Source organism: Lagopus leucura, unplaced genomic scaffold (genome assembly GCF_019238085.1).
Source record: "Lagopus leucura isolate 7727_CA_CO unplaced genomic scaffold, USGS_WTPT01 Super-Scaffold_100022, whole genome shotgun sequence".
NCBI classification, from domain to species: Eukaryota; Metazoa; Chordata; class Aves; order Galliformes; family Phasianidae; genus Lagopus; species Lagopus leucura.
The window spans coordinates 9,768,367-9,909,283 of record NW_024962275.1 but is presented as its reverse complement, the minus strand read 5'-3'; the positions used below and the strand labels follow the sequence as shown (position 1 = coordinate 9,909,283).

The 140,917-nt window shown below is 48.5% G+C and overlaps 2 protein-coding genes across 12 annotated transcripts; one reads left to right on the top strand and one right to left on the bottom strand.

The window, feature by feature from the left end:
• The first annotated feature begins 41,122 nt into the window (after window positions 1-41,122).
• ZNF618 (zinc finger protein 618) lies at window positions 41,123-124,560 on the top strand. 11 transcript variants are annotated; one of them, XM_042878679.1, is made up of 16 exons: window positions 41,123-41,278; window positions 48,836-48,879; window positions 62,644-62,900; window positions 66,413-66,508; window positions 69,052-69,129; window positions 76,746-76,784; window positions 92,130-92,219; window positions 93,561-93,596; window positions 94,353-94,430; window positions 95,406-95,495; window positions 101,892-102,050; window positions 105,283-105,366; window positions 106,424-106,480; window positions 113,501-113,578; window positions 118,354-118,455; window positions 119,487-124,560. In XM_042878679.1, exons 1-16 carry the CDS (start codon window positions 41,192-41,194, stop codon window positions 120,998-121,000), a joined length of 2,889 nt encoding a protein of 962 aa, XP_042734613.1. In that variant the 5' UTR covers window positions 41,123-41,191; the 3' UTR covers window positions 121,001-124,560. The 11 variants fall into 11 exon arrangements, with proteins under 11 accessions (XP_042734613.1, XP_042734611.1, XP_042734615.1 ...); XM_042878677.1 differs by having other exon boundaries at window positions 41,124-41,278; window positions 101,862-102,050; XM_042878678.1 differs by having other exon boundaries at window positions 41,126-41,278; window positions 101,862-102,050; window positions 105,286-105,366.
• A 6,681-nt stretch (window positions 124,561-131,241) lies between these two features.
• Window positions 131,242-139,474, bottom strand: LOC122184359 (cholesterol 7-desaturase nvd-like). The gene is made up of 7 exons (XM_042879264.1): window positions 139,177-139,474; window positions 136,146-136,334; window positions 134,197-134,375; window positions 133,319-133,444; window positions 133,015-133,134; window positions 132,698-132,874; window positions 131,242-131,403 (listed from the first exon to the last, which is right to left on the bottom strand). Exons 1-7 carry the CDS (start codon window positions 139,472-139,474, stop codon window positions 131,242-131,244), a joined length of 1,251 nt encoding a protein of 416 aa, XP_042735198.1.
• Between the last annotated feature and the right edge of the window lie 1,443 nt (window positions 139,475-140,917).

Here is a 140,917-nt window from a genome sequence, read left to right as displayed (position 1 = left end):
GGGTAGCTGTTGTGCTTCCTTTTTTGTTTTATTAATTTTTCTATCCCTTTTGGATATCTTGAGACCATTCCAGAAAAGCTGGCAGATGCTGCTGCCTCCCCGTCTTAGCATGATGTCAGCCTGGGGACAGCAGAGCATGGTGTGCACAGAGTGCTGGGAAGGAAGCGATGGGAATGTGGAACAAACTGAGCTCATTTGTTACAGCAGTGATGGAGGCCGTGCTGAGTGCATGGGGAAGCTCTGTGATGTCACACAGCGTTTGGCTCCAGCCGCCCCTTGTAGCGTCACACTTGCGTGGCAGGAGCCAGAAGGCTTGGGGGTACCCTGAAGGCTCAGTGGGGACATGTTGGTCACCGGCTGTCCCAAGGGGCCTGGCTCCTGGGGTTCCATCAGGTGAGCTTTGTTGGGTTTGGAGAATCCTAGGATTTGTGTCTTTGGAGGTGATTGCCCAGTGAGGCTGTGAAAGCCCCCTCCATGGAGGCATTCAAGGCCAGGCTGGATGGGGCTGTGAGCAACCTGGTCTAGAGGGAGTAGTCCCTGCCTACAGCAGAAGGTTTGGACAGATGATCTTAAAGGTTCCTTCCAACCCGAACCATTTTATGAGATTCTGTAGGATCCTTTAGGGATGGGGAGACAGGACAGAGCAGAGATCCCAAAGCAGCCTTGGGGTAGGAAAGGGACGTGGCTGCAACAGAAGCAGCAACACTGAGCCCCTGGGAGTGGGGCAGTGAAAACTGTGGGTGTGCAGAGCTTTGTGAAAACCACGACTCTCGCTTTTCCTATTGCTTATGCATTAATACAACATCTCTATTTCCAATTTTTAAGAGATGTTGAAAAGTTGGAGAAGACACAGACTGTGTGGTTGGAGTGAAGCAATCCAGTGAGCTGGGGAAACAGTCATTGGTGTTTGTTCTGAAGCATTTTGGGACATGTACCATACATTGGGAAACTCTCTGATAATAAGAGTGAACAAAAATCTCACTTGTTGATTCCACCTTCATAGAGCTGGTTCTCTGTGGGGGGGGAAAAAAAAAAAAAGGCAGGTACCAAATAGCTGTTCATTTTAGCAGACACAAAAAGCAAGGAACAATACCTGGAAACTGAATCCAAGTGTTCAGATGACAAAATGAAGAAACAAAAATATTTTTATGAGCTGGAGGTGGAAATTTGGAGCAGCAGGGGAGATTGGCCATTAGAGCAAACTACCAAGGGAAAGTGTGGACGCTGCAGATCTCGATGCCTTCACTTACTCTCAGCATCCACGGAATACATGTTTCAGTGTTTTCTGGCAGAGCTGAGTGGTTGGAAGGGAGAATTGCTGTTATGTTATAAAGAATGGCTATGCTGTGGTTCAAACAAAAGATCTTGCTCTATGTCCCTCTCTTTTGGTATCCTGTTTCCCAGTGTCCAGCAGCAGATGGCTGGGGAGGGATTATAATGAACAGAGGAAAATATTGAGTGAGGCTTTAATATACTCACTCCTGTCGGATAATGGTGTGGGGAATTCCCGAGCCAGAGACTGTCTGAACCTCTGTCGTAAGCAAGAGAAACTCAATTACTGCTCCCTGCATCCACTGTGGTGCTTGGAAGAGCCCCTGTTCTCCAAACCGTGCTGTGCTCCTCAGTCTGCCAAACTAAAGATGAATGTTCATCCTCACGCCGCAGCCCCGACCCGTTTTTCCCCACTGGAACTGTTAGTGAAATGTGACATGAAGTTGCAGTTTCCCTAGGTGGACTCAATATCACCATCTCTTCCAAACCCTTGGGGTGCACCAGCACCTCCCGTCCTGCTGGGCTGCTGTCACATTGTGGCACGTGTTCCTCCCAGCATAGAGCCAGAGGCTCACATAGCTTTGGTTGGAGGGGACCTTAAATGTCACCCAGTACCAACCAACCCAGTCAACCCAGTTTGGCCCTGGCCTATCCAACCCAGCTTTGAGTGCCTCCAGAGATGGACACCCACAGCTCTGGGCAGCAGTGCTGGGGCCTCACTGCTCTCTGCAGAAAGCATTTCCCCCTCACATCTAACCTACATCTCCCCTCTGTTAGTTTAAAGCCATTCCCCCTTGTCCTGTCGCTGTCAGATCGTGTAAAAAGTTGGTCCCCCTCCTGCTTGTAAGCTCACCTCAGATGCTGGAAGCATAAGCTGACACATGAAACCAAAGTGCAGGCAACTATTCCACTTGGTAGAGATATAACTAATGAAAGCAGTAGGTAACCTCCTGTAACACTGAGCACAAAAGGCTGTGGTTCTGTGATTCTGTTTGTTTACCTTTTCAGGCAGGAAATAATAATGAATAAGTTAGTTAGGGAGCACATGGGACACAGTCATTAATAATCTGCTTAATATTCCTGATACAGGAACATACAGGCATAGCACAGAGGGAAGTGTGCATGCAGCATTGTATCTCAATATGGATTTTTCCTCGTGGTCTGGAGGAGGCTTTGCTCCTTCATGCAGATGAGAGGGCGATGTATTGGAGAAAGAAACAGGAGGTATTTGCAAACTGTTGTGAGATCAGAGAGGAAATTTCCCCCCGTTAACTCTGAAATCAGGCAGAAAGCAGAGAGCTGAGGTGGCTAGATGGAGATGTAAACAGTATTAGAAGCAGTAAGCAGTAGGCTTTTAAAGAGTATAAACAGTCTGCAAAGGAGGAGGATAGGAAGATCTATTAAATAAGCAGAAGGCAGTTAAAAGGATAATTAGGAAGGCAAAAAGAAATAGAGAAGATCTAATTGCTGAGAATATTTTGACATCAAAGGGTTCTGTCGATGTATTCAGAGCAGACAGAAGCTAGCAGAGGGAACTTGTCCACTGAAGATGAGGATAGCAGCTGGAGGCAGGAGATCCGTAAATGAGCCGCTTAGTGCCTCTGGGAGCTGACGGGCAGACAGTGCAGGGTCTGACCAGGGTTGTTTGCTGGGAGCTCCATCATCAGTGAAGAGAGGAGCGCAGCACCTGGGCACGTGCATTCTGGGGGTTGTTTCTGAGCTAGGAGCTGTGTGCCAGCGACTGAGGAGCTCAGGGTGTCATTGTACAGCACCAGGACCTGTCCTGGGTGGGGGTGACCTCGTGCATGGGCTGGTCTGGAAGGCTGAGGCTGTTTGTAAGACCTTTGCAGCTGTCAGATGTGGATCTGTGTGTGTGCATATGCATATGTTTGTATATGTTTTGTGTGTGTGTATATATATATATGTATACATACAAATTTTTACTGGAGCACGAAAATCATTTGGAAGTGGACATTTGGAGGAAAAATGGCCATTTTGTGTACGTGTGTTTGCTGCGTGCTCCGCCTCCCAAACTCTGCCTGTGTGAGAAGTGGTATGTGAATAACAAAGGTAATGCCACAAATGAAATGCATTCTGGATAGAGCCTTGCACGTAAAAATCTGGAAACAAATTAAGCAGTACCTACATAAGGTCACTGTGTTGGTTTTCCACGCTCCACGGAGGAGTCCTGGAGCTTTGATCAAAGTTGCTTTTCCCAGAGAGCAGCCCTTGCAGCAGAGCCAAAGTGCCACGTGCTCCTTGGTGTACATAATTAAAAACTATCATCTATCCCGATGCAGCGCTGCTGGTTAGTGTTTCACTTAGGAAGATGGGTTGGCTTGGATTTCAACAAATTTGGGAGCAAATGAACAGTATGTCAAGTGGCTGCAGCGTGCAGCTCTTGGGCTGTGTTCCTGGGGTGCTGTGGTTGCACGGGCGATGCCTCAGCAATAGGCTGAGTTTCTGTGTCAGCGCGTGCCGGGTGGCTGCTGGCACATCTTGACCGTGGGGTGGAATTTGTCTTATTGGGAACACGACCAGACCCATTGTTCCTGCATTACAGCACATCCCTTGGAACATTAAAGCACTGACATGGAGCCTCGCAGCCTGGTTTAGCTGGGGGCTGCCATCTCCATCTGCTTGGATGAGGCATCCAGCTGTGTGTGGTGCTGCTGCTGCACAAGCTGTGCTCCGTGCTCTTGGCCTGCAGAAGCTGGTCACTGTTCCCTTGCACATCCCCTCCTTGCTTTGCAGGTGGCGGGACAGCAAAGCCCTTCCTTAAGGAGCTGAGCAGCGGTAGCTCCTCGAATTCTAACCTCAAGACTGCTGCTGCTGTCACCAGCTGACCCATTTTGTGATGGCAGTTTCTTTAGTGGGATGGTGTTCTTTAAGCTGTTACACTTTTAATGGAGTAGGGAAATGTCCTAAGTGCTGAGTGCTTAAGTTTTCAATGGCATTTGAGAGGTTTCATATTGAATGTTATTAGCCCCAATAAGAAGTTATAGTCTAGTGAGTGTAAGAGTTCTCCATGCAGAGAAAGAGCTTAGAGCTGATACGTGGCAAGTTCCAGCAGGTCTGGAGTGGTTTTTTTTCCACGTGCACACACTGTTTTAATATTAAACCCCTTTATTTTCACCTCCATTAAGTGCTAATGAAACCAAGGTGTCGTTTGGGCTGAATGGAAATAAAGCAAGACGAGGGCACACCACATCTGTCGTCTTGCTCCATTTCCCCTCTTGCCTCAAATCTGATATCCTTCAACTTTGTTTCATTCAACCAAATTATGATCAGAAGAAAATGGTAATGTAACTCAAGAGGAGAAAAGTTCAAGTTAAAAAAAAACAAAACAAAACAAAACACCACAGTGTGCAGGAGATAGTTGTGTAAAAAGTAATGTAGATCTTGAGAAAAAGCTTTTGTAATTCAGCAGATGTCATTGGCAGCAAAGGAGGCTGTGTGCTGTACTGGAGGGGGAAAGGAGGATCCGGAGTCCCAAAGCCATCAGCCCAGGCAGGGAGGAGATGAAGGAGGGAAACACAGACTGCACTGGTGAGGGGATGGTTTGCTGCTGAGCTGTGGGTGCCGTGCCGAGGCTGTGCTGGAGCTGGCACTGCTGCTGTTTTCAAATCACAGCTCTCTTTGGAGAGGAAAGTGAACATATTGCCTGTGAGTGTGACTGCAGCAGAAGACCTGTGCTTGTTCCAGATTCTCAGAGTGTGTTTATGAGGTGCAAGCTCAATGTCGGTAACTTGCTTGGATGGAGGATGAGAAGAGCTCGGGGCTAGCCTGCAGATCTTACAGGGTGTGGAAGTACAGGACCTCCGATCCCTGCCTCTTACGTGACTTGTTAGACCAGGGCTGCCTTGTAGGGAAATTGGGAATACATGCAGTGTACCTAATGAAAACCTGAAGTTTTGGCAGACCTGGCCTTGAGTTCTTTGCCTGCCCTGCAGAGGTGGCAGGGTGAGCCAGCCAGCTTGCTGTCCCCAGGGGTGTGCTGGCTGTCAGACTGTGGTGCTGGCTGCTTTCCCTTGGGATCACAAGGAACCAGCAGGAGTAACGGGCTGCACCTAAGCAGAGGCTGTGCCTGGAACGAGATGTGGCTCAGGTGTAGAGGTTCAGTAGTTAAGCAGTGGGGAGGAAGCAGCAGGGCTAGTTGTGTGGCTTGGCTTCCATGTGCAGCAGTGCAGGACTTTGTTTCTTTTTTATCTACACCCCTAATTCATTGCATGTAAGGGGAAAAAAATCCTAGAGAAAGTTTCAGATGCTGTGACCTGTCTTTTCTCCTCCTCGTGGAAGATAATTGAGAGAGGAAGCTTGAAAATGAGATTATATTTGTTGTCTAGACTGAGTGAGAGCATCTTTCCTTGTTTTTCAGTCTCCTGGGGAGTCCATCCTTGGTGTTAGGTCTGCTGTCAGATGGATGGCAAAGGATCTCATCCGGCATACCAGGATGCTTCTGCTGACAGCAAGAGCAGCAGAGGACTTTGAGGCTGTGTTTGGCAGGGTGAGGTGAGGTCATGAGGTTTTATTCCTGTTTGTAGACAGATGGCAAGAGGAGCCCAAGGATAGCTGCGTGGTTGAGTGCTGTGCCTCAGGACAGCCCAGCCCTGTCTGTGAGGCACTGAGGCTGTTTCATTAAAGTGCAGATAGCCCTGGAGCTGCTGGTTGTGTGTTGGGATCCCAACAGTGCAGAATCACGGGATATCCAGGTTGGAAGGGACCCAAAAGGATCATTGAAAGCAACCCCTGGGTCCATGCAGGACCACCCAAATCCTAAACACTGTATTTGAGAGCAGTGTCCCAGTGCTCTGTGCAGTCTCTGATGGGCTGAAGAATAGAGGTGAGGCAGTGGACTCTGCAGGGACAAGCATGGTGCTGCTGTGGCATTGAAGGGTCCCAGAGCTGACGTGGGTGGGAAGAGCTGCGGGAGAACCAAGCATGAAATGGATGTGTAATGTTACTAAAATGTGACAAACTGAATGTTTTGGGGTCCAGCCTTGTCAATGGAAGGCACTGATTTGACTGACTTTCAAAAAGAATGCAAGAGTAAAATCTCTCTGCACCTTTTCTCTCTGCCCACATGCATGCTGTTGAGGATCATCCCTCTGATCAGCCCTAGTGGAAACTAGCAGGGACAGAAGGGGAGGCTGAGCAGAAGTCTCTTAACTATGGTGCCTTTGGGACTGTGGCATTGGTGCAAGTGTCTGCTTCTCTTCGGGATGCAGGAGGCCACGCTGGGCCTCCTTGCTGGGGGGCATCCTTGCATATCCTTGAGCTCAGTTCCTGGCAGAGGGCAGGGAATGGTGTAACCTTCTGCCTGTAGGATCACTGTCACTGTGGCTGAGAGCAAGGTGCAACTTACAGTGTTCCCAATGAACTGTTCTGACTCTTCTCTTCTGTCCTGTTCTCAATAGATTTTCCAGCAGTCCTTTCCTTTAGAGACATTTCATTTGAGGTCTTGCTGGTTTTGATCCTTCCCTATTACTGGATTTGTAGTCAAATGTTATTTCTAAAAATAAGATATTCTGCTCCTTCTGTTTCTAGAGATTAATCTGTTTCTTTTTTCTTCAGCTGTTCTTCCATGAAAGGATTGTTGGGAGCCTATAAAGGCCAGATAATGTGATTTTTCAGTTAAAACTCTCTTGAGTGAGCTTTCACTAATTGACTTGTTTGCATCAACTGTTACGACAGCAAGCGCAAGACTAACGCCGCCCAAACTCCCAGCGTTGCTGGGTATGACGTGCAGTGTGCTGCAGCAGCCATCAGAGCCATGCCGGCGTGTTAGCGATTTCTGACCTCCGGCACAGAGCCCATGTGAGCCTCCTGCCATGCTGCTGGCTGCCTGCGTGTGTCTTTTGGCACCCAGCAGCAGGATCGTGGCTTCGGAGTGCTCTCCAGCCTCGCTCCATCCCTGGCTGCCGCTGCTCGCGCGGTGTAGCGGCGTGGTGTTGAGCCTGATCCAGGCCATTGACTCGCTGGCTTTGTGACTGCTTGCTGCAATCATGTTCAGAGGCATCCAGGATTTCCTTTAAAAATAGCCAAGAGATGGAAATGTGCTTTTTATGAGGAATATTTTCCAAGCGCAAGCTGAAGGCAGGGCAGCGCGTTACGGTCTGTATAAGTTTGTCGACGGTGTTACTGCAGAACTCGAGGAGGTGTGAAGTCCCTTTGCCCTCATTTGTTGGATGTTAATGACACTTCTGGTCATCTTGTGGAGGGAAGGAGTGGGTGGCAGCAATATGGGGCAGGGAGCCCAGCCAGGAGTGCGTTTTATCAAAAGGTGGAGGTGCTGCTCCTGCACCTTCTGTCCATGCTCTGCTGCCGCTTATCCTGTGCGCTAGGGTTTGCTGGAGCTGTCTGTGAGTTATCGTTGTGACCCAGGAAAAGCACATGAAAAGCCATGAAGGGGAGGAAGAGGCAAGGCTTTCTGCCAGCTTGGTGAGTAAGCTGGATGGGAGCAATGAGTGGGGAGGAGGAGGAGGAGGGCTTCCCACTCTGTACTGTTAGACCTGGCTGGTCACTTGTTGGCCTGTCTTCCTTGTGGTGCAAGGAGCTGAGGTTTGTGGCAGGAAAGGTAGAAATAGGGCTGAAGTTGTACGGTGCAACCAGTGGGAAGGGGGATGTTTCCTTTGAGAGCTTTCTGCAGCGCGGTCAGAAGTGTGGCTCACAGTGTGCTTGAACATCCTGTAGTGCAGCATGTCACGTTGCTGTGGTCAGGCAGGGATGTCAGTGCAGCATCACTCAACAAACTCTTGCATCTTAACTCCTGCTTCTCACCAGTTCTGTTGTCTCTGCGCTCGTTGGCCGTCCAGAAGTGTTGCTGCTGGTGCCTGCTGTGGTTTGGGGGCTGCCCACCCGCCCCCAGCCCAGCCACTGCTGGTGCAGAACAGAGGACTTGGCTCCCTTCCCACCATGTGCTTTCAGTCATGGCACGTTTTCAGAATCTGGAGCTGTGATCCCTCTGTGGTTACAACAGCAGGTGGCTGATGCCTTTTTTGGCTGCGTTGGGTAGCGGCGGTTCTGCCTTGCGCTGGGTCAGCTGCTCAGCGTGAGGCTGAGGTGGTGTGGAGCTGAGCACCACAAGGTCCCTTGTTTTACAGCGTGGTGACAAATAGCTGAAGAATAAACCATTCCCAGGGAGTGGCTGAGCAGTGCTGGAGCAGAACTGCATGGCTGAGCCCTGGAGCAGGGCCACATCCCCAGGGTCACAGTACTACCCTGCCGTGCCCAGTCTCTATTCTGGACTGGAGCTGAGTTCCATCTCACTGCAGTGCTGTGACAGAGCATCACCAGGTGACAAGAGTGATGCAGCATCACCTGCCAGCTGTGGGCTGTCACCTGCTGGTTCAGGGCCCTTCCCAGTCCTGGGCTGTGTTCACTCCTCTTGCGAGTGGAAAATGAGATGTGCGCTGGGCAGCTCAGCTCGACTGCTGATTTTAGAGTATTTTTCTATTTTCTCTGTAATTTGCTGTGAGATCCCAAGCTGTTGCTCACCATGGTGCACAGAAGGCTGCTAACAAGCAATGTGATGAAAGCAGCCTTCTGCTCTCAGCTTCGGAGGAGGCAGTTGTGCTGCAGCCTCCTGTGCATCCACTTGGCACCTTTCCTCGGGAATAAAGGTAAAATCCTGGAATCAGGGAAATCCAACAGTTCTCCAGATGCAGTCAGGTCTTGAGATGCTGTTCTCTATGTAGAACCTCTTTTTTGGAGGACTGTCAATGCACCCATCACCAGGGAAAAACTTGTTCCTGAGAAAACTCTGCTCTGTTTGCTGGTGTGAAGCAGGGATGGATGCGATGGAACCCACGGTGAGGATTTGTGATGGATGCCATGTTGCCCTGGCCCACAGTGTCAGAACCTGCCTTGCTGTTCCCTGCTGTCCCAGCTGGGTCATGAGGATGGGGACTGCTGGTCCTCTGTGGAGGTTTGGCATTATCCCCACGGAGGGCCTTTTGCCTCATGAAGTCTGAAATGAGGCACTCTCTCTGCTTTCATGTTGCAAGTTTTTTATTTTTCCATAAAATGCTGGTGGCCAGAGCCACACGTGGCTACCCCAAGCACCTGTATTACCACGGCTGATGACTTACTGGGGCTCATTGCATTGCTTAACGTTTCTGTTAAGGGCAGCTGCAGGACACATGGGCTTTGCTGCTGTTTAGCTCTCTGCTGGTCCACCGCATTGAACTTCAGGTTTTGCAGAAGTTAGGCTTAGCAGGAAGATTTCACCCCATTAGTAGAAAATGTGCATAAATAAGCTGTGTGAATATGGTTTGGAGGATGCCCTATCCTTGGAGGTGTTGATGGTTGATCAGACTGGATGGGGCTCTGAGCACTGTTGGTGTCCGTGTTCAGTGCAGGGAGTGGTGGCCTTTATTAAAGTCCTTTCCAACTCATACAGTTCTATGATTCTGTGAACATTTAGGAAGACATATTTCATCCTTCAGTACGCTTTTCCTCCAAGAAACGAACATTTGGAGCTCCTGCCCAAGGCTCCATCCCCGTGTCCTGTCCCTGCCTCAGCATTGGTCCCAGCAGGAATCTTGGCACCGCAGCCAGCAGCACCAAAGTGATGAAGTAGTGAAACTCTATGGATTTCCATTCCTGAGATCAAGCAGCCCATAATTCATGCCCTGCTTCCTTTCCCTCTAATTCGAAGGACATTCGTCTGCAAGCCACGATGGGACTGAGTGCACAGAGCCCTGCAGCTCTTGTGGGAGATGCTGAGTGCTGCACAAAGGAGGGATGCTGGCGCTCTGGGATCTGCACACACTGTGTGCTGAGGGATTTCTGCCTGAAAACCTGGGATTTGGGTTGCTGTGGAGTAGTTGAGGGGTTTTAAGACATATATTGTAAAGAGAAGGTTGTCAAAGGGTGTTGGTATTGGCCAATCCCTTCCTAAGGATGGAGCTTTGGGATGTGCTGGGGGAGGGTCAGGCTGTCCGTGTGAAGGAAAGCACAGAACCTCCCCCTGCCCTCACATGGCATCTGCACTCACACCTGCTGCACTGAAGTTCCTCGACTTCACCTGTTTGAGAGCACCCTCTTAATTTTTTCCCCTACTGGCTGCTCTCAGCTGGAAGGTGCTCATTCATTTTGTCACTGCTCTTACAGACGTGGTTCTCTGCCTTTGATCGTTGTGCTCTGCCTTCCCAAGTGGTGATCCATCTTTGTGATGGTAACCACATCTGCATCCCGTGCTCAAAGAGCAGGTGTGGTAGGGATGTATGTGTGGCACGGTTATATTTCCTGCTTGTTTTGCCTTTTTTAAGCAGTTCCTTGCTCTCCCTTTTCCTCTTTGACCACTGTTGAGCACTGAGCTGATGCTCTTTCTGCACATGTAAGACACGAGGGCCATCTGTTGTACCCAGGACTGTTTCCTAATGTAAGGTATTACCTATTACTTTTTTTTTTTTTCTTGCAGTTCTGCTCTAATTTGTACTCCTGCCTGATGTTAATGGCTTGCTGTGCAGGTTGGCTTTGCAGTCCCCATTCCCCACTGTGGCCACACCGCGGGTTCTGCAGCGGTCCCGTGTTTGCTTTCCCTTAGTGGCTTTGTTTAGTGTCATGGCAATCACTGCTGACTTTATCAGATTTGCTCGGAAACCTTCTTGGATGTGGAGATCTTTGCTGGTATTTCCATGTGTGAATGGGGTTAGTTGTGACTGGGGCAGGTGATGAGCAAGGCAGGAGGAGCATAAGTCCCAAAGAGACGCTCAGCAGTGTGGCTGCATGGCTGGTTTTGTAACGCCAAGGGGAAGTTTGGTTTCCAATCCCCGAGGTGGCCATGGGAAGGAGGCATTTCACTTCTTTTGGTGTGGTGGTAAGAAATGCCTTTTGAGAAGTTAGATCTGTGGACACGGTCTCCATCCATGGAGGTGAGGAGGGAGATGCTCGGTGTCACTGCTGGCAGAGGAGCACCCTGTGGGGCTGAGCTCTGTGCCCACTGGGCCTCCTGGTGACCCCAGCTCAGTAGCTGGCACTCAGCACACATGGCTGATGCTTCATTAGCCAGTGAGGTGCTTTGGTTTCTTTGTTGGGATAAGGCTGATAGGAACACCCGTGTCCCTTTGGGGCGGCCTGTTTGAGCTGTGGCTTCCAAGGTGGTTTCTCTCTGCTGAAGGGCAGATTTTGCTTTGAGGGGCAGATCATGAGCGATGCCATCGAGTCCTGTGAGCAGCACAAAACAGCTCAGCTTTGCTTTCGGTTTTGAGAAAGGAATTTGAGAGGTTTCAAGATTTAAAAAAAAAAAAAAAAAAAAAGGGTCAATTTTTTGTGCGTTTGCCGTTCTGTTTTCATGAATACATTACCTGCAGATTTTCAGATTAAATGTACAGAGTTGCAGTCAGCATTCAATTGCAAGAACTGTTCCATCGTGTCTCTGCACTGGACTTTCAGAAGACCTCTCAGCAAAGAGGAATACCCCTCACTTCATAGCCAGGCCCCATCCATCCACAGTCTTGGGCAGCTCCAGGAATGGGCACCCACAGTTCTGGCCTCTCTCTCTTGCTGCCTTTGTCTTCTCCTGTCCCCATGCACAGGAGGATGCTTAATTAGAGCTGCTCCGTGGATGAGGAGGCAGCTTTTAGGGCTGGAGCAGGGCTCAGTGTGAGCAGTGGATGCAGGAGCAGCATGCAGCAGCAGCCTGCAGGAAGCCGTCGCAGTTTGGATTTTTCTGGGCTGCTCTTTGAGTGGTTTAAAATAGTCCTTGAAGTTTTATTTAACTTGAAAGCATTTAGGAAGTGATTTTGAATCCATTTGGTTGATTCACTGCTATTCCTGCAATAGGATGCAGAGCAGTGATTCTGTAATTAATTTAATTACATGCTTATTCAATCTTTCCTAAACTAGTAAAATTTCAGAAGGCTTTTGAATTCAATGAAATGTGATTTCCAGGGAGAGGAGGAAGGGAAATTTCAAGCTGTCTGATTTCTTTTCCCCTCCTATGGAACCAGGCACCCCCAGCCCTGCGTGGGGCACACGTCACGTGCGGGGCTGTTGTGGGAGGGAGCCTTCATCAAAGAGTTTCTATGATGGCATACATTCAGGAAAAGCCTTTTTTCTGTTTCCCAGTCCCCCACCTCTCCCTTACTTTCCTGTACCTGAGGGTTCATTTCTCTCTCTTCTTTTGCTGCCTTTGGATTTGGCCAAAACAGGATGTTTTATAATTGGGCTGTTGAGTTCCGACCCGCTCCCCGTTGTCCCACGGCAGCACATTGTGCACATCTCTGCCCAGCCTGCTCCATCCCATTTTCAGTAGTGAATTTCAAAATATCATTTCCAAATCTGCCTCTTTGTGCTTTTTTTTTTTTTTTTTCTTCTTTTTTTTTAATAAAAGCTTTGCAGACGGCCTTGAATGAGTAACCAGATATCTCCTGGGCTCTGGAATTCAGCAGTCCCTGCCCTTTGTTCGGCTGGGTCAGTGCACGAATTCACGAGTTACTGAATTAAAAGGCAGAAAAATACAAATGTCTGATTGTGATTTGAATTCTATTTTTTTTTTCCAGCAGAAGAAATACAAAGAGGGACTGATATTTTTAGCCATTTAAAATGCAGTAATTTATTTTAAAATCGGGCTGTTACAAAGGCCAATTTTTAAAGCAGTGTCAAACGTTGAATTGTTTTTCCAAAAGGAATGTAGTGAAATCCAACTTCTTGTGTTCATTAATTAGACAGTTTAAGTCTACTCACAGTACAAACACGGGTAGGTTGGAAGAGGGTTTGGTGGGCAGAGCTCATAGCAGGAATGTAGAACACTGCAATGTCACGGAGTCACAGAATGGCTTGGGTTGGAATGCCAGGATGGTTTTCTTCAGTTTTCCTGGAGAAGAAGGTGACGTCAGGCCATGGAATGCTGAGTGCTCACAGGGCTGCTTACAGGCTGAGGGAGCTGGGCTTGTTCAGCCTGGAGAAAAGAAGGCTGTGGGGTGACCTCATTGCAGCCTGCAGTACCTAAAGGGAGCCTACAAACAGGAGGGGAATCAACTCTTTGAAAGGGGAGATAACAGCAGGACAAGGGGAAATGGTTTGAAGTTGAAGGAGGGAAGATTGAGGTTGGATGTTGGGGGGAAGTTCTTTACAGAGAGAGTGGTGAGGAGCTGGAACAGCTGCCCAGAGAGGCTGTGATGCCCCATCCATCCCTGGAGGTGTGCAAGGCCAGGTTGGATGGGGCCCTGGGCAGCCTGGGCTGCTCTGAAATGTGAAGAAAAAAGCAAGCAAAAAGAGAAGAAAAAGCAATGTTTCAGTTAAAAACAAAAAGACTCAAGGGCAGCAGTGGTGATTGGCGTGAACTGGTCAGTGTTAGACCTGCAGGCAGGTTGGCCATGGCTGTAGCTTTATTCCTAAATTGGAATTAAGTCAGGATGGCTCCCAAGGGTGGGAACCTTTGGGTACCAAGGTGGGTGCCTGTGACAAATTGCTGAGAGGGACTGACAGAGCTTTGAGATGTTGTAGGGGTCTGTTGGTTCATGAGATAGGTTTGTAGTGCTGAAAATGGTCATAAATGTCTTAATTCTTAAATGTTGTGGGTTTTTTTTTTGTTTTTTTTTTTTACCAATAACAAGACTCCTGACTTTCATCTGTGTGCCAGTCGGTTGCTTGCTCTGACATTGTTACTTGAATGGCTCCTCTTGGCTTTTCTCCTTGCTCCTGCTCCAGAGCTCTCTGCCCTGTTTGGCCGTGGCTGTGGGAGCTCCAGCAGGACATTGGCAGCTCTGCGCTCAGTGGCCGTGCAGCATTCCCATGGCGGTGGGAACCTCTCCCATCCTTCTCTCCGTGGCCTCTAAGGCAGCTCCAAAGCGGCCATGCTTTGCTGCAGCTGCGCATGAGGGTGATGTCTGGGCTGACAACTCTTCCTCACCCGTTGGCACTGTAACCTGAGGACCATTGCTGTGCCATAAGAGATGGTGCAGCTCTGACTTCTTGTTTCTCTTTGCTGCATGCATTGGATGCTGGGCAGCGTGCAGATAGAGGAGACAGAAAGCCTGTGTTGTCTTCAACAGCATGTGTTGTAGCGTGTGAAAATTGGCAGCTACTTCCATGTGGGTGACTTGGGCACTTGGCTCCCTTATACCACCTTTGCGTTTGGGAAATTTTGTGTTTGAAGTGATAAATGTAACAAGAGACCTTAAGTGACCTCAGTTTCTCCAAATTGGATGCCTCGTGCCCGATGTGACAGCATCAGAGTTAAAATTAATATAAATTTTGTAAATCATTAGTCTGACCTTTTGGTGAACTGGAAAGAAATGTCAAATTTCTGTTCCCCTCCCCACCCCTTAATCAGAACTCTGTAATGAATGAATTATTCCTAATTTCGAGATTGTAGCTCAAAAGGGCACTCAGATGGCTGAAATCCCATAAGAAGGGCTGACCTTTTGGTTGCTGCTGATGAAAATTCAGGATTTTTCCCAAACTGAGCACTCTGCAGCGGGCCACACAAAGCGCTCAGCAAGAGCAGCTCCCTATTTCGCTCCTGAATTTGAGGGCACCGCTTGATCCCGCAGAGAGCCTTCGTGGCCTTGTAGGAGCACTGGAGATGTAGCTGAGATGAGGTGCCGACGCTTCTGGTCGTGTGTCTTCCTACCACGTGAAGGATGGGTCGCCTGTCACCTGCTGCCTCGCACGGAGGTTGGTGTGATCACGGAATGGCTTAGGTTGGAAGGGACCTTAAAAACCATTGAGCTCCAACCCCTGACCTGGGCTGGGTGCCCCCGGCAGCTCGGTCTGCCCAGGGTCCCAACCGCAGCCTCGGGCTCCTCCAGAGATGGGGCATTCTTGACTTCTCCGGGTAGTGGAGCTGGGTGCTGCTGGGGTCTCTCTCAGGAAGTGGGAATTGAGGTGCACAGGGAGCAACAGATCTCTTCCCCGGAAGTTGTTACTGGTGACAGCAGATCTATTTACCCTCAGAAACGCCTGGAGAAAGTTTTGGGTTTGAAAAATACGTTTAGCTGATGCTAAGATTGCATGCTTGCAGAAATGTGTGCCAGCAAGTGTGTGTGGAGTGGTTCTTGCAAGAGGGATTTTTGTGCTTTTTTGGCATTTGTGGTATCTGGGACTGCAAGAGCTTTGCTGGGTACTGGCTGGGCACAGGGTAGTGGGCAGCTGACACCCACAGCTGGCATTGTCGCTTTTTGTGTTCTCTGTATAGCACAAACGTCTCTAGGTACAACTTCTGCAATAGCAAACAATGGACTTGATGTTATGGAGGGAGAAACTTGCTGTATTGCAGTCATTGGGTACTACCGAGCCTTGTGGAAGGGGTTGTGCTTTGAAAGGCTGCATGCTTATTTGGGGAAAAGGCAGCTCTGCAGTGAGTGCACTGTGCAGCTCCTTGCTTATGTCTTTGGCAGTGACAAGGGTTATTAGAACTGGGTGAAGCAACACAGAAGTCCCACAAAACTTTTATTTTTTTGGTGAAAATAGGCTCGGCTCACTGTTTCTTTTCATTTTCTGGTTTCTCTCCAGCCTGGTAAAACTTTGGAGGCAGCAATGTGAAAGTAAGATTAAACTTAAGCCCAGATTTCATTTTGACTTTGTAACATCATGAAAATATTTCTGATAGGTTTTGCAAATTGTGCAATTTAAAAAATAATAGATACCAAATGTTAAATTATTTTGGCACTGCTGTAGGATTGTCCAGTGCTGGGTAACAGTATGAGACCTGTCTCCTGTTGGCCTTTTCAGCTGTTTCCTTGGAAATCTGAGACAAGCAGTTGAACGCAGTGTTTTGCTTGGTAAATTGCTATGACATTGGGCTTCAAAAGACAATAATTGAAAAAACAGAGCAGGAGGTTTAATGCCATTAAGTTTGTATAAAAAAACAACAGCAAAACAGTAAATCCTTTTATTTTTGTTTTGAGAGTACCTTCAGTTGCAGGTGATGTGTGTGCTGGGACTGCTGGGAGCACTGGCTCCCACCAGGGGCTGCCAGCCAGTTCTTTGTAGTCTGTGGAATCTGAATATTATGTTCAGGGATGTTTCTCAGCCCACCTCCCACATGTAGGGAAGGCAGTGTTTGGTAACAATCAAGTGTGCCGCAGAGTTTCTGTTTCAGTTTTTAAAAATCAGTGCCTTCTTATGCTGCAAAGAAAAGACAAGCAGAAAAACCCCAGACTGAAAAAGTCCCCCCATCTATCATGCAGTGATCTGACAGTGCAGGGCGTGGATTGGGAGGAAAAAAAAATAAAACAAAAAGCAGAGGCTGCAGCTTGCCTGTGATGCTGAGTGTGAATTTCATCTGCCGTCTTGCCCCTGCCTCCCATCCTACCTCATCCCACTGCACCCCATCCCTTTCCATCCCACACCACCAGATCCCACCCCACCCCATCCCGTTCCATCCCACACCAACTCATCCCACACCGCCTGATCCCATCCCATCTCAGTTCACACCACTTTGTTCCACCCCATTCTATCCCACCCTATCCCATTCCACTCCATCCCGTCCCACTCCAGCCTACTCCATCCCTTCCCATCCTGTTGGCTGTAGGTGCAGTAGCACTGCTGGTACCCAGCCACACTCACCTCTATAACCCCACACCTAGGGAGCAACTTCACTGTACTGCTTAAATGCTGCATGCTTCTGGTGATGCTCTGCAGCTGCAGGACGGCTCAGAGCTGAGGGATTTGCCAGGCTGTGTCCAAGAAGCATCTTAGTGCCCTCCACGTGGCCTTTCAGCAGCTCTTTTTCCATTACTTCCATTTGTGTGATGTGTCGTCACTTCACTGAGTAAGATGTTGTCAGTGTTTTGATGGGAGTGCTTCTGATGTTTTGTGCTTTCCAAAGCTTCCTACTGCTGGGATCAGACTGGTGGCTCACATGGACCAGGGCTGAGCTTGCTGCAGCATTTCTCACACAGGTATTCTTACACAGGAGTGACCCAGCTGCTTTTCAAAGATATTTGCAAGGTCCTGATCCTGTGCAAAGCTTTCCTTCTGCTGCGGGTTGCCTCCATGGCTCTGGATTCCATCCCTACCCAGAACTGTTTGGGTATTTCTGACCCAGTGGAAGGATCCCCTCTGCACAATATTCTGGCTGCTTGGTGGAAGGGATGGATGCCCATTGCTGTGTGCAGGAGGGGCTGTGCTGTGCACAGAGCTGGGGGCTGTGCAGGCTGCAGGAGTGCAGCGTGGCATCTGTACTCTCCCTGTCCCTCAGTTCCTGCTTGCTGCAAGACCGAGACTTTCAAATGCTGCTTGGAAGTTGGACTTCTTGCTTCTCTCGAGCATGGGTTTGCAGAGGAGTATTCCTTCCAGCCAGGTCTACACTGGGGTGATGTTCTCAGTGCTGAGAGCATCTGCAGCCCAGGGCAGAGCGGGCGTGCAGGAAGAGCTCTGTGCTCCGCTTCCCATCCTGCAGTGCTGAATATGGGGCAGAAATCCTAACTGTGTTACTGGTCTGAATGGTCCAGTGGAGACAACGGTGGGCTTTGGCTCCCAAGTTGTTGCCCAGCAGCCTGGGTCATGCCTGTGTTTAACACTGGAGTTTGTGTTTTGTTTCTGCCCGTGTCTCTGGAAGGGCTGCAGCAGGGCTGCTGGACTTACAGGCAGAGCTCACCTGTAGGACTGCTCACAGCTCCAGAGCGCTGGAGAAAGCTGGAAAAAAGCCACAAAAGCCAAAGACTTCACGCTGCAGTGCTGGAGCCCAGCTTTGTGTGTTGGCCAGGAGGAGCCTGTTGGTAAGGAGCAGCCTTGGCACATGGGTGCCCAACCTGCAGACTTACCTGGGCTGCACTGGGTGACGAGGAATTGTCTTGAGCTGCGTATAAAATGTATAAGTATGAAGTATGAAAGTAATGCAACATATTTTTTAGAATATATTTCATATTGAAAATTTAAAAAATAGCAAGAACAGGAAACGAGTGGGATGTTTGACCTTGTTTTTGTGGCACTGATGCATCAGTCTGGTTCGGTGGCACTGGGTGCAGTTGCAGTGACTTCTCACGGTGTTGGCACAGATTTTTGATGAGATGTTGCTCCTCCTGTACTTCATCGTTGGCAGCAGTTGCACTGCCAAGCAGTGATGACGTGAACAAGGCTGCCTGTGAAGTGAGGGATGTTTCTTGGTGGTAAGAGGGGGCTTACAAAAGTCTGGTGAAGGGACGTGATCATGTTTTCCTTTGAGTTGAACGTCTGGTTACAGGTCTGCACGTTCCATCTGAAAATTGAAGAGCTGGATGATTTTTTTTTTTTTTTTTAAATCTTGCAACTTGTTCTTGATATTCTTTATCAACACAGAAACAAGGCTGCCTGTTTTTCACTGTTCACAAGGCTGTGTTTGGGCAGTGCATCAAAATGCATGGAATTATTTCCCATGACTTGAGTTGCCACAATTTAAGTTTCATTTCAAATGCTCTTATGGTTTGAAGCATTGCACAGATAAGGTGTTTCACCTTGAGGACTCATGTTTAGCTCATTTAAATGAGTGGTCAGATCCCAAATGCTCCACCTAGGAGCCGTTTTTCATCGTCACGTTCTGGCAGAAATTCTCCTTTGGATTCTGTGAACGACTCGATTTCATTTCACAGATCCTGAGGTTGTTTTAGCATCTTACCCAACTTAGCCACCCTCCTTCAGAGCAGTAAATGATGACCCCATGATCACAGCCACACTGTTAAGGAACTCGTGGAGCTGGTGACGATTCAGTCCCTTGGGCTTTGTGAAATTTGCAGCTTTGATGACAATTTACGTGGTACTTCCCATATCTAAAGCTGTCACGTGCATTTTCTTGATGTACAATGCAGTGATGCCTCATCAAACTTGGTTACCCGCAGCAATTATGTCATCTAATAGTTGTACAGGTCTCTCTTTTTCACCATCCGTGGCCGGGCTGCCATTGGTGTCTGTACCAGATGTGTTGGCAAAGGTTAAAGAGAATCACTTCAGTGTATTTTTTTACTGCTTCATACAAATAAGGAGATTTAGTTGTGTCTGTTAATGGCACCAAAGATACCGTTTCTTCAGTGACATTGTATTCATTATCTGTACCAATAAATGGCAAGCTGAGTTGTATCTGTAGCATCAGTGCTTTCATCTGTTGCCAGAGCATAATGCTGGGAATTAGCAGCTTTACTCTCTGCATTTCTTTTCAGAGATTCCCTTCAGTTGGCCTGGCTGCAGTCCGGTGAGACAAACTGCCTGCAGGAAAATGCCTATTTTTTTAAATCAGGACAGATTATATCTGCTGCCTTTTCCATGCATTGCTTAATAAGCTCACCATCAGTAAACCATTTTGATTTTTTTGCAGTCAGATTTGCTATCACAGAATCATTAAGGCTGGAAAAGCTGTGTGAGATCATTGGTCCAACCATCAGCCCATCCTGACCTTGCCCACTGTTTTGCCATGGAACTAGCCTCTATGACTGACTCCATTGGAGTTTTAGCTTTTTTGGAAAGATTTTGTTGAGGTAACAGACTTTTTTCCAGCTCCACGTTCTGGTGTTACGAAGCATTCCTTGATACTCATCGAATTTGGCAGCACATTTCTGCATATAATGTCTTTTTAGATTGCAATCTTTGAGAGCAGGCATGATGTCCTTACAAACTAAGCGTAGTGCCATGTTATTTGTCTTGATAAACAAGCGCTCAGCTGTCCATTTTTTTGCTGAAAGCCTTTTGTCCACGATTTTTCTGTTTTTTGGCCTTTGTTTTTCCGTTGAGACACCGTGAGGCAGGTTGAAATGCTGCTGTGGGCAGTCGCTGCGTTCTGCTCAACGAGGGGCACGGGCACATTGCCGCCTGCCTCACACGTGGGCTTTGATACGACCGAGTGCGATGGGCACGAGAGGCAGAGTCAGCACTGCGCTGTGCCCTTCCCGTGCCCTGATTTCAGTCCAGGCAGTGCCAGTCCAACACTGATGTGTGGTTGTTGCTGAGTGCAGTACCCAGCTGGCTTCCTGGCTATCCTAAAACTTGCATGGAGCAGCACGGGGATGCTCTGCTCGATGGCTAACACGCCACTGGAAGTAGAATTTCCTCATCTGGTGTTCAGAAGCTCTACAGATAAATGCTGCGTAGAGCTGGAAGTGAAATACATAAAAATCAAAATACGGGGTGAATATTTGGCTTGCAGATATGTAGGAAATGTGGCAGCTTTGTGGTGGTTGTGGGTACGGTGTTGGAATGCATGCAGTTTTTGTGGCAGGTGCAGCTTTCCTCTCTATCAGCTAATTCTGGTCTGATTCGTTGTAAAGTTTCTCAGAATCACTTCTGCAAGCTGCTCCTGGAGCTGGAGGTCCTCAGAGCTGTGGGTGCCAGGTAATGGGACCAGTCCCTGATCTTCAGCAGCATCTGCCTCTTACCTCAAAGATGTGGAAGGTATTCAGAGGAAAGCAAATACTGTGCTCACCTCAGAGGGGGTTACTGGATCGGCGTTCATGCTTTTCATCCAGATTCTGTGTTTTCCTGCATATTGCTGGAGGAAATAGTCGTCGTGCTGCCTTTGCAAAGCCATGGATTAGAGCCTTAAAACCAGAAGCAGTTGATCTGGCACTTCACATGCCAAGTAGCGTGTGTTGTGTTGGCCAGCACGGTTTGGTGCCTGGTCAGTGTGTTTGGCTGCCAGGCCACCTCTGCAAGTGCCATTGCCTGCTGTTCCTGGAAGGGTGCCGTCACAGCTGGCTGTAAAAGCCCTACAGCTGCGTCGTGTGGCTGAATTGAGGCTATCCCCAGTTAACCTGCTTAATTACCGTAACGGGTGGGGAAGCGTCACTTCTGCCTCAAGCAGTTACTGTGCTGGGGTGGCTGGGAGCCCGGGCTCTGGACCTTGGCGTAGAGCAGGAGGAAGCTGGGTGGATGGTTGGGCACAGAGCGAGCGCCGGGCCCTTGTGTAACAAAGGGATACCGGGACAGGCCTTGGGGTCTGGGCCATCGGTGTATTTTTGCCAAATTTGGTAGGATGAGGAAGCTGTGGCAGCTCTTTGATGCTTCTGCTTGTTGAGCTTGTGGTTCTGTGCCTGACCTCATCATCTGTCTGTGTTACTGGCCACATGGGAGTACTTCAGAAAATTCTTCTGGTTTTTATTTTTTCTGAGAGAAAGCCAACAACAGGCCCAAGGACCCATAACTGGTTGTGTATCGTAGCTGCTCGTGTGTCTGTCTCCAGATAGTGCTTTCCATCACTAGGTTCGTCACCTGGATCTCTCCATCCTGGAACATTCTCCTCAGCTTTGGACGGCAACCAAACAACCCTGTTTTCATTTAATGATAATTGAAGTAGCAAAGGGTGGTTTGGAATGCTCTTGGTATTTTTCCTTTTACTGGCCAGGTCGTGCCTGTTGGCTTTCTGATATTTTGACTGCCCAGGAGTGGATGACCCTCAGCACTTAGCCTCTTGAAAATGAAGCAATGATTTTATGAATAAATGGCAAGACTGAAATTCAAAAGACAAGTGTCTGGATCTCACAAAATCATTTTCTGTTGCTCTAGGCAGACTGTATAATGCCTCAGTTTTCCCAGCACAGGATCTTGAGAAAAATGTCTTCATCACCTCGCATCAAAATTGTCAGCATGAAGTAGTTTGTGAGATGTTGGAATGCTGTAGACATTCTGGTGTTTCTCATAGGTTTGAATGATGATGGTAATTCAGTGAGGTCTGTTGAGCCTCTGGAGCCTTCTTGCTATAGAAGTTACCTTCATTTGTGTGGTCTTTGTCTTCGGTAGGTGCAGAAAATTACCTCCTTGTAGCTTCAGGACAGTGCTGTCCTTGTAAACCTAACCACAGAAGTTGGAAAAGACAGCTGAGATCTTCAGGTCGATCCACCAACCCATCCCCACTGACCACATCCCTCAGTGCCACATCACCCCTCGTTCTTGAGCACCTCCAGGGATGGCGACCCCACCACTCCCTGGGCAGCCTGTGCAGATGCATCACTACTCTTTCTAAGAAATGTTTGCTCATCTCCAGCCTGAACCTCCCCTGACATCACTTGAGGCCATTTCCCCTCATCGTATAGCCAAGTGAGTCCTGGGCTCTAGGTCAGCAACCAGACAGACACCCACCAAACAGGTTTAGCAGAGAGGCCAAGGATTTCGGTGCACACAGCAATCAGCTGCTGCAGCATTTTAAAGGTGGTTGTTTCCAAGTCGGAGCCGAGGTGCCCAAACAATAAGCATTGCATTGAGCCCCTCTCAGCACCTGGAGCACACTGCGGCGTCTGTGGACAAACTCAGGCCTTTTGCTGTCAGTCTGCCATCTCTCAGCGGCATTGAATTTGCTTCCAAACTAACAATGCAAGAAGGAAAAAAAAAGTTGCTTCTATTTTGTTTTTCCGAGCGCTGACAATAGCCTTTGGAAAAGTCCGGTTTCCTTTCCGAGAAGGTCGCCATGGCTACTCTCCGTGCAGCGTGTTACAGCCGTGCTGGCTAATGCAGCAGAAACAGATTTGGCTTTTCCTTTTGGATGTAATGAATAGCAAACTGCTGCGTATTCATTAAGAAAAGCAACTTGCAGAGGTTAAGTGTTTCATTTCTGGAGCTGCCTTCTAGGGCAGTAATAAAAAATAAATTGGGCGACCAAGGAGGAAAAGGGGTTTATAAGACAGAAAGTAAGAAGAAAATAATTGCTGCTTTGTTACTTTCTTTCCCTGGGTTCTACAAGTGTAAGTTCGGATCCTTGAGACCAAACTATGCAGGTTTTTGTTAGATGTTAGATCAAATTTTCTGAAGAATTAGCTTTGTTTTTTGACAGGAACCTATCTGAGCAATTCAGCAGAAATTAACAGGTTCATGGACTGCAGTCATCCAGACCAGGAAAGATGGAGGGAGGTTAGATGTTCCAGCTCCTCTGGATCTTCCAGCCTCAGCCTCCTGCACAGCCCAGGGCGGCGACTCCTAAGTCAAACCCATGGATTTCATTTGGCCTTAAGCTTAATGTAGAAAAAGTACGTAACTCTGGTTCTAAGACTCTGGAAATGGTATTAATCTCTCTGAGATCAGATGGTCATGTCCACGGTCAGTGAGGAGGGATGGACGTGTTTTTTACACCTGAAGGATGCAAGAAGTCAGGTGCTTCCTGTGCCTTCTTTTCCGGTTTCCCATTAGTGCCTGTAAAGGGGCAGAAGAAATGGGAATGGCACAAAGCAGCGATGTCACAAGTGGTATCAGAACCTCCTCCAGCCCTGTGCTTCTCCTCCCCGCTCCGTGCAGGCAGTGGGGTCCCTCCAGTTTCCTGCACAAGCAGTTTCCAGCCACTGTTCCAGGACGCTGCCCATCTGCTGCTGGTTGCTTTTGTTCTGGTTGTACAACTCTGTGTTTGGCTGCATGAAAATGCATCTTGTTTAAATGAGTCCAGCACACCCATTGATCCAGATGGCATTGTATTTGAGACCTGTCCTCTTTAATTATGTGCAACTAATTCTTAATTTTATGTTCTCTGCAAACATGACTGGGAATGATTTCCTGGCTGCTTGTAAATTGCTGATAGATACCAAACCCTCTCAGGGACTGCTTTCTTGTAAAAGGAATAAGGATTCCCTGTTACAGTTTGTTTTCAATATTTATAAAATAGCCAGTTTTTAATCCACTTAGTATGTGTTTACTTTGATTTCTGTTCTAGGGCTTTTGAATCAACATCTTGTGCAATAGCAAGCACTGCAGAAGGCTGTATGTTGCTAAAATAGTTATCTTTGTCAACCAAAGCCATAAGTCTTATCAGGATGTAATACCAGTCTGTTTGACAAGGCTGGTTTTCTTTTTTTCTCTGCTATAAGAAGGCACACAGGATGAACATCTCGTCAAGGTGTTTTCAGCCGGGTTGGCACAGGGTACTCACAGCTGCAGAACAATAATTTTGAATCCTTTATCAACATTGTTCTGTCTGACGTGTTCGTTGTATGTGCTGCAGGCGTGAGATTTGAAGGAGGAACTGCTGGGTGCCTCCAAACCACTCTTTGCTCTGGCAGCATCACACATTAGCTACCAGTTCCTCTTATCTGTTTTTTCCCTTCTTTTTTTGTTAGAGAGGAGTTGCTACATGAGACTTGTAGAGCCAGACTGGGCCTTGAGCTGTTCAGAAGCTTCATCCGTGTTGAAAGTCCACGTTATCACTTCCGTGGGATCAGACCTGTCACCTTTTGGTGTAGCAGGGCATCAGGGGTGTCCACCTACAACCAGTCCTTATGGAAGAGTCTGAAAAAGGGGGTGACAGGGAGGAACAGGCAGCATGGGAACAGCCTACAGAGGCTGCAGGGATGGTTGTCTTTCTGCCTTGCTTGTGGTCCAGCTGTATCTTTGCAGAGGGAAGCAGCCTGGACTGCGTGTGTGAAACGCCTGGCCAAGGGGTTGCTATGCAGAGCACTCCTGAGTTGGGTTGGGTTGAAAGTGATGTAAGTTTTAGGTTTCTTCACGGTACCTGGCTCGATCTGGGTTTTAAGGATATGTCTGTAACTGATCCAGAATGCTGCTCTACCACTTCGTGGTATGGGTATGGAACGTGTAGGGTCAGCTCCATGCCTCCTTCCTGTAGCAACTGAGGAGCTTGGTGCTGGGGTTTAGTGGCCAGCAATAGGTCATCTCCTCTAAGGTGGCTACCTGTGCCCATCGGTTGCAGGGATGTGAAAGTCATCAAATCTGCTTTCCTAATGAGTTTTTGCACCTTAGCACTGGCATTTAGGAGTCGGTAGGGTCTCTGGACAGAACTCACGGTGTTTTCTTGGTGAAGAGTGTGATTAGTGTTCCTGAGCAGCTGACCCATGCAGGAAGAGTCATGTGTCCTCAGTGCGACTGAAGCAGAGCATCCCCATTGCTGGACCAGCAGCCTGCCTGCAGGAAGGTTTGTTAGATGAGAGCTGTGTGTGCTATGGAGCATCGTTAAGCCGCTCAGTGAGCTCTTCCAAAAACCCTTGAAGTCATTTGGAAGACTTGAAAAGCTGAAGGCTTCAGTTGGGATTTGGAGATGGGTAAGAGTTCTTGAGTGAATACGGGGTAGCAGGCACTGGGGATTGCTAGAGGTAGTGAGGTGTGTGGGCTGTCATCCCCAGGCTCTGGGGAAAGGGGCCACATCATACACTGAGGGAACATGGTTAGTGGACATGGTAGGTCTTTTTCAGCATTAATGTTTCTGCGATTCCTTCTGAGGTTGGTGCACCCTCTGCATCAGAAAGCCATCCATTTTTAACGAAAAAGTAATCATTAGGAACAAGGAGCAAGCCTTAGGCTTTGAGTAGCAGCGCTGCTGCTCTCGGTTTATCCTTTCACAAGAGGGGTCCCCGCTCCAGGCTCCCTCAAAGGGGTAACGGGACATTTGTTCTCACATTTTGAAGTTTCCCAAGTGTGCTGAGCCAGTTTTTCCTGTTTTCTCTGACATTAATGTTCACCAGCGAGCAGGCAGAGGAACACCCCCCATCCTTCTGTTCCGCAGCGTGGTGACATTGCCACAGCCACCTCTGGTCTGCAGGGCAGCACGGGCAGCACGCAACCCATGCAGCAGCCAGGAGCCACAACCCAGCAGGTCTCAAGGTTTACACTAGAAGAAAAAACCCGTAATGGGAAGGACTTCTGTTCCCACACCAGTAATTTCAGTGCAAAAATCCAACATTCCTGCAAAAAGAAAGGAAGGAATTATTGCTCCTATATTGGAATCACCCTCATTCTCCTGCAAACACCATCCCATTGTGATGTTGCTGAAGAGAAGGGCTGGTTGGAGAGTAGGTGGGAGAAAGACTGGAGAAGGCTTTGGAATTGGTCTTAGAGCAGTTTCGGATGAGTCAGAGGGTGCTCAGTGGTTTCCAGGCTGGTGGCCGTGGTGTGCACGTCCTCTCCGTGCAGTTGGAGATCTGTGCAGATGCTGGCAGTGTTGCTCATCCCAGAGTTGTGAGCAATGCTATGCCATGTTCAATTTTTACTTTACTAAAATGAATATCACGGGCTTCTTAATAGTCATAGGAGCATAAAAATCTCAGTGTATCACAATTCATCATCCTGTAAAAATTGAATTTTTGTTGAATTATGACTTACTGCTATAGTGCTGTGGAAAAGCTCTTTATTATTCATAACTATAAATACAATGATGTTGAGATTTAACTGGTGCCTGAAGGCTTTATGCTGTACCTTTGTATTGACAAAGCAAACAGTCTTATGGATTGGTGTAGGTTTATGGGACCGGAGGCAACTGAGCGCTTCCGTGCTGTTGGAAGCAGGCATCCGCTGCTGTGCGTGGTTGCTTGGTTTTGTTTTGGCCATTTTGGTCCTTTAGGACTGAGATAGAAGAAGCCCCAACATAAAATGATATGTAAAATCCATGTTGGGTTGCTGCTTGTCCTCTTGGGTACCCGCTTGGTTTGGCTGCTGGAGGGCACAGTCCCCTGCTTGGAGGCTGGCCCCAGCTTGGGTTTGTGATAGCAGAGCTTGTGTAAGCTGAAGGACGAGGAGGAGGAGCTGGAGCATGAGAAGGACTGACAGAAACCACCTGAATCACCGGTGTCTTTATCTTAGTCAGCCAAAGCAGCGATTGGACCTTAATTAAGGCAGCTTTCCCTGAGAAGGATCTCACGTGCCCTCTGTGCCGTTGGGTGGACACCAACCAATGGTTGCATGTTCACTCTTGTCCCTGTTGGGCGTTCAAACATTGACCAATACACGCGAGCTGATGGGGGCAGACTTGACTGGGTACAACTTGGCTTGGGCTCACATTTTGCTTTGCAAACATCTATTTTGGGCTTGAAATGTGGAAAAGTCCCATAATTTGGTGCTCAGCCGAGCTGAGTTCAAGCTTTTCAAATGGATTTTGCTGCAACAAAAAAAGAGAAGTGAGTTAATAGTTTACAAGAAATATTTAACATACAGAAATAATTTTTAAAATTGTGATTGTGTAAATTTGGTCTCTTGGGATGAGGTGGGAGCCATTCTGATTGGATTTCGTGCAGATTTTTTTGCCGGTTATAATTAGAAATTTGCACATAGCAAAAGAAGTATTGCTGTTGGATGTGGGTTATCGTGGATGTTACATTGTTTGGAGTTTTGTTTGTTTTATGATCCCTTTTCTTAATATAGCGATTGGGCCTTGCAGAAGTTTGGCAGTGGTGTGTTTAACTTTTGCCTTAGTTTGGACATTCAGTATTTTTGTTACAAAATGATGTTGTGGTTTTGTTTTTGTTTTTGTTTTTTAACAAAAATTAATGATCTCTTGAGAACCAAAATTCTGTATTTGAAAAATTGCAAAGCCTCCATTTTGGGCTTTCTTCCACTGAAAACAAGGCAACAAATTCAGTGATTTCACAGCAGTGGTGCTTTGTGCCGTGTTTCAAAACTTATTTCCATGTTGGCGGACACAGCGGTATGGAGAAGTATTTCAAAACTGAGGCCTGTCTGCCCTATGGCGGGTCAGAGCGACGCAGTAACTGCTCTGGGACGTGCTGTGGTGCTGCAAGTGAAGGTGCCTGCTGTTTGTGAGTGTTACTTAAAATTATTGCCAGGTGTGCTGGGAAGAAAGAAGGGGATGGATTCTTTAGCGGGGTCTGCTGTGATAGCGCAAGGGCAGATGGTTTCAGACTAAGAGGGGAGATACAGATCAGATGTAAGGAAGAAGTTTTTTGCAGTAAGGGCAGTGAGGCATTGCACAGGTTGCACAGAGAGCTGGTGGTGCCCCGTCCCTGCAGACAGCCACGGTCAGGCTGTTGGAGCTCTGAGCAGTGCTGGAGCTGTGGGTGTCCCTGTGCACTGCAGGGAGTGGGACCTGATGGTCATTAGAGGTCCCTTCCAACTCTTCTATGATTCTGTGACCCATGAAATAGATTCTGTCCCCAGGAGCTGTGGTGGTGGCCGGGGCACTGGGATGGTGTTTGCAGGAGAATGAGGGTGATTCCAATATAGGAGCAATAATTCCTTCCTTTCTTTTTGCAGGAATGTTGGATTTTTGCACTGAAATTACTGGTGTGGGAACAGAAGTCCTTCCCATTACGGGTTTTTTCTTCTAGTGTAAACCTTGAGACCTGCTGGGTTGTGGCTCCTGGCTGCTGCATGGGTTGTGTGCTGCCCGTGCTGCCCTGCAGACCAGAGGTGGCTGTGGCAGTGTCACCACGCTGCGGAACAGAAGGATGGGGGGTGTTCCTCTGCCTGCTCGCTGGTGAACATTAATGTCAGAGAAAACAGGAAAAACTGGCTCAGCACACTTGGGAAACTTCAAAATGTGAGAACAAATGTCCCGTTACCCCTTTGAGGGAGCCTGGAGCGGGGACCCCTCTTGTGAAAGGATAAACCGAGAGCAGCAGCGCTGCTACTCAAAGCCTAAGGCTTGCTCCTTGTTCCTAATGATTACTTTTTCGTTAAAAATGGATGGCTTTCTGATGCAGAGGGTGCACGAACCTCAGAAGGAATCGCAGAAACATTAATGCTGGAAAAGACCTACCATGTCCACTAACTGTGTTCCCTCAGTGCCACATCTCCCTTTTCCTGAGCACCACTTCCCTAGGAGCAGGATCTGGCCCAGCAGTGCTGTGCGGGTACAGCTGGCAGTGCAGTATGAATGATGGTTGGCTACATCAGTACCAAATGAAAGGAAAACTTCGGCTTGCGTCTTTTAATGCTGGAAGCAGACAGCATGTTTATGGAGTTAGGTTTTTTTTGCATGTTGATTTGGGCTTTTCCACAGTAACAGGCACTGTTCACTCCATCTGAGCCTCTCCAAGCAGTCAGGTTCCTCCTGCTGTTGTTTCATGTAACTTTCTCCAGCCAGGCAGATTCGTGCTCAGCGCCTGCTGACCTCTCTGGTTAATGATTGCTGGCGCAGGCAGGAAGCCAGGCGTCAGGTCACAGCCAGCTGGGAGTGCCTGGGGCCAGCTCTGAGCCTGGACGAGTTGGGAGATCAGAGCTCCATGCGTTTGGGATCAACCGTGTCCCTGCCAGAACAGAGGCAGAGGGCTGCCAGGCTTTGCTAATGCTGAGCTTGAACGATAAGGGGACTGGGGAAATGTTACCTGCTTTGGTGGGCTGCCCCTCAGCATCGGGTGGTGGCAGCTCCCCAGGGCACTGATGCATGGGCACTTGGCTGGAGGAAAAATGGGAGTGTGCCTCAACTGGCAGTATCTAATTTAAAGAGGAGTTCACGGATTCACAGTCTGCTTCCTGCAAGAGAGAGAAACTTGGGCTAGGTCTGTTCTACTTCTTTTAATGGCATCACTACAGAGACACCTATGGTTACCTCCTCCTCCTAAATCCATGCCCATCTGCGGGATCCCGCTGGGTGCTGTTGAGATGTGCAGTGGGGACCTGGCGTGTTGCAGGGCTGGAGCTGAGCCCATGCAGTGTCATCACTGACTTAAATGAAATTCACCAAAGGTGATTTAACTTCTATCGATTTACCAACAAACCAGTTATTTCAGAAATGAGTGGCTGCTGCTGTTGGTCATTTCTGGATGACCATTTGGCTCTGCATCACATGGCTTAATGATTGCATACTTTGTGCTGGTTAAATAGTTGCTCAACGAGGAAACAGGAGAAAACCACACTGGGATAATCTAAGAAAAACAAGGATTATAAAAATGGCTCTGAGGCGCTGACTGCTGGAAGCAAAACCTATTTTGTGGGTTTGTTGCTGCACCTTTGCTTCAAAAAAAATTGGAGCAGTTGTTGCACTTGTTTTCTCAGCAGATGGGCTACTCCATTGCAGGCACGTTTGCCAGTCTGGAAAGTAATTATGTCGCTTGGCCCTGCTGATTTGTACTGCTATACATGTGTGCTTAACTACTACTGCCTTTGGAAGAAGACTTGGGAGATGAGTTCCCCTTGAAAACCAAAGAATAAAAAGAGAACCAAGCCCATGACACACCAGAGGAACGTTTAAGAGAAGAAAAAATGCCGTTTCCCTTCGCAATGTTTCAAAAACTGTCGTAAGGTGACCTTGAAATTCAGGGTTTTGGTGCCAGTCCAAGAAGAAATTTAAGATAATAATGTTTAAAATCTTGTGGTTTCATCTCTGCAGTCCTTTTTATAGAATTAGTGGCTGTGGGGGATTCTCCTTGCATAGGTCAAGAAATTATCTGTTAAGGCTTTAGTTAATTATCCTCTAGTTTTAATATCAGTGCGATCCATGGTGTGGGCATTTGTGAGCTGCCAGTGAGGGCTGTGCAGAGTTCTGCTGGGGCGAAGAGCACTGACGGATGTTCCAGAATGGTAAAAACTGATGGAACAGGGAGAGGAACCTCTCTGCTCCCCATTGGGGAGCATACAGTTGTCCCCAGAACAGCTTTGCTCTTGGAACTCTGGTGTCAGCCTACCCACTGAAACCTGGGTGCCTTACGCGGATGAAGCGACGCCTACAGTGGCTTGTTGCAGTAGTTTTTGCTGAACCTTAAACAGGAACTGAAAAGGCCTCTCCTTCGAGTAGCCGTGCTCCTTCTGCCCCTTGTTGCACACCGTGCCTCTGTACTGCATTGCCAACCCTGCAAACCGTGCGAGCTGCTCAGCTGAGCTGTGTGTGACCAGGGTCACTGCGTCACTGACTGCAGCACTGATGGGCCGGGTGGCAGCGGTGGGCCTGGTTGGGTTGGTTGACACCAGGGTTGGTACTGGGGCCTGTCTTGTTTAACATCCTTCTTGATGATCTCGGTCAGAGAATTGAGTAATCTTCAGTAAGTTCGCAGGTGGCACTGCACTGGGGAAAAGTGTTGATCTGCCTGAGGGGCCTACATAGAGGTCTGGACAGGCTGATCAATGGGCTGAAACCAACAGGATGAGCTTCAACAAGACTGAGAGCCAAGTGCTGCACTTTAGTCACAGCAGCCCCATGCAGCACTACAGGACTGGGGCATGAGAAGGGTGCTGGCGCTGCCAAAATCCACCCCATGGAGCCCCATCCACTGGGTGCCCCAAAGGTGCCCATAGCCAGGCAATGACAGCAGGTGGAGGTGGCACCAGGTCGGGGCGAAGCCTGGCACCATGCAAACGTTGCCCACAACAGACAAACTCACTGCTGTTTTCTGTTGCTTATCATCTGCCATAGGCAACAATGTGACCCACAAATGTGCTTTGGGTGCTCCATGGTTCACCCCACCCTCTGATGGCACCTCCCTGCCATCCCTGCCATCACCTTCTTCCCTGTCACCAGCCAGGGGATCAGGCTCAGCCAGCATGGCTCACGAAGTGCAGGGGCAGAGCGGCTGGCAAGCTGCACGGAGGAAAAGGCTCTGTGGGTGTGAGCTGACAGCCGGCAGCAGGTGAGCAGCAGTGTGCCCAGGTGGCCAAGAAGGCCCACGGCAGCCTGCCTTGTGTCAGCAGCAGTGCAGCCAGCAGGAGCAGGAGGGCATCGTCCCTCTGTACGGCACTGGTGGGGCCGCAGCTCAGTGCTGTGCTCGGTGCTGAGCCCTCACTGCAGTGCAGACACGGAAGCCCTGCAGCGTGTCCAGAGATGGCCGTGCTCTGCAACTGCTGAGAGGAGGCTGTGTGAGGCGGGGTCAGCCTCTGCTCCCAGGTAACAGCGATAGGACGAGATGATGCCCTCACACTGAGGCAGGGGAGGTTCAGACTGGACATTAGGAAAATTTTCTTCTCCAGAAGGGTGTTTGGGCATTGGCACAAGCTGCCCAAGGAGTGGTGTAGTCATCATTCCTGAAGGTGTTCAAGCAGAGGGTGGATGTGACCCTGACAGACATGATCTTAGAGCTCTTTTCCAACCTTAAAGGTTCTGTGATTCTGTAGTTCTGTGATTGTTGGACGAAGTGGCACTGATCGACCCGGTGAGGGCGGTGGGCCTGGTGGCAGTGGCAGCCCTGCTGTGGAGGCTGTGAGCTGGCTGTGCGGAGCCGAGGCACTGAGCAGCAGCAGGGCTGGCTGTCGCTGGTGCAGCCCAGTGTGCTGCGGTAAATGATGACAACAACGCTTCGTTCATCCCCCAGGGAGTGTAGGCCGTGACTGACAGCCATTTTGCTCGTCATTAATAGCTCCACTTAATCGCAAAACAAGACTTTTCCTGTGGTGTATCTGTGAAACAGTGCAAAACAAAACAGCTTCAGTATCTCTGCTGCACCACCCCCTCCCAAGTAAACCAAAAAAAATCCCAATTCCTCCTCTCCTCTGACGAACAATGACTCATTCAGTGTTTGGGGTTTTTTTTTCGTTACTGTTTTCTTTGTAATTACTATTATTTTTATATTTTGGCTTTTGCTTCCTTCAGTGGCTGCCTCGCAGTGGAGCTGGCAGCGGAGCCAGCGGTGCAGATTGCCTCACCCTTACGAGCCCCTGTTTTCAGCTGTTTATAACTCTGCCAAACTTCGAGTGTTTGGGCTGCAATGTTCCAAGCCAGGTGTCTGCCTGAGGGAGGGAACGCGTTTGGAGAAGTTGCAGCAGAGCCGCTTCTGCCCACCCTGATTAATGAGGTTCAGAGGAAAATGGGTTTGCCCACAGTGAACTGAAAAAAACCACTGTCTGAGGAGGGAAAGCATGCTGTGCCAGAGCTGGGCATTTCTAGGAGTTCTTGTGCTGATATTTAGGGCTTCTTGTGGGTTTTATTTGTGGCCTTCTGTCCTTCATCGCGGCTCATTACAGTTAAGGGCTAGCAGCATCTCCATCCACTCTGCTTCTCCATGGAAAGAGGCTGAAAACACTCAACGCTCAGTGGAAAACTCGGAAAACTTTTTGTATTTGATGTAACACTGTGGAAAAACACCGTGATGCGGCTGAATTATTAACCTCGAAAAGCACTCAGGCTGCAAACCCTTGGCAGAGAGAAAACAGCAGCCAGAGGGGCTGAGTGGGAGAAGCATCCCTCCTGTGTCCTGCCCTCACCTGGGGATGGAGAAAAGCACCAACAGTACGGGAGAGAAGGAGAAATAAGGAAACTAAGAAGCAAAACATTTCTTTTTTGTCCTAAAAATTCCGATTTTAAACTCAAAAAGTCAAGCTGGACTAACATTGCTGAATCAATGACCTGGTGATCCAGCAGTAGTCCCTACCGTGTTCATTCAGCTGCTAGAAATGTTCTTTTTCTGCCTTTAATTATTTTCTGATAGAGACTTGAGCACTGATGTGTTGGTCCTGCAGTGGGAGCTCCAGGCTGGCAGCTCGTAGCACAGGGTGCGTTCAGCCAGAGTTTTGGTGTTTTCTGACTTTGGATTTTGCAACTGTGTCGTTCTTTTTGATGTGGTTTTAGTGCAGTAGGGCTGTGGAGGTTTACAGCGTGGTGTTGTAGGGGTGGAGATTTTTGGTGCGTTGCTGATGCCACTTGATCCTGCGCTGCAGTGGCTGTGGTTTCTCATCCTCTGCCATCCTGGCATTTGTGAGCTGTTGTTGCGTCCCTTTATTCCCTCTCTCTCATGCTCTTTCTTTCTGCTAATTTCTAAATTCTTTCTCATTTTTCTTTTCAGCCTAATGTCTGAATTCTGGTGCTTCATTAATCCGTTCAGTTTTGTTAAGTTCAAGTTGTTTGAAATCCACTTATATCTGGATAGGAAGCAATTATTCTGTTATCAAATGATCCAAGGTGGCTTCTCTCCTGAAGTCCTTGATTCATGCTTGGTAATGACAAACTTGTAACAGTGTACCTTTCCACTGCTCCTGAGGAGGCCCTGAAAGGCAGGAGTTCTGTGGTTTTGATGAGTCCAGTCATTCATCCGTCCCTCCTGCAACCGCATCCAACGCAGTCACTTGTCAGAGCTCCAGCCACGATCTGTTTGTGGGGGCCATGAAAGGCTGTATGGAAACAAATGCAGAATGATCACATTTTCTTAAAGATTTGGTAATTTTATTTAAATAAGCTCTTAAGGAAGACAGCTTAGGTGAGGCGCAGGCTGTTGGAGGGCTCTTGCGGCAGTCGTTTTGGGTGGGAAGCATCTCTTCGGCAATTACCATTTTGTTTCTCTTTCTGGCTGAACTTGAAGGTAGTGGCTCTCAGTTCTGCTCACTACACGTTTCTGAGCAAACACCATGGAGGAAGGTTTGATCAATCTCTGTAGGAGTAGAATAGTGCGTGTCTTTATTGGATTTTCAAGAACGTTTTCACTTGCGGCACAGGGAAGCACTGAGGTTGATTCTTGGTCTGACAAACCCTGGTGTTGGAGAAGCTGTAGTTATTGTGGGAGCCCAGCAGAAGCACAGTGTCTCTGAGACAGTAGAGATGTAATACTGGCTGCAGGAGCTCTCCTTGGGAAGGGAGAATGGGTGCAGAAGCCATTCAGGGCCACGAATGGAAAATCCCGTTTCTGCCTAATCCTGAGAGGTCCCTCTGCTCTGTGCAGCGGTGTGATACACTTAGATGCTCCAGGGATGTGGTGGGACCGTGAAGTGTATGGCTCGGTCTCCGGACCTCCAAAAGCATTGCACTCCTTTCTGCTCATCAGCAGGCTTCATGCTGTGCTTTTTTTGGTATGGCATAAAATCAGTTAAATGAGGTGGTGTAAACACAGAAAGCTTTGCAGATTTACTTAAGGGTTTCTAAATAAATACAAAAGACTGCCTGCCTTTGAGCGTGTGGAGGAGAGGAGGGGCTGGCTTGTAGGGCAGGCATCCTTCTGCGTTTGCATGTTGACACTGCTGCAATTTTTTAAACAGCAACTATCAGACTAAGGGCTCAGGGCTTGCTTCATGCTCCCCTGCCCTGCTTGGGCTCTTCTGACTGTGGTGGCAAGAGGTATCTCAGCTGGACTGCTTCTTGTACGTCGTGCATGTACCAGATAGCAGCCCCTATCCTGAGCCTAAGTGTGTCATGCCAATAATAGCATCAAGTTTTCAAACTGGAGGGATACTTTTTTTTTTTTTTTGGTGGTGGTTAATGATTAATTAGGTCAAACTCTCCCAAATTAGACTGCTGGAGAAGGAGTAGGCCGACCGATTGCATTTGTAGCAAAACCTTGCAGTAGAAACCGATGTGGGCTGATGCCAGCTCCCCTACCAACACACTCTGTCCCATGCCCCAAACCCGCCAGTCCCCAGAAGAGGTTCATTTTTAAAATTGCATCCATTTATATCCCACTTTCCTTTCTCCCCCCCTTTCCAAATCTTGCGTTAAACCCCTGTAGATTCTGCTTTAAGTAGGCAATTAAGTTAACAACATAATTATATCCCTTAATGCTCATTTTAACCAGTTTTAGAGAAGAAACAAAAGGGGAAAGCAGCCTCAAATATATGGAAATAAAAGCTCCGTTGTAAGGATATTTTTGATAGTCGTGATGATTTGTGTGAGGTGCTGAGTTTGCCCATGAGTGGCTCCAGGGAAGGCAGGAGGTCATGGTTAAGAGCCTTTCAGGCAGTGCAGGACTGCACTTTCTGAGTGTCCTTTTTCTGAACCCTCATCCGACTGCAGATTTAGGGGGATCCCATGAGGCTTCTGAGTGTGTCCACTTCGTGCTGGAGTACAGTGGCTGCATAGCTGCGGTACGAGAGCTTTCTCGTTTTTTATTACCTAGGCAATTAGTCACAGGAGACCAATACAGTGAGTCCGCAAGCTGCCGCCTTGCCATATGTGTGAGCAGAAAATAGAGCGCTGCAAAATAACATTGATGGAGAATTATTGTAGTGAATCCGTGCCAATTTAGTGGAGCTGCTTTGCTCCCTGTGCAGAGGCAGATCTGGAGGGGAAGGGCTGCGTAGTGCCCTCGTGGTAGCAGGCAGAATAACTTTGTGGTTTTCTACAGAGTATGCAACATCCACACAAATCTGTTTGCGAGGCACAAAGCTGTGTGAGGACCCTCCAAGCCTACAGCCAGAAAGCCGTTTTGGCATCTCAGATTTTGTTGAGGAATCCAGATGCTCGGTTGGTGCCGCCTTTCTGGGGTTAACTGGTAGCTCTGGAACATTGGTAGTGCAGTATGGACACAGGAACTGCAGATGCTGCTCTCATTTACAGAAATACGCCTTCATTTTCACTTTCCTTTACCCACTCTACTTCCAGCGAGGAAGTGGAGATGTCGTTCAGGTGCTGTGGGTCCTGGGACCAGTGAGGGTCCTCTCTCAGTGTGCGAGGGCAGTGATCTTGTTCTAGGGAGGAGGACCAGCTTCTCCACATTTTCTTGATCATTCAGGTGGAATTAAAATAAATATTTACTTTTCTTAAGAAAAAGAGCTATGAGGAGTAAGGTAACGCTGAAGCAGCTGTAATGCTTGGCAGAGTCACCTGCATGCCAGCTTGTGCTGCTTTGAGTATCTGCTCCTTTTGGCTGTCACCTATGAGCACCTTGGTTTCTGGGTGCAGGGAGCTTGTATGGGGAAATATTTACGCAACTGCTTCCTTAAGAGCATTGGGGACACCTGCAGGATGCTTTCTCACATGCTCAGCAGTCAATGCAGGAGGTGTTGTGAGGGTCGGAAGGACCTGCCTGCAGGTAATGCAGGCTGTGTGCAGGCACTGCCCACAAAAGTGCAGTGAGCATCTCTTGGAGGTATGGCTTGATGAACTGCAGCTTCCGGAAATGCAAAGAATGTGGCTTATTGTTTAATTTTCTTTATTTCATTGGTAAGTAGCCATTATTTAGTAAGATGTTTCTGTTTTTCTGCTAAGTGGCCTGGTACTCCAGAGTAGGAATATGAAGTTTTCCGCCTCATCCCTAACTGGGCCAAACTAGTCCATCCACTGGTTGAGTTGGAATAAAAGGAAGCCATGAACAAGATGTAGTGAGATGATGTTTTTTAGCACAGGTTTTTGGGGGCTACAGTTGGAAAAGGAGCAGGATGATCTTCCCTGTTCATGGAGAATACAGTGCAGCAGCTCACTGCCAAGCGTCTGCAGGCCCAGAGCAGATCTGTGACCTGGTGCAGCTTCAGCAAACATCCGTAGCCCTGTGCTTGGGTGCCTGCTCACACACTTAGAGATCCGGAGCAGTGAGTGAGGACCTGTGGCATTTGTGAAGGGTTGGAGATGCCCCATTGAGATTGCCAGTGTGGTGAAGCAAGGAATGGCTGCAGTGAAGGTGTGTCCTGGCCTCAGTTTGGTGTTTTGGGAGGATTGTAAGGTTCTCTGCAAGGCTCTCTTGCTCTTGCTTGGGGATGTGCTTCTCTTCTGTCCCCATCTCTCTCCGCTCAGCCTTCTCCTGGACTCAGGAGCACACCGTGTCCTTGGAATGCAGGACAGTGTGGATGCAGAGTGAATCAAAGTCGAGGTCTGTTCGGCCAGGATGCAGTTTGGAGATGCAGAGACAGCCCCTAGTGTTCACTGGACTTTCACACAGGTGCTCCGAGTTATCGCGTCTTTTCTTACTTTTAATCCCACACCTGGAAACTTACGTGCAGAAAATAATTCTTGGACTTAAATTTTCCGTGTCTTCAGTAGGGTGATTGTTTGGAGATGATGTGCCGTAAGACACTCCCAGAACTTTGAGTGTGCCATGTTCCTTGTCTGCCCAGGGTAAGTTGCTGTCTGTGGGACTGCCGCAGTGCAGGTGGGATCCCTTTCTGGGGGAAGTTGCCAAAGCTGGGGTATGTGAGCTTTTCCCAGCCCAGCATCTTCTGCAGTTGGTGGCCGTGGGAGGCTGCAGCAGTTGGGGAGTTTCTGGGGACGTATCTGAAGGGGGCAGCAGCTCTTGGCCTGTTTCTTTTTCATGCAGAGAACCACGGTTCTGTTATTGTGGGTTCATGGCTTTTTTTTGCAAAGGTCAGTCCTGAGATGGGTTTTGTCAGAGCATTTGTACTTCTTCACGTCACAGCTGTGGTTTTCCAGCACTGCTCTGACAAAACCTTGCTGGTGGCAGAGCTGTGCAATTAATAGATTTTTGGTTTCCTTCAAGCACCAACAAATTGAAAAATTCCTTTTTGGGTTGAGCTGAAGGAAAAATGTATTGATTTTAATACATATATTTTTGAAAAATAGAAGAACAACATTTTGGGTTACATAGTGCTGGGTTGCACAGAACTTGGGGCTCGTTTCCTTTAGGTTTTTTTTGAACATTCTGTAGAGTTCTTGCTTTAAGAAGTAAGCAGGGTAGGTATTTTGCCTGTGTAAATCAGAAAATTTTACATGCCAGTCTGTGGTCACTTCCACTTTTTGAAATTGAGTGTGATACTCCATTGTATGAATAGTTCAGCAGAAGTGGCATGAATCCATGCAGTGGGCAGTCTTGCTATGGCTGCACTTCTGGCTGAACGTAATCTCCCTGCCGCTCTCTGCCCTCCTTTATTTCAGCTCCGTGAACTACAGAGAACAGAAGGTTGTCTGGGTCCAGGCAGTGTTTGTCCCATGCAGTTTGCCTTGAGAGAAAATGTCTGTAGCCCAACTGGTGGCTTAAAAATGTCACTGTGGGACTCAGAGAAGCAGAGGTTGGTGGCACAGGGTGCGCCCACTCGTTCCAGACTAAACTCCAGAATTTCCCCCCTGTAATTACTGCTCTTTTTTCAGTTTGGAAAAATTCATCCAGCTCTGTGTGCCTTCCCCCTCCTTACTTTTAGATCAATGTGGTTTGTCTTTTTTTTTTTTCCCCCTTTCCAAAGTAAAATTACCACCATTTCGTGCTATTATAAAAGCCAGTCATACAAAATTGGGCGAGAAGATTATGGTCCATAGTTAACCATCCAGTGGTAAAGATTTGTTTAGTTTCACTTCTTAGCCCTTTTCTAAATGCTGTGAGGGATTTTTCTTGTTGGAATAGTGTGGTTTATTTTATGGTGTCGGGAACAGGACCTTAAGGATAACATTTTTGCTTTCATACTGTGGTCCAATGTGTGTGTACCCACCGAGGGATTTCTCATATTGCTAATGTCTGATTCTTGATACTGATTTTCTGCTTTGGATTGTCATAGATTTGACAAATATTTAATTTTCTTTACATGCCTCAGATTTAAACTGAACACTGCTAGTACCTGTGTATGTAGTGCTGTTAATTATGGAGGGACCCAAAGCATCCTCAAAAATGAGGAGGGAGCAGCTGCTCTGGGATGTGCACCGCTCTCTGCAGGCTTAAAGGGCAAAGTTTTAGTCTTGCTAAAGCTTCTTCTAAGAAGTGCTTCATCACTGCACTCCTCCTCAGCCATGAGGTCCATAAATCCAACTCCGGGCTCAGGTGGTTCTGTGAGGATGTTGTGTGCAGGAGTTGTTTTTATTTCTTGATTTTAATGTTTTCTGATGTTTTGGTTGGGGCTTCTTGAAGGTCACAGACTTGCATCAGAGATGAGCAGGACAGTCTGTGTGGGTCTCTGTCCTTTCCTCACTGAGGAAAGGGCACAAACTCCTCACTGAGGGCTGTGGGCACAAACTGGAGCACAGGAAGCTCCATACGAACATGAAGAAAAGCCTTTGTACTTTAACAGTGGCAGAGCCCTGGAAGAAGCTGTCCAGAGAGCTGGTGGAATCTCCTCCTGTGGACGTACTCAGAACACACCTGAACACTTTCCTGAGTAACCCGAGCCTAGAGCAGGAGGACAGATGATCTCCAGAGGTCCCTTCCAACCCCTGCGGTTCTGTGATTCCGTGATCTTTCATGGCTTATGGTACAGAAGCCTTTCTAGTGAGCCTTGAGCTGTTAGGTGCTTCACTGGCCTTAATGGGTATCAGGAGCTCAGGGTTGTGATGGCAGAAGTGCTCCCGTGTAGCATGGGAGCCTGTGCTTTGATTGTAGGGTTGCGTCTGAGAGTGAATTTGGGGCAGGACCTGCTGCTCCCCCAGCACTCCTCACCCCTCCAACCTCTGCCACCTCTGGATTTTTGCTCCTCCGTGATTCTCTCACTACGTTCTTCTCAGTGATGCCCTGTGTCAGGATGGAACACCAGAGAGGCTACGGAATCTCCTCCTTGGAGACCTTCAAAAGCCACCTGGACATGGTGCAGGGCACCTGCACTGGGCGTCCCTGTGGGAGCAAGGCTGGGACAGATGAGCCCTGAGTCCTTGCCATGGAGCTAATGGAGAGCATCCAGAGAAAGGCTGTAGAGATGAGCAAGGGTCTGGAGAGCATGGACTGTCAGGGTCTGGTCAGAGGAGAGGAGGCTGAGAGGAGGCCTCGTGGCCTGCAGCTCTCATGGCCGGTGCTTCCTGCTGTGCGGAGGCTGGATGTCTGCTGGCATCCACTGTCAGCAATGGCCGCTCCATTTCAAAGCACAGCATTCCTACACAGAGCCAAGAGATGCACCTCTGCTGTGTGGCCAAGAAAACGTGTTTAACAGAGCTTTTGTAGTAAGATGTGTGGGATTCTGTGTAGAAGTGAGTCCTATTTTAATTTTCCCTTCACGTGAGCTTTTCTCGTGCAAGATCGGTTTGTTTTATCAACTTGGAAAAGTGCCTGCAACAGGATTTTGTAAGAATTGATTTCCTGCGAGTTTCCTGTGAAATTGGAAACCTGCAGAAATGGGTGGATTTCTGAAATTCTATTGTGTGGGTTTTCTCCTTTTTTTTTTTTCCCCAAGTAAAAAAAGAACCGTGCCCTCCTCCCCCCGAGCTCTCATTCCGCGTACATTTATTCCTTAAAAATATTTCCAGCTGTTTCTTTTTCTGGGAAACTCATACCATCTGTAAACAAGTGCCTGATTCAGATAATTCTGTTATTTTGCCTGGTCACTCTTATTTTCCAGCTTTTAATAATGCGAGAGTTGAGGAGCAATCAGTAATGGTTTTTCTCCTCTTCACCCTCAATTTGATTATTTTTCTCATAAAGAGTGGAGTAAGGAGAGCGCCAAGCAACAGGAGATGGGAAAAATATTTTGATTACTTTTCGGTTGCTTATAATCAAGGAGTAACTCTTCTAATCCAGGCCAATTTACCGCATTGATTTAATTCATAATTTTAATTTCATGACTTTTCTGAAAAAAATAAAAACAAAACCATAAAGAATAAAAAAACTGAAACCACCCAAACCGCAGAAGACAAAACCAGCAGCTCAGCGAGGTGCGTCGGGTTGAAGCTTTTTTAATACTTGTTTGAACAGTTGTAGTTTTAGGTTAAAATTTATTTAATGTTCCCTTTCTTCTGTCTACTTCTGCCAGAATATTCTACTTGAATTTTCCTGCGCTGCCACAAGAGAAAAATTGAAATTCAAAGCACAGATTCTGCCAGTGCTTTCAGCGAGTTCATAAAATTACTCATATGAATATTCCCTTGACTCAGAGGCAACTGCTTGCAGTCCTTAAACCTGTCTGGGACTACCTGAAGTATTGGGAGCCCAAACAAATGGTAGGTGATGAGGAAATCCTGGGCGCTTCAAAGGCTTTTTTTTTTTTTTTTTTTGGTTCAGTTTTGAAGCAAAAAGCTCTGGATTTGCTGAGTGCGTGGCCGAGCTGGTGGCACTATTTGTTTTTTCCCCCTTGATACCAATAAGCTGACATGAAATCTGGAGGATGGTTCTCGATCTGTGCTATGGCTGTAACTGGGAGAAGTGTGGAGATGTGCCAGAAGTGTCCCGCTGCTGGCTTCGCTGTTAGCTCAGCTCTCCTGGTGAAGAGCTGGCAGATCTGCGCCTTTCCCAGCAGGGATTGCAGCTCTCCAGCATGAAGCTTTTTAGGACTTGTGCTTATGAATTGCTGAGAGCTCCGGAAATGGGTGGCTGCAGGTGGAGTACCCACGTTGTTAAATTAAGCTTGTAGAATGGAAAGGGAATGATAAGCAAGGAGTAAAGACAGTGAAATGTCATGCAAGTAGTCTCTAGATTGTGATAACTTTGTTTGTTTGTTTGTTTGTTTGCCTGCTTACAGTTTTCCCTCCCAAGCTCCAATTTTCTGTTCCCAACATAAGAATTTGTGGAAAAGTTTGAGCAAACCCAGTTCAACTGTTTTCAAGACCAAACAATATTACAAATAATAATAATAATAATAATAATAACAATTAAAAGAAAACTAGATCTTCCAATTGAAATTGGCATAGAGAGAGTCCCTGGGTTCAGGCAGTAGAACTGAAACTGAGTGTAGAAAGCTTCGTTCCCCTTTCAGCTTTTCCAGTGGAATCCCGTGCTCACACCTCAGCTGTGGGCTGCCCTGTGCAGCTGGGCTCCAGGCCCCATCACCAGCAGTTTGGGAAGCGCTGCACGGTTTCGTGGCAGCTGAGGACCCGCAGGATTTGTACACCTGTACTTCCCAGGTGTACAAATGTTGTGATACATCATCGGCTTCTAATTCCCCCTGCTAATGCAGGGATGGGCACCCTATGTGTGTGCGACCTGGTGAGCACCTTTGGCTTCTCGTTCGCGGCTCCATGGGGACTGGAGCATCACCTCTGTATCTGAGGTGGGTCCTGGAGTGGAACCTGGCTCTGCTCTTGGCTGTTCTCACACAGCCTGGTCATCACCGCTGGGAACCACAACCCATGGCTGCCAGATGACACCGATGGGCTGTGCCTTAACATTTTCTTTGCCTTTTGCTCTCTCTGGGACATTGGCCACCATCAGGAAGCTAACCTTAGGTGATGCTGTTTTGAAATTGCTCATTAACAGCTTATTTCTTTTTACAACGAGAACGAGTCCAGAAGAGGCCACTAAGATGGTCAGAGGGCTGGAGCACCTCTCCTATGAGGAAACGTTGAGGGAACTGGGCTTGTTTAGCTTGGAGAAGAGGAGGCTGCAGGGAGACCTCATTGTGGCCTTCCAGAACTTGAAGGGAGCAGATAAACAGGAGGGGGAATGGTTGTTTGTGAGGGTGGATGGTGATAGGACAAGGGGGAATGGCCTTAAACTGAGACAGGGGAGGTTTAGGTTGGATATTAGGAGGAAGTTTTTGAGCCAGAGGGTGGTGAGGCACTGGAACAGGTTGCCCAAGGAGGCTGTGGATGCCCCATCCCTGCAGGCATTCAAGGCCAGGCTGGATGTGGCTCTGGGCAGCCTGGGCTGCTGGTTGGTGACCTGCACACAGCAGCGGGTTGGAACTGGATGAGCACTGTGCTCCTTTGCAACCCAGGCCATTCTAGGATTCTGTGATTCTATGAGCACCGGATTCCAGCAGGTATGAGCCGTCCGTGTAGATGTGGTGCACGAATGAGGCAGCTGTTCAATGAATCTCCTGAATTACCCCTGGCTAAACAGGCACCAGGCATGCAGGTGTGGTGGCCAGGTGAGGACAGGCAGGCTAGCAATGGACTCATGTGCCGTCACAGCGAGGACCCTCAGGTGCCATCACCACATTTGGAGTCACTGTTACAGTTTGTGCTGAATGGTCTTTGGAAACTGAAACGTTGAGATGAATCTGAGTAAAGCTGGGTTTAAATAACATGAATGGCAGATGTGGATGTACACCATTGGTTCTGCATCCTCTTGCACTGGGTGAGCAGCGTACAGCCTGAAGGAGGTGTCAGTGAGGGTGCTGGAATGGACACCAGAGGGTGGACCTGTCCCGGTTAGGTTTTCCCCCTTGCCACAAGAGGAAGAAGCAGCTTCTTTCTCTATGTGCTCTGCTTTTATGCTATGCCCGAGGAAAAGAAATGCCCCTGGATGCTCACCCCTGATTTTGGAACTGCTCTGTGTCAAAGCAGACCCCATGTGTGCTCAGCTCTACCAGGGGCCGGTGCTCCCTGCCCTCATGGAGGAGGTGCTTGATGGAGCTCAGATTTCCTCCTTTCTGAATCTTTTTTTATTGTTTTGGTTATTTCTTGAGCTGCAGCTGAGGAAATAGGGAGTGCATTCCTCTTTCTGATGGGCTTATTTGTTCCCTCATGGAAAACTCAGTGCTGTCTGATGCTGGTGCTGCCCCTATGGATGTGCTAAGGAGAAGAGCAAGGATGGGATAAGCCAAAGCTTTCCAAAGCATCAAAGACCATTTTGCCTCGTTTAGGCGATGCTTTGCCTCTGGGAAGCGCACAGGCATGGCTGCTCAGCTCTCCCACCTGCTCAGTGATGCCCTTTGCCTTTAATTAAATCTGGGGGAGATCACAGGGCTTGGGAGAGCTGAGAAGAGCAAGGTGGGTGATGTTGGTTCTGTGTTGCCACTCAAAGTTCAGGACTTGAGCTTTTCCTTAGCATCCCATCATGACAGCAGGAACCAAGGCTGCAGGTGTATTGGTTGGTCCATTGTGGTGTGGATGTTTTGGTGCAATGTGGGGTTCCTTCTCCCTGTTTTTTCCTATTTTCTCTTTAATGAAAGTTAAACAGAAGACTGCCAGCATCTTAACCTTTGTTTATTGAAAAAAAAAAAAGAAAAAACCGAACCACTTCCTGCACGTTGTGTTGCTTTGAAGTTAATAATCACAGGCAGCGCAGGTAGGCAGGCCGGCAGTTTTTTTTATGGCACATTCCTTTGCAAGACCTGTTTTCAGTTGGTTATTCTGGTGCCAAATTTTAATTATTTGGAGTGAAATTTTCCGTGCTGAGTGTGTGCTCCTGGCTCCTTCCTGACCTGTACGTGTGCTCTGTGTTCCGCCAGAAAGGACTCAGCTCTCTTTTGCAATGCACTCAGATCCTTTTTTGTCTTCTTTTCCCCTCTTTCTTCCCCTCAGGTAAAACAAACAATTCCACCCTTTTACAAACAATCTGTGGGTTTAAGCTCTCCTTACTGCCACTTTGGGAAAGGCTGTGGAAGGATCTCATAAGTTTTGGTAAAAACACAGAATTGTTACCATGGGTGGGAGCAATTAATTCATAGATGCATTAATTAACAGAGGTGGGATCCAGCGTGGCACAGGGCTCAGTGTCACAAACCCTCGCTTACATCAGCCCATGTTTTGGGCGTGAGCTGTGTAACCATAATTGAAGCTGGTGCTTCAGTCTTCCAAAATCTCATTTTGCATCTTAATGCTTTTTAGTTATGTTGTTGCTTCTCAGTAACTGTTAATTTTATTTTCAATTTTCCCCTCATAGTGTAGCCCTTTCTCTAAACACACGTTTCTGGGTCAGCTGTGCATCTGCTCGAGCTCCTAATTTTTGACACTTTCTCCTGTTAGGAGATGCTGACTGATACATTTCTTATTTATCTCATGGTTCACTTTCTGCTTGTGTCGGGGAACATATGGTCAGAAAGCACATTCTGGTTTTGTGCATTTTAATTTAATAGCTATTTATCTGTGTTAGTTTTGTGTAACTACCCTTGATGTACCAGACACAAAAGCAGCTTTAGGAAGTCGTATTTTGAACTGTAAATTATTTGATGCTGTGTTACCATTACGAGTGGGAGCGTTGTCTCCATTGCAGCTCTCCATGCACCCCATCCTCACAGACTGGCGGGCTGGGACAAGCCCTGCTGCTCTGCTTCCTCAGTTCAAAATGAGGAAATCATTCACATAACGAACTGGGTAAGCTGGAGGGAAGATTTCTCTTTGCCCTTCCTAAAGACATGACTCTGTTGAACACTGCTTGGAGCCGTTTCAGCACGCTCAGGTTGGGGGCGCTTGAATGGTGATGTGCAGCGATGGACGCATTGAGTTCTTTGGGTATTTCTAGTCTTTGGATGTGAGTTTTGAGAAGTTAAATGTAATGTTTTGTTTTACGTGGATGAAGAGGGATGTTGGGCTCACAGCAAGCCGTGGGTTGGGCTGCTGAGCCATGGGCACCTCTGAGCCAACACTGCACCTGCAAATATGGCTGCTTAGGTCTGTGGCCAGGGGCTCCTTTCTGAACCTGATATTTGCTTTGTGATTGATGAGGTTTGGAGCTGCCCAATGGGGTCCTCAGCATTATGTCACAGTCACCTTGCTGGCAGCATTTTTGTTGGGATAGGCTTATTTAAGCAGCTGTGAACCTTTTGTAGGGCTGTATCTGATTTCCTTCAGCCTTGGCTTGCTCTTTAGGTCTGTTGGATCCATGCTAAAGGGACAGGTGTGGGCTTGCAGCAGTCCCAGATGACCGTGCTGCTATCATCAGTGGGACTTCGAGCATCTTCCCATGTGGGCAGGCTGGGGGCTGCTTTTCTCCTCCTTAGGAGCTTATAAACAGGAGACGGACTTTTGGTGTGGGCTGGTGGTGATAGGACAAGGGGGAATAGCTTTGAACTAAAAGAGAGGGTATTTAGGTTAGGTGTGAGGGGGAAGTCCTTTCCTCAGAGGCCCCAGCACTGTGCCCAGAGCTGTGGGTGCCCATCCCTGGAGGTGCCCCAAGCCACGGATGGGCCCAGGGCAGCCTGAGCTGGGGGACAGCCAGTCTATGGCAGGGGTGGGGATGGGGGCTGTGAGGGCCCTTCAACCCAACTGTGCTGTGATTCTATGCTAAAGCATCATGTCTGGTTGGAAACCATCTTACATGTGTCCAGCCTGCTAACTCTATGCTTTTGTTGCCCTCTTTCTTACATATTTTAATAAAAAAAAATAAATAAAAAAAAAGTTTTGTTACTTATATTCATTAACTATATTATATATTTTATATGAGGCCTAAGACAATTCCTCTTCACTCAGTGTTGTCCCAGGCAAGCCAACAGGTTGTACACCCATGGATTCTGTGCTGAGAGCTCCCATCTCCTGTGGTTTCTCTTTTCTCTTTGGAAGCAGAGAAGTCCCTCACACCATCAAACCTCTCTTTGTGTGCTCCTCACACACCTCTCACCCTTAGCACTGATATTTGTGGCATCACAAGAGAAGGGAGTCCCAAGAATTGCTGAGTAAAAGAGGTCAAAAAGCAAGAAAACCTGTTGTTAGAAATGGCATTTGCCAATAGATCTTCCCCAGATAGCACTTCTAAGCCAAAACCTTTCCCTGAGGGGTGGCAGCACTGGGTGCCAGCAGGTGATGGGCCTGCTGTGTGTGTGGGTCCCATGGGGACGGTGGGGGCCCATTGGGCCCGTGCTGTGGCAGCTGTGGGGCTGCGCTGCCCTCCCAGATGTGGGGCCCTGCGGTGCCATCATGGCTGGGTTTGGCAGAAATCTGAAGGGATGGGCACTGGTGTCCCCAAATCTCAGTGGGATTTTGGATGATGCCGACCCCTCCGCACCCCACGGGGCTTCTGCCCTGCCTTTGTACCAAGTCTCCTTTTCATCTTTTCATTTTTTTTTCTTTTTTATCTTTTTTTCTTCTTTTTTGTACACACAGATCTAATCTCCTAGAAAATGCCCCGAAGGTTTGAGCAATCTACCAGTTGCAGGAACCCATAAAGCTTTTTTTCTTTTTCTTTTTCTTTTTTTTTTTTCCATTGTGTAAGCATGACAAATCATTAATTTTTGATTGATTGCTTTGAATTATGGGTGCTCTGACATCCTTTCTGTAGCCGAACAGCTGTATAACAAATGAACATATCAGCGCTCACAAAAGATTGGAGATCTAACAGAAGCAATTACATTGTCAGCTCCTCCCTTCTGGCTTTTCCCAGGCAACGGAGGGAGGAAATTTTTTAACAGAAATTCCTCAAGTGGCTAACAATAATAATAAAAAAAAATAACTTTTTGTAATTCAATTAGATTTTTATCTCTTCATTTCCAGTGGATTTCGGAAGCGTTGGAAGCCAGGATGCCTTTCTGCTCTCTGTAACACAGGGAATCCCTCTGAACAAAATTTCACACGAAGAATTAAAAAATAAGAAAAAATCAAATTGTAATTTTCGGCTGCTACTCCTTTAAGATTTCAGAATTGCACCACTGCACTAAATGTGACCTCCATAACTTTTAAATTAAGAATTTATGCTGGCTTGAAATTTATGAAATATTTCAGCATGAAAGAAAGCCTTTTTCCCTCAGGAAAATTGAGCAATAAATCACAGCACTCTCGATTTACTGCCCTACAGCCAGCCAAAGATAGGATTTTTTTTCCTTCCCCCCTTCGTTCTGAAAAAAAAAAATGTAATCATATAAGACAGCTTAGCTGCTATCCTCCCACTCTCTAGAATTTTTAATTTCAGCTGTTTCTGCTTGGATTTATTTCCAATATTCCTGCTCGGCTTTTCAATTTCCTCAGTTATTAAATTTTAATTCAGTGCATTAGCATTTAAATTAAAAAAGGGTTTATTTTATCGAAATCGTTGGCTAGCCCCCATCCTGCTGCACATGAATTGCCTGTTTCTGCCATTTGCACAAAATGTGAAATGCAGCTAATATCTTTTAACTTATATTTGCACAAATTCAGAAATAAAATTTCTGGGTTTGGAATAATATTGTCTTTCCAAGGAAGGCTCTAATCAGAGAGCCGGGGAATGGAGGCAGGGAGGAGGCGGCCTCGTGTCCGTCCCCTTGCCGTGAGCAGGGATGAGATGGGGCACCCGTGGGAGCAGCGTGGGCTGGGCCGGGTGTGTGTGGGACAGGGACGTCAGGGCTGTGCTCCCCAGAGCCCCTCATCAAGAGGAGAGAGGCTTGGAGCTGTGGTTTGGGATGAGGAGGGGTGGAATTGAGGAGGTTGGGTTGACGTGGGTTGGGATGATGCCTGGCGTCCCCACTGCCCGATCCAGTCTGGCGCAGCGATTGCAAGGCACTGTAGTGGTTTTTTTGGTGTGAACTTAGGCCGTCTGAGCGTGGATGCATTGAATTTGGATATTTCCTTTCTGTAAGTTGGATGTTTCGGCCTTATTTTCCTCTTGATTCGTTGCTTCAAACTTTGCGGGGCTACGGCAGAACGCAGTAAAATGGTTGCAAGAGCAATATCTCCAGTGTTTGCTGCTGGTTGAGTGTTTTTGGAGGAGAAAAATAAAATCACCTCCTTGGTGAGCTGTGTCTGAAGTCCTGCCTTGGTCTGCTGAAAGCTGTGGGCTTGGGCTGAAGTATGTGGAACATTCTGCCAAAATTGAGCACTGAGGATTTGTGCAATTCAGGGTGGTTTTGGTGCAAGGTGCACCAGAAGAATTAGAGGACAGCGTTGTATTCTTAACCTAAACCGCCTTTTTTAATGTCTTCTGTCTTTCAGGCTGACGAAAGCAACAGCAGCGGGAGGAGGAGCACTTCCAGCAGGTATGGAACAGATTTCCCTCCTTTGTGGGGATGTGGTGGGCAGGTTCAGCTTTGCTCAGCTGCATTCCCCCTCTTGGAGATGGATGGCAAAAAGTGACTGCATGAGGAGGATGAGCTGGGAGCTGTTGGGAGGGCAGTGACTGTACACCACATTTATAGTTTGCTGGAGGTGGATGCAAGGGAGATAATTCTAGCTATGGGGACTGTGAGGAGAAGTGCCTGTGCAGTGCACGTGTCTCTGTGTCTCCCCATGCATGAGCATGCTGTGGTGAAAAACCAGCTCTGGTTGTGGCTCTTCCATGATTCATATGCAGCATAGCAAATTCCTAGCCAGTGTTCCAAAGGTTCTGTGGTAAAAACAGGTGGAGATGTAGGAATGAGTGATGCAAGGGTTTAAGTGGTGACAACATTGAAGTTGTATTGGAGGAAAGCACATGGCATGGCAAGGGGAGTGGGCTGCAGTGAATGGGAGTTGGAGAACAAGAGTTGGAGAATCATAGAATGGATAAGGTTGGAAAAGAGCTCTAAGATCATTTAGTTCAATGGCCAGTCCACCCCCAACGTGCCCACTGCCACAAGTGCCACATCTCCACAGTTCTTGAACACCTCCAGGGACGGTGACTCCACCACTCCTTGGGCAGCTTGTGCCAATGCCCAAACACCCTTCTGGAGAAGAAAATTTTCCTAATGTCCAGTCTGAACCTCCCCTGCCTCAGTGTGAGGGCATCATCTCGTCCTATCGCTGTTACCTGGGAGCAGAGGCTGACCCCACCTCACACAGCCACCCCTCAGCAGCTGCAGAGCACTGCCATCTCCCCTGAGCTCCCCTTCCCCATGCTGACCCATCCCAGCTCCCTCAGCCGCTCCCCGTCACACCTGTGCTCCAGACCCCTCACAGCTCCATCCCATCTCTGGACACGCTGCAGGGCCTCCGTGTCTGCATTGCAGTGAGGGCCCAGCACCGAGCACAGCACTGAGCTGCGGCCCCACCAGTGCCGTACAGAGGGACGATGCCCTCCTGCTCCTGCTGGCTGCACTGCTGCTGACACAAGGCAGGCTGCCGTGGGCCTTCTTGGCCACCTGGGCACACTGCTGCTCACCTGCTGCCGGCTGTCAGCTCACACCCACAGAGCCTTTTCCTCCGTGCAGCTTGCCAGCCGCTCTGCCCCTGCACTTCGTGAGCCATGCTGGCTGAGCCTGATCCCCTGGCTGGTGACAGGGAAGAAGGTGATGGCAGGGAGGTGCCATCAGAGGGTGGGGTGAACCATGGAGCACCCAAAGCACATTTGTGGGTCACATTGTTGCCTATGGCAGATGATAAGCAACAGAAAACAGCAGTGAGTTTGTCTGTTGTGGGCAACGTTTGCATGGTGCCAGGCTTCGCCCCGACCTGGTGCCACCTCCACCTGCTGTCACTGCCTGGCTATGGGCACCTCTGGGGCACCCAGTGGATGGGGCTCCATGGGGTGGATTTTGGCAGTGCCAGCACCCTTCTTATGCAGAGGAAAATTGAGGTTTTCCCAGTTTTGGGAGGCTCATTAGAGAGAACCACTGGTGCTTGCACTCAGGATGGCTTGAACAAAGCGCTGGAAGGAAAACCACTTCAGCATCTTCCTACTGAACAAAAGATGGTCACAAAAAGCAAAATAGCAAAATCTGTTCAGATTTAATGGAAAGCTCTGCCAGTGGCTGAACGTTGAAATTTGGTTTTGATGGCATCAGACCGTTAGGGCTGGCAATACAAGGTGGTTGTTTTTCAAAGTTGTTCCTGCTTAAATGTGTCTCATTAATTGTAAGCTATCATGTAAGCTTTTAACTGTTAAGTTATATCAGGAAGATGTGTAAGCAAAATAAGGTTTCAAGGGCATCTTTACCCTTTTCTTCTGTTGGTATTTTTTTACTAGCTGTTTAGTAGCTCCATCTTAATGTGGTGACCACAGTATTGGGTTGCTCCTATTTTTATTTACTGATCAGAGCGAATTGATTTTATTCTGTTTCAAGTAAATGTTAAAAGCTCTGAAGGCACAGGATTTTTCTGATCTTATCACCTCTGCAGCTCTGATCGGGCCCGGCTGCTGCCTTTGAAATAACATTGGTTCAGCATGCAGCTGTTTTCAGCTGAGAATTGGTGGTGGCAGAAAGAGCTGTGTTTCCTACCTTATTAAATGGTGTGTGGATCCTGTACCTCACTGTGTGCTTATTAATGGGATATTGTGAAAAACAAGGAAAATTATTAGGAGCATAGAAAAAAATTCTTCTTTTAAGGGAGTGAAAGGAGACATGACTGTTTGCGTTGGAGAAGATGACAACTAAAAGACAACATGACAAAGCTTCTTGCTCCGGAGAAGGCAGATCACAGACCTTCTCCTTTTGCAAGCAAAGAGTCAGTCAACAAAATTAAAAGGTGGGAAATTGAAAGCCAGTAACAAGAAAGGTTGTTTTTTTTTTTTTTGCTTGTGTGATGGGCAGCTGGAGCTGTGGGAGCATAGAGCCAAAAGCTGAGCAGAGGGGCTCAGAAGGAATCCAACTGGACGATGCTGTCTGTATGTGGTGTGGACTCTATTGGAGCAGGGCCGTTTCCTGGGGCTCAGGTATCCCTCTGCTGTCTCTGGAAAGTTCCCGGAGCCTTGAAGCCCCATCTGTACGAGGTGGAGTAGTTTGAGCCCCGTGTGCCATTGCTGGGGCTCCCAGGAAGGCAGGCAGTGTGGAGCAGCGCTGGGGAGGCAGACCTGGGGGTAATTGCTGGGAATCTCTGTCACACCAGTGTGAAACAAACTACTTACCAGTAATTAATGTCAGCGTTCAGATGGTGGGCTCTGGGTCATGACAAGAAATAATTGAAAAACCAAATGTGCAATTATGTCTGACAAGCAGCGCGTGCTTTTCTTGGTCACCAGAGCCTTGTATAGTCATGTGTTAGACACGTTTTATATAATTATTACTGTTTATATGGTGGGTGTCAGAGGAAGGAAGAATTTTAGTTTCACGTCCTCTGTTGGCTATTTATTTTAAAGTCATTAGATTTGTTTTCAGACTTAACTACACTTAATGTGTGAGACTCCTGCTGAATAAATCAGACCCTGGTATTGGAATTGCATCTGTTTGCGGAGGGAATGGAGCCAACTGGAAGCTCAGCCCCCATCTGCACAAGGGCTGTCACCAGCCAGGAGCCTGCTTGCAGAGCAGATGTAGCTGTGCTCCATGCCCAAAGCAGGGGTGAATCCCAGAGCTGCTGGGGCTGCGAGCTGGCTGTGAGGGTATGGATGGTCTTGACTTTACTGTGCTGTTATGGGGGTTGCAGAGAGAATGGGAGCTTTCTTGGAGGCGGAGTTCCCAGCAGCCCCTCAGGCTGGGGCATGGGCATCTCCCAGCTCTCATACAGCACAGTTTTCCTCTGTGCACCAGCCCAGGCTGTGGTGCTCAGGACGTCTGGCAGTTTTGTCTTTAGCGACATGGTGCTGTCAGGAGAGGCTGTGTTTTGGTAGACCAAGACAGCTGGGAGAATGATGTATGCTGCTTTGTCTGCCGTACCCGGATTTCAGCAGTTCTTTCATTCATGATATCTCTTCAAAAAAAGATCTAATTTCAATAAGGTGAGTGAAGAAAAAACTATTTCAGTAACAAATTTCCAACTGGAGGAGAACATACCCAGAAATGGTCGCATATACTTTGCTCCTCAGTTGTTCCTTTGCCTGAATGGTGGCATCTTTCCTCCTTCCCTTTGCTCGTTCTGTACTTTGCAGGCACATCATCCTGAGTGGCTGTGTTACCCTCAGCCTCTCGCAAAGGAATGCGTGTGTTTCTGAGAAGGAAAGCTGTTTAAATGGTTTCCCTTTTATTTAAAAGACCACCTGGGAGATTTTCAGCCCCAGAGCATGAAGAGCTTAAGACACCCTACATTAGAAAGAGAGAGGAGTATTAATAATTAGGCAGGCTATTTAATAGCCTTGGTGCTCTCAGGATTCTCACCAGCCATCTTCAGGAAGGAACAAACAGAGCAACAAACAAAGCAGCTAGCTGATAGAAGAGGAGCAAACAGTTCAATTCTGCGCCAAGATGTGGACAAAAACCGTGAGAAACCCATGAAGGTTTCCTTGAAACCCAAAAGGAGGTCGGAGTGCCGTAGATGCTCATGTGAAGGGAGAGGCGGCAGCACACAGATGCATCCCAGCTCCCGGGGGACCAACTTATTTTCTGCCACACTGCTAAGCGTCAGAGCCCAGGAGAGCTTCTGGAGACGTGAGGCGGAGCGGGGCTTCCTTCTGTGAAGCACTGAGCAGAACTAACAATAATGCCTTCAGCAAAGCAGGGTTACCAGGACTTGGTTTTCCTTCGGCCATCCGCTCTCCTGGGCAGATCGTGGCTGTCCTGCTGTGGCCTGCAGTCTGCTGTTTGAACACGCGCCCATCTCCAGCAGCAGGACATCTGCCGCCTCATCTTAGCTGCTCTCCAGCTGAGGAGTTCTCCCAGTTCTCCTGAGGTCCTGCTGCTGTTCTCTCCCGTGCGCTGGTTGTGTTCCGCTCCTCACACTGTGCCAGTGCTGCCTGTGGCTTCGTGGCTGGCGCTGGGGTGGGCTGCACCGTGCCGGGACCTCTGGGGCTTTGCAGGGCTCAGTCATTTCTGAGCAAGCAACACAGAGCTCTTTCAGTGAATAAATCCTTTACTCTGTTTTTCCCTGAATTTCTTTGTCTCTGTTGACATTACCCTGCTGAAAATTTAAAGAAGCTGGCAGCTATTCTATTATCATCTTAAATTTAGTTTTTAACCTGCATCATTTGTATGTCGCACTTCTTATCAGACTGAATTCTTTCGCTTTTGGCGAGCGCTGAGCATTTGTTTTTTGTTGGATAAGCCATCTTTTCTTTAATTTGGTTTGACTTTCCTCTTCAAACCACCCTCATGATACTCCTAATAAGGACTTAAGGGAATTTGTTTTGCTAATAGCTGAGGAATTCTTTCCGACTCTTCGCTGTTGTCTTGGTCTGTGTTTTAATGTTTATTTTCTAGCGGAGAGGCAGCCTGGTTTGGTCCCATCGTTTACCTGTTCTGAAGGATTCGGAGCTATTGAGCATCCCTTGAGGAATGAAAACACAATTAAATTCCTCTTACACTGACTGAAGCAGTTAGTTGTCAGGAAAGGCTGTGTGTTTTAGAAGACTGTGATAGTTGGAAGAATTAAGGATGCTGCTTAGTTTGTTTTCCCCAAATTTGAGCAGTTGTTTCATTCATGGCGTTACCTCTTCAAAGAATGTTTTGGTTTACTTTTGTCTTGAGACCCACATGACTGGAAAGCAGTTGATAGAGCATGCTGAGGATGCTCTGAGCAGAGGAACAGTCACATTCCTGGTCAGAATTTCTTCTTCCTTTTTTTTTTTTTTTTTTTTGCATAGGGAGATTACTGCTAAATGCAGGCAGTCAGTTAGATGATGGTGAGGGCTGGCACTGCGATCACTGTGTGAAGCTCAGGCTGTGGTGGTGCAGCACATCCAGTTAGAAGTCACAGAATCATAGAGATGTTTGCATTGGAAGGGACTCTCGAAGGTTCTTGTAATCCAGCTGCCTGCAGTGAATGCAGGGACACCCACAGCTCCATCAGATGCTCGGAGTGCCATCCAGCCTGACCTTGGGTGTCTCTTCAGTTGCTTCTTCCATGAGATTTTGTGGTTAGATGGGCCTTGGTCTCCATGCCCCTCACACCACACTCTGTGTTGTTAGTCACTTCTGCGGTTTTCAGAGCTGGCTGCCCTTGGAAGCAGGCAGTCATCCTACCTGATGCATCTTTCTCGAGCCTTCTAAATGAATGAACTCCACAATAATGGTGATATTTATTGAGCAACTAACCCAGTGGCACTGTGTGACCAGGGATTGGGTTTTGGATGTACACCAGCAGCTGCTGCCACTGTGTGCGTTGCTTTGTCTCACTGTGCTTCAACGTTCGTGTGGGTTCCCAGACACTCGTGGAAAGAGCCAGGATATTTTTGACTCAAGAGACAGCAGAAGAGGTTGTTTGCTGTTGTGAAGGGGAGATTGCCAGTAAAACGATCTCTTTTCCAGCAAACCAAGCAGTGTGCGGCTCAAAGACCAGAGGCAGTGATGCATGCTGGATGCACCATCTTTGCCTTGGAAGCTGCTGGTACATAGGAGGCACTCAGCAATGTGGCTTTTGCTCCTGAGCCTCACACATGGAAACGAGGACAGCTTCCATGTGGAAGAGGCACTGGGTCAATCTGCAGCAGTGGGTTTGGTGGAGCAATGGCCTGAGCTGTGCCTCAGGACACCGGCTGGGCAAGTAGAGAGAGCATGCAGAGCTGAAGCAGGAAGCATGGAGATGAGAAGCAGTGTTCATCTCTAACACTGAGAAAAACAATTCCTGCCTACCTGTTCTTTCACATGACTTTTTGCCCAGTAACACCTGTGGCAGAGATGGCCCTGATGGAGGACATCATTTTGTCCATGCTTTCTGACCTGCTCCACTCCTCTGCAGCAAACAAGAACTGAGGAGGGGTAGGAAGGCCACCAAAAAACCACTCATCAATCAAGCAGATTTTATGCTTGTATTATTCTATTTCTACTTTAATCATTTCCATGTAAACTCAGAGTTCATTTCCATCTGTTCTATCCATTCCACTTCCCTTAGCTGTAGTCATGGCTCTTTGAAAACCATGGTAGACATCTGTAAATTGAGCCCCATTTTTTCAACTGTCTGTTTTTGCTTCCTTTCTTTTTGGGCAGCTGAGGCCTTTCCATCTGGTATGACATCAGCCAGCTGCCCGTTGGTTTTGAGAAGGCAAGTTGTAGTGTCCCATTGGTGACACTGTCCTGGTAGGCCTTGCAAAGCTTGGCCCTGCAAGGATTCACTGCATGATCCTGATTACTGTGCTCTTCTCAATCTCTTTGGTCCTGCAGACCAGAAGAGCAAACCAAGGACTGAGCAATAGCGTTTTAGGAGTGTAAAAGAGGACACGACGTGCTTGGCCTTGGGGAAGTTGTGTTGCCATCACTGCTGTCAGGGCATTAGCGGTGTATCTGTGCTTCTTCCAGCTTGAATGGAGTCCAGAAGAAATTGTGGATGCTCCATGTTTGCTGCTGGGGAGGAAGAGCTTTCTTTGTAGATGTTGACTCAGAGCATGTCTTCCTCCACATTTACTTCCTTTTCCTCTCCTTTGGAGAGAAAATACACAGGAGCTGACGTTGAAGACTGATTCTCCGTTGATCTCACTTTGCTCCTCCCCAAAAGCTCAGCAGGATGTGTGCTATAAAAATAGCCTCATTAGAAGCCATCTGAGTACATACACAATCACAGATCACTCAGAAGGGAGCACTGAGCATGCATGTTGCTGTTGCTGTCTTCAGAGAATTACATGACAAATTATTCCTAGCTGGAAGAAATGTCCTTTTGTAATTGGGTTTTTTTCCCTCATTCTTTCATAAGGGAGGAGTGTGTGTTTTTTAAGTAGCTTTTAGTCACTTTCATTATTTATGAGAATGCTACTCCAGATCAGAAAAAGCAAACTGCAAATGTGAGTCTCTTCTGGCTGCAGCAGCTGACGGTTCCCATTTGCTTTCAGTCATTGCCGGTTCTGCTTATCACAGCCAGAAAGAAATGCTCTTCAAAGATAAAAACAGCACCGTGTTGCAGCTCTGTGATGTGCACCTCTTTCCCCTCTGTTCCTTCTTTGGCAGAAAGCTGGCTGGAAGGGGGTTCACTGGTTTCATTGATAGAGTTACAGTGCAGAGGAGACTTGCAAGCAGCCACCCATTTCCTTGGTTCTCCCCTGTGGAAGAGCATTGCTCATGAGGCATTGTTGCCTATTTCCTTGCTGCATCGTCTGGCTGGCTGAAGCTTTAGGCCTTTAGGAGCTCTTGTAGCTCCATCTAAATGATTCCAGGAAGCTGTACCTTCCCATACCTGTCCAGCTCCCCATGCTGACTCTTCATCAAGCCTCCTTAAATCTCTTCTGCCTTCACATGCTTGTGTTTGACATGAAGGTGGCTGTATCGTCATCAGAAGATGAAAGTCTGATGATCAAAGCAGGCAGCAGTGTGGAAATGAGCATTTTGAGATGGTGGAGCTGGTGATACAGTAATTGGCTGTGTGACCTACTTAGGCAGAGGAGTGACACATACACATATAATGTTTGTTTGTCTCTTTAATGTTTAAAATCTATAAGGCATGTTCTGGAAAGTGAAACAGTAGCTTGCAGGTAGGAGCAACCAAGCTTGCCGTTGAGTGATGGTGTGAGCATCTTCTGCCTCCTCCTCTCAACAAGCAAAAGCCTCTTGGATCTCTAAGACAACATGCCATGTTAAATGCAGGTTGGACTTGCAGAGGTAATTGCAGCCAATCCCTGGAAGGCAACACTTGAACACTGTAGAATTGCATTGTTTCACCCTCAAGAAGGAATGGCATGAACTCAGGGACTGCATTCCAAACCATCACAAGGGATGAGGTGCAAGTCCCCAGGGCTGGGATCTGTCTCATCCTTCTCCCTTAGGCTCTGATCTGTCACTGGTACCTGTGTTACCTAGCAGTGCCCTTCGAGAACTCAGTAGATGGGGCTGATGTCAGTATTGGCCCAGTGTGAGCTCAGTCCTCGTGTCACAGTGCTTGCAGTCACATCGTGGATCGTGTTGAAAAGTACTTTTATTGCCAGGATGTAACGTTGATTCTTGACTTCACTGAAGGCCAGGCAGCATGTTCTGTGTTACTGTGAATCTCAAGGAGATTTTCTGGAGAAGTGTATTGTAGACCTGCTGCTGCTTTGTCTCTGACTGAAGGCTCTCTGAAAGGGGAGGTGAAAATCAGCACAGCACACAGCTGGTGCAGCATCATGGACTTGCAAAGGATCTAACATGCTAGGACCAAAGAAGTGTGGAGAAATGATGGCTTACTGGATCACTTGTCTTGAGCTCCTCACAGACCCTGGAGTATTCCCCTCTCCATCCCATCTGAGGTTTTCCAGTGTTGTAATTTCACTTTTTCTACCCACTTGCTGTGATCTGTCAGTACTGTTCTCCCCAAGGAAGCTTGAAACTCAGCCATCCCACATTGTTCGTTCCTTCAGCACTGCTCTGTTCTGGGCTCTGGAGATGATTGTATTCAGTTGTGAATGTCATAGCTTCAACAAATTGGTGGCTGAGCTTCAGACCAAGGAGCCTGGCCTGACCCTAATTTTGCTGTACACACTGGCTGGATTTCATGTGTGACCAGAAGAAAGAGTCCTCCGCAGATGATGCTCTGTTTGCTAGTAGAGCCATCTTCCACCATTGCTGCCCTCCTCATCTGTCTCCAAAGCTGCATGGGAGATGCAATGGAAGCACTGGGTGAACCAGTCTGACCAGTGGTTTCAGTTCTGTGCTGTTGGTGTAGGGTGGTTGGATGAAGTAGGACCATGGACATGCTGAGCTGTTGGGCACAGTTCTTTGGCATTGCTAGCAAGTCACGCCATTGCGCAAGTCGAGATCTTGTAGCCTTCAGACAAATTCTCTGCAGTCTGTACACCAGTCCTTCAGACGCTGTAAGAAGAGATGAAGGTACTGTCTGTGTACCTGTGGGACTACTGGAGAAAAGAGGACTGGGACTGTGTTGCTCCAGTTCCATGTATGTGAAGGTATTCTTCATGGTGTTCCTCTGAACGCTCAACTGGAGCGAGTCTGCGGTTGAAGCTCTTCCATCTTCATCAAAACAGCGCTGGCACCTCTTAAAGTTAGCACTGATCATTTATTCCCTTTTCACCTCAGCCCTTGGGTGCTTTCCCTGGGACGTGAGTGGGATATGGCTCTTCACAGATCTCCCTGATGGTTCCAGGTGATGCAGGGGTGCTCAGTAGAGTGCTCTGGTGCTGCAGGTTTGCTTCCCTCACACCTGGGTACATCTGTCATCTCTTCTGGAAAGCATCAGAAGACACAAAAGATCATAGTTGCAAAAGTCCAGTGGTGCTGTGTGTTTTTCATTTTGTTTTTGAGCAGACTCTTTTCCAGGTTTCTGTGCTATGAAATCCTGCAGATGACAGTTGCAAAAACTTTTGAGGTACATTGTACACTGAGTACCTGCTCAGGTTTCTAACTTGTGGGGCAGTGGCAGAGCAGCAGTATTGCTTTTAATTAATACTTGCAGAGTTAAGTCACAGATGGGAGCAGCCAGCCCAGCTGGGAAGTTAACTTTCTTGGCAGAGGTGGATATGGAGAGTCAGTGTGTGTGAGGTGCAGAGTTTCTAAGAACCCATCAGACTGATCCTGCAGCTTCATGCCACCAAGCTGGGCTGAGGCACGCAGCCCAGTGCAGGGATGGATGGAGCACCCAGCGCTGGGACTGGCCAGGTGTGGGAGCTCTGGGTTTGAAACCTTTGAGAGATCTGTTCTGCCTGAGCACATCCTTTGGAAAATGGTTGTTCTGGTAGACCACCACCCGTGCTAATATTTTATGCCTCATTTCAGCTGGTTCCAGCTTCCAGCTATGAGCTCTTACTCTTCTGTGCCAAATTAAGGAAAGACAGCGTTTTCTCCCCGTGAAGATGATAATATGCTGCAATCAAATAATCTCTCAGCCTTCCTTTTGGCATGAAAAACAGCTTCAAATTCTTCAGTCTCATGAAGTTACAAAGAATTTTTTCCCACTCTTGGACCATGTCATTGCCTTTCTTTAGAATTCTCTCCAGCTTTGCTAATCACTTAAAAACGATGCTCTCAGCCTTGCACCGGGGCAGGCTTTGTGGCTTTGCACAGAGAGAAAACGACCTCCATATGCATTGCTCTCATGCACACGTATCCCAAAATCTCACTGCTCCTTTGGTCAGAGCACAGCCCTGTGGCTGCAGTGGCCTGGTGAGTGGGAGATGAGCGCAGTGACTGATGCACCACATTGTTGTGCGCATTGGGCCACATTGCAGCTGCTCAGAGTGACTGGGATGATTGGTTTTGGTCCCTTTCACAGTCTTGCTTTCTGACTCCACCTCTCCTTGGGTCAGCTGTACGTTTTAGCGGCAGTGATGTCAGATTTAACTCCAGAGCATGAATAAATCTGCCCTAAATCAGCCACTTTGGAAGCCCTCCGGAAATACCTCTGCTCAGTACATGTTGAGGGCAGCATTTTACCTTACTACACTTGGCTCGTTTGTGTCTCTGGGCCGTGTACTGATTTATGGCTGGATATTGCAAAGCCAGGCGTTGTCAGAAGCTCTCTCTTATTCCTGTCGATCTTCTGCTCAGAAAGCTGTATGCATAACCTCGGTGCTGGCTGTGCAGGCTCTTACTTCCACGTCACTGGGGTCCTGCATTGATTTTTGTGTTGCTCTGTGCAGGACTGGCCTGTACAAGTTGTGCCATCACACTGAGCTGTTTTGCCCTCAATGGAGGTGAAAAGCCAGCTTTTACAGACTGCTTTTCTGCTTAACAGTGAGAACTGTATTGCTTTGGTTTTGGTCTTCCTCCCCTGCCCCCAGGGGGAGGATGGTTCTCCCCAGGATGGACAGCTTTTGCTGCCTTTTTCAGTGTTTTGCATTTCACACCTTTGCTGTGTGATTGATTTACAATTGATCCTACCCTCTGTACTCACTCCTGGCTGCTGCCTTTGCCGCATCTCTGGAGCAGGCGCTCGACTGCATTGCTGTCAGCTGAGATTGATGGACCTTTTTGGACATCCAATAATATTACCATAAAGAACTTCCAATTTTCAACCACATTTTCTCTGTCTTAATTCATCTTTCTCGCTTGTGAAAGCCCTGGATGATTTTGGGAGTATGGAGGGAAACGTGTGAGGAGGATGAGAATGATTGCGAAGGCAGGTCAAGGCTGATTCGCTCTGTTTAGGGGCTATTAATTGCACATTCCATTCTGTAATGAGAATGAGGGGATGAATAATAAAATATCTGGTGATACGGTGTGATTGACCCATTTTGAGATAGCAGCTACATGTCCATGAGGAGGTTGTGCAGTAATTATTGCAGAAGATTGTTCTCTTCCTTCATCTGCTCTCTCATCTCAGCCTCCCAGCCTTACCCACTGAGCACCTTCTCCTGCACTTGCAGCGTTTGGATTTGTCTTCCAGCTCCATCACCAGAATCTAAAAGCATTGCAAGAGTTGTTTTTGTTAATTTGTGCTTTCTTCTGACTTCCTGTGATGTTCCAAGCGGTGGGATTTTCCTCCTTTTTCATTATTGTGTGATACAATAACTCTCATCCTGAAGTTCAGCCTATTTTTCACTTAGTTTTGTCTGTTGCTTCTACTTGTAACTTTTCCTGTCAGCTGTTCTGTTTGTTTATGACTTTGAGTAATGTCACAGACTCTTTAAAATCTCCAGTTTGTACAGTCTAAGCTCTTGTTACATATTTACTTCATCTGATTTTGTACAACTGAACCAGCAATTATTTTATCATTGCATTGTGTGTTGGAATTTATTAATAAACAGTCTTGAAAACAGGAAGCCCAGAACAAGTGGTGGGATGGTGCACTTAGAAACGGAGCTGCACCTGGTCCTTGTCTGCTGTACTTAAAATCCGTCTTTTGCCACCACAGCACTTTTCTTGGTAAATCGAATCTGCTGATGTTATCCCACAGCTTTGGGGTGCATTGGTTTCTGCCTTCTCTTGCAGCGAGTTGAGTTTATTTATGTACTTTAGGTTGGATATCAGGAGGAAGTTTTTCACACAGGGTCGTGAGGCACTGAACAGGTTGCCCAAGGAGGCTGTGGATGCCCCATCCTTGTAGGCATTCAAGGCCAGGCTGGATGTGGCTCTGGGCAGCCTGGGCTGCTGGTTGGTGACCTGCACACAGCAGAGGGTTGAAATGAGATGATCATTGTGCTGCTTTGCAACCCAGGCCACTCTAGGATTCTATGATACTTTGTTTAGATTCTTTTCTCCCATGAGTTTCTGGTTCTCTATTTCCAAGATAACAACACACACTGTTTCCTTCATCTGCTCCTAAAGAATGGACCCTTGCTTTCCTCACCCATCTTTCCTGGCCCACCACACCTTCTCTGCCATCTCTGATGCTTGCATCTGCCCATAACTTAGTCTCCCTGGAAGCTGTTACCATAATACATACGTATCCTCTTCAGTCATCACTGTATGTTAAGCACAGCCATATGAGAACCATAAGGTGAGGGTCAGGTTGCTTTGAAGGGCTAAAAGAGAGTCTGCAAGACTAGGTTACTCCATGGAGGAATGCATGAAGGCAGAGTGAGCTCCGAATTAAAAATGTTGGGGACATTCAGCATTTCCTCTGCATGAGTGGGCTGCTCCTGGCACAGCACTGGGAGTTGGGACTGCCCATGTTGACCTGCCTGGTCCAGTTCTGTGCTCCTGTTCAGTGATTCACACAGAATCACAAACGGCCAGGGTTGGAAAGGGCCTCAAGGATCACAGAGCTCCAACCCCCTGCCACACACAGGGCCACCAACCTCCACATTTCATAGCAGCCCAGGCTGCCCAGGGCCCCATCCAACCTGGCCTTGCACACCTCCAGGGATGGACGGGGCATCACAGCCTCTCTGGGTAGCTGTTCCAGCACCTCACCACTCTCTCTGTAAAGAGAGATTCAGGCTGTTTTCAACTGCTGCTGTTGTTTGTGTTGTTTAAGGTTATTTTCAGTATTGGCAGGTGGATTTATTACTTTTGTCTAGTTAAATTTTTATTATTTACCCAATGTGACAGTCACTTTAAAGAAACTGCATTAAGCAAAAGTACCTTCTATTAAGTTCTAGTTGTTAGAAGTGAGTGCTTGAAAATTAGAACTCATTTTTTCCCTGTTTTCCCCCTATTCAGGGAGTGTTTGAAGAGGAGCCCACGGAGCCCAAAAGCAGAGGGCTCCGATTCGGTGACATCTCAGTCCTCACCCAGTGAAGAGGCTGGAATGATGACTGAGGTGAAGGTGAAAACAGAGGTACCAGATGACTACATCGAAGAGGTGATCTGGCAGGATGACACCAAAGATTCCAAGAAGAACATAAAAGACGGGCCGGGAGACGTGCCAGCCGAGATCTGCGTGGTGATCGGAGGGGTCCGCAACCAGCAGACGCTCGGTAAGCTGCGGGTCCGTGCGTCCCATCCCTCAGTGCCCTGAGCCCTGGTGTGGGGGCAGGAAGGGTGCTCTGGAGAGCTGCTCCGGAAGGCTTGGCTCTGCTGGATGCGCTGGAGCCAAGGGGCGCTGCAGTTCCTGGCTCAGGATGGTTGACTTTATTTAAATTATTGCTTTCTTTTTGTATCTGATCACCACTAAGGACTCAGCCATGATAAGGATCACTGTAAGAAAGATAATGGTGTCATTTGATCTGTTAAATCACTTGTCCATCAGTTGAATAAAATTCATGGTGAAGCCAGGGCTGCTGCCAGGTATGTTGGTCACAGGTGAGGAGGAAAGCAGGAGAGGAAGTTGAAATATTTCGAGGAGAGTTGCCCTGAGGCAACAATTGCTTCCTGTAAATAATAAGATTTAGATTAAAAACAGTTTCTGCAGTTTGCTGTTTATTTGTTTGCTTCTCTTGTAACCTTGTGGGAATGATTTCAGCTGTTAGCTGGCTGTGGTGCACCACTTCCAAAACAGTAAAGCAGAACTTCCTGCCCTCACCCCACCTATGGCTGTGATGAGAAGAATCCTTTTCTTCTCCCTGTGATCATCACACTGTCCTCTCCCACTGCACTGGGAATGTCTGGAGTCCTGGAAGAGGCTCTGCTCCTGCTGAAAGGTTTCTTCCTCTGGCTGTGATGTAGAGCAGGTCCCAGCCATTGAGAGCAGAGGCAGCTGCTGATACAAAGAAGAGGGAGGTTGGACCAGGTTTCCTTCAAGGCAGGAAGCTGACTTGAGCTGCCTGGTGTTGCTGTTGTGGTTGGTTTGTCTTGCAGAGGGAGGGAAAAGAGGCATTGATGGTAGACTTTCTCCTGGTTTTTGCTTGATCACTGTTCTCACTGTTAGAAAAAAGCCCTGGAGAGTGTCGTTTGCTGGGGATTATCTTGTGAGAATCCTTGTCCCTGTCTTCCCTTTTTCCAGTAGGACAGCTGTTTAGAATAGAAGAGCAGGAGGTCACTGCTGGTTATGCAGGATCAGCCTTTAAGGAAGGCCTAAGAAGCCTGAAATCGGCTCCAACTTAGAAGTCTTCTAATGTGGAGGGAACACTCTGTGTACTTTCAGGTCTTTTTGTGCCCTCACAGCTCTTGAGAAGCTGAAGCCTGATGGGCCACCCTGAAGCACAGGAGTGTTCCCAGCGCCCCAGGCCACTGAGCAGAGGCAGCAGGAACTTCTCTCCCAGTTGCATGGAGCTGGGTGTCTGTCACACCTTGTCCCCACTCTACTGGCTGGGCTCTGCAGGTGGTATCCTCAGAGGATGTGGTTTTCAGCTGAGGTTGTACAAAGCAGGGAGTGGGTTTTTGCTGTTGGCTAGTCTGGATGCACACAGCACACCCCGACTGATGGTGATGGGGATGGGCTGGGGATGATTTCCCTCCCCATGGGGTGAGGGATGGGGGGTTATTTATTGGTTAGCAAGTGGTGCTTGAAAGCCCAGAAAGTAAACTGGAGAACTACTCTTCGGAAGTGCTTTTTGAAATGAAGTGTGTGTGTGTGAAATGAAGTATTTGTTATTTTATAGCCTCACGCTGGGCTTCTTTAAAGGCAGCTTGGTCCTGAGGCCATTGTCAGTCAGCAGCCGATCCCTTTGTGCAAGGAGCATCCTAAGTGCCCCCATTCATCCAGCCCTTCACATAATTCTCGTCTGTTGGGGAGGTGATTGAATAACTTTTCTGTTTGGCCACCAAATACTTGTGCTCTGTGTTGACCAACCCTGGTGCCCAGATACCAATTCCTTCTAGTTTCTTGGAGCTGGCTCCCAGTCAATTCTTCTGGTCCTCTCCATCCCCCAAAGAAACCGCAGACAGGCACTATTTCCATGGCCACTGACATCTGTGGAGCTCACAGGAGAAATGTCCCGTGCCTGCTGCTTTGCTGGTGATTTTGGCTGCTGCTCACGGGCAGCCCACGATCACAGAGAGCTGAGGATGCTGGGGTTCCCCGCTGCCAAGCAAAGGCGCTGCATGCTCACTGGTCCTTGGAGGAGATATGTTGTGATGTGATCTGGTAGTCCTGGGTCAAAATCACTTCAGCTGTGGAGAAGGGCAGCACTTTGGTAGGATTGTCCGCCCTTTCATCGGGGAAACTGAGAGTTCAGGTGTTGAAAATGGTCATTTTCATTAGAAATTCGTGGCGTAGGATGAAGCAGAGAGTCAGAGCCCCTCCATCCTCTGGAAGTGCCCCCCAGGCCGTGTCCTTGTGGTGCTGTGAGGACAGGCAGCCGAGCACAAGTGGCTTTGGGTGACAGACAGCAGCTTCCCTGGGGGCTCAGTGCTGGGGCTGCACTGTGTCGTGCACTGCAGGGTTTGTGCCTTTGTTTTGAGCTGCACATCTCCTACAGGCTTCTGCTGTCTTCATGGTTTTGTCTGCTCCTACCAGGAGTTTATAAGGGAGATTCCCAGCTCAGCTGCTGCTGCTCTCTTGCAGTGTTCTGATCAACTGAGGCCTCGTGCATCCATCTCCTGCCTGGCTGCAGGGTCCCGTCTCTCCCCGAGCTCTGCACTACTCCAATCTCTGTCCCAAGGTTTGCGGTGGCTGCACAAGAGGTTCACAGCCTGGCTGAAGGCGCAGTGCTGATGTTTGTGCTTTTGGATTGCTTGCTTTTCGTCTGCTTTTCCACAGAAATCTCACAAGCCCCAGGAGTTCCCCCTTGGGGCACCCCAAGCAAAGGAAGCCAGCTGGGCTCTCTGCTCCCCGTGCCAGGCCATGGCCCCGTGCCTCCACGTTTCTGCTCCCAGCCCAGTCAGCAGCCCTGCTGCTCCTTTCCTGTCATGCTCTTCGTAGCTCCACGTGCTGACCTCGGCCAGGGCCACTCAAATAGCTGCAGCACATCGGCATTTGGCAGGGCAGGGCTGGGAGGGCAGGGAGGCTGAGAAGTTCACCTCAGAGCCATCTAAATTACAGGGGAAAATTCAGAGGTATTGGCGTTTCAAATCAAGAGAAGGGGTGGGCTGCTCGCCGGGTGTTGGGTCACTGTGTGACGCTGGGGATACCTGAGCATTGGTGTTTTGGAGGGCTGTTTGGAGTTACCTGTGAGATGATGAGGAGAAGCTTTATACAAGGCTGTTGAAGCTCTCAGCATGGTCCCTGCTTTACAAGAAGTATTTTGGAGAGGATTTTTCAAGTAACACATAAAATCAGAAGCGCTTCTGAGACAGAGTAAAGAGTCAATCCTTCTGCTTTGGGAGTGTCAATCTAACATACATGTGCTTGATTTGTGCCATGACACTGATCTCTCACGTGTTGAGCTGCTAGGGCATGTAATTCCTGAGCACTTTGGATTCTCCCTGGTTAAACCCACAAAATAGTGCTGCAAAAACCTTAACCTCTGTGCAGCCTCTGACAGTTTGTTACTAAGCCACAGGGACAGATGGGTCTCAGAAATTTTTGATAGGCATCGGCCACCCTTATCCTTTGGAAGTGATACACTTTAAGGGCTCCTTTCTGATTTATTTTTTCTGCACAATTTAGATGGAAAAGCAGTGGAACGTGGCTCTCCCGTTGGATATACACGAAATCGATATTCAGGGACCTGGATTTTTGACCATGCATTGAGATACACGTCTGGTATGTGATGGAAGGGTGTGAAAGTCTAATCAGGGAGCAAGAGAAGGCTCTGAACATACCGGGTGTGTGCCCAGATTCCAGCTGCAAGGCTCAGCAGAAGCCTGGCCAAGCTGAATGCACCAACTAACCCAAATCTTTCCCCATCTCCACTCCTGCAAACAGCTTTAACCTGCATGACACATCCCAAGGCTGGCAGAGCCCACTACAAGCAATGACTGCAGAGGCAGCGTCAAAGGAAACACAGGCATGTTCTCTGTAAGACCTTACCAAGTGATGCCTTTTCCTTTGCTTTACCTTCCCTTCACTCTAACATATTATTGTGGCAAATTGTCCCTCCTTTCTCTCGTTCTGGGACCTGTGCCTCTGCCCCCGCCTGGGTGGCTGCTGGATTTTCTCCCTGTCCCCACGTGGGTCATCCTGCTGCGCCATCTGCATGCAGGAGGTGGGGAGAGGTCCTCTGGAGGAGCTGACTGCAGCTTCCCCCACACTGCACGTGAGACCTGGGTAGTTTTGGGGGGATGATATGTGGCCGTGGGACATGCTGGGCCACCTCCTGTCCTTACTTCCCAGGCAGAGTCCCTTGTGCATTTTGGTTTGTGTCAGGGAGGGAGAGCACTGCAGTCACTTGTATGGGGGTATATTTTCTTGAAGAACCTCTGCAGAAGCAAATGCGTGTATGTGCTGTAGACTATCTGCAGAGGAAGGGAGGAGTGCAAGAAACGCGGGGAAAAAAGGTCAGCCTAGAGCCCCTCACTGCTTTTTATTTTCTTTTTTTTTTCCTAGTGCTCTGTATGTGCACAGTGCTGCTTTAGGGGTGCAGGTGGGCATCAGTCTCATTTTGCTGTTGGTACAGCTGAACCTCAGCTACTGTGCAGAGCTCAGGATTGGTAGGGCCTAAGTGAGAGGAGTGTGCTCATCTTGTGGCTGCGCTTTCTTTGGGGCTCCAGCTGAAAGAGTTTGCAGAAGAGAACTGTGAAGGTTGGTGATTAACATCATCAGTCCTCAAGCATGGAAGATAGGTCTGGCAGATGCTGTTGACTTGCTGATATCCTGGATTTCACTCAGGAAAACCCTTGCAGAGTGACCACTGTTGATGACTGGCAATGACACCATCCAGGTGTATCTGTATGCATGAAACGCAGCTGGCTGTGATAACTAGGAGGCTGTGGAGAAGTTGAGACATGGTGAGCTGGCTGCAGGAGGGGTGTGGTAGAATATTTTGTCAGATGTGTGCTCCTGTGTATCAGACTGTAGCCAGTTGCCTGTTTGAGCATCACTCCTCGTAAGCTCAAAGGACAGTCTGAAGTGATGCTGGCATGCTGGACAGGGAATTCTGTGCTCTCTGAGTTGGAAGGAGGGTTGTTTTCTTCCCAAGCTGTAAGCAACGGGACATGGGAAAAAAAGAATGTGAGCGTAGTGTGTTCAGAAAACACTCTTGATTTAGTTTCTTTGTCTCGAGTGGCACTGGTAAGTACTGCTGTGAGATGGTGCTTGGGAGCGTTTGTTTGCATGTGGGTGTGAATCTGTGGCTCGTCTCTGAGTTTTGCTGTTTCCCATGGTCAGGAAAAGGCTGTTCTGAGGTTGCATGCGTGTCCATGGAAGGAAGCTGTGCTCGTACTGAGTGGCAGCTCAGCCCTTTGTCCCACCGCGCCTTGCAGGAGGTGCTGCCCTTGCTCTGTGGGTCAGGACATGCAGGATCGGTTTCTCGCCCACTGATGGACAGCTGACAAATGCAACACATTTTGCAAGTGAGGGCTTGAAAGGCTGATTTATAACCTGTTTGCCAAGTAAGGTTGAATTGTCTTAAATGATAAATCTGAGGAAATTTGTGTCTGCCTGTCTGATAAACAGAAGAGGCTGAATTCATTGCGTGATTTCATCATTACAAATGATTCTCCCAGCTCTGTTCCTCTGGTTTCATTTCAAATGACCGTTTGCAGATGTGTGTTTTCTGGAATTAGATACACAAATTGAGAAGAGAGACTGTTGTGGTCATGTGATTTTCCTTAAAAAGGTCAGAAGTTCTATTTGTATCTATTTGGTTTCCTCTGGGTGGATATTTACCAAATCTCCATGGGTTTCCTGAGAAATTTGTGCATTGTACATTTCTTGAGAAATTTTGAAAACTGCTTGCCTGAAGATAACACACTGCCTTCTTTTTTCAGTCGGAAAGCTCTTTTTCCCATATACTGGGAACTTACTGAAAAGTAATTCAAGGTTATTTCTGTCCATAGGAAATATTAGTCATTATTATAAAATTATAAGTCGTGCTATTTTGGGAGAGGTCCTTTCATGTTAGCAAATTTATAAAGTTGTACTGAAAATGTGAGTTCGGGGTAATGTGCCATGGAATCTTAAATAAGGCTGAAAAAAGCATCGAGTCTGGGATAGTGATTTCCTGCACTTATCTCCGTGAACCTTCCAAAAATTACTTTGCTGCAAACTGCGTTCTTTTGTCCCTGGTTTATGGATAAGTAAATTGTGAGGCTTTTTTTCCTGATCTAATGTGGTGACGTATACCTTTCTGTCTTGTTTTTTTTCAGGGTCTTATGAGTGTGGAATATGTGGGAAGAAATACAAGTATTACAACTGTTTCCAGACCCATGTGCGAGCGCATAGAGGTATCTCTCTCCTGCTCAAATATTTGGGAATCCTGGGGTAACATTTAGGCTCAGAGAGTGTCTCTGAGTAGGCCTTGAAGGTTGCTCTTTGCTTCTCTGTTGGGTGGCCTGTGCACAGGCTGAGCTTGGTGACTGGCTGAACGCTGCAGCTTTACGCTCCAGTAGTGAAATTGTGATCAGCTACTGTGCTGGGAGCACTGGGGTAGCCACAGCATTTACTGCATGGGGCTCTTTGGGGCAGTGCTGTGTGCTGGCAGAGCTGCAGATCACAAGGCTCTCCCATGAGACAAACTCCCATGCCAGCCCCAGGGGTGGGCATCTGCCTGAGGTGTTCTGGTCCATCCCTGCAATGCATGAATGGAGGACAGTGACAGTCCAAAGCAAACTTCAGGCCTTCAAGATGTTCATACAGGCTCAGAAGGTTGCTGTTCTTTATAAAAGAGGATTACACGTGGTAAAACACATGAGGTGCTGATTCAATTGCTGTTTCTGGATGCCCATAGCACAGGTTGCTAAGTTGGGTGTCTCGCTTTGTTAGGCAATGGTGATGCCCCTGTGTTTTCATGTACACATCAAAATGATGCTTGAAATCACCCCCGTGCTCTTGCTGAGGTCCAAATGTGTTGTTTGCATGAAATGTCTTATGCTCAGTCAGAAGGGATTTTTATTTTATTTAAATTCTCTTTAAGCCTGGCCAATCTCACGTTATTTAATTGCAGAGGTGGGAAAGTCTTGCTTGACTGTTTCATAGGCACTTGCAGCTACATGGGTGTTTGTAAATCGGATGTAAATCAGTGAAAAGTGGAGCTTCTCAGTGTTTGTATTTTCTTTCACCCGAGTTGAGCAGTGTGTGTGTGTGTCAGATTTGTAGGAGCGTCTGTTGTCACTAGCAATATCAGTGCATTTGGTCTTCCATTAAACGAATGACTGGAATGTCTGGAGGAGTGCAAGGGGATCTCCCAGTGAAAACTGAAAATCCAGGAATAATGAATGCTAAGTATTACTTTCGGTGTGTTTAAACTCTCAGAAGTCAGTAACTGTACAGCTGAAAAGCAAACATGCACCCATGACTTGTCAGTGTTCCGTCACATAATACATCCTTCAATTGCTTGGTTGTGTAGTCCTTGTGTGCTGTTTAACACCATAGAGCTTCTTCTCTGTCCTTAGATACATGCAGAATTGTTTTTTAACTCTGGTTTTTCTTTCTGAATACCAAGAAAATTCCTAGAAGTCCTTTAAATACTGCTGCAAAGGAGCTCAGCAGTTGAAGAAAAAAATCCATAAAATAATAGTGCGCAGCAACTGTTCCACATAGTGTGGGAGAAGATCAGGTTTGATACCATCTAAGGAACCTGAATGTGCAGAAGTCTGTGTGACCCAATGGGATGCATCCTAGGGTCCTGAGGGAACTGCTGGATGAATTGCTATGGCATCTCCATCACCTTTGAAAAGTCATGGCAGTCAGGTGAAGCCCCCAGTGAATGGAAAAGGAGAACCAGAACCCCCATTTTTAAAAGGGTAAGGAGGAGGACAAAGGGGACTGCAGGCTGGTCAGCCTCACCTCAGTGCCCTGTAAGAGGAGCAGATCCTTCTGGAAAGCATATTAATGCACGTGGAAAACAGGGAGGTTAATGGAGACATCTAACATAGCCTCACTAAGGGCACGTCGTTTTGCCTGACAGAGGTGGTGGCATTCTGTGATGCAGTGGCAGCAGTGGTGGACAAGGAAAGTGTAACTGGCATCATCTGCTTGGACTCATCCAAAACCTTTGATATGGTCCCACACACACATCTAAACTGGAGAGATGTGGATTTGATGGATGGACTACTCGATGGATGGGGAATTGGGTTGCCAGAGAGATCAGGACAGGTGGAGAGGAGGGCCTGTGCAAACCACGTGAAGTTCAACAGGGTGAGGTGCAAGCCCTGCAGCCCCAGACATCAGCACAGGCTGAGCAGTGGCTGGGTTAGACAGCTGCCCTGCAGAGAAGGGCTCGGGGTTTCCAATGAATGAAAAGCTGAATGTGAGCCAGCAATGTGTGCTTGCAGCTAAGAAAGCCAGCTGTGTGCTGGATGGCATCAAAAGCAGCGCGGGCAGCAGGGCGAGGGAGGAGAGGGTCCCCTCTGCTCTGCTCTCATGTGTTCTCACATGCAGTGCTGCATTCAGCTCTGTGGCCCCCAGCACGACAAGGATGTGGACATGCTGAGGCAGAGGACTCTGCGAAGATGCTCAGAGGTCTGGAGCACTCTGTGGAGACAGGCTGAGGGCTGACTGAGACTAGAGAAGAGAATCTCACCTCATTGCAGCCTTCCAGTACTTACATGGAGCTACAGGAAGGATGGGAGGGACTCTGCCAGGACTTGTAGTGATAGGACAAAGGGCAGCAGTTTCGTATTTAGATAAGATGTTGGGAGGAAATTCTTTCCTCAGAGGGCGGTGAGGCCCCAACACTGTGCCCAGAGCTGTGCTGCCCCATCCCTGGAGGTGCCCCAGGCCATGGATGGGCCCTGGGCATCCTGAGCTGGGGGACAGCCAGCCCATGGCAGGGGTGGGGATGGGGGCTGTGAGGGCCCTTCAACCCAACTATCCTGTGAGTCTGTTATTCTGTGATGTATTCATACAGAGGACTTCACTGTTGTTCCACAGCACTGCAGTAATTTTGCAATAACAATTGCAATATTTAGATTTGAGGCAAGAATTGCTTTTATTTCACTTCTTTCCACCAAGTACCATGGGGTCCTTACTTCAACAGGAGTTTGTAGGAGCTGTATTGCTGTGAGGTCACCTCCTGTTGTGTGGTTCAATTTATTTGGATTTATATGTTTATTTATATTGATTGTGAAATTAGGCTATGCATCATATGGTCTGGGTGCATCAACATGCACTCATCAAATTGATATCCATAGATTTCTCATGAACTCAGAGAAGACATCATTTTGCTTTCAAAGTCTTTTTAACGTGTAGCTATAGAAGATGGAAATTTTCAAAATTTTCTGTGTGGAAATTCATTTGTAATTTTCATGTCAGCAATGGAGAAGCACAAGTTGTATTTCTGAAACTTATAAAGTGTTGTTTTATGCTGCTGTAAATTGATGCATGCAGCAGTAACATTTAAAGTGCATTTAAATTGCCCTAAAACAATGAAAATCAAAATGAGATATTTATTCTTGTACACCAGTCAACAAGAAATCGAATTGAAAGCTTGATGCAACTCTGCAAATGTGATTCTTCCAGAAGCAGAGCCCGTGCTGGCTGGTAAAGCACTGCAGCAGTGTACCTGAATGCAGAGAAACAACACACCACTGAACGTGCACATAATGTGTACTGGGGAAAAAAAAGAGGCTTATATGGAGCAAGGCCCTGTGTCCTGTTACCCAGTGAGAATCAGACACTGAGCTGTACCAGCAACAATGCTGGAAATAGCAGAAGACTGCAGGACTTTTGGTGAAAGGTGCATATCTAAGGTTTTATATGGCTTGTATTGACCACCATAACAAACATGAGATAACCTGGTTGATCATACACTGAGGGTGCTGTGCTTCACTCTGCGTGTTCTCCCTGTGAATCTGCAGTCCATGTCTTGGATGAAGCCCTGAAGCACTGGCAGGGCAGCTCTCTGGGTCTGCTTGTCCCCAAGGCACTGCAGGTTGAGCTCCGTTTGCCTCTTACTTGCAGTTAGCAGCTGCCAGAAGGTTCCTTCCATCATTTCTTCTTGGCTGGATGAGGAAGGACCAAGAGCAGGACCTGGCATTCCCTCTATGTCTGATACTTGCTGTGAGCATCACTGCAGCCACCCATCAGTTACCTGAGGGTATGATGACAGGTCAGCTCACCAGCCCCATGTCAGAGTAGCTGGAGTTACTCTTCCTCTCCTCAGCTGCTTTCTTTCAGGGTTTTTTGGTTCCTCTAGGGAAGTACCTCCTTTAGGTATACCTGTTAACTCTTGAAAAGCTTTGCTGCTTTTTGCTTTCTTGCACTGTTCCTGTGTCGCTGACTGGACTTGGGGAGCTGTGGGTTGCTCCTGCAGATGGGCAGAGATGGTGGTCAATGGCTACTTCTTGTCATGGGAGAGGGGAGAGGTCCAGACCTGATCAGTACAATTATTTTGGGGGAGAACAAATGAAAAAGCATTCCAATAGCCAGTCCTCAGTCAGTGGCACAAATTCTGTCCCCAGGAGGGGAAACGTGAAGGTTCCACATTGCCCCTGCTTTGCACTGGGATATTTCTGAGCTCGGTTGGGCACTGCCTGCTGTCCCGGTAGCAGCTGTAGCAGGGGAGCTGGGGGCTTGTGGCTGCTGCAGGCCTGAGGTCTTTCGCCCTTTCCCTTCTTGTCCTGACCCGTCAGCTCCTTGCTTTGCAAGACCCGGATTTCATGCCTCCTTTGAGCTCAGTTCCACATTCAGACTGTCACTCTGGTGACAGCTCTAAAGAGCAGAAATCATGTTCTTCATTATAGCAATCGTTTTCAAGAGAAATTGCCTGGATTTTTTTGTATGTGCACCTGAGTCTCTGTGGCAGAGAAGCTATGCTGGAGGTGACTTCCTTTCCTCAGGTTGATTTGGTTTTTGTTGTCTGTATTCAGGAACAGGTGGTTTCTTGTTGGATAAGTGGCATTCTCTTGTTCATTGAGCATTCCCCGTGGTGCTCAGCGTGGCTGGAGGAACTCAGCCACTTCACAGTGCCCAGGGTGGGGAGAACTCTTGCTGGGGAAGCACTGGCTTGCTGGGGTGAGCTCCCACTCTGCTTTGCTCTCAAAGCCCAGATGCAGGTGTTGGAACCCCCCGTAAAGCTCTCTGCCGAGTCAGAAATGTAGGTAAGAAGCATCCTCACAGTTGGGCTACCTAGAAAGAGATGAAAAGCCTGTGTTCCTTATCCCATGCCTCCCCAAAACTGAAAAACAAACCCAACAAGTTGCGTTCTTGAGCTGAATGGCTCCTTTGTGAGCTGCTCTGCTCCTCTCCTGCTGCAGAGCTGGAGCTGCAGATTCTGCCTGTGCTGGTAGGAACCATCCAGGGCAAACACTGCGGCTTCGCCTACGGGAAGGCCGGCCTTAGACATGTACAGTGCTTTCTCTTGAGCTGCGTGGGGCTTTTCAAGTCATTAGGAGGTTTGGAGTCTCTTCAGGAATTAGTGAGCTCAGAAGTTTCGTTTTGTACAGTTTGGTGAGGTTGGAGCAATGTGAGCAGCAAAACATTGCTGTGTTTTGAGTCAAGAAAGTTATTTCACTTCTAGGTAACTCAAAAATGGCTGAAATTACTTTATTAGGCTTTAAAAAAAAAAGGAAAAAAAGTAAATTTAAGAACGTCTGGGCTGAAGCCAAACAAGTGAAATTTTTACCCAGCAGAGAATTCTTCAGAAAGCAAATGAAAGCAAATGGCCAGGCTGGAGGTTAACCCTTGCAGGATGCATCGCCTCCACTCTGATAAAGGGTGGAAGCTCTCCATTTCCAGATGAACATTTCTGGGCTAAATATTGATTTTGTTGGGTTGTTTCTCCTCATTATTTAGTGATGTAGTCTGGTTGCTGCGTTGCCCTGAGGAGGGGCTGGCCAGGAGAAGCTGTGTGCACCGCAGTACGGTTGGTGTCTTTAGATGATGTTCATTCCAATGGTCTGAGAACTTCTCAGAGCTTCTGGAGTCTCGCACTGATATTTTATGGGAAGGGTTTCTGCTCAGTTCCCAGAATATGACGAGGAAGATGCCTCATTCCGCTGTGAGTGTGGAAAAGAGTGTTCTTCCTATGTGCCTGTTTGTGGAGTCTGAGTTGGAGCAGTTCCGTGAGATAAGAGTAGAAAATTAATGAAGAAATGACTGATCTTGAGCAGATGGTGTTTTTGTTGTGAAGAAACCTGGGTTTCACCTGCATGGTTACCTGCTGCTGAAAAGCCATGCCATATCTGGGGAGATATTTGCCCCCTGTGCCCAGCATCCCTAGTTTTAACTGTGTGCTTCCAGCTCTGCAGCAGATTTTAATACGAGATACAGAGTTTCTTGTGACACAGGAGTTAACATTCTTGCTTTCCAGCTTTCCTGCTGATCTCACAATGTTTCAGCTTTCTCAGAATTTGCTCTTTTGTTTAAAGCTGTAATTACTTGGTCTGAGCCCAAAGGTGATTTAGAATGGGCTGGTAGGGGATTTTTAAGGTTTTTTCTTTATTTTATTTTATTCATTAAGACTTTATCTTATGACTAAGAGTAACAGCGTTTCTTAACACAGTTCAGATCTGCTCCTTAAGCCTTTGAGTGTTGCTTGATGTGTCGCTTGTTACATTTAACTATTTTTAAAAGCTATGTAAATGACAGAAATGGTCTGGTGCATGCATAGCATGTATCTTTCCTGGTTTATTCACGTCGTTGCCTGTGAGCACTGGGACAGTATTTTGCAGAACTCCGTTGTGCCACAGCTATCTGTTCCCTGAAGTGATAGCGGGGAATTCAAACAAGTAGCAGCTGAGGAAAAATGCATGGGTTGGACTTGTGAGGCTTTTTAATCTGGCCCCACTGTTTATAAAGTTGTGCCAAATTAATTGCATGGTGTTTAATCTCACTGCCTAGAAAAGTGATCGCATCGGGCAGGTTAACCAGAAGAAATGTACAAATTCACAAACGCGCAGGCATTTATTTTTCTTCTTTTCAAGAAACAAGAAGGAAATTAAACGCAAACTGTTCATTACTTAAACTTGCAAATTTAAAATTTAAAAATGCTGTGCCATTCCGCAGCTTCGGCTTTCAGAGCGATATGAGCATGATTCCAAGAGACACACGGAATATTTGGAAATGTGGTTCTGTTAGTAGATAACTTGCAGTATCTGCAGCTTAGGATGAATATGACACACTTCAAAATGGCTTGGAAGTCCTCATCATTTACAACCCTTGACTTGTAATACTGGGTTTTGTTTTCCAGCTTGCAGCTTTGCCCGTTGTGTTCATTCAGGACTTGAATGCAGTCTTTGCTGTGTGCTGCTGGCGTTGTTAGAGCAGAGGGAGCGTACTGCCATGCGTTCGCAGCAAGCCGGGGTGGAACAGCCCCAGGGAGCTTCCTGTGGCTGTGGCCCATCCCTGGCATAGGCTGTGCTGCTGTTGCAGGAGGGGGCACAGTCCCTGGGGAGGTGGCAGCAGCCTGGGCCGCGTGTCTCCCATGGGAGCTGGGCTGGGCACAGCGCTGCCGTCTTGCTTTCATAGAATCCTAGAATGGCCTGGGTTGAAAAGAACCACAACGACCATCTTGTTTCAACCCCCTGCTGTGTGCAGGGTCGCCAACCACCAGACCGGGCTGCCCGGAAATGCACGAGGATTTCCTTCAGCATTAATTACAAAGGCACGCCGTGAGCAGCGCCGTGAGACGTGCCGGTCCCTGCAGCCCGTGCTGTACGGCCCTGCTGTGCCTGGGACGGGCAGGATGACGGAGCACGGGGTGCAGCGGAGCCGCGAGGGCTGTGATGGAGCTGCTGCCCGGCTGGGCGCGGAGGCGGCCGGTCCGAGCCCGCTGGGCTCCGTGCAGCGCATTGCTGGGCGCGGGGATCCCTTGCACGGCCCGGTGCAGGACAGCGATGCAGGCGTCGGACGCGGGGCAGAGTCCGCTGTCAGATCTAAGTGCAGCTCTTTCTCTTTGCAGACACTGAAGCTGCCTCAGGTGAAGGAGCCTCACAAGGCAGTAAGTACTCACGGCGCCGTGCGTGCGGAAGGGGGGAGCGGGGCCTGCCGTGTGCGAGCGCCGCGGGCGTTCTGCCCTCGCGGGAGCCGGGACGGAGGCCGAGGGCCCCGCGGGCCCTTCCCGCAGCTGCGGCGCCGGGTTCGGCCGGCAGGGGGCGCCCCGCGCCGCGGACATGGCGGCGGGCGGGAGAGCAGGCGAGAGGGGGCGGCCGCGCCGCGCGCCTTCGGGGAGCGCTGAGCGGACGGGCCCCGCCGCACCGCCTCGGCCCCCCGACTGTCACGCGGCTTCCAGGCGGCCCGGATCCAGGCTTTGCTGTAGGGTCTTTGAACCTGGACCCCACGGTTTCGCTGAGGAAAGGCGGTGGTGGAGCGGGGACCTGGAGGCGTCGGGAGCGCGGAGCGAAGCGCGGGATGTGGGGGGGAGCGGGCAGGAGAGGGACAGGCGGTGTGAGGGGGAAAACCTTCCCCGAGCGGTGGGCAGCGGCAGAGGTCGTGCCCGCTCCGTCCTGGGAGGCTTTCGGTTAAGGCGCCGGGTGAGCGGCGTGGGCGCAGAGCCGGCTGGGTCAGACAGCTCTGTGGTCTGTGGTCCCGCTGGATGAGAGCTGCGGGTTTCGTTGGAAGGTAAGTGAGCAACCTCAGTGGGTACAGAGGCACCAAGCTGAGCCCGGCTGGGTGAGGAAACAAGTTAGCTAATAGTAAAGAGCAGAAATAATGAACGAGAGCAGTCGTGCCACCTTGATCAAACTGCTGCCTGTTTGTCAGGCCGGTCCTGTGAGAAGTGCAGGAGAGATGGGGCGGCCTGCAGGACAGCCGTGCGGCCCAGCAGCCACACAGCCAGCAGCTGCCCACGGAAGGGCTCTGCAGATGGGCTCTCAGCTCACCCAGTGACACGGGTCTGCAGCTCCAGGCACAGACTGGAGGCTTCTTCGCAGGCTGTGCTGTCTGCTCTGGTGTCTCTCGCTCAGTAGCTGCCGTGCTGCCCGCTGGTGTTTCTCTTACCTGAGCCTTTCCAGGCTCATCTCATGCTCACTTGCTTTGGATTTTGGCACGGAGCTGTCTATATCCTGAGCGTGTTTGTTTGGGCATTATAAGCATCCTTTCTGTCTGAGCTTTGCATGTTTTGTTTTTTTTCTGTAAGTGAACTTTTTCTCTTCTTGCGTGGCGCGGGAGTGCTTTTGGCTGAGAAACAGAGGGCAAGACAAAGGGGAAAAGAGTGAGGGTTTGTGCCCCTGCTATGTGAGTAGACCCCGCACCATTTGAGCCATAGGAGGGCATCTGTGACCAATACCTGCCTCTTCTGTTGAGGCTGCTGGCTGCAGCTCAGGGAACTGGAAAGAATGGGAAGTCATGGGTGTGAAAAATCCCTGGGAGGGGGCAGCAGCAAGAAGCTGCTCTGTGAGCAGGGTCAGAGCAGCAGCCTTGGTAGCTGCAGAGGTGCAGCAGTGAGGACAGGGGCTGCCTTCCATCCTTCCTCGGGGCAGTACGACCCTTGCTATCCCCAGTGCAGGAGATACGGGGCCCATTGTAAGCAAACACACTCGTCTCACATAGCTGAAGAGCTGGAGGCAAGAGCAGGCCACCAGAGCAGGGCGTTGGTGAGTGGTGCCATTGCCCACCTCTGCAGAAGAGCCACTGTGTGTGTCGCCTGTCTTACAGCTTTAATGTGGAACAGCTCAGCCAGCACTGCTGTTCCTAACTGCAGATGGTTTCCTGACGAAGTCACCTTCCCCTTTCCCTCCTTGAAATAATTCAGCTGTCTTCTTTCCTCCCTATGCCCTCTCCTCTGGGGCTGGATTCAGTCCCTGGCCTTGCCTTCTTGCCTCTGCATGGCTCTTCTTTGACTCAATGGTCCTCTTGTTTCCTTGTTCCGTTTGCTCCTCTTATATTTTAGGAATTTTTTATTTATCTTTCCTTTCCTGCTATTTTTGTTTTTCCTGCTGCTCCAGTGCCATTCCTCTGCAACTCGATTTGGCTGTTTACACCCTTTCTATTACAGAATTGTTTTTTCTATTACAGTATTGTTCAAACCTTCCTTTGCTATTTTGATCTTGCTGGGAACTTCTAGATTCTTAGGCTCTGCAAGCGAGGTTTGCTGTCTTTTTCCAAAATTTCTTAGTATTTAACAGTTAAGGCAGGATCTTGTTCTCTCCAATGTGCTTCTCCATGGGTCTTTGGGGCATAGACTGCATCCATTCAAAACTTACTGAAGAGGATCCCCCTTGTCCAGCAGCAGATCCTTGGCAGTGGTTCAGGTAGCTCAAACTGCAGGTTTTTGAGAGATGTTCACGTTTTCCCCATGGTGACTTTTTTGGAGGCAGCTGTTCCAGCCACAGCGGACACCTGAGGAATTTGAGGGCAGTGGGGACGCATCTCCAGTCTGCAGAGCACAGTATGTGGTTGTGTCCCACCCAGCCGTGGTGGCAGACAGCTGTGCTGTGCTGCACTGCTAAACCCCAAGGGCAGGGAGAGCTCTTTGCTCTTGGGAAGCACCATCCCCACCCTGCTGTGCTGGGTTTGTGAGCTCTGCTTGGTCTGTTGGATGGTGGTGGGTTTATGCAAGGGGCTGGAGGGCTGCGGGAGGAGCAGGCTGCTGCAGGCTGGGCTGGCTGCTCTGGGAAGAAGGAAGCTATGGAGTGAGCAGGGCCACGGCTGAGGCCACCTCTTTAAGCAGCAAACAAAGAAGAGATGCTGGTGTTTAGACTTTCCAGGTGGGAAGGCGCTTAGAAGACTCCCTTGAGGAAAAGCTGTTGGTTATGTGCAGCTGTTGGGGTTTTTAGTCTATAGATTTCCTCTGGGACTCACTTTTCTTATTTGAACCCATTCTTGCCAGAAATCTGTGGTGCTGAGGAGAGAGAGTGCTCTTGGGGACACGGTTGCATGGCATTGGGAGCTGCTTTTTAGCTTTGGCTCAAGGTCCAAGACCAGAATTCCCACATGTAGAGAGAAGAAAACAATACAACCCACAGTGCTAATGTGTTAATAGGGACTTGTCGAGCTGCCACCAAATTTGACTGATAGGGAAGAAGGAAGGAGAGAGGTTTTGTAAAGAAAGCCTTCTTTGATATTTCTTCGTGGACAAGGATGGCCAGTTTGACTGACTGTTCCCGTGGAAAGGCCTGGCAGTCATTTCTGAGATGTTTTCACGTCTGTGTTATTTGCTCCAGACTTTTCAAAGTCCTCGGGAAGAAGGTGTTTGTACTAGATGTGCACCATCATTCTCCATGGAAATTCCATTCATGGTTAAGGGAGTTTGAAACTTTGTAAAAACAGTCTCCCTCCTGCTGCTCACATACCATGGGAAATTCTTGGCAACCTGAGAGAGAGCTAAATAAAACCACTGGCAAGCAGAGGTCCCCAAACCCTTCCCAGCAGGGATGGTGCCAGCAGTGTGGTTCCAGGCAGCATCACCTTGGTGTGAGCAGGTGCTTTGCAGGTTGCTTTCAGTGCACATTTCACATTTTAGGGGCAAGAGTTAGGCTGTGACCGTTGTTGAATCAGTGACTGCTGAGTGCTTGCTTAGTGATTGCTGAGCCACTTCCCATCATTTATCAGCAGTCCCAGGTGAATGGAGACTTGCCAGTGTGACACCCAGCTACAAGAAGAGTTGGAAGGTGGATCCAGGAAAAAGCAGGCTGTCAGCTTGACCTCGGTGTCATAGAAGGTCATGGTGCAGATCATGTTGGGTGTGCTCATGCAGCGTGTGCAGGTCAACCAGGGGATCGGGCAGCATGGGCTCAGAAAGGCAGGTCCTGCCTGACTAACCTGATCTCCTTCTATGACTGGGTGACCCACCTAGTGGGTGTGGGAAGGGCTGTGGATACAGTCTACCTAGACTTTAGTAAAGCCTTTAACCGTGTCTCCCACAGCATTCTCCTGGAGAAGGTCTTGGGCAGGTCAGTGCTCTTTGCTGGTTGAAGAGCTGCCTGGAATGGCTGGGCCCAGAGAGTGCTTGTGAACGGAGTTACATCCAGCTGGTGACAGGTCAAGCGGTGCACATCAGGAATGGATACTGGGGCTGACCCTGTTTAACTTGTTAACTGGTGATCGGGACGAGGGAACTGAATGCACCCTCAGTGAGGGTGCAGGTGACGTCACATCGGGGTGAACACTGATCTTCCTGAGGATAGGAAGGCCTGGCAGAAGAAGGCACAGGCTGATCAATGGGCTGAGACCAATGGGTCAGTGTGGGGAAGGGGAGCTCAGGGGAGATCTCAGTGCTCTCTGCAACTGCTGACAGGAGGTTGTGGTGAGGTGGGGTCAGCATCTGCTCCCAGGTAACAGCGATAGGACGAGATGATGGCCTCATGTTGTGCCGGGGGAGGTTCAGGTTGGGTATTAGGAAAATTTTCTTCTCATAAAGAGTGGTTGGGCATTGGCCCAGGGAGTGGTGGAGTCACCGTCCCTGGAGGTGTTCAAGCACAGGGTGGATGTGACACTGATGGAGAAGAGTTGCACCTTTCCTGGAATTTTTAATAGTGATACTGTGAAAAGTGGGAAAAGTCAGAAAGAAGTGATTTGCAGAGCATGAATTTTATCTGTGGTGTGCTGATCAGTGTGGCTGAATCCAGGCAAGCCAGCTGATGACGTGGTTTGATCTGCTTTTTTGAGGGCCATGATGCCCAAGGTGTAGTAATTTAAAAGCAGGCGGCACTCCCAGGCATGCAGGCTGCTCCGTGATGCAGGCACTGCCCCAGCCATGTACTCTGCAGAGTGCCAGGAAGTAACAGGGAAAGAAGTTCCTCTCAGAACTGTTTGTACAGTTCTGTTCAAACAGTTCCCTTGCTTTCCTTCCTGGCAGTGTCACACTTTGTCACTGTGGCAAATCTGTGGCACTTACTGCAGGTTTGAAGACCGCTAATGGTCGTTTCTGGCAAATCCTGTTCTTTCTGTCTCCATCCTCAACTTCTGTTTACATGAAGTGCTGGATAAGAGGCTAAGCCGAATTTTGAGCTGTTTCTCAAGAGCAGATGCTTACAGCAGGTGCTTCTGCCGCCTGCAGGTTACTGCTGTGCAGCTCAGTGGACCCCACTATGCAGGAGGTGCAGTGTGCAGATCCTGCCTGCAAACCCAGACCGTTGTGTGCCTGGCAGCTCATTGATTTGTTCTTTAAATGCTAGCAGAAATGGAAGCGGTTTTCTTAACGTGTTCGTGCATCCTGTGAACAGCCCCATAGGCTGAGAAATCATGGTCCAGATCCAATGGATCCCAGCACTGACCCAGATAACACGACTGCTTTTTTACCTTGCACCTGTCTGTTGTGTTGGAGCCCATTTCTCCTGTTTGCAAAGAATTTTTGAACAGTCTTGCAGGTGATGCTGTTTACCAAATGTTTCAGACCAAAGTTCCCAACTTAGAGCAACTTTTTTGATGTATTATGAATTGCTTTTCTTGTTAACGAGTGCTGCTTTACTGCATTGGGCGTATAAAGCTTTTATAATGGAAGGCTTACTCAGGTGTTCATGTCCTACAGAGAGAAAAACAGATCTCTCCTCCAGGAAAGGGAGCACAGCTGGAAATGAGGGGAGTTGTTTTTTTGATACAGTCCAGGCTTCAGCATCTCTGCAGCTCAGAACTGGCCCTTAATGAGAGACTGAGAAGTGGGTGGGCTGCACTCTTCTTACCTGCAAAGCTAGAAGCTGATGGAAAGCATGCTGCTATGGTGAAATGATGAGGAGTGCTTCAGCTCCAGGGCCACCAGTGCAGCCTGGGGATGGAATGCTGGTCAGCAAGCCTTATATGTGCATTCAGTGGCACACGAGGAAACAGCAAGGAGGGCGGTGATGTACAGCATCTGCTGTGGTGTCACAGGGTTAAAAGATGCTGTTAAGGTCAGGTGCCTGTGCAATGCAGGGGACCAAGGTGGCTGTCAGAAGAGGTGCCCTAGCTGCAGATGGATGCGCAGACGGATGCAGCACTGTGTCCCTTGGGTTTGGGGTTGCTGACTGAATGCTGTCACCGCCCCTGGCTCAGAGCTGGGCCCTAGGGAGCACACTGGAGGCACAGCAGAGCTGCCTGCCTTCAAGCCTCGTTCTGCAGCACCTGCATTGCTGCACATCCTGGCAGATGCTGTACCAAGTGCGAGCCATTTCTGATTGCTCGATTTCTTCAGTCATCAGGTACTGGTGGTGTAGCAAGATAGCTTTTAGTTTGTGGTGCTCTTGGACTCCTGGAAAGCTGGCTGTGATTCTCACCAGGTCGGTGGTGCTGGGGATTGAGCTGCTTGAGAATGGGCTGTACCTGTGCTGTCACCAGCAGTGTCCCACTGGTGCTGGTGCTCTGGCTGGGTGCTGGGCACAGCACATAGCACTGACTGCAGTGTTGAGAGCAGTGCCAGCTCCCCTCCCTGCCTGTGGGTGCTGCAGGCTGCAAACTCACCTGTGGCTTTCTTTCCAGGGTCTTAGCCAAACGTGTTTGGAGTCATCACTTGTGGGCAGGATGGTGGCTCTGAGCATGTCTCTGCTGTGTGACATTGTTTAGTTGGAGGAAGAAAAGTAATTTATTTCTTTTTTAAATAGTAAATACTTCACAACCCTATAAATGAAAAAAGAAAAGAAAGATTGGCCTGAGCTTTTAAAAACAGATTTCCCTTTGGACTCTGACTAAGCATGAGAAAGTTCAGGCGGAAAGGGAATTTGTTCAGAAAAGCAGTGAAAGGTTAGGAATGAGGATGTGGGCTGGAATGCGCCTTGCAGTCGTTAGCTGGAGAGGCGTGGTGTTAATGCCTCACATGTGCAAAAACATCTTAAAAGTTGTGAATTCAACCCATTAAATTAATGTATTCAGAATGAGGGTTTCCCTGCCCACAGCCCGTACAAGTGCAGGATGCAGCGATTTCAGCGTTCTGAACAGTGATGGAAGGACTTGTAAGTAGTTTGCTGCTGTTAATTTCAGGTTAGGGAAGAGCCCTGACCATCTACATGTCTTCATTAGTTTTAAATATTCAAATTTGCAGCCTTAATGTTTCCGTACAGTATATTTTAGCCTCTGTTAGAATTGTTGAATCATAGAATCATAGAATGGCCTGGGTTGCAAAGGAGCACAGTGCTCATCCAGTTCCAACCCCTGCTATGTGCAGGTTGCCAACCAGCAGCCCAGGCTGCCCAGAGCCACATCCAGCCTGGCCTTGAATGCCTGCAGGGATGGGGCATCCACAGCCTCCTTGGGCAACCTGTTCCAGTGCCTCACCACCCTCTGATGAAAAACTTCCTCCTAATATCCAACCTAAACCTCCCCTTTCTCAGTTTAAGGCCATTCCCCCTTGCCCTATCACCATCCACCCTCAGCTGTACCACCTTCTGTTTATGTGCTCCCTTCAAGTACTGGAAGGCTGCAGTGAGGTCTCCCTGGATTTCTTTTAACTCTTTAGGGATTAACAGAGTGAAACATGGGCAGTGTCGCTGTTGTGGTGAAACCCCCTCATGCCTTGCACCAGTACAGCCTGATGTCAATGCGGTGTGTGGTTGCACACCCACGTACACGTGCCACAGCCAGCAGTTACTCATTTACAACTTTGATTAATTTTTCCAGTGTTCTTATTTAATAATACTCCTGCTCCTTGGGGAAAGCTATAAAAATGGATTTTATTTTTTAAGGCGTTTGCATTTTAAGTAGGTAAAGTCTCGTTAGATTCCCATTTGCCTAACGAGTAGATGAATGCATTCATCTCCAAACGGTCTGAGACCAAGAATAATAAATTCCTGTGCAGGAGGAGGATGTCATGGAAGCACTAAGGAACTGAGGCTGTGGTCTGCAGCTCTGTAGCTCTGGGAAGGACCAGTTGCTTTCTATGTAGTTTTAGTCTGAGTTTTTAGAAAGAAGGTTTCAACTTTTCTATATATCTGTGAATTTCATGTGATCTTATTAAAAAAAAAAAAAAAAAAAGAAAGAAAGAAAATTTCTCACTCTTTCTCAGATTGTGAGCAAATAGACCGTGTTTACAGAAATCTGGATTATACCGTGCAGCAAATCTCTTTCACCATTCCTAGGCAACAAACTTGAAGGAAAAATACATTTATTCTAATAGAAAGGGTAAGAGCTATAGTAATCCCATGTTCCATTCATCCATCAGTTTGTCCTGAAAATGCCAGTAGAGCTTTTCTGAAGATAGAATTACATCTGTCCCTTTCATCAGGAAGCGATACGCTTTCCATGCTCCAACGTGAGCTGAAATTTAGCAGCAGAAAAGGTATACAGACATCAGTGCCATTAATTATTCCAGATTCTTTCAGCCTGCCCCTTCCTCTGCTGAGCATTTCAGCAACATTATAGCAGAATAGCACACAAAACTCTTACTTCAAGTATCTTTGAAATGTATTAAGCACTATCCCAGTCAGTTGTAAGCCAGGAGGTGCAGCAGACTGCACTGCTGTGTGACCCAGCCTGCCTCACCATGGCGCTCAGGATTTTCACTTTTAAGGGTCTCGGTAGCCAGGAGAGGCAGAACAGTGCAGGGATTGTGTTCTTAAGATTTCCTCCTTTCAACTAAGCGTAAAGGTTCGACCTCCGGATTATCTTGGACAGCTGTAGAGAGAAGGCTTTCCTGTCTCCTCTGTCATTCCCAGTATGAAGTTTAAGGTGCCAGGAGCTCTTCCTCAGGGCTGCTCAGTCATTTAACTATCACTTTTCCTTTCCACTTTGGAAACTGTGAATCCCCATCTGGAAATCGCAGTAACAACATTTCTAATCTAGGACAAATGAGTAAGAAAAAAGTCCAAATGAGATTTGTTTTCCTTCATGCAGCCCATCGTGCTACATCATTGAATCTGGGCAGCTGTGAGCAGGTGAGCAGTGTACTTCTCAGCCAAACCTTCCGATTTCAAAGGAGTTGACAATAAAATGGCTCTTATTGTATCTTGTGCATAATTCTGCAGTATGGGCTGAATTGAATTTTTCACTTGTGGTGGGGATTCAGCATCCGTGTTAGTGTGAACAAAAAAGAAATGATATTGCATCAGCAGGTGAGGTGTGTACAGGTGTACTGTTGTTACGCAGAGTGGATGCTGCAGATTGTTGAGTTTCTGGTAGGAGAACATCAGCGCTCTCTTTCCAGCATTCTTTCACTTACACTGAGATGAAATTTAAATGGAAAAGGATCCGGCGCTGCCCCGAATTGACACCAGAATGAAATAAGCACAAAACTCGATCTGCTGGCGTTAATTATATTGTCTGGCATGTCTGATTTGTGGCACGGAATCCGAACATCCTGTTCGTAATGCTGATTTGGGGGATAATTGCAAAATGCCATAATATTTTCACTTTAAATTGCTGATACTTGCCGTCTGTTTTGATTAAACTTCAGTGTACTTTTAAGTGTAGAAGGAAACACTGACGTGCAGCAGCCAGGCAGCCCCTGGGAAGTGTTTTCTGTCTGTCCATCCAGTGAGCACAGCCCAGAGCTCCGTCCTCCCTGGAAGGCGAAGGAAAACACCACCCCAGTGTGACCATCACTGTGATGAAGGAGGGGCTGGCTGGCTGTCAGCAGTGGATTTGGGATAATTCCGCACTGTGCAGAATTTCCTGCTAGTCTGGTGTTGGGTTCCCAACAGGGAGGATTGCATCCAGCCCTGGATGCACAGTGTAGGAATATCCATCGTGCTGACTGCTCAGGTGGTGTGTGCTTTGGATAAAGCATCAGGAACTCAGAGAATTCACTGCCCACTGACTTGAAAGCATCCTGTGAAGTGCTGTAAGGTGCAATCAGCTGCTGAGCCCTGTGCCTGCCTGCAGCTCACAGCCTGCCTGGTTGAGGGTGGCCTGGCTGCCTGCAGCTTTGTGCCTGCTTTCTTGGCTTGTCGCTTAGGAGCCCTGCTGAGAGGCATGGGAAGTGCCATGCTAGGCCAGGCCAACGTGTGCCTAAATAAATGTCTGCTGTGACAGAGGCCAAACGTTCATGGGAAGGAAGGAAGTGATCATGAAACGAGTGATCTTGGAATAGCCCACAGGGAAGGATTTTTCCTAACCCCCAACTTAGGAGTGAAGCCGTTGGAGCCTTTGTGTGCAAGGAATTCTCTCCTTTCCAAGTTTCTGGATTTTATGATTATTTAATCTTTACTAACATAACTTGGGATACTTTAATCCCCTTGCGGGACTGCTGCTGACTTTGGGCTTTCCAAGGAATTTTTGCCATTGGACACCTTTGAATCGAGCTCTGTGTAACAGCTTGCCACTGATTTTACTGGCAATTCTCTCCTTGGCTGTAAAATGTCAGGTATAAAGCTCCCGACTGCAGTGCTGGAGTGAGGAGTGGAGGGAGGGCTGCAGGCAGTGAGCATACATTGCTCCCAGTCTCCCCCCAGTCTGGTATCTAGAAGGGAGCTCCTAAAGATGCCGAAGGGCAAGGTCAAAGGAACTGCCTTGAATCAGCCTGGGAAATATCCTGCAAGCTGAGGAAGCCATAAATGTCACCTTGTCTCTCCAGGTGCCCGTCTGGCTTCTGAAAGACAGTAGACACCTCTCTCTGAACTCTTTGTGCCACAGAACTGAGTGAGGGTCCCAGATAGCTTTTCTCTGGCTCTGTTCTAAGGAGACAGTAGCTGTACAGTGAGTCGTCTTCTAGGGATACTGCTCAGGTCATCCATGTTGGACACAGCTCAGAAAGGTGCTCTCCAATGGTGGAAAAGCAGAACGTACCTCAGAAAATTCCTGTATTTCCTGTTGCTTTGTTTGCATCAAGTGGCTTCGTCATGGTGGCTTTGGATCTCAGTGGAGAGTTGGTTCTTGTTCCTTTCAGTGCAGCAGACATCCCACGAAAGACGATGTTCAGGTGTGTCCTACACAGCCCTCTCACCAGCCCGCTTCATTCACCACCAGCAGGACACTTCAGCACTCCAGCATCTGCCTGCAGCTTTCCAGGGATGTGATACCAAGCAGCGGTGTCTCACAGACTGTCCACAACCCACTGCCCTTGGCTGGAGGGCAGTGCTGTCACTTCGTTGTCATAGAGACCTTGCTCTGAAAGCAGCATCACAACCTCGTAGAGATGACAGCTCAACCCATTGCAGCAGGCTTAGCTGTAAGAAATCCAGCTGCCTACCCTGGCAGGGATGTGGTTGGGCTTTATGAAGCGCTTGGGCAGCCTGGGTGTTCCTGGGGAATCCTGAGGGATTCCTGAGGATTAGTGCTTCCCTCATCATTCCCAAACCTCCTGCTGGAAAGGAGGAGCAGGGCAGGTAATGCTGTGGTGCTGTGCAGATTGCCCTCTTATACACTGCTGGTTTTCTGCACACCAGGAGCTTGGAGCGCTGCTGGGTTTCAGCAGCAGTTCAGCAGGCTGTTGTAACTTCTGTTCACCGGTTTTCCATTTCCACATTTGGAGGCTGTCCCAAACGCACAGCTGTCTGTGCTGTGCTCTCTGAGGGTGGAATCACTTAAGTTTGAGAAGTATCTGCAAAGTGCCTTGTTTGCTGTGAGAGCTCCTGTGGCAGGTCGCTTCTGTGGCTTCTTCCATGCCAAAGGTAGCCGTGATTCTGGGGCAGGCAAAGCTTACTGCTCAATGTGGGGAAGTCCTTGGGCATTCCACAGCCTGCTGTGCTGAGATCCGTTTGTGCCGCTCAGCGGGCGGTGTGATCTCATCCTTGCAAGGCTGTCATCTGGATCATCTGTGTAACTGTTTCCAGTTTGGGTTCCTGTGATGTTGTGCATAGCTCACAGCCCAGTGGAAATTTGAGTTTGTGTGCTTTGTGTGGTCTCAGACTCCTGCACTGAGGGCGATTTAATTGATCAGTATTTTTAGCTTGCGATACAGAAGTCCTGACCTTTCAACAAGTCTGATTGCTATTGTTCCCTTCTGGGTTTCTACAGCAGCAGAATCCGGAGGTCCTGGGCCAAGTGCCCTGCAGAACAAAATCTCGTTTGCCTGCCACCGCTAGGCACGTACTCTCTGCCCATGCTCTTTCCTGTCAAAATGAAATACGTGTTTTTTTTCTCTGCTGGATTTCTGAAGCAAAACAGCTAAAAGATCTCAAACTGTTCAACGCTGTGTCTGGGAAGAAAGATGGCCTGGCTGCTGCTCCCTGGGGCGGTGTTTCAGGAGCCACGAGTCACTGCTGAGCACAGACTACACGACAGCACTGCCAGCAGCAGCCCTGCAGGCAGGCAGAGAGCAGCGCGTTCCCTGGCTTGTACTGCAAGCAAAGTGGTTGAAAGTGTCTTCTGATCCCAGAGCTGGGGTGCTTGCAAAGCCTGTTGGCTGTGTTCGTATGCCAGCCCTTCACATCCAAAGAGCTGCTTTGTTACATGCCCTTTTTGTGGAGGTGATGCTGTCCTTCGGTGCGTGCATTCCATCTGACTGCGGGTATAGGGCTGTCATGCTGCAGCTCCTCCTGAATCGTGCTCCCTTCTGAAAGACTTATGAGCAAGAAGGAGGAATTGTATTTTGGAGTTTGTTGTGTTTTTTGTTTTGACTGTTAAATGTTTTGAAACTAGGTTTGTGGCAGTGTAATGTAGTGCTTGCTCAGCTTGCAGCAGGGATGCTGGACTGTCACCTAAACAGTAATCAACAAAATCAGCCATAAGCAAAGGCAGTGGACCTGCAAGAGTCCCTTGTAGCTCTTCCCACTGCCAGCTGTGCTGCTGTGTATAGCAGGTGTGGTGCCCAGGCTGGATCCTACCCTGCCCGGTGCAGGGTACATGGTATCATTAGAAGCTGTCCAGCAGCACATGCAGGCTGGTTGTGCTCACTGAGCTCCTTGCTAAGGAAGCTGTTGTGCCTGCAAGGAGCACAGGAGGTGTCTTTGAGCTGCCAGCAATGACAGCTCTATTGGGTACAGCTTGGAACTGTGGAGCAGCCCTGCAAGAGTAACTGCTGCTCAGAGAGGGGAAAGCTTCACTCCACACCAGCAGCCTGCTGCTGTGCTCTCCACACTGCTCCTCACATCTGCGACTTGGCACTGCTTGCTGAGTGCTATCACAGAGAGAAACAGCTTCGTACCAACACCAGCTGGAGCAAACTCTCACTTCCCGTGATGAAGGTTGTTCTTCCTTAGGGAAAGCAGTCCCCTAACAGAGCAAATCAAACCCTGTTCTCCTGGTCTGCACCTGGTCTGTTTTCATTTCCCCATGCTGTCCAGGGAAGGAGGTAGTCACCCAGTCAGGCTCAGCCCTGGCAGTGCCACCCCGAGTTACAGGAGCTGTGCTTTGCTTTGCTTGTTGGACCTGTGAGCTGCTACCCCAGTGCTGTGGTGTGCCCAGCCTTTCCTTTTATTTCCTTCCATTGAGTGTGATTATTGAGCGCTTTGCTTCCAAGCTAAGGCTGTAGCAGTTTTATTCCTCCAAACAGAGATATTGAAAGTGCTCGACATCAGGTACTCCTCTGAAGAATTAGAGTTCAGTTATCTGCTGCATGGCTCATTAGTCTTCAAGAAGGAGGTTGGCTTCTTGTCTTCGGGAACCCAGTGATGTGGGACTGATTACTGATGACTCGTTATGAATTTTCTCTGCTCATAATTGACTGTATATTTTCACAGCGGGTACACAGGTAGTCACTAGGAATCATTAGATTCCCTTTGTTGTCACGTAGGGCCCTGGGTAGATTAAGACCCTCTGCACCATTGTATGGCCACAGAAGGGGCTTGTGTGAGATTGCTGATGAGCAGTAATTAGATGTATCTTTGCAGTGACTCCCTGTGCTTCTGTCACTTGGACACTGTTGTTTTGCTTCTCTCCATCCTCCTGAAGCAGTGTATCCTTTGCATCTTGCTCTGTTCATCTGAGCTCTGTCTGACTTTTTCATCCTGGACTTTAAAAAAATCTTTCTGTCTGGCTTACATTGCTCTGCCCTGATTAAGATAAAAAGATTTTCTGGTAGCAGAAGCAAAGTTCCAGTGCCTGCCTGTTGAACACCTGGTGTTTGGTGTTGTCCTCCCATGCATTGCTGTAGCTCTACTTCCATTCTGCCAAGTGAAGAGTGGGAAGTGAAAGTTCATGTAGTGCTGCAACCCCAAGTTGAACCATGAAAACAAGTCCATGGTTAGACTGTATCAATGCATGTGAGCTTTAAATTTGTATCTCTGATGTAGATAAATGATGGACAAGTAAAACAAAAGATGACAGTGTGCATACTCTGGTGCATTAGAATGCAGTGTGGAACAGATAAGAGCAAAGAATGGTTTGCTTCTCTGATGAGTGCAGACAGTGGGGCTGAGGAGCTGCAGCAGTGAGTGTGCACAGCCCTGGCTCACTCCTGCTTTCAGGTGCAACCCTTTAGTTTTAGGATGCTTTGTAGCTGCCCAGGCTGATGTGCTCTGCTCATAACAGGCCAGCTGTCAGGGCTGCCAGCTGCTGTGGCCACAGTGGAGACAGCACTGCAGATGGCACACAGTGGCTGCCTGGGGGTGAGGGCATGAGGCTGATACCAGGAGGTGGAAGAACCTCGCCAAACTGACCATCAAAGATGTTCTCGGGGTATGGCACCGCTGCTCTGATTTTCTTCTTCCATAGGCACAGTATCTGGACCAGAGACTTCCACTGTCCCAGTCAGAGCAGAACAGATCGATAAGCATCCTGAGATCTTTGTGTGTCTGGCTTCCCCTCCCCAGCCTGACGTGGCTAGGCCCAAGGGCTCTGACAGAGAGCTGAGCATGTGTTAGGGTTGGTACAGCTCTGCTCAGCGTTATGTTCCCTGTGGAGTCGGAGCCATGCCGGCAGCATCTCCCCAGTGTTTCCAGGGGTCCTGCAGAAGGTCACTGTCCCAACTCAGAGGCACCACAGCCTGCTGCAAATCTTGCTGTAGTGCTCCTCAGAGCAGTGGCAAGGAGAACAAAACTCCCTTTTTGAAGATGTCTTACTCTGATCCATCACAGGGACAGGGTTTGTGCAGGGATGGAACCAGCCCACCTGTGTGAGTGCACACAGGGACACAGGGCAGCACAGGACTGCAGCAGGGTGGGGATGTGGGAAGGGAGTGACGTGAGGGAGCAGACACCAAATAGCAGTGGGGTAACTGTGATGAAGGGGAAGGGAGCTGTTGTTGGGGTGGAGTGAACAAAGAGGATGTAGGTACAGACACAGAACCAGGCTCACTGGGCTTTGAGTTCAGTTCTGCCGGTTCATCTCATCTTGTCTGTGCTGTGACCCAGTTCTTCTAAGGAGATTTCAGCAGGACCTGCTGTGAGGTCCTGTGGGGCTTCACTGGGGAGCAGAGCTGCCTGACTGAAAGAGAAATGCAGAAATGTGAGTGTGGTGCTCACCAGGGTCAGTGTGAAGCAGCGGCTGTCTGCGTGCCTGAGGAATTCCACAGGGCACGTGGGATGGATGTAACAGCGTGGGGTGTGTGACTGAGCAGTGTTGTCTGGAGCGCTTGCTTTTTAATTGAAGGTTTCTGAAGTGGCCTTTTTTCTTCTTCCTGCAGACAACTTTAGGTACACGTGTGACATTTGTGGGAAAAAATATAAATATTATAGCTGCTTCCAAGAGCACAGAGACCTGCACGCTGTGGATGGTGAGTACTGTTTTAATGCTTAGATACCTAAGCTAGAATGAGACATCGGTGCCATGTGATGAAGGCCAGATGTGGTCCTGCAGGACCTCGCAGCCCTGCCGTGTGATGTGTCGCAGCATCCCTCGCTTGCCTTTGTCAGGGGAGGCACAGTCCTCATGCTCTGCAGGGAGAAGGCTGCTGGGCTCCTTTCTCTGCGTGCATCAAAACAACACCCTCTGCTGGGACCTGTGGTCCTTGCAATCCCCCGTCTGCATTCCTGTTTGTGATTAAGATGGAAATCTTATTGCTGAGTGCTCCAAGGTAAATGGTCAGTTTGGCTGCTGGCTGGGCAAGGGTTGGTTGCCTTTTGGTTTCTTACTTCACAGGTTTGTTCCTAACATGCTCCTCTGTGACAACCAGTGTTTCAGAGTTGAGAAGTATTGTTTCATTCTTGTTAATTACTGTGGTAGTGACCTGATGCTGTTCAGTCCAGTTCTTCCTGTGCAAATTTAGATGTGGTCAAGGCAGTGACACTCCAACAGAAGCAGACGCCCTCCTCCAGAAGCACTGTGTTTTGTTTTTCTATACATGATGGAGTAGAAGCAGCAACATACTGTCTTTCATTTGCCTACCTGTGCTTGCAGGGCACTTAAAACCCCGTGACATGGAGCCCACAGCTGCTGCAAACTGTCATTGCAGGTGCTGGCAGCCTGCTGATGCTGCTCCTCACCTGGCAGAGGAGGGAGGGAGGCTTGGCAGGAGGTTTCAGTTAACTGGAGCATCTCAAAAAAAACAAGTGTTTTTTTTTTTTATACAAATAAATGCTATCCAAAAAGTTTCCTGCCTAAATATGCTCAAAGAGCAGCACCTGCTCTCTGCCACATACTTACCAGAATTAAATGCGTTGGGCTAAAAGTTGCTGTGAGACAGATGTGTCTGCTCCTGTCAGAGGTACCTGCAGAGCTGTGGCTTAGGGAGCTCTTGCTAGGCTTAGGAGAGGGCTTTCGACATAGTTTCTGCTTGTTTCTTGTAAAGCCAGTGTCCATCATGGCTCCACCAAGGGACCAGATGTGTGTCAGCAAACACAAGTGTGAAGCTGGAGTGCATCTGAACTTCCCATCGGGCTGTGCCCATGTCAGAACAAAGGCCATGAGAATCTTTGTATTTTAGGGCTGGGCATGCTCAAATAGTTCCTGTGTGGATGCTGATGGGAAGAAGAGGGACTGGGGCACAGAGCCTGGTGTATTCAGTGGGGCTGAAACGTGCTGAAGCGGTGCGTGAGATAGAGGAGGAAAACACGGCCATTTCAGAGGATTTAATTTCTCTTTTGTTTCTTCCCCTCCTTTTTCTATTCTGTGTTAGTTTTTAGTGTGGAAGGGGCCCCAGAAAACCGGGCAGGTAAGCTGAGATCCTTCGTGTGCTTTATTTCACAAACCTTTTCAAGCATTCAGTAGTTCAAGCACAGCAGGTCTGCCTCTACACTTGTAAGAGTCCAGGGAGTTTTGTCACTGATTGCAGTGGGAGAAAAGCATCCTCTGTTCCTCCCTGACGTGTTCACCCCATAGGTTGATGCCCAGCCCTAGTAGATCCCAGGCTTTTGTTATAAATACAATTGATCAGGCTTCTGAAAAATCAAAGAAACAGGAATTCCATGTCTCAGGTGATTTAGTGACTCGTTCAAGGCATAAATTAAGTTATTTTATAAAGTGTGTTGGGTACTGATTTGCTTTGAACTGTGCTGTGATATGTTAGAAAGTCACTGATCAGCATCTGGTAGCTGACTTGCTGGCATTCTGCATTACTGTGCCCACTTTCAGACATTAAAACATCATTAGGTGGGAGATGCACTGGAAAAAAATCAGAAAAGGTAACTCAGCCTCTGTTTGTTCAGTGTTTCTTCAAGCAAAATCCAACACATTATTGATCTGTAAGTCAGGATACTGGGCTGGAAGGGGTTTGTTATCTGCTTGGGGCACCCGAGGTGGAGGAAGGACAAGTCAGACAGAGGGATCGTTGGGTTTGTAATTCATGTTTTGAAATCTTGTTACAGATCAAAATATCATTACAGATGCAGGAGCATTGAGTGCCTGTGCAGCTGTAGAAGGAAAACCTGAGGGTGTTGTCAGCTCTCTTTCTGGTTCTGTTCTCTTGCAGACCCCTATGACCAGGCCGTCATAGCAGCAGAAGAAGTGAAGGAGGAGGAGCCAGAACCGTTCCAGAAGATTGGTCCAAGTATGAGTTATTTTAGAGCTTCATACCTGAAAGAGGAAGCACAAGGGTTTCAAATCTGGCATTAGCAAAGGTGTTGGGACCTCATGGATGGTGAAGGATACCCTTAGGTTCAAGTGAACACCAGCCATCACCAGTCCTGGCCCTGAGAAGTGCAGCTTTGTGATGTTTTGTGTTCAAGAGCTCTGTTAAGAGAAGATGGAGGAAGTTTAAAAGAAAAGCAAAGTGGTGGTGATTAAAGAGGATCCTCAGGTGTTTTGGCAGAGCTGGCAGTGTTAACATGCACACTGCCTCTGTGGTGGGCTCACCAAACACATTCAGGAGAAACAAAAAAGGGACCAAATTATGTCCTCCTGATTCATCTCCATTTTTGATACAGTTGATGAACCCTGGGTTTTGCTTCAGCTTGCAGCTCACTATCAATTCTGTACTTCCCAGCACTGGTGGGAACAGAAAGTACCTGTGTGTGGTTACACTGCTCCATTTTGTCAAGTACCCCCAAAACACAGATTGGCACAGAAAAACTCATTGCAAGAGAAATCTATTCCAATATAAACATTCTGTAATTAAGACTTGAACTTGACAGCTCTGTTTCCTGATCTGAGTGTCCCTGTTGTCCATGCAGCACATACCATCTGTAAATAGAAGACAAAATTGTCTGTAGTGTAGACTTTAAAAACGGATTCTCTCTTTTGCTTTACACACTTACCTGCTGACATTTCAGACAATCTCTTGTACCTTGTTCAGTTCTGCTGGAGTTGGTCCATCACTGGATACTTGCTTCAACTGCTGCCTTTTCTAGGAAAAGAATTTTAGGGCAATTATAGGGCAGTTAAGTTCCCAGTGCAAGAGGAAAAAGCTCTAGTGTTCTTTTTGTCACCTGGCGTAGTTTCTATGTAAAGAGACAAGAAGTCAGTGATTTTGTGAGAGGTTGCTGCACTCCTTTCTGATTTTTTTTAATGTATTTCATCTTCACAGAAACTGGCAATTATACCTGTGAATTCTGTGGCAAGCAGTACAAATACTACACTCCATACCAAGAGCACGTGGCACTGCATGCACCTATTAGTGAGTATCCTGCTGGAAATCTTTCATTACTGACTATGATATACAGTGGTTGCTGATAAAGATGAGGGCTCCCAGGAGGGTGTATTAATTTTGTGGATCCTTCCACTGGACCCTGTGGGGTTGCAGCTGGCAGACTGCAGATCATGTGCTGACCAGGGCACTGCAAAGCTGGGCTGGAATCTCCTACAGGAACCCTGTTACTGTTAGGTGTCTGATGTCACTGAGCTTTTACCAAAGCCCATGCCATTCTTCACGTGCTCCTTAGGGGTTGATACTTTATTTTGTTGCTTAACTGAAAGCTCCAGTGCCCAAAGTATTCATTACGAAGAGACCCACGAACTTTTCTGGCCTCCCCTAAGTAATCAACACACATCCTCGTGGGGAAGCATCTTTCTTAGGAGCTTCTGAGAAACTATTGCAGACAGCAAGTTCAAACTGGTTTTCAAAATCATGTGAATTACCTTGGCAGCTTGCTACTAAATCACAGGCAATAAAATATTTATTTCAGGGAGCTCGGGAAAAGGCAGTTCTCAGCATACTGCACGACACTACAGTCTGCACTCCCCAGACAAAGGGCAGGTTGTAATGAGCAATTCAGTGTAATTCAGTGCATAAGTCTACTAAAAATAGTTGAGAAGCTCTTCCTACGTGCTGGTTTAGGATGCTTTAAAAGTATGCAGAGAAGTTCTTTGCCTCTAAACTTTATGCTTTTTTCATAGCATTGTGCTGTGCTGTGTTGCAGTTCATGTGCTGTGAGCCAGCATAGTTGCTCTTTTGCCCATGTTTGCCAGGCTGCCAGCTGTTTGGCTGATGATGAACTTGATGAACTTGAGCTCGTTAGATTAAGTCAATTTTGTTAGCTGCTCATCTGCAGCCAGCAGAGGGAGTGCACACTCCTTCCTCGCCAAAATGAGTTTCAGTTGAGGTCTAAAGTAATTGTAATAAGGCAGGTTTAGTTTTAGACTTCTGTAGAAATAAATTGGGAACATAATCCACCAGACCATTACTTTGATGGTAGGTCTAGGCCTGGTGGCTCTTGACAGCACCCATGTAGGTTCTCTGGAGAATGGAGATACACCAGCTCAATGGTGGAAGATATGGGGCACAGAAAACCTCTGCCAGCAGTTGACCTGCTTACCTCCATGAGAGTTAACTCAGTGCTTATGTTTGTACATCCCTGCACCTTCCACTTCCCAGGGTAGACAGTAGTCTTAACCTGGGTGTCATCAGGTGCTCAGACAAGCTGCTGGGGGTGAAGAGCAGTAGCTCAATCTCATAGAATAGATGGACCCACTGACACCAACGTTGGGTGTCAGTGCACATGCAGACCACTCATGTGCAGACAATCAAAGAAACATGGTGGTTGTATAGCTAAGGAGCTGTGTGCTGTGAGTAGTGTATGTTGAATCTCTGTTCCACAAGAACAGATCGCTGTCTTCCCAGTACATCCCATTTCAAGGGGATTTATCACTGAGGATCTGTCTCCCTCCTCCCAGCCATCTGTAATAATAGGCTGCAGCTGCTGGTTCCAGTCCAGGCTATCCTATAAAAGGAAAACACAGCCATTCCTCTTTAAGAGGAATTTGCCTGAGGCAGGCTGTGCAGATCTGACTGCAGATACAAATGGTCCATGGAGGTACTTCTTCCTGTGCAGAGTGCAGTCATGGGGTCACCTGCCCAACATAAGGCTGAGGGCTTGTGCTGTGAGCTCAGTGTGTGTTATTTGGCTGCTGTAAGTCAGGTCAGTCTGAAACTGTAATTTGGGTGAAGTCAGAAAACCAGGTGTCAGGAGAGCTGCTGAGTGAAAACCTGAGCTCTGAAGTGTCAGGATCTCAACTGTCTAGGGGAGGGATTTGTCAAGCAGGAAGGTGTGGCTTTCCCAGTTGTCATGAGTATTGGAGGAGGTGGCACACTGTTTTGAATGCTGAGGTTGGAGCCATTCTTGGACCGTGGTTCGTGTAGTAGCCTTTGCAAAGAAGAAAAAGCCTGTCCCTACTTCAGATTAGACAGTAGTCACAGAGAGAACATGTCCAGTCCTTACAGCAAGTAACTTTCACTAACTGGTCACTTAAGAACAGATCAGGATAATACTACCACAAGGTTTAAAACCTCCTTATAAACTTTTTCCCTTTTTTTTTTACATTTTTTTTTCCTCTCTTAGTTGCCATGACCAGTAAGATTTATGATTTACAGTGACAAACCACTAACCCTGATGAGCATACAGGAGAGGGTGTGATTAGCTCCCAGGCAGGCTGGCCCATACATCCTCCCACCTTGCTCTTCCTGTCAACCAAAGTCCTGTGATGTAGCTGTGAACACCTGGTTTCTGATGCAGTGCATAACTGGCTTTTCTCAGCCCCCAGCAGTCATGGGAAGTAAAGCTGAGACTCTGTCTTTACCATGGCTGTGGTATTATATGGCAAATGCTGCAAAATTAGCCTGATAGAATAAAGAATGCAATTCAATATCACCAATCCAGCTTTTTAGGTCTCTCTGCTGGAGTACAAACTTCCCTTCCGGAGCCTGTCTTTCTGTGATGATGGATTTAAAGTTATTGCAAAGAGGCTAAAACAAAGACTTATATCCTGCAGAGTCTATGGAGCCTTCCAGGATAAATTTTGGTCATTGCTGCTCGATATCTGCTGTCTGGCAAAGCGCTCTGCTGTAGGGGTCACTGGAATTGTTAATGCCAAATGTCTCCTTCAGAAGTCCTCTTTTGGTAGCCAGGAGATAGTTCTAGCTTTAGGAAAAAGCCCTGAGTTGTTACTCTTTTGGAATATTGATACTCACAGTGTTTTTATTGGCCAACAGATCTGTTCAGTTTGGGAAGGGGGTCAGATGCTGTTTCCAAAAAAAATGAATTGTAGGATTGGAGGCATGTTTGTTGTCCCACATTTGAAGGTAACTGTGCTACTTCAAATGTTCTTAGATGTTGTGCTTACAGAGAAAACCTGGTGTGTTAGGGATGTGGACAGGCTGGAAAAGCCTCTGAGTTAGGTTTTATCTTCCTAAGTCCAGGATTTCCTGGTAACTGCTGTATGGCACCAGACTCCACAGAATGAGAGCGTGTGGTGAGAGCTGTGGTGTCTGCACAGCTATCCACAGCCATTGGGATGAAAATCTGATGTGATGGCAGGTCCTCAGAGTGCTAATAAGTCTTGACGGCGCTGAGCAGCCTCACGTGAGGCCTCCACTCACACACCAAACCCCAGTGACAGCTCAGCTGTGTCAGTCTCTCTGCCTGTGCTACCCTATGGGATATCAGTCTCTTGGTTGCAGACGTGCCTCTGCCTGTCAGTGGGTCTTGTTGATCAGACCCCAACTTCCTCACTTCACCGCACTCGTGTCACAGAATCACAGAATGGCCAGGGTTGGAAGGGACCTCAAGGATCATGAATCTCCAACCCCACTGCCACATGCAGGGCCACCAACCTCCACGTTTAATGCTAAACCAGCCCCATTGCCCTGGACCTCCTTAAGGATTGCTGAGCTGTGTCTGATTTTGCTGATCCTCGTGAGACCAGATCTTGCCTCTGACCTGAATTGACCTGTCAGCTTGACCACAGGTGTGCTTCATCACCGAGAACCTTCCTGATGACCCAGACTCCTGGCTGACCTGGCTGCCATCTCTGTGCCTGCCGGAGGCTGTGGGATGGAATCTGTCTCATGAGACCACTGCCCTGCCAGCCCTGTGGTCAGACTGAGCTTCTGAGGAGACGGTCAGACCTCCTGCATGCTGATGCCTGAGGTGCTCATGGAAATTCATCAAGCCTGACCACTCAGTTACTTTTCTTATTGTAAAGAGCACTGGATACAATTTGTTCGTCAAGAGATGTTCAAATACTTGCAGTGTTTCTTAAAGATAGGTGACATCAGGGCTTTTTCTCTTAGGAAGGCAGTTCTTTGTGGTAGTATGTCTGGTATCCCCTCAGGTCCTGCCTGACCAAGAAAATAAAAAGTAGATTCCAGTTGTTTGTCTTTCCTTCCTCCATGTCATTGAGTGAAACTTGAGAGTTCAGATTTTTTTCCCACTCCAAACCTGAAGTGCCTTAATTTCTTATACAACAGAAATGTTTGTAAAAAGAAGCACATGAAGAATCTGATAGATTTCAGGACTGTTTTTTTCCCTTGGAAAGTTCCAATAGCAGAGGTTTCCACTTAACGTACAGAATTTCAGGCCATTGCTAAGGAATCCCTTTCCATCATGTCCATTAAAGAGAGATCTTTCTCCAGCAGCAGTGGTATAATACCATCCAAACCATCTGAATGACATTTTTAGCCGTATTTCCCATCCATCCTGGCAAGATCTTTCTGAAGAAATATGGTGCACAAATCAGTGAAAACTTCTACCTGCAGTCTGGTAAGCTGCTCAGAGACTCTGATAACCTGTTCTGTTATGGTGATGCATTGTGGCAGTGTGGATTTGTCTGTCTTCCAGGGAGACATGTTGAAATGCCTGCTAGACTTTCTCCTTCACTGTTGCAGCATCCTCCAGACTGCTAGTACTAATATTCTTTTCTCTGTCTTGCCTCACCGATTCAAACTCTGTGCCGTGTGTCAGATGGAGTAGCCTTATGTAGGGTGTGAATTTGAAATGTACAGCTGGAGAGTGAAAGGACTAAAGCTGGGTCTCCTGCTGCATCACGGATTGCTGATGGATGCTACCAGGCAGTCAGTCTGTTCATTCCTGATACAAGCCACCACATCCTATCCGATGAAGATGGGAAGAGAAGGAAGTCATTTTGGAGGCTTTCATATCGCTCAGACTTCTTCCTTCAGATCTCACAAAGGGTGCAGAATCTGGGCTGCTGAGGATCTGTGAGGACTGTTTGTTCTGATGCTGGATACGTGGCTGATTGCTTCTTCTGTCAGTTGGTATAAATTGGGAGATAAATCAACAATTTGTGAGGCTGGGCCTCACTGGAAACTAGACGACACATAAGCAGGACATTTTCATACCTGACTACATACTTGCTGGCAGTTTGTCAGTAAATGGAGAAGAAATTAAGTCCAGAAAGCAAAAGCAAGCGTCCTGCCTATACAGCTGGCAAGAGAACAAGCAGAGAAGTGTCTTGACCCAAACTATGGGAAAACCTAGTGCAGACTCTCCTGCTGAAGTATGCTAAAACACACATAGGGAATGTCATTTTGGAGCTCTGTAACATATAAAATGAAGCAAAAAAATGTTTCCTTTGAGTATCTGTTTGCAAGTTGCTTTGACACCATCACTCTGCCATGCTGCTGACCACTGGCAGGGACAGGTGAGATTTGTAATGTCTCATGTGATCTTGGAAATGTGTGCGGTCCCAGGCTGTGACTTCTCTCCTTACCCAGGCTGTTGTGCTGCTGTGGCAGCGCATGGCTTACAGCTGCTCAATTACTGAGTTACAGTAGAGGATTAGCAGGTGCTGGTGTTATCCATCCCAGCTGTAGGCACCCCAAATTATCACGTATAGAAATTGCTGCTAATGAATTTTGGCTGTGGGTAATGTGAGCCCTGTTCCTTAGAGCTTCTTGGCAGATGGTTGCAGTGGCACTTGGTTTCAGGAGCCGTATTCAGAGTTGAGTGGAAAAAATCCCTGAGGAATGAAGGCAGTTGTTAGGTTGTTTCCCCATTTTTGTAATTTTTTTATTAAACCCTGGAGCCTAGAGAGAGGGCCGTCCTCCCAAGGTTTTTTGTGTCACTTCTGGCATTAAAAATTCCCGGTGATCCTCAGTGTGCATTGCAGAGACTAAAATGTAGGTCGGATCAATTCAAAGAGCATATCCCAGTAATACTTGGGATTTCTCCATATGCCACCAGCATTTGTGTGGAGATGGGGACCAAAAGGCCTTTTCTGACTTGCAAGATGAGAACTCTGCCTCGTAATTCATTCCTTTGTATTATGTTAGACAGACAAGGAGTGTAGCTGTGAATCTGTGCTGTGAAGGATATGTGTAAGGCTCAAGGAACAAAGGTGTAAGCTTCTCCCTGTGCAGAGCTCTGACTGGCACATGAAAAACCTGCACTTGGGGTTCAGTCTCTTCCTGATAAAGAAATGGAGCACAAAGATGCAGGTACACCCAGCCAGGCCATGGAAGTCAAGTAGGACTCCGAGGTGGATGGGGTGATTCCTACTGCAGGAAGAAGGGGTTGGTCACATAGCAGTTAAAGGTGTGGAAGGGAACTAACTCAACTTCAAGAATTGTCCCCTCCGGTGAGTAGGGAAAACAATTTTGTTACACGGGATCAGTGAATCCACAGATGCTGCAGGTCCCCATGCAAGGGATTCGTGAGCATGGCTGTTAGAAAGAACCCTCCCAGCAGGCACACGAGCTGGGAGCTGACTGACTGTCCACGCACTAGTTCTGAGTGTTCATATCCAGAGTTCTCTCGATCTCCACTCTTCGTGGCAGTGAAGACGCAGGGGAGCCAATCCAGCAAAAAAACACCGACTTCAATAAACCGATGTTCCACCCTCCTGCACCGCACCCCTCCCGGCGTCCCACCGACGTCCCAATCCCAGATGTTCCGCGCTCCAAATTCCGGATCCCCAGGAAGCAAGGCCATCACAGGTACCAATTGCCTTTCTACCGTCCACTTTCTTAACTGCTTAGATCCAGCCCTGTCCTGGGTTGGCTTTGGACCCTTGCTGGGCTCAGTCTGCTCCATCCATGACTGTCCCTGAAAAGTTACTCCAAGAAGCAGCTGAGGAGTTTAGATCCTTTAGCACAATATAAGTAAAAATTAGATCAGCAAGGTCTTTATAACCCAGTGACAAGTTTTTGTTCTTTAAAGCATCGCACTAACTACAAGGTGCAGAGAACCCTGTTTCAAATCCTGGTGTCACAAACAGGAGAGCTTTCTGACAAGGATTGGCTTTATTAGCTTGTCAGGTACAGGGATTTGGGTTGGGTCGTTTGGGATTTTTTTCAGCTTTGTTTGGCTTTTAGTTTTCATTTCTCTCAAGCTGATATTTGCAGGGTTAGGCCTGTGCCTCAGCAAGTGAGATGGAGTACAGGTGTTTTCTCAGTGCTCCGCTCCCCACAGGAACCACTGGGAGATAGGCTGGGCACCAGCAGAGATGGAACCACCGTAGAAGTGTCAGGAAACTCAAGGTAGATTCTCCTGTAGTCCCTGTTCTATCCTTCCAAACAAGATCAAATGTAAAAAAGAAAATAAATAGGATACGAGACATAGCATTCACGTGTCCAGGCAGCAGGGAATTGCTCGGGTATGTCTGTGGGGTCAGTTGATGAACACTCTGTCTTAGTGCAGAAGAAGGGATGATTAATTAGCTCCTTAAAAACCCCTGAAATGTTTGGCATGGACAGATGCTGGGAGGCAGAGATGGGAGAGGCCACAAGATGCTGTACAAGGTAGTTTTTGTTTGATTACACACATCCACAGCTGCCAGATGTTGTAGTGAGCAACCTATCTTACAGCTTGTGGGTCCCAAATTTCCATACTGTTGCTACACCTCTTAAGAATGTATTTGATTCGAGCCCTGATTTGGGGTCTGCCTGGTTCAACCAATTTAGTTGTTCAAGCTGAGGAACCGCTTTCATTTTTATGTAAACCTGCGATGACTTCTTCCAGTCTTGTGTCTCTTTCAGAAGCAGAAAGAGCCTAACTGGGTGTTACCGTGGGTCCAGATTTATCTAAGTAATAACTAAAAGGTGATTTATACACGCAGACATCTTTTTCCCCCGCTTCTCTAACCAAGAAGTATATCAGTACATTGGGTAAAAAACGAGCTGTTCTCTTCCTGTACGTGGGAAGGAATCTCACAACGCTTGAGTCTGGTACATCGATCTTCAAGAAACAAATACCTGCCTGGGGGTCCGACCATATCTGTCTGGTAGTGTGTTTTCCATGATGTGTTTCAGGGCAGCTTCTTGTACACATGCAATCTGAGCGGCAGATGGATTTCTGGTACAAATGCATTGACCATTACACTTATCAGGAAGACAGCCTCCAGAAGGGATGCCTTCCAAGTGCAGCAGTTAAAGGCACTCCATGTGGGCCTGGGTAGTGCCAGGGATGGAGGACTGCCATTCCACTGACGGTATATCTGCAGCCCCTTGGTGGACTGGCACTCTGCCTTTACAGAGAGTTTTGCTTCACATGCAGACAGTTCAGGTGCAGAGAGGAGAGAGAACTGGTGTCCGCTGCCCTCTTCTGTGCAGGGGGGGATACACTAAGATGCATTAAACCCGTTTTTTTTCTTACACCAGACATGATTGGGGATGAGGACAAAATCACCGTGCAAGTTTTTTACAAACAGTTTTGGAAACCTCCACCTCAATTTCACTTGTGACATAAGCCAGGATTTGAATCTAGGTCTCTTTAGGGATAGGTTGGCCAAGTCCCATCTTGTCATGGTTTTGTGCTCCCACTGTGCCATCTGGTTTGCTGGTTACATATGGCCTCTCCTTTCTGTTACTTATCTGTCAAAGGGGACAGACTGGATAATGTCTCTGGTTCCTTCTCAGCCCTGTTTAATGTGACTGTTTAATTGATTTGATTACCAAGTTGCCCTATTCTGCATTTTAGAAAGAATCAGTGCCCACTCAGCACTGGAAAAGTCCATTAAAGATTCAGGAGCCAAAATTCATGGGCAGATATTTTGCAGCCACATCAGGCAGAAAGGCTCTGTGTGAGAGCCTCGCTACAGCCCACAGCTGCCTGGGGTCTCAGTGTGAGGGAAGCATCACAGGGCTGATGGCTCCAGCTGTCTGCAGAAATACCAAATGACACAGTTACCCCAAATCAATTGGCAGCAGCCCCCGTCAGTCTTGAATTAAATATTTCTTTTCCCACATGCCCTCCCTGTGCAGTTTGCCCAGCAGGGCTTTGCTCAGCCACAGTCAGCTGAACCTGCTGGGTGACATATGAGAAGAGTCTATGCAGCACGGGCCACACACATTAGTTTGGCAGATTTGCCATTCATGTTGCTGATTTCCCGTTGATCCTTCGAGTCACCTTCCCAGATACTGCAAACCCAGTTGAAGTGAGGCAATAATGCACGCTACTTGTATTGAAGTTGTGCTAAGGCACACTGGGCTGAGAGGAATGGCTGGCAACTCTAACCCTAAATGTCACCGTGCAGTGACATTTCAGGACACTGCACCCCTGCCCACTCGAGGAATCCTTATATTGCAGTTACTGGGAGCAGCCCAGCCTTGTGTGTCAGCAGGGTGCCACAACAGGTCCTGCCTGCATGGCCTTAGCAGGGCAAGGCAGTGATGTTACTGTTGGCTGGCACAGCAGGGCAGAGGATCCACAAAAGCTTTTCCAGACAGCCTGTGGGTCCTCGCAATTTGAGCATTTCAGGATGTTTAGCAAAGCTGATGACTAGGAAGTATGGGGAGAGCTGGCATGGGGGTTCAGTAGGTGACACTCTCAACATCGTGGTGAGGACGAGAGTACCATCTGCAGATCTGGACACTTATGCCAGAAGCTTTGAGGGCTGCATGTTGTCTTCAGGAAGGGTGAGATAACAATTGCTTTTTTCTGCAGGCAGGAAAGCCATGATGTTTCTGGTTCAGCTAGGACTGGTTTTATAGGCTCCTTAACAGCCACTGCAGGCCACCTCAGCCACAAGACAATGAAAGAAACCATCTTATCTGTTATCTCTTCAGTGAATCTAGCCCATTTTCATCCAAAATGAGATGATACTGGACTTTTTGGCTGTATTCAGGGAATGCAGTTATGTGGCACAGAGGGAATGTTGTGTGCCTCCTTTCTGTGTAGTCCTATGTCCAGTGTTGGTCAGTCACCATCCCTGCTTTGTTCTCCACCCAGCAGAAAGTGCTTTCAGCAGGAGAGTGGAAGGCAAAGCACAGAACAACTTTGAAGAAACAAACAGCAACTCGCAGAACTCCAGCGGTAAGTGTGCTCACTGCCTCCTGCCATAGCTTCCCACATCCCTCTCCAGAACAGGAATCAGCTGCAATCGGTGATCATATATGTGAGGAAACTACTTTAAGCTTGCAAACAGCTGTACTTCCTGGGGTATCGTCCTCTTGTCGCTCCTCTCCAGGTTCATGATGATATGGAGATTCTGCTCCCAGGTAGAGTACTAAAGTACCTGGGTGGTTTTTTCAGTGGGGATCAAAGAGGTAGAAAAGGGGAATGTGGATGAAGATAAAGGAGTATTCATTCTTTGTGCATCAGAGAAGTATTTGTGAAGTAAATCCGTTTGCAACAAACAAGAGAGCTCTGAGGACCATCAGTAGAACAGCGGTTTGCATATTACAGTGATGCTAACTGTGACACTATATTTACACATCAGTGTAATTTGTGTCCAGCTGTTTGTGAGTTTGCTGTACGGAGGTCACAAGAGATGTGGAGATGTGGGAGCAGAATTTACCCCATTTCTACAACTCTCTTTGAATTTTAAGACCAAGTAGTGGTAACTAAACATAACGACTGGCCTGGACAATCTCTAAGACATCACCGTTTCTAGTCTTTACAAGATTTTCATACTGTCTGTGTATTCCTTTGACCTCAAGTGGAACACTGCCTCTCCCACACGCTCCCTAAATGGAGCTTAACAGACAGACCAGAAGTAATATAATTTCAGCATCTTGATGCAGAGATAAATAAATTGCCATTAGAAAAGTCTGGCCTCCTTCCATTCCCCATGCAAGGGCACCAAAACATGTGGTGTACACAGTGCTGCTGCCTGCAATGGACAGGTAAGGGATTTCTCCTTGGGGTGTGTTGCACCGTGTCTGCCGTGGGGGTTTATGTCTGCTCTGAACCAAATGAGGGGGCTCTACAACTGCATAAAAAGGGAGCGGAGGGGTGTTGGATTACCTGCTTACAGTAGTAGAGTGGGTGATATTGAATGGGCAAAAAAAACCAAAAAATTGTTTCTGAAATATTGAGTGTTGTTTTGGGAACCATCCTGTACTAACCCAAGCCTTCACCACAATTACAGCTGTTCATTCGGGGACAGAAAAACCTAAAGAAAAGAGATGTAAGCAGAACCCATCAGGTGAGCTCGTCTCTGTGTTTCAGGTACTTGTACTTTCCAGCCCTATCCCACTTGGGAAGCAGCAGTCAGGAGAGCTTGGCTGGCCAGGTCTGTGTGCAGTCAGCCAGGGCAGGCTGTTAGATGTGACAGAAGGCAGATGTAGTTCAATGACTGTCAGGAGTTGTTAGCCTGACTTGCTGCTCTGAAAGTGGCCGCTTGCCTCAGCAAGCCTGCTCCCCCATGCCGTGTCTTCTGTAGGCAATATGAGTGCTTTGTTTGGAGGGTTTCAAAGCCTTTACATGCACATCTTTAAAAGCCAGTGTGCTTTTTGGGCTTCTCACTTCTGTGGAGCCCTCTGAAAACAGCAGCCTTTGTTTTTTTTCTGTCAAGTAGAGTCTATGTCATTATGGAAGAGCTTCCTTCCTATCAAATAACTTGTACCTGAATTCAAGAAGGGTGTATTGTAAAACCTCCTGTCTGCAGACGAGCTCATGATAAGATGTTCAGGAGGAGAAAAGAACTTATAGCATGGGAAGAGGTCCAGGAACTGCTGACAAGAAGTACGCACAAAACTACTGAATGGCTGCACTGAATTGCTGAAGAAATCAGTTCTGCCTGAACTGGTATCAAATACTGACCCACTGTTGCTATGACATCTCACAGACTTTCCTCGCCATCTCCTTGTACCACCATGCTCATCCTTCTGAATCTGTTTACTGCAACTCTTAGTGGGAAAAAAAAACAACAAAGGCTTGAAATTCTTAAAAGTTGTGCGGTTGATTTAATACGATTTGCTCATCTTTCATTGTAAGAATTGTTTCTGCCTGCACCACAGGTATGGTCAGTTTATTTTGGTGGCTCAGTGAGAGAGCTGCTTAGGACTGGTTTGAGGAGATTTGAGCTCTGGTTGGAAGCTCTTCTTTTCTGATTTAGATAGCTGACATGCTTCCTACAAGCAGACTGGTGCATGGAAATGTATAAACTTCCCTTTCCCTCCTTCCTATGTCTTTCCCACATCTTCTTCCCTAGCCCTGCTTTTCCCTGTGATTCCATCTTTGTGCTCTGTCCTTTGTGTCTCATTCTCTTTTCCAGCTCTTCCACCAAACCGTCTCCTCTCTTTTATTTCTTGTGTTCTCAGGAGTTAATCTGAATGTTCTCACTGCTGCTACGCACTGGTGAATGGAGGCTGTGGAAAGCTCTGTGGACATATATGTGCTTGGGTGTCCAAGCAGAGGTCTCCATAACTTTGTTTTTGAAGAGCTGTCATTATATCCCCATTTGCTTCTTTCCATGGCTGTGTTTCGGTGGCTGGAACAAATCCCATGTGGCTCAGTGTTCATGTGTATGATGGGAACTGTTGGAATAGCTCTGGCAAGGTTGACTTGTCTTCTCTTATGCTCCAGCCAGCAGATTTCACACAGGCAGGGTAGCAGCTGGAGATAATGTGCGGAGAATGACAGGATGGACCCTCCCCTCTCCTTCCATCTGCTGCTTATCACTAGCTCTGCTGCTGCAAAGAACAATCCCCAGGTTTGGGAGGTGAATCCATGTCCCAGTTGAGCAGCCCAAGAGCTGCATGGTTTGGCCTGTTAAACGCTTGATTCTCTGTAACATTTGCTTGTTGTGGATGTTAATTTTGTGGTGTGTTACCAGAGAAGGTGAGCAGGTTCTTCTGTGGTCACTGAGCCAAATTATGCTGTGTCACCATCCCAGCTGCAGTACCACATGTCTAGGAGAGAAAGACAGTGATGGGGAGGATGAGCAGAGCAGAGTCAGCAGCTAACACTACTTAACATAGACTTGGAAGCAGTGCTTTGGAGAGCAGTAAGTGGGAATAAGGCAGCTAAAATGGAAAGTGTTGAAATCAAGATGTCTCTTCCCTGGACACAGCCCCACTCCTTGTCATAGGGAATTCAGGTACTGGTGTCCTTATCTGAGAAACCTGGCATCTTACTGCCCATAAAAAAGCAGCAGGACCAGATCTGCTTGGCAAAGCCAAACTTTGAGGCTGCACGTAAGCCTGTTAACATAGAAGGGGACCTTTTCCCATCAGGGCATGGTGATGCCACAGGGTGGATAGAGGACTGTTCATCTGCTGCCCACCTCCTGCAAGGGAGGGTTGGAAAGAGGCTGTACAGCTTCTTGATTTTTGGTGAAATCTGGGAGTTCTGAAGTGCTTTGAAAGTGCTGTCTGCTGAAATGTGTTTCCTTGGGCTGCCTCCGCAGTGGTCTCCAGTCACACAGAGCTTGTTGTTACTCACTGCTGAACCAGGCAAGGTCCAGAAGCAATGGCGTGGCCTAATTGTGAAAGATGGAACTGGCTTGTTGCAGTGTTGTTAATCATCCAAGGCAGTGCAAGGTTGCTTTCAGGAAAACACTCTTTGGTGGAGTGTCATTTTGCTGAGTCTTGACATACGCAGGGCTTTTCTGTACTAAATTCTCAAAAGGCAAAAAAAAATATTTGAAGGCCATCTTTTGTGAAATATTCCAGTGATTGTCATCCTGAGTCTGGTATGGAAAAAGCCCCAGAAAAGGATGAACATACGTGTCGTGCTCAGTAAGCAAGGCTGCTGCCTTCCTCTCTCCCCTCTCCCAGCAGAGCAGCAGAGCATTTGGCTGCAGCTGTGCAGCCTACTCCAGCAGAGGCATGGAGTACCCATGGGTGTGTTATGGACCAGACTTCTGGGTCCCTGTGTCTCACTTCTTGTCTGGCTTCAGAAAGCCTCAAGGGCAATGATTTGGGGTTTACAGCACAATCCAGCTTTAAACCACTGACTTGGACTTTATAGACAATTGTATGGTAAAATTAGAATTTGTATGGTAAAACAGGAATTTGTGGTAGCACCACCTTTAAGCTAAGAAGGATGAATGAAACTGCAAGGCGTCAAGAAGAAATGAAAAAAAAATGAGGCAAAAAGGAGAAAGTTCTTTAGTTCAGATAGCTTAAAATACAGCCTTTGGAAGAAATAAAAATCTACTGGAAAATGACAGCATTTGTTGATATCTAAACTTGCTAAATAAGATTTTTAGGGTATGTTCAATGAGGAAATCGAACAGAAATAGTGTGGTAGAGAGCAACGGTGTCTCTCCAGCTTAGCAGCTTTAGTTTAATGGAAAGTAGCAAAAATGCTCAGTGTAAATGAGCTTTAAACTCACAATCCGAATCTCTTCTGAAGGTTTGTTTGGTGGTGATGGGAACCCACGTGATGTCGGCTTGGTTTCTCTCTTGTTGGCCATACATCCTTTTCTATTCTTGATAGCGCTGCCATCACATCACCGTCTAGTTGTGTTTCCTTTGGTTGTGTCTGTGCTGAGGAGTCCACGCCAGCCCCACAGCCCTGGGTTTCTGTCCCGTGCTGTGGGACAGCCCTGAGTGTGGTGGCAGGACCACAGTTGCACTGGACACTTCTTTCTCCATTTGCAAATCTGAGAAAGAAATGGGAGTTTTATTGAGAACATGGGAGTTCATAATGGAAGAGAAGTCAAAGTAATACCAATACAGGGATTCCCTTCTTAGAGCATACTTGGTAGCACCTCTTTATGTAGCTCTTCTTTCGCTGTCAGAAGTGGGTGGTGGTGACAGAAGTTGCTTTGGAGAAATTCCCATCTGTTGTTGTGTGTGATGGCATTTCCCTAGGAGATTAATGCCTTTTGCATCGGTCTGTGACCAGTGTGTGCAAAGATGTGGCTCTGCTCTTCTCCCTGGCTTAGAAGTGGCATTGAGAGTTAGCATAGGAAACAGTGCTTTGTTTAAGCTGAGCACAAATTGTGCTGTTGCTTTCTCTTGGCCTGCAGGGCTTACTGTCTTGCTCCAGACCCCTGTTCACTGGAGATACATATTTAAAGCAGTAATAAACACACCTAATGATAGCCCTGGGGAGAGATGTTTGAAGCTGAACTGCCAGCACTGACCATTCCACATAGCTAAAGAGGCTGAGGAGATTTCAGCAGCTGCTGGTGCTTTGGGGTTTCTGCAAAAGTATTTGCAGGCAGCACCAGCTGTGCCACGTGATGTACCAGTGTGATGGAGCTCCTCATCCGGAGATGGGGAGGGGAATGCCAGCAGCCTGGCATCACTTCTCCTCGGCCCTCGGGAGATGTGTGAGAGTGCTGTGCTGCATACCATGAGTTGAGGGTTGCGTGATGCTTCTGGTTCATTGGTCAGGGCAAAGTTTTTTGCAGGATGCGCTGGTGGCAGTCAGTAGCTTGGAGACCTGCGAGTACTCCAGCACATCAGGGTGTGGGGTGGTATGCTCTGGGGGTAGCAGTACATGTCCCCAAGCTCTCCTTACATTCAGCAGCAGTTTTTTGCCTGTACCCAGCTCCTGTACCCCCAGGGGGCTCTGGGAGCTGTGATAGAGGTGTGAGCTGGAGCTGCAGGCATCAGGACCAGCAGTCAGTGTGTGTGCCAGCAGCTGCTCAGCAGTGCCAGCAGAGGAGGGAGAAGAGCCCATGCCAAGGGAACAAAGCACATAAGTTTACAGTGCCCAGCACTGCTAAGAGCCAGATGGCCCAAGAGAGAGCCAGGAGACTGTCTGAGGGACTGCCTGGATGTCCCTCCTTGGATGTCCCTGCCTGGATGTCCCTCCAAAAGCCACCTGGATGAGGTCCTGCACAGCCTTCTGTCATTGGCCCTGCCTGAGCAGAGAGTTTGAACCAGATGGACTCCAGAGGTCTCCTTTCCAACCTCAGCTGTGCTGTGGTTCTCATCAGAAGGGGCTCCTGTTGCTCCTACCATGACTCCTGGGCCCCTCAGCTACAGAATAGCAGGAGTTGGTTCCTGAGAAGCAACAAAGGGCTCAGGGAGACCAGAGATGTTTCCAGCAGTGTGGTTTGGGCTTCCTGGGCTGTCCTGCTGTGGATTGGAGGTCTCTGAGCCCTTTCTCAGCTAACTGCATGGCTATTCCTTGTTTATACACAAGGCCTGTTTTGGCCACCCAGCATGATCTGGGCTGCTGGGGAGCACAGATGTTCCCTGGGCCTTAAAGCAACAGCACAGAGGGGTCAGAGCTTTCACTGTACCATCACTGACCAAGCTGAGAGAGAAGGGAAAGATTCACTTTTGGGAGCAGACTGGGCATGGACTGCTCCCATAGGAGGACCTGTGTGTCCCCTGTTCAGCTTAGAGCACCAGTGGGGGACAGATTCCCAGCCAGGTGCTGGAAACCACAGTGTGAGCAGGGACGGTTTCTGCCTGCTTTCAGACACAGGCTGTCCCTTTCTACTCCCCACCTTCCAGCACCAAGGCAGCCCACTGCCAGCTCTGATTGCTCCCTGTGCTGTGAGCAGGGCGTTTGCAAGCTGACATCTCAAAAGGGCAGGGATCAGGAAAGCCCTGGGTTCATTACCGTGTGAATGCTGAGCGTCCCTCCCTCCATCCTGGGAAGAACTTCTGATTTGTGTGATGAATTTATATTCTATCTCCTGTTCTAACATCACATTTCTTTGTCTGTGGCAAACTGTGGACTCCAATGAATCTTTGTCGTAGAAAATGTTTCAGCATTTTGAGAACAGTAAATGAGTTTTCAAAAGCAGGCAATGGCTTTGTTACCAGAGCTGGCTGTTTCTGTAGGTGGAGGCTTTTGGAAATAAGATCAAAAGCATGATTCCAGGAATCAAAACGAGAGACCTTTGGAGTGCACTAAGGATACAGTGTGTTGTAGTCCTCTAGTCCACTCAGCTGCCATGTTTCTCCCTTTTCTTCAAAAGCAGTTTCTGAAGGAGGAAGGTATGGCTCACTGCAGCAAAACCCAGCAGCAGCAGCACCGGAAAATGCAGGAAGTTAAATAAAGCATTGAGCACAACTCAACAGCTGGGGCTGTTCCTTCATTTCAGGGGGCTGTGTGTTCTGGGGGGAAGGCATGGCAGTGTGTAACATTACAGCATATAAGTGCAGCTTGTATTGTGCTTGCTTTTGTGTTTTCCCCCTCAGCTCTCTGTTGCCATCTGATAAATTCAGTGTTTTGCTACCTGAGATAGACATCTCACAGACAGAGCCCAGGCAGGCTTGTACTTTCCAGTATTCTGGCTCTTCCACTCGGGATGCCAGTGCTTATACTTACATGCAGTAGATTTTGTTTCATTGATACAAACATGTTTTTCCTTTCAGAAGTTGATACAGGCTTATGGTATATTGTCATAGACTCTGTATGCGTAGATGCTCATGTGCTGAACGCTGCTTTGTCCACTCACCTGTTCCAAAATAGATTGGTGGCAGCGTGCTGATTTATCCAGAGGTTTCTAACAGGCTTCAGTGCTAACATAGCTCAGCTCCATGGTTTGGTGTTACATTTGTCAACTAACGCACTCAGCTAATTACTATTTAAACCAAGCAACTGCGAACATGTGCTGCTAGGTCAATTCAGCTGAAGAAATGCCTTTTCCCCACACTTGTTAGAACAGAACTAACCGTATCTCTCGGCACATGATGGAGCTCTGCCCCCAGCTCTCCCCTGGCTCCAGCTCCTGCCCACAGCTCTGGAACACGGCTCTGCTCTGCCTGCACAGCTCTGGGTTCTGTTCTTCCTGCCCCCGGCTCCGCTCACCCCACCTTTGTGCAGCCTGCCAGCACTCGCTGTGCCCCAATTTCACTGCGCTTCTCAGCAGCCACCAAAAAGAAAAGAAGCCACATCCTCAGGTGGCAATTCTCTGTTCCAACATCCTGAGCTACAAGATTCTTACATCCCAGTGCTCCTTGCCTTAGGGAAGTCAGCAGAGCCTGGTATTGCACATAAACAGATGTAGAATGCACTCACTGTGCTCTGAGGCTTAAAAAGAGCAAGGATGAGCTCCTGCAGATGTGAGCTAGCGAGGCCCAGTTGGAGCACAGCTTCTCAGGGCTTTGTGCAACCCGACACTTATGTGCCCAGCCCTGGAGAGCCCTGTGGCCATGCCCCAGCCCTCTGGAGCTGCTGTGACAAACACACAGCTGCAGTGATACTCATCTCAGGCTGTCCCACTGCTGCACAGACTGAAGTACACACGGGTGCTGATTCCCCACATACTCTGTGTAATTCTTCTGAACTGATTTTTCCCAAACAGAGCCTTACACCTGTGGAGCTTGTGGAATCCAGTTCCAGTTTTATAACAATCTCCTGGAGCACATGCAGTCCCATGCAGGTAAGCTGGGCACCTCAACTCTCTTAAAGCAGAGAATGACATTCTGCTCTGATGCCTGGTGTTGGCCCTGCTGTATGTCAGTGGAGCTTCATAGCATCATAGAATGTGAGCTTCCCACGCTTACAGTTTCCAAAGCCCCAGGAGCGTCACCTTCAGCAAAAACATCCTGACTGGCTGAAACAGCAGTTGCAGCAGTGTGAGGTGTGTGTGCTCCCTTCCCTAGGAAGAGAGGAATTCTGCCATTCCAGCACATCCCACAGCTCTTCTCTTTGCTCAGAGACACCCGGGGAATGCTGCTTTATAAGCACTGCTCCCACAGCAGAGGAAACCTCTCCTCCCACAAGCAGGGCAGTTCTCATTCAGGCAAAGCAGAATGCTCTCAGGGCAGCAGAGCCTTGGCCCACGCGAGTCCCTTTCTCTGCTTATGCCTCCTGCAGTTCTGCAAAGGGCTGAGATGTGCTCTCAGAAGTGTTTGTCATTTTAGCAGTTGTGTTTATTTCCTTCTCTACAAAAGAGAATTCTGAGGAGTAGTAATTCTCCTACTTTATTTCTAAGCCACCTTTTTTGTTTCTATCTCAGTACGTAAAAGAAGATTCTAGCATTTCAAAGCCAAAGCTGTATCAGACAGCATTCAGAATATTCAAAAACATAGAAAAAAGGATATTTTTGATATACACAGACTTTTTTCTCTATCTTGATTGAAAATTGAAGTGAATTATGCAGGTTTACAAAGAAATTCACCTCTGGCAGACCTATGCTCTCCAACAGAGCTGCTCTGTTGCAGTGCACATTCAGTGCTTCATTTGTGCTCACATTGCAGGTAAGCCCTGAGCAATGGCAGGGTAGGATAGGTTGCTCGAGGAGAAGTGTGTATTCCATTCTGTACCAGCAATCTTAATCAAAGCTCTTATTTTGTTGTATTTTAGTTTTAGTCTTCATTTTAATGGCACTGTTCCCGGGGTTCTCCCTATGTGCAGTTCCTCAGGTTCTGCTCCTTTGGCAAATCATAGTGCAGGCTCTGTGTGTTATTCAGCAGCTACTTTATTTACTATCTTTGCAATGCTACGGGTAGGCTTTCAGGGTGGTTTGTTGTAAGACAGCAGAAGCTGAGCTTTTTGGATGTTGCTTTCTATTAGAGGATGAACTGATTGGTGTGCAGTGCCTAGGCATTGTGCTGCTGAGCAGCAGTGCTGTGCTCAGGGCTGGTGCTGCTCTGTGGTGCTGGGGTCTGTTCTTGCCCTTCATCAGTGGTGATTCCTGCTTGCCTCCTGTGCCCTGGCTGTCCTTGTTCTGGTCCCTGCTGAATTATGGTGTTAAGTGACACCGAGGAGCAGCAAAGCACGGGCTGAGCTTGGTTATGAGGGTGAGAAGGGCAATCTACTGGCAAGCGGGGAGCTTCCAGAATGTTGAGCTAAGCTTTCTGCAGCTTCTTCCTCCTCGCTTCCTTACAGATGATCAGTGGCTCATCTGGGTTGCAAAGGGATCAGGTGTCTGTGATCTGAGTCCCACACAGTGCTACCTATACCAGTGGGTAACCCCCTCTCTCCAGCTCAGTGTTACTGCCATTAAACTTCATTTTCCCCCCTTTTCTCTGTCTTTTTGTAAGACGTTGTTCTGCTTGTTTGCTTCCCCCCAAACATTCCTCACTTACTGAAGCACTTTCTCCATACTGTGCCCTGGGAAGCAGCCATCCCCGTGCGGTGCAGTGTGTGCTTGTGCCTCGTCCACATGGGGAAGCAGCAGCCTTTCCTGCAGCTCTATGTGTCTGTACCATTGGGTGTTTGCTACTGTGGGAGAGGGCAAAATAAAGTGAACAAAGTGAGAGCTACGGCCAGCTTTGGTGGCTGTCTGGTTCTGGAAACTGAATTCAAGCAGAGCAGCAGTGAAGGCGACACAGTGGAGTTATTGATCCCAGTTTTGTTGCCTTGTGGTCTGTTAGAACTTGGAGATTGGCAAATCCAAGAAGCACATCAGCACAACATCTCTGCAACCTGGGGAGGCAGAAACCTTACTGGTTAGCAGAACTGGTGGCATAGGATCCCCTTACTGGGAACACTGGCATAGTAACCATTTGTATGCCTGTGTTCATAATATATTTCATGATGGGTTTGGAGATCCAGTGAGCCCATAGGTGTCAAATGCTCCCTCAACTGAAGTGTTTGGGTCCTGCTTGTCTTCCTGTGTCTGATCTGAAGGGCTCATCTCCTCCAGCTGAATGCAGCAGTCCACTGAGCCCCTATTGCAACTGGTCAAAGGCAGGGAATGTGTTGCTGGCTGTGAGGAGCCAGTGCAGGGACCTGTTGGCTCCTGAGTCATTCAGAGAGCTGAGCCTGGAGGCTAAAAGGTAATAAGGAGAGATTATAGCTCCATAAAGCAGCTACACAATGAAAAAGAGGTAATTAGAATGCAAATTGGAGGCTGAAAGGCAGAAGTAGAACAGTAGAACATCAGGAGAAGGAATTTGTTCTGTAATTACTGTACAATATACAGCTTTAACTCCCTTTAGGGTACTTTGTTCAGGTTGAGTGCTACGGTATAATGCCCCTCCAACTGTCTAGAGCTAAAAGAATAAAAAGACAACTAGGCAGAATCTGGATTAAAGGATTGGAGGCGTGAAGAAACATTACAGACCCATGATCTGCGTAGTTCACTGACTGCCCGATAAGGAAGATGAGACCAAAATGTACAAATTTCATTAATGCCACACTGAATGCCAGTGGATATTTACACACCATAAACCCATTATTACTGTAAAATAGATAAAGAGTTGGGGAGAATAAATTCAGAGGTTTTCTCTCCCCCCTCAAGCCCAAGATAAGGAAACCTTCATGTTGGTACCTGAACAGTGAACGAAGTTAATAGCCAGCATTCCTCATTTTCCTTTGTCTACCCCTCAATGCGTGGAGTTGCAGCCACTTGTGATATTGGGTCAGGAGCCATCAGGGTCAGCAAACACTGCAAGTAGAGCAGTGTGTTGTACCTGATTGCTGGCATTCACCTCCTGCTCACTGTGTCTCTACCACACATGCGAAGACCACCTGTGGCTGCAGTGCTGAGCTCAGTGATGCTCCCCAGCAGCATCCCCAGCAGCTGCCACAGCACCCTGAGTGCCCTGGGCACGTGCATTCCTTGGGACAGCCCCGCGTTCTGCCCTGGTTGGGCTCTGGTTCTGCTGTGCTCTGGATTACTGTTAGGTCTGTTCAGGGCTCGTAATAACTGACCATCAGCAAGGTTTGTGCATGCCTCAGTGACTGTCATGCAGAGCTGCTCAGATTTGACAGGACTTGCTTGCAAAGAAGAGGGCAGTGAAGTTTCACTGTCTGATTGCTGGTCTCAAGATTCTTGACAGACTCCCTTCTCTGCTGGCCCATTGCCACACATAAGGAGAGCACCTTGGCTCTCTCCTGCTTGTTGTGGTGGAAGCCCCGCTGCCCTGCCAGCAGCAGGTGAACCTGGTGGCAGAGCAAAGCCCACATCCCTGTGCGTGCCGTAATAAAGCATCCTTCTAATTCATATGCTGCTGTCTGGAGCACTGGGGCTTCAGTTCAGTGCATTCTGGTTTATGTAGATGGCAGGTGTTGCCATCTGAGCTGGTCTTCTTGAGTTTGCTTTAAAATCAGTGGAGAAGTCATTGACTCCAGGTGAGTTCAGAGCTGTTGGATCTCCTCCTGCAGGAGGAACCTTGTTCTGAGGGAATGAATCACGCTATTAGCCTGTGTCACACTATTGAGAGTAAAAAAAGCTTCAAAGGGGTCACCTTGAGTAGAAGCATTGTAATAGAGATGTGCAAAATTAGACAGGGTGCGTCAGCTGTGATAAATAAAGCATCGGTTTTGGCTTCTTTGTTCTTTTAATTCCATCTTTCTGTTCAGCTTGGTCATCAGTCTCTCCACCTTCCTCCTTCCTTTTCCACCTCTTTTCATTATGCACTTTAGTGTAGCATCAGAGGCTGTTACAGAGCGCAACTTCATAGTGGAGCATACTAACAACAGGACGACTCCTTGAGGAGGGCAGTTCTTGGTGCACAGGAAAGGACATGGATATGATGTGGAACTTAATGATCTTGTCTGCATTTCCTGGAAGAATCTCTTCAAACTGGCAGTCAAATTGTTTATCCAGCCATATAAGAAAATGGGAATGTAACACACAGACCCCCAGGAGATCGTCTCTGCAGCCATGGGGAGGCATGATCACACTCCACAAACTTTTTATTCCTTTTTGTTTCCAGTCTCAGGCAGCAGTGAGCAGCCCAAGAGAGTTTGGCATCTCTCTACAGTGACAAAACAAGCATCTATGACTATTATAATAAGATTATTAGATACAAAGGGATTGAACATAGCTTAAGAAACAAAGTAGTTCAGTAGAGAAAGGGGAAGCTCTGGATCTGCAGAAAGACAGACAATAGGATGGAAAGGTAAATGTCTGCTAATCCTGCTTTCATTTGAAAGAAGCATATTGCACAGGTCGGGCTGCACAAGGAACATCTATTCTTTCTGATGTGCAGCTTGATTGAGAGACAGTTCTAAAGTTGTGCTGGTGCACGGGAAAAACTATTGTCATTACAGCCACAGATGGGAGCTGATGGAGTTCAAGTCCAAAGTTTTCAAGGTTACTGACAGTACTGTGCCATCTCTGAAAAACGCTTACTGGCTACAGACAAACAGTAGATTGGTGTCACCTTAGTGAGGGACCCAGCAGATGGGTATTGTTTCCCCTTTGTGTTTTAAGCATCAGTACCTTGTACTTCTAATACCTCCCTGTTTCTCACTCCGCAGCTGACAACGAGAACAATATTGCCTCTAGCCAGCCCAGATCACCTCTACCTGTTGTTGAAGAGAAGTGGAAACCGCAGCTCCAAAGAAATAATGCTAACAACAGTACGTAGCAGTGTTTGCTTTTCCATCTTGGGCTTACCTGTCGGCTTTAAGAGTGGCTGTCAGGTGTGCAGCAGTGACTTGGACACGCACAAGGCTCTTGTTTTCCCCTGCCTGCACTTGATTCCATCTGCAATTCATGTACCACCCTGCAGAGCAGAGACTGCTTCCATTAGAAGAGCAGTAGTATGCAGAAAGTATTGGGAACTCCAGGGAGGCTGTTTGTAGGGGAGGTGCATTTGAGAAAAAAATGTGTCTGATCCTTGGTCAGACTTCCCATTTCCGGTGTTAAGAGATTGCTTCATTTCACCTGGTATGCCATAGGCATAGCCTGCCGCTCCCTGCCAATGTCTGTCTTTGTCCCCAGCTTGTCCTGCAAGGTTGCACTTCTTGGGAAATGGTAAAAGACAGTTTTTTGGGAAAGCATCCTCAGCACTTGAGCTGAGCATCCTTGGGGAAGGGTGATGGGAAAACACGGAGCCTTTGTGTTCTGCTGTGGCCGGAAATGGCACTAATGTTGTCCAAAATGAGCCACAGAAGATGGGAGCTGCTGGAGACGAGAGGAAAAAACTTCAGCGCTTTATGAGTTAGTGAAGGAGGTTGTATGCCTCGGTCCTAAAACAAGTGGCTCAAGGAAAAGATTTAAATCACAAAAATGGTAAGAAAGCCATCTTTCCAGCTGTACCAAGGCAAATAAGCAGAGCTGTTAACAGAAACGTGTAGCACATTGCATGCAGGATTGTGATAGCTAAATGAACGTCACAGAGGTGGCATTCGGGTAGGATTTGGTTGTGAATAGCTGTTGTGGAAGGTGTGCAGATAAGCTCTTAGCTGCTCTAAGCAAGCTGCTGCATGTTCTCTGCAGGTCCAGAAGACCTTTGGGGAACAAGTCCAGGGTTGAAAATGTCTCTGCTACCATCTGTGCATGTTCTGTTTCCTTATGTCAGTCTCAGGATTGTTTATTCACCCCCGCACTGTTGCAGAGGAGCAGCTCTCACGCGGTGCTTTCTTTCTCTCCTTGTATTTCACTGCAGCCTCTGCGAGCAGCTCCGTAGGGAACAGCGCGATCCCGGAGAAGGAGCGGCAGAACATTGCCGAGAGGCTCCTGAGGGTGATGTGCACTGACCTCGGGGCGCTGAGCGTGGTGAGCGGGAAGGAGTTCATCAAGCTAGCACAGACCCTGGTGGATAGCGGGGCTCGCTACGGTGCCTTCTCCGTCACCGAAATCCTTGGTAATTTCAACACACTGGCTCTGAAGCATTTGCCTCGGATGTACAACCAAGTGAAGGTGAAAGTCACCTGCGCCCTGGGCAGCAACGCCTGCCTGGGCATCGGGGTCACTTGTCACTCGCAGAGCATTGGCCCCGATTCTTGCTACATCCTCACAGCTTATCAGGTGGAAGGCAACCACATCAAGAGTTATGTCCTGGGAATTAAGGGCGTAGATATTCGAGATAATGGTGATTTTATCCACCACTGGGTACAGAACGTGCTCTCAGAGTTTGTGATGTCAGAGATCAGGACGGTGTACGTCACAGACTGCAAAGTCAATTCCTCTGCGTTCTCCAAGGCAGGCATGTGCTTGCGTTGTTCGGCCTGTGCCTTGAACTCAGTAGTGCAGAGCGTGCTGAATAAGCGAACTCTACAGGCTCGCAATATGCACGAAGTGATCGAGCTCCTGAATGTCTGTGAAGATCTGGCGGGATCCACAGGCCTCTCAAAGGAGACCTTTGGCTCCCTGGAGGAGACTTCTCCCCCGCCCTGCTGGAACTCGGTCACCGACTCCCTCCTACTCGTGCACGAGCGCTACGAGCAGATCTGCGAGTTCTACAGCAGGGCCAAGAAGATGAACCTCATCCAAAACCTGAACAAGCACCTGCTCAGCAACCTGGCGGCTATTTTGGCACCGGTGAAGCAGGCTGTGATTGAGTTGAGCAACGAGAGCCGGCCCACCTTGCAGCTGGTACTGCCCACCTATGTCAAACTGGAGAAACTGTTCACTTCCAAAGCTAACGATGCTGGCGTGGTCAGCAAACTCTGCCACCTCTTCTTGGAGGCGCTGAAGGAGAACTTCAAGGTTCATTCGGCGCACAAGGTAGCCATGATCTTAGACCCCCAGCAGAAGCTGCGGCCTGTCCCGCCGTACCAGCACGAAGAGATCATTGGCAAGGTCTGCGAGTTGATTAACGAGGTGAAAGAGTCCTGGGCAGAAGAAACAGAATTTGAACCTTCGACCAAGAAGGCCCGGGCAGCAGGGGAAGCCGCAGCAGCTCAGGAAGAAGATTGGTTCGGGAAAAATGAAGTCTATGATTATTTGCAAGAACCTCTCTTCCAGGCCACTCCTGACCTCTTTCAGTACTGGTCGTGTGTTACCCAAAAGCATACAAAACTAGCCAAGCTAGCCTTTTGGCTCTTAGCAGTGCCTGCTGTTGGTGCCAGAAGCGAATGTGTAAATATGTGTGAGCAGGCGCTCTTAATCAAAAGGAGGCGGCTGCTCAGTCCAGAAGACATGAACAAACTCATGTTTTTGAAGTCCAACATGCTTTAAGACTGTCTTTTAATTAAAACAAAACTTTAAAACACTGTTCCAAACAAAGAAAAAGAATTTAAGTTCTAAACACTGTGGACCTCATTATGAATGCCCCTGAAAACCAAGTGCTTTTTTATATATATATAAAAATATAAATATATATAAAATTAAGTTTGAGAGGAAAGCTGAGCACGTGAGAGAGACAGCCCTCTGCCAGGAACGTGCTCCTTTCCATAGATAGTGTGTGGACTTGACAGACTTTCTAATGTTTTCAAGTGGGCAGACCAATGGGAGGCTGATGTTCTAAAGTCTTCAGGCAGCTGAGATCTAAAGTGACTTGAAGTTTCTTTTGTTTCTCCTCCACCCCACCTTTCCTCTTGTCCCCTGGGCCATCTTGCCATGGATAATCAGACTACATTGAACAGAGCAGTTCTGCACTGGACTTTGCTCCTTTGAATAACTGTACACCTTGAGGGCATTTGTCTACAGCCTTCTTGACATACGGTGCACGTTATCAGGGCAGCTGTGTTTTATGAACACCAATATCTTTAGAAATCAGGAAGGGAGACTTTAATTTTTTTATTATTATTTCACTTCTTCATGTAGGGTTTTTCAAAGCAAAAAACAAAAAACACACAAAACCAAAAGTTAGTCTTTTGTCTCCCAGTTTTAACGTGTTAGCTAGCGCTTATAAGTTTGATTTAAAACTAAGAGAAGTGATTCAAGGCAGAAAATGTACGTTTCTTGGATTTGCTTTTTCTCACAGCACACCATCTTTTCTGAATTCCCAGTGTAAATTAGCTTCTCGGTGAATTCTGTGCATCAGGGGTTCTCAAGCTTGTTGGTAGAGCAGCCCATTTGTGATTAAATGACGCCTTTATGGGAGCCACAGCAGTTGCTTATATGGAAGAGCTGGAGACCAGGACAGGCGAGCGGTGCCCACGCAGCGTCTGTGGGCTCTGCCATCTGCCATTGAGAACCCTCATACCTAAAATCTTTGCAAACCTTCCCAGTCCTCACACTCAAAATAGCCTTCGCAAGGCCAAGGACAAACCAAGGTGTATGATTTTTCAGGGGAACAAAGATCATCAGTGTTGCCAAAGTAGGGTTTGAAGGAAGCTTAGAGAAGCGCATGGGCTCAAAGATCCTTCTGAATGTAAGTGCTCCTGATTGAGTGCAAAGAATATCTTTCCCTTTTATTTGGAATGGTTTCCTCTAGTAGCACGAATGTCTTTTTTAATACCTACAGTGCATTACACTACTTGTTACGTTGTTTAATTGTTCTGGCTAGGAAGGCTGCGGGCCCTTAAACGTTCACACTCACTGGCTCACCCCGTATGCAATTAGAGATCATTGTTACACAAAAACATCTCCACTCTGCGTTCACTAAGGCCAGTGCTCTGCTGTGTCCGGTGCCGTGGGTGCAGCATTGCATGCTGCTGGATGGGATCTCTGCAGGCTGTCGCGTTTGGTGCCTCTTGGACAATTCCTGACTTCTGGTGCCAAATTGTAGATTTCCCATCGCTTGGACTTGCATCCCCAGAGGCCAGTTGAAACCAGTTCTGATTTTTGAAGCAGGGCCTCCAGCTTCCAGCAGCAAAGCTCCAAAGCTGCTGTTGGAGGTGTGGGAGCACAGCTGGGGCTCCCAGTGGGAGGCTGGGGCCCTCAGACAGTGCAGGGCTATCTCTGGTGGCTGAGTGTGGTGGTAGGGCCCATCAAAGGTGCTGGGGCACTCTGAAGTGCATGCTTGAGACCTTCCCTAGATCAAGGGTGGTGTTTGTACCCGAGTGTCTTGCCCCAGAACGACTTGCTCCTTTTGGCTTGCATCATGCAATACTTACTGTAGCCTGAGCACAGACCTCAGGCTGGCAGCACCTCTCAGCGTTGCAAATGGCCTCTGGGCAAAACCAGTTGTCACCTAAATTGAGTTTTGCATATGGGTAACTTCAAAGGTAGAGTCCACAACCCCACGGGTAGCTGCAGGGTGAGCGGTGCATGAAGGTGAGCAGCTGAAGCAAAGCTACTGGAGGTCCAGTCTCTGGCAGTGGTTTTTGCGGATGGCAGTGCAGGTTGCAGGCCAGCTCAGCTCTTTGCTGGTTGTACTTATTTTCTCCCATACAGCTCCTGCTCGCCCGGCAGCACATCACAAAAGAAGCCTGTAGCAAGCAAAACCCAAGCCTCAGACTGAAACAAACAAAAAATCAGCAGGTAGAGGTGGGAGGTGTGCTAATTATCCAGCATTTGTGCTGCAGGGCCTGCTGAAAAGCAGGAGAAGAAAGGGGCTGAAGGTCATGTCAAAAACGGGATGGGCTGCTGAGCCTACAGAGCTCAGCGGAGGGCAGAGCTGAGGCAGGATTTGCAGGTCTTTCTCCATATGGCATCTTTTACCTTTGCACTTGGTTTGCCTTTGGCTGCAAGAGCCACTCGCAGTCTCTGTGACACCCAGGGCAATGCCTGACATCTCTGTGTTCCTTTGAGACAGAGTTCCAAGCACTTCTTTCCTAAGGGTGAGGGCACCCAGAGCTCCCCTTCCCCTTCCTCTTCTCTTCTTGAGGGTTGGACACAATGATCTCCAGAGGTCTCTTCCAACTCCTACAATTCTCTGATTCTCATACTCTGAGGCAGAGATCTGAAGCTTTCTTGCTGCAGTGACCAAATGCTGGGATCTCCTGGCCCTCCATCCCACTGCCTTCTCCAGGGCACCTTTGGTTATCATTGCACTGATGCGAACATGGATCTGGGCAAGCATGGAGTGATGTCTGGCAGATGAGGTTCTCCCAAAGACTTAAAAACTCAACTAGCAGCTAAAAGAGCAAAGCAAAACCAAAAGGCTGTGAAACGGAGCAGTCTGGAGGGTCTTGGTAAGAAAACAAGCTGGCCAGAACCTTTTTCCAGTGTGTCAGCCACAGCTCTTTGTGAGTCTTAAGGGATGGGCTCTGCTCAGTGGGGCTGTTGGTGCTGTGCCTGCTCATTGCTTGTGTCTGAAGTACCTCATTGAAAGCAGAGAAGCATGTCTGGAGCACACCTATGTACTCTGAATGTCAAGTGCTTCTCTTGCTTCTCCTTCCCTCCTTTAGGACTCAGATTTGTATTCTAGGGAGTGTAGATAACTTTACCAAGGTCTGAATTTTGGAAGCTCTTCATTCAGCAGGTTATTGGGGTCAGCTCATTGGGAGCTCTGCTTGGAGCAACGCTTGTTTTGTACGGAGTGCTGCCTGTCCTGCAGTGGGTGGCAGCAGGGGAGAGGCTCTCCTGGGATTGGCCATTAAATGTTATGTCAGTGCCATGAAGTTCTGCTTCCTTTGAGCTAGGAAATGTCCTCAGAGTTGGTGCATCAATCTATGGTAGATCATGCTGGGAGTTTTGTCTTCTGCTGGTTTGGTTCTGTTCACTTGCACTTAAGAAGAGTGTTTGGAGGAAAGAACTGGAGTGTGCATCCTCCAGGCATTCTCTTGTTTGTGCTTCTTGCTCTGTGCCTGCAGACTTTGCTTTCCAACTTAGGGTTTGCTGTGGGGATGACTGTGATCTGCAGGAGGAGCAGGCACCAATAGGAGAGGAAGGGGGGGGGGGGGGGGGGGGAGGGGGTCGTGGTGCTGTCCAAAGTTCTCTGCAGAACTGAGGAGCTCAGAAGGGTGTTGTGTGAGGATGGCAGTCAGGTGACGTTGGTCTCTGTGTTCATCTCTCCTCATGTCTCAGGCAATAGGCAGCAGTTTTTCTGGCTTGCAGGATGGGCTGCTGTGCTGTATTGCTTCTGGGTCCTTTCAGATGGAAGGAAATGTTTCTTTTACCAAAGTTTTGTCTGTTGTGAGAAAACTGATTTGGTTGGATTTGAACTGGTGCAATCTGCAAGAGATTTTCAGGCTCAGGTTTTGCCCAGCGTGGAGGTCTGTTGGTTGCTGGCTGAGGCAGTCTCACTGAGATGAAGCATCAGTTTTAGCATCGCTGTGACCTGGTAGCATTGTTTGGCTGTGCGTGGTGCTGCTCTCCTCTACAGACAGAATGTGCCCAGAGGCAGCTCAGGGAGCCACGACCCTGCAGTGAAGTTGGGGCAGACACACTCATAAGAGTTGTGAGTCACTGAAATCAGAGGGGAAACACTTCTGGAGACTGCTGAGCTCGGCATTGAGGTTCCTGTGTTGTTACAGCTTGCAGCAAGACATCTCTGATCAGTTGGTATTCCTCCAAATGCTTGCAGAAACACAAGAGGCATAGTGTGAGAAGAAATTCCTGCATGTGCTGCTGTGGGTGGACCCACTCAGCCCCACAGAGTGCTGCATGGAAGCAGAATCCAAGACACTCTCTGCTAGGACTAATCAGCACTGCATCTGCAGGTACTGCACTGCATCACCGCGGAGCCGGGAGGTGGCCTAAGAGCAGCCACAAAGCTCCCCAGCAGCTGGGAGCACTGCCTTGTGCCGAGCAGGGCTCAGCATTTCTGCTTATGGGAGGGGAGGGACTCCGAGCTGTCAGAGGAGGTTGGTCATTCCTTGCGGAGTCATTAGGAGTAGTGAGGTGAGAGTGAACAACCAGCAAAGACACTAAAAGCAGTTTCTGGGAATCATTTGTTTGTTTGTTTAATGGAGGAGAAATCTGCTACCTGGGAGGAAACTGGCACAGGGATGGGTTTTTATGGATCATGGCCCTGCTGGAAAAGGACCTGAGTGTAGTGGTGGATGGCAGCTGGACACGGGCCAACACTGTGCCCTCACAGCCCAGAAGCCAGCCGTACCCTGGGCTGCATCCAAAGCCACGTGCCGGCAGAGCAGGGAGGGGATCTGCCCCTCTGCTCTGTGCTGTGACACCTCACCTGGAGCACTGCGTCCCGGTGGGGAGTGCTCAGTGCAGGAGAGACACAGAGCTGTTGGAGGGCCACAAAAATGATGGCAGGGATGGAACACCTCCCTGTGAGGACAAGCTGAGAGTTGGGGCTGCGCAGCCTGGAGAAGAGAAAGCTGTGGGGAGAGCTGAGGGCAGCCTATCAGTACCTACAGGGCTGTGAGAAGGGAGGGGACAGACTCTTCAGCAGGGGCTGTTATGATAGGACAAGGGGAAATGGCTTCAAACTAAAGGAGGGGAAATGTAGATTAGATATAAGGAAGAAATTCTTGACAGTAAGGGCAGTGAGGCACTGCACAGGTTGCACAGAGAGCTGGTGATGCCCCATCCCTGCAAACATCCAAAGTCAGGCTGTTGGAGCTCTGAGCACTGCTGGAGCTGTGGGTGTCCCTGTGCAATGCAGAGAGTGGGACTTGATGGTCTTTGAAAGTCCCTTCCAACTCAGAAGTTTCTGTGGTTCTATGGTTTTGAACCTAACAAGAACAGAGCCTAGACCAGACGGATTGGAAGCAGAATGCTCCACATAAAGTGCCACAAGGATAGAATTGGGGCTGGGCGAGCATTAGGTGGTGTTCTGCTGTGCGTTTTCTGTGATCTTGAGTCCATGGGATCCTTTGGGAATGCCCAGAACACCTGGGCTGGGACATGGGGTGCTGTCAGATCCCTCTGGAGAAGTGTCTGCCAGCAGTGTGGTCCAGCGCGTGGTGTGTGTGACCCTGCGTGCAGTGTCCCCTTCCTGGGCCTTTTGGGAGGCGCCACTGGGCAAAGCCACAGCATGGGGAGGTAAAGCCAAGCACAGCCCCAGGCTGCAGACCTCTCTGGTGCTGGGGCAGTTTGCATCTGCTAGGCCAGAAGTGGTAAACCAATGAGAGTGTATTGCCCTGGGGTTTAATTTTCTGTATGGAATGTGTGGGGGGTGTCTGTTTGGCTGTTGGTTGGGTTGTTTTGCTGCTCCTGGTAGAGCCTTTTGTTTTATGACCTGGCAGAAGAGTTTGGCTCACGTTGTACAGCAGTGTGTCCAGAAGCCCCCATAGGGTTTAACGATCTGTAGGCAGCCGAGCTGGAGTGTTTGAGGATAGCTGGAAGCTGAGGCACACCAACATCCTGCCCAGCACCCACTGCTGGTTGAAAGACTCCCTTCCCTCCCGTCATCTCAGTGTCACCAACAGTGTACGCCTGTCCCAGTGCCGCGAGCACCACAGCCTTAAGGACTGAGCATTTGGCAGTGCAGATGAGTGCAGGCGTGCCCAACCCTTGCATTTTACAACCAAAGTTCCTCAATAAGACCCTTCTGTTCTCACCAGCCCCGAATGCTCGTGCTCCATCTTCTGGGGCTCTCGTGGCACTCCGGTGGGTGGGTGGGGGCTCCCGCCAGGCTGGGCTGGGAGGAGGGATGTTCTTTCTTTCCACGTGTCCCAGCAGGAGAGCTGCTTTCCATGGTCCCTTTACTCTTCCAGGGACCTTTTTTTCTTTATTTTTTATTTGTTAACTAAATTATTTAAAAGGAAAACTGATAGGGACGAAGCAGGCTGCGGGCCCAGAGGGTTCTGCTCTGCGCCGTGGCTGGAGCGTCACGCCAACAGCGCTGCCTTGTGCGGCCTGCTGGGCAGAGCAGCTGCCCTCCTGCCCGCCTCGGGTTCTGCAAACTGCTGGGAGCTGCGGTCGTGTGTCACCAAGAAAAAGATCGGTTTTCTCCTTCCCCTCCTCACCCCCTCCCTCGGTAACTTGTGTGCGTTTCCTTTCTGTAGATGCAGATGTTCTAGGCAATACCACAGATGCACCTGCGTGTGTCTCTACCTGCGAGTGCAAGAATCTCATGTCATCTTAAAAAAAAAATACAAAAAAAAAAAAAATACAAAAAATATACAAAAAAAAAAATATCTTTTTTAGGCCAGAGTTTTCTACAGGTATTAATGAATATTTTTCTTAATCCTTATAAGTTTTATGTGTTTAATATTTCTTAATACCGGTAGCATTAATTTATACTTTTGTAGCAACACAATATTTTTATAAACCGCCACCGCTGGCTTTGTCTTCATAACGGGGAAACGTGCGGGCAGCCGGCCCTGCACTGTACCATGTACTGTATTTAAAAGGTTATCTAATGTCACACTTGCTGTGTTAATAAACAAAACAAAACCTGTTTGAAGTCTCATGTATTGTTGGTGTGGATCGAATGACTCAATAGAGAGCAATATTGCACGGGGTTGAGTTGCTGATTTTCATTGTGAAATATGAACGCTTGAGGCCAACTCAAGTTCTTCTGATTTTGTTTTTTTTTTCTTTTTAGGATTTTGTTTTCTTTCGTTTTGTTTTGGTTTTTTTTCTTTTTTTTTTTTTTACAGCTGAATTAATCAGTGCTGTTTGAAACTTAGACTGACGTCAAATGAAAAGGATTATTAAAGAAAAAAAAAATCAAGGTGTTTAAATGTTGCTGTTTTTACAAGTCTGTTGCTGTCTGAATGGAAATATTCCTCAAGAGAGGAGTAGTTCCACTTCGCTTCCAAAGGAGCCGAGCGCTCCGGGCAGAGCTCGGTTATTTGGAGACCTCTTAGAGACATGTTCTGCAACATTCTTTTCAGAGTTGATGCCAAGGCAGAAGACAAACTGTAACTGTAAGAAAGCATCCGTTGCTTGAGGATTTTCATGTCAGTGTTGTATTTATGGTTTTACAATAAAACAACCTTTAGGAAAAAGAAGAAGTGTCTGGGATTTTCTATTTCTTCAAGCACGTGTGGGACCTCATTCCGTGCTGAGCGCCTCTGCGAAGAGGAAAAGGAAAACCTGCGCTGAGGAGACCAACGTCTCAGCAGCGTCTCTTTGGTGCTCCTCTCTGGGGCTCCTTGCTGCTGGAGGGGGTGCGCAGTGCTGTTTGTATGGAGGGTCAGAATGCCGCAGAGCACAGAAGTCTGCGTGGAGGCGATGTCAGTCGTGATGTGATTCAGGGTTCTCAGATGAGGAAAATGGGGATCAGGCAGTTCTGGATGGAGCCCCAAGGCGCAGCACAAACAGCACAACACAGGGAATTGTCCCGTATGGAAGTAGTGCATGGGCCGGGGTCAGAGGAGGAAGAGCCCAACCTACAAAAATTAAAGAGCTGCTTGATAGAAAGGTTGTAATTAATCTGTTAATTCAGAACCCAAAGTTGCGGTATGGCAACAGGCCTAACAGCAGGACTGTTCCAGTTAGCATTTGAATGTGAAGATAATAGCAGCAATCAGAATGGAGACTCATAGAATCGTAGAATCGTTTCAGTTGGAAGGGACCACTTAAGGCCATCTGATCCAACTCCCTGCAACAAACAGGGGCACCCACAGCTCCACTGGGTGCTCAGAGCCCCTCCAGCATGACCCTGAGTGTAACAGTAAGAACGGCTGTAGCTTTGCAGTACATTAGGTATAAATGAACAATTTTAGGAAACAATAAGCTTAGATGCTCTTGCATCTTGTGAGTTTGGATTTGTTTGGAAATCGGCATGACAGAGCGCTGGAACTGGCAGCCCAGAGAGGTGTGGAGTCTCCTTCCGTGGAAATACTCAAGATCTGCCTGACGTCCACCTGTGTGACCTGCTGGCAGGGGGTTGGGCAGGGGGTTGGTTGATAGTCTCTGGAGGTCCCTTCCAATCCCTGCAGTTCTGTGATTTTTGAAGAGGTGAATGTAAAGCCAGAAGGCAGAGCAGGCTGGAGAGCAGTGCTCCTTGGCTTGCTGGTGGCTTCCAGCACTGAGTTGTCCTTTTTCGTTGGACCCTTTGGAAAGGATAAATAAAAGTGCAAATGGAAATGTAAGAGGCTTTAGCTGATCTGCCTTATTTCCCTATTCTCTAGTTTCTGCTGTAACAGGAAAGAACTATTTTAGTCACTGTAAAGAAAGAACTCAGAGTTCAGGTTCTGTTGGTGGGATCCCATCATTTTCTTTAATGTCAGAGCTGACAAACCCAACAAAGCTGATTGAACTCACCCTCTCCACTCCCATCTTCAACACCTTGCTTTCCTTGGAGTTTTGCTCATCCCGAGATCCTCTGTGTGGGAGCAACGTGAGGAATGGAGACCAACAGCCCGGGTGTCTGGCACAAGCAACCCAGCCATGTGCTGTGCACGTGTCCACATGAAGGTGAGCACAGACCCTCCAGCCCTGTAATGTTCCTTAGGCCTCTCAGCGTCCCCATCTCCCACCCCCCCATCCATGCCAGAGGCCAAGGGGTTCCCACAGCCCCCATGCAAGGACACACAAACACGGCTGCATGTGTGAGCCCCAGCTGAGAACCAGCGTGTCCTTGGTGTGTGCCGTGGGTGAGAAATGACGCACAGTGAACACAGGGTCAGATTTTTAAAGAATTTAATAGCAAAATCAGTCAGTGCAATAGCGTGGTAGGAAGGGCAAAGGCACCGCCTGCACAGTGTTAGCTGCTAGCCAAGTGGGCAGTGGGCTGCTCCTGGTCTGTGGGCTACTGGTAAAGGAGGAACCAGAAACCTCAGCACAGTGCAGAGTTCTGAAGGCACAAAGAATTGCACAGCATACGAGCAAAACAGCCACCAACTTGGAAAGGTACTCACACTGGGCGATGGCTCTTGCTGGATTGTGGCACTGAGTAGCTGCCAGAATCCGGCAGGCTCTTTCTATAGAGAATACATCTATCTCTATGCTGTGCAGCAAGGCAGAATTTAACCCTTTAATATAAAACACATAGGCATAAAGCAAAAGGGAGTGTAGATCAGTTTCAGCCAGATTTGCAGCCTGGTTTCCATGTATCAGCTTCATTTCTGATCACTGTGACAGTGACATCTGTGATCTTGCCATGAATAACAGATTTTTACAGCCAACTGTGCATCCATGGCATTGCTGGCATGCAGGGGTTTCCAAAGCACATCCTTGACCTGCAGAGATGTTCACAACGTGAATCACTCATTGGGACAGTCCCCCTGCTGCCTGAATGGGGAGATCCCTCCTGCAGAGCTCAGTGGGACCAAGGAAGCCCACCCAAGGAGCATGGTGGGCTGCTGAAACTCTGCTGCTCTGCTCTGCCTCCGTCAGAGGAAGGGAGGATGGCAGACGCCTGCCGGCTTTGCAGTCACACCTCTGGGGCCACACAAACGTTGGCCAAGGCTTCCCCAGGGTGCTGGAACCCGCCCAAGGTGAGGAGATGGGTACAGAAGCAGCAGCAAGCACAGCTGGGAAACGCGGTGCAAGAAGGGGGTCACACGGAAAGCATTTTCCCTACCCAGAGAGAGGCACAAAGAGGGAGTTTTGTCAGTCTTAATTTTGTGCTCCGCTCACAGATGACAGCAGAGGTACAACAGCAAGCATGGAACGCCATCAGGGCTTTGGTGCCTTGAGCACAGCGGGTGCACAGAGGAGTGCCGGGGCTCCTTGTGCCTACACGACACTCCTTGTTCTGCTCAGTGCTCTGCAGGGCACCACAGCCCTTACCAGTCCAGGTCCCCTTTGGGCACTGACGGCCGCGTGCTCCTCTCGCTGTAGAACTGTGCAAACCAGCGCCGGTGCTTCTGGATGCCAGCATCCTCGCAGACCAGCAGTGGCTTGGACAGGTACTGCTTGTTGTTCCAGATGGTCACATCTCGCTCAAACTGCAGGGAGAAAGCAGAACCTGCAGCCTCATGCATGCTGCCCACACAGCAGGATTAGTGGTTGTGTTCCTCCTGAATGGCTGTGGGAGTGTTCTGACTCTTTTAAATGGCAAGAATTAAGAAATCACAATTGTTCAGCGCATTGCAGCTCCCAAGCAAGAAATCACTTCCAGCTCAGAGTGCCTCTGCCACTGGAACAGAAGTGGACATTGTGAAGGCAGGAGCTGATCCACCTGAGGCTGTTGATTCGTGGGATGCCTCCAGCAATCAGGCATCATAGAATCATAGAGTTGCTCAGGTTGGAAAAGACCTTAAAGATCATCAAATCCAAGCACGACCTAACCATACTGCCCTAACAACCCTGCACTAAATCGTGTCCCTGAGCACCACATCTAAACAGTTTTTAAATGCATCCAGGGATGGTGACTCAACCACCTCCCTAGGGAGCCTATTCCACTGCTTGGTATCATTGTACATTAAGCACCCCTGTCTTAAATTTCACTCAGGCACACGTGCAGTGAGATTTATGGAGTTTCGGTGTTGTTTATATTTTTTGCAAAGAAGTCTGCAGAAATAAGTGCTGCTCATCTGTATTTGTAAGATATATTAAGCCAACATTTAAACAATATGAGCTAGCACAGCTAAGTTTGGTTTGGGATAGGGTCTTGGCATTGTAAAGCCATCTTTTGACATTGAGAAGGTCAAAATGGACATTAAAAACAAAAATCAACAGTGTGAGTGGAGCAATAATGGAAGGGGTCACCTACAGAGCTGGATGGGAGCAGCCTTCCAAGGAGCTTCCAAGGCTCACCCAGACAACTCATGAACTGGGCTGTAGTCTGGCCCCAGCTGGAGCAGAGACCTCCAGAAGGGTCTTTCCTCCACTGCTGTGAGTCTCGTCTGAAGGGACTTCTCTATCAGGAGGAGCAAGAGTTGCCAAACCTCATGGTAGTTTAACAGTGGGAGTATTTCATGGCAAGGTCCTAAAGCACCATCCTGGGATGCTGGAGATCTGGATGCAGCCATTAGTCCTCCTAAAAACTCCTTGCAACCTGGGAGAGGTCACCTAACCCTTATGCCCCAGTTTCCCATCTGCAGGACAGGGACAGCATCTCACTGCCACCCTCAGCAGATGAGGGAATCCTCATGACTAAACCTTGGGCTTCCTTCTTTGGGCTCCTAGATCTGAAAGTTTGTGTCCAAGAGTGCTCAGCTCCCAAATATGTGAGCCCACAGGGGCAGCTGCTCCACACAGCATCCCACACTGCAGGACACAACCTCCTCAGAGCCCCACCTGAATGCATTCTGCCCTCAGGATGAACTTGGGGATGATGGCTGGCACGTTCTTCTGGTAATAGATTTTGTGGACCACGTTCTGCAGGAGAGGCTCCAGGGGCGTCACTGTCTGCAGGATGATCCCATGGCCCAGGAACGCATGTTTGAAGATGAGGAAGACCAGCCCTGGCCCAACCTGCAGAGAACAAAGCACCCTGAGGGATGGAGCCCCATGGTCCTGCCTGGAACCTCATCCTCTGGGCCAAAAAAAGCCGTCTGTCAGCTCAGGGGGTGATGGCCCTCCCCACACGAGGCTCTGTGGGGCACAGGACGTACCTGCCTGGCTGACACCGACAGGTCCAGCAAGGGGAAGCGCTTCCCAAAGATGGTGGCTGTGTGCTGGAGCTGCATGCGGGAGCAGTGCCTGTGGGGCTCCGGCTCTGGCTGCCACTCAGCCTGAAGGAGAGGTAGCAGTGAGATGGGGCTGAGAAGGGCAGAGCACGAGGAGAGGGAAGGCTCAGAGATACAGAAGAGACGCGACCTGAAGAGAGGGGACGTGGCAGGAATCAGGAAGAGAGGCAGAAAAGGGATCTGGCCTGGGGGGCTTTGAACAGTGCCACAAGGGGAGCCGGGGCACTACCTTCCAGACGTGCTTCATGAAGTCCCACAGCCTGGACTTGGTGTATCTCAGGTCGGATCCGCTCAGAATGGCTGGGCCGTGCAGGAAGGCCAGGTGAGCTGTGTCAGCTGCGTTCTCAGGGATTTCCTGCAGGGGGACAATTTATGTCAAGGGCTAAATTCTTAGGATCATAGAATCAGAGCTCACCAAGTCCAACCATCTTCCCACCTCCACCAGCACCTCCCACTGACCGTGTCCCCCAGCACCATACCCTGGAGCACCCCCAGGGATGGTGAACCCACCACTCCCTGGGCAGCCCATGCCAATACACTGCCACTCTTTCTGACAAGAAATGTTTTCTAATGCCCATCCCAAACGTTTTGAGGTTTAACTGCTTTACTGCTTAAGTCCACCAGCATCCCACCAAGATGGCACACAGCATGGACTGACCCCAGCACAGCTCTGCTCATGCCACTCCCTCCTCCAGCCTCCACAGTTCCACCAAGAGATGACAGAAGCAGCATTTCGTTCCGCTTGCCAGCAAATGAACATGGTTATGAAGATTAACAGCAAAATAACCGCGCATTTTCCCATTCTGTGATCAATGAGTTGGGGAGCCCGCTGACACTGAGCACTGCAATTCTTGGATAATCTTTTTTTAAATTACATCGGTTATAAGTCAAAGCAAATGAACAGATTCCCTTTAAGCACCCAGCACATCTGCTCCCTCTCAAGCAGCCTGTGGTTCACGTCTGGGGAACATCTGCTATGCTTGGCACATGGCACAGTGATGCATTTCCAGGGCCACGCGCCGTCCGGCCCCACTGGGTTTAGTGGAGGAGGTGTCTGGAGATGGGTGAGCACTGAAGGAAGGGGCCCCAGCCCTGCCATGCTCCCACCTGGATGTGTGCGTCCACAAAGTGCTCTGTCTGCCCCCGGAACACCCAGTCCCCTGTGATGATCTCAGGCTGCTCAGGCACATCCCAAGTGGGGCCGGTCCCGTCGCAGTGGTACCAGAGCAGCAGCATCCCATTCACCTCACAGCACGGCCAGCTCCGCACCTTGGCAAAATCCGGCACTGAGGAAAAGAAAAGGATTGGATAAAAGTGGCGTTTCCAGCATGCTCAGTGTCACTTCACCCCGGGCGACAGCTCAGAGCTTGGGCAGCATTAGCTTGGCACAAGCTCTCCCTGCTGCCATTTGCCACCCCTCCAGATGCTGAAGGAGAAAAGCAGCTCCTGAAGTTTGCTTTGTTTTCTTTAATGTCATTTCAGTGTGCATGAGTCCCTCAGGAAAGGTAAGCCCTGCAGCCTGCTCTCACTGCTCAGAACCATGCACAGTGCACACGTCCAATGAACCCACTTCCAGTTCCATTGGGCTACAAGCAATGGCTTCAGCTGTAGATGGGCAGGAAGCAAAGCCAGCTGTAACTCCTGAGCTTGAGTCATCCTGCTTTGGTACAGTAGTGCCATGGGTTGCATTTGGAATAGGCCTCCACTCTTTCCAGCCTTCCCAGTGAAATTGATTTGGGTGTTTATGTGTAACTGACTGTCAGAAAACTTTTCTTCTACTCAATGGGCAGCTTTCACTTTCATTACATTTTTTTTTTCTAGCTGGCAAACAAGCCCAGAGGACATACTTTCCTTATTACTTAGGTTTGCACATCCACCCGGGAGGCTGAAGGATGCAAGAAATTAGGTTTTGATTTCCTAGAACCATAGAATGGCTTTGGTTGGAAGGGACCTAAAAAGATCATGTTCCAAACCAATGACTGATAGAGGGGGCTGGACAAGATCACAGGTGCAACGTAGGGTTGCAAAACCCATCTTTTTGGTGGGATCCATTGCATTGCAGGAGATTCCTCACCCCATGCACATACTGGGTGCACTGTGAGCCCAGTGCCAAAGGGGCTGTGCACCAAAATCCCCCACCATGCCCTCCATGCACACAGATGGCTCCTTAATCTGTTTATATCAACCTGACCCACTTGGGAGCAGCGCAGCTGTGTGCAGTTCTGTTCCACCAGTAACCATGGCTGTGAATAGAGCAATCTCACAGGAACAATGCATTTTAGCAAGAGTTTGTCCATGGCCAGAATACTCGTTCTCATTTTGCAATGAGGCACATCTTTCTTCATTACTTGGAATCAAATTTTCATTCAAATGCAGCTCCTGAGTGCGTGCGTATGCAAAAACGAATGCCATATTAACCTGCATGGTGCAATCCATAAACTGCTCATCTCATCTCATATGGATGGAACGATTTCTCCACTTTGGGAAAAAAAAAAAAGTCTGTTTAGTAGAGTTTTGCTGTTAATTAATGTTATCATCACTATCTGAATCATGTCCAAATTGAGCTTCTCTGGAAAATAATTAGGAAGAACAATCCAGAGGAGAGCTCAAGGTAAATTCTCTCCATGTTTTCAGCCATGTTTAGAATGGCTGATTTCTTTAAATCAGTGCAAGCCCACAAGTAATTATTACAGGGGAAGTTAAGGATTTCTCTCTGCATGGTTGCCACAAACCGTATCGAAGGATGGGAGTGAAAGCCTTAGAAAAAAAAAAAAAAGGGTCACATAGGGATTATTTTATCTGTTATTTAAGCATTGAATTGGTATAAACCATCACTGTGGAGTGCAGAGTAATTTCTGAAACCCAGTGGGTGAAAGTCCCGGGTGTGATTTAGCACGTGACAGGCCATCAGAATGCTGTGTCCCAGGGAAGGTGGTGAGTCGGTGTGCTGCAGGAAATGAGGGAGCAGCGTGGAGGTGAGCTCTGACTGCTTTTCCTTTCCTAATCAGATTTTTAGGCACTGCCATCGCTCCAGCTGCTCTCTGGGGGAGGTTCACCTTTTCCAGAATATGGGATGTGGGTGCATTTCCCATCTTCTCCTCTGAAGCGCCAGCCGTGGAAGGGGCACTCGATGCAGCTGCCCACGACGCGCCCGCCAGCAGCCAGGTCAGCCCCCAGGTGTGGGCAGTATGAATCCACCACGTGCGCCTGGCCGTCCTGCGTGCGGAACGCGGCCAGCCGTTCTCCTGTGGGAACAGGAGGTCATGAGAGCATCTGCAAAAACGGAGTGAGGGGTGGGGATGGAGGGGTGGCTCAGCCCCATCTGAGTGGGCAGCAGGAAGAATCGCGGGATCGTTAAGGTTGGAAAGGGCCACTAAGATGATGAAGTCCAACCGCCAACCCGCCCCCTCCATGCCACTGACCGTGTCCACAAGTGCCACATCTCCATGGTCCTTGAACACCTCCAGAGGTGGTGACTCCACCGCTCTCCGGGCAGCCTGTGCCAACGCATTACCACTCTTTATGAGAATGTTTCCTAATACTCAAGCTGAACTTCCCATGGCACAACATGAGGCCATCGTCTCATCCCATCGCTGTTACCTGGGAGCAGACACCAACTCCACCTCACCACAACCTTTCAGCAATAGCAGAGCACGGCCATCTCCCCTGAGCTCCCCTTCCCCACGCTGACCCATCCCAGCTCCCTCAGCCGCTCCCCATCACACCTGTGCTCCAGACCCCTCACAGCTCCATCCCATCTCTGGACACGCTGCAGGGCCTCCATGTCTGCACTGCAGTGAGGGCTCAGCACCGAGCACAGCACTGAGCTGCGGCCCCACCAGTGCCGTACAGAGGGATGATGCCCTCCTGCTCCTGCTGGCTGCACTGCTGCTGACACAAGGCAGGCTGCCGTGGGCCTTCTTGGCCACCTGGGCACACTGCTGGCTCGTGTTCATTAACAGATTAATTACAACACCGCCAGGTCCGTTTCCTCTATACAGTCTTCCAACCACTCTGCCCCAGTCCTGTAGCGCTGCACGGGGTTGTGGTGCCCAAAGTGCAGCACCCGGCACTCGCTCTCGAAGCTCAGCCCGTGGATCAGCCTGCCCACATCTCACCGCCAGGTGGCAGCCCGCACCCGGCTCCCGCATCCTCCGCTCCGTCCCTACGCCCGCACGGCCCCGCGCCGCTCCCCAGCATCCCTCGGCCGTACCCTGGTTATCGGGTGCTGCTCATCCAGGTGCAGACAGCGAGCTGAAGCCCAGGGAGCTCCTCGGTCCCTTGTCGTGTTATACGTGTTAACCCATCACTTGTGAAAGCTTTGTTACAGATGCTGTGACTTGGAGCTCACACAGAAGGAAATGAGACAAAACTGGAGATCAAAACCCAACTGAGCTGCAGGATCCAAGTTCTGTCTGCGTTTACCCAGAAAGCTGTGTTTGATGACAGGCGACAGGCAGTGAGCTATTATCACAAATCTGCTTCTCTTTGTCTCGTGGTCTGGGCAAAGAAAACTCCCAACCTTCAAAGCTGGGAAGGATTCTCTGCTATCTGGCAGAACAGTGTGGTGCCTCCCATCCCAGCACTGCTGGGCACTGGAAGGCAATGGTGGCTGTGCTGGCAGCAGGCACAGGGAGGGGAGGTGCTTGAAGTGCGGGTCCTTCCCCTGCCCTGGGTCACAGGCAGCCCTTTTCCTAGCTCTCCTCTTTGCCTGACTGAGTCTCAGAGCAAATGGGGCAAAAAGCAGGGAGAGGTTTCAGCCCATGCAGCTGTGTTTTGGGACGTGCTCGGTCCCCAAGGCTGGCTCTTAAAAGGACCGAGTCAAAAGATTCTCTTCCTGTTCTCTTGCTCACTTGTTTTGGAGTAGGGCCACATTTCCAGGCTGTGCTCAGAGACGCTCTCCAAAGCAATTAAACATTCACAAACCTGGAAGCTATGGGCTGTTTAACTCCCTTAATTACTGGTAGTCCTCTTGGCAGCAGTATCCTGCCATCATGCTGCAACGTGAAGTGATGTTACCTGTAATTTATCCAGACCAGGTGGAAAGGGTGCCAGGGGCAGGGATTTGGTTGGGCAATGCAAGGAGCCTCAATGTAACAGCAGGTTGGTAGGGGATCACCAGGGTGTGTATATGAATTGAATAATTCCCATCATAAAACAAAGAAACAAACAAACAAACAAAACAAACAAACAAAAAAAAAAACAGCAAAACATGACAGGAGAAGGTGGCTCTCTAAAACAGATCTGGGAAAGAAAAAAAAACGCACCTTCACCACTGAATCTGAGGGATTTCAATGCAGAAACTTCCCTTCTGATGAGGAAGGCACCTGGACATGTCCCAAATAATCTTCAAGATAGAAGGACCATGGACAACCCAGCACCCCTCTGGATGTGGCTGTGAGATCTGATCTGCCCTGGGAAAGGCAGAGCTGTGGGCAGCAGTGCTGGGAGGGCAGCAAAGCGTCATGGAGTCTCAGGAAGAAGCCGGGGGGTGCCCTGCATGCTCACAGAGACACTGTGCCATAACATCTCCAGTACCCCAGCTGGGATACCTGATACCTGAGTTGTGCCACCCCTCCTGCCCACATGCACACGTTGGCTGGGCTGCCCCAGGAGAGGGGCATGCAGAGGTGTCCCAGTGTCACAGCAGAGACCTCATGCAGGGGCTTGGGGTGCCCCAGCAGGGATGCTCAGGGAGGGATGTCCTGCACACTAATAAGGAGCCCAGGCAGACACCCGGCATGGGTGCAGGATGCCCAGTGCCATAGTGAGGATGTCCCACACGGAGATACTGGGGCAGGGATAACGCTGTGCCTGGGCAGGAATGTCCTCATTCCCCCAATGGAGTTCCCATCTGGGATCTCCCACGTCCCGGTGAGGATGCCCAGGCAGTGGAACCAGTGTGATGGGGCTGTTCCAGGGGAAGTGCCCGGGGAAGGGGTGACCCGGATGGCCGGCAGGACTCCCCATTCCCGGGCGGGGATGCCCTCGCAGCAACACCCCGGGGATCCGTCGGGGCCGCTCCGCACCCCACCCGGCAGCCCGGACCTCTCCTCCCTCGAGTCTCGGCGGGGATCCCGCACTCACCGAGCAGAGCGAGGCTGCGGACGGCACCGCGGGGCAGCTGCTCGGAGTCGAGGACGCGGTACCAGCCGTTGGGGTAGGGCGGCGGCAGCGCTCCGGACCGACGGGAGCGGCGGGCTGAGATCCCACGGCTCGGACCCACAACCGGCAGGTAGCCCACGCGGCCCGGGCCGCGCCGCAGCTCCAGCGGCCGCCAGCTGCCGGGCAGCAGGACGAAGAGGAGAAAGAGGATGAGGAGGAGGAAGAATGGCGTCCCGTCTCCCAGCCCCGCGGCCAGCAGCTCCGTGCCGCACCACCCCATAGCGCGCACGGCCCCAGCGCAGCCGCCTCTTGTTATAGAGCGGGCGGCCCCGGGCGGGGTGATGCTGGGCGGGAGGGCTGGGTCCAGCTCACACCCCCACGCCCAACCGGCATCCCCGGGACGAGCGAGGAGCCGGGAGACGGTGGAAACGCCCGACCGAGGAGCAGTGAGCGCAAGCTGCGACCGCTTGAATGTAAGGAATAACGTGTCTCCAGGCTGTGGCCCCCGCACCAGGTCGATGCGTTAATTAGATCATCGCGTACCACATCGCCTCCTGAGCCACTGTCTCAGTCTTAGAAAGCGGTGTTGGGGCCGGCGGGTCACTGGCTGTGTGACAGCACTCTGAGGTGTTCAGGAGCAGAAAACAGAGATGCTCTCTGTGCAGGGAGGACAAATGGGCGCCAAGGAAAGGCTGGGCAGCTTGAGGTTGTTGTAGAGTGGGGCCGGGAAGTAAAGTTAGATTTGGTCCTAAGAATTGCACAGCTCAAGAGGTAACTGTCAAAAGTCCACTTGTTGCCCATAATATAGATAGACTCAGAGATTTGCAAGTGTCAAAAAGACCCAAAGTACCCACCATGGTACTGAATAACAGAAATGGGAGAAGCACACAGAGATGGATCCTCCGGCTGAAGGAAAATCAGCAAAAAGGTGGATTCAGAAAGGCTGAATATCCTAAGGAACTCGTATTAGAGGCTCAGGCAAAGATGGACGACCTATTGGAAATGTTTTCTAGAAGTCAGTGCCTCTGTTGCTCTGCAGGAGATTGAACACAGCAGCTGGAAGTAAACAGGCAGTCCTAAAGAGAGGGGCAGTGTGAGCCCTGCTTGGGTGAGGAAGAGGAATAATGATGATTTCTGGGTGAAAAACCAAGCTGAAGGAGGGCTGATCAAAAAGAGATTCTCAGTAGCAGCTTTCCAAGGGCAGAAAAGCACATAAAAAATATACAGACTGCGCTGAAACAGACCTGGGTGGTTTGGGGAGTGGAAGATCAATGAGTCTTTGCACTGCGCTGAGCAAATCCATCAGACACTGCAGCAAAGGCTTCTCTGACACAGGGCTGAGTGTGACTCAGTGAGGAAGAGTCAGCAGCATGTTTTTGAGAATTTATGCCTCACCACTAGAAATGGGAACTCAACAAACAGCTGAATAAGTTCATGCTTTGTTCTCTTGGACTTTCAAGGCACTTCCTCTAAGGCCGAATACAAAAAGCTCCTAAATAAGCCTGAAATAACAGCAGGGGAATCCTCTTTGCTTATGTAATTGGTGAGAAGATAGGAAGCCAGGAAAGGGAATAAATGCTCAGCTGGAGAATGAGGACTGGCGTTTGTATCTGCCTGTTCACGAGGAAACTGGGAAAGGGGATAAACAGACATCTAAATCTCCTGATGAAAATGGTTCTAAATTATTCACTACAGTAAAGTTGACCGTGAAGTACGGCAGAAG

What these genes read in the sequence shown, in the direction of transcription:
- LOC122184359 (XM_042879264.1), bottom strand. Translation starts at nt 139,474, where the DNA reads ATGGGGTGGTGCGGCACGGAGCTGCTGGCCGCGGGGCTGGGAGACGGG. An exon ending in CATCCCATATTCTGGAAAAG is followed by an intron (nt 134,376 to 136,145) that starts GTGAACCTCCCC and finishes TCTTTTCCTCAG; the next exon opens with TGCCGGATTTTGCCAAGGTG. An exon ending in TGTCGGTGTCAGCCAGGCAG is followed by an intron (nt 132,875 to 133,014) that starts GTACGTCCTGTG and finishes TGTTCTCTGCAG; the next exon opens with GTTGGGCCAGGGCTGGTCTT.
- ZNF618 (XM_042878677.1), top strand. Translation starts at nt 41,192, where the DNA reads ATGAATATTCCCTTGACTCAGAGGCAACTGCTTGCAGTCCTTAAACCT. An exon ending in ATTGGGAGCCCAAACAAATG is followed by an intron (nt 41,279 to 48,835) that starts GTAGGTGATGAG and finishes TCTGTCTTTCAG; the next exon opens with GCTGACGAAAGCAACAGCAG. An exon ending in GGCCCCAGAAAACCGGGCAG is followed by an intron (nt 93,597 to 94,352) that starts GTAAGCTGAGAT and finishes GTTCTCTTGCAG; the next exon opens with ACCCCTATGACCAGGCCGTC.